General features: G+C 43.3%; 5 protein-coding genes across 8 annotated transcripts; 3 read left to right on the forward strand and 2 right to left on the reverse strand.

Annotated features, from left to right (window-relative positions):
• Window positions 1-9,853: 9,853 nt before the first annotated feature.
• On the reverse strand, window positions 9,854-23,093 carry NECAP1 (NECAP endocytosis associated 1). The gene is made up of 8 exons (XM_059682130.1): window positions 22,940-23,093; window positions 17,897-17,997; window positions 17,324-17,428; window positions 15,901-15,982; window positions 14,955-15,063; window positions 14,679-14,862; window positions 12,227-12,329; window positions 9,854-11,897 (listed from the first exon to the last, which is right to left on the reverse strand). Exons 1-8 carry the CDS (start codon window positions 23,032-23,034, stop codon window positions 11,849-11,851), a joined length of 828 nt encoding a protein of 275 aa, XP_059538113.1. The 5' UTR covers window positions 23,035-23,093; the 3' UTR covers window positions 9,854-11,848.
• Window positions 23,094-41,767: 18,674 nt separating this feature from the next.
• Window positions 41,768-59,437, forward strand: C3AR1 (complement C3a receptor 1). 2 transcript variants are annotated; one of them, XM_059682136.1, is made up of 2 exons: window positions 41,768-41,890; window positions 55,861-59,437. In XM_059682136.1, exon 2 carries the CDS (start codon window positions 55,871-55,873, stop codon window positions 57,317-57,319), a length of 1,449 nt encoding a protein of 482 aa, XP_059538119.1. In that variant the 5' UTR covers window positions 41,768-41,890; window positions 55,861-55,870; the 3' UTR covers window positions 57,320-59,437. The 2 variants fall into 2 exon arrangements, with proteins under 2 accessions (XP_059538119.1, XP_059538118.1); XM_059682135.1 differs by lacking the exon at window positions 41,768-41,890 and adding an exon at window positions 49,708-49,805.
• A 683-nt stretch (window positions 59,438-60,120) lies between these two features.
• Window positions 60,121-79,140, reverse strand: FOXJ2 (forkhead box J2). 3 transcript variants are annotated; one of them, XM_059682133.1, is made up of 11 exons: window positions 78,935-79,140; window positions 72,816-73,162; window positions 71,248-71,322; window positions 69,984-70,052; window positions 69,661-69,801; window positions 69,005-69,200; window positions 65,968-66,387; window positions 65,440-65,541; window positions 64,674-64,883; window positions 63,973-64,071; window positions 60,121-63,091 (listed from the first exon to the last, which is right to left on the reverse strand). In XM_059682133.1, exons 2-11 carry the CDS (start codon window positions 73,146-73,148, stop codon window positions 63,003-63,005), a joined length of 1,734 nt encoding a protein of 577 aa, XP_059538116.1. In that variant the 5' UTR covers window positions 73,149-73,162; window positions 78,935-79,140; the 3' UTR covers window positions 60,121-63,002. The 3 variants fall into 3 exon arrangements, with proteins under 3 accessions (XP_059538116.1, XP_059538114.1, XP_059538117.1); XM_059682131.1 differs by lacking the exon at window positions 71,248-71,322; XM_059682134.1 differs by lacking the exon at window positions 64,674-64,883.
• A 10,692-nt stretch (window positions 79,141-89,832) lies between these two features.
• LOC132226017 (dual specificity protein kinase CLK3-like) lies at window positions 89,833-91,336 on the forward strand. Its single transcript, XM_059680919.1, has one exon. It carries the CDS (start codon window positions 89,851-89,853, stop codon window positions 91,330-91,332), a length of 1,482 nt encoding a protein of 493 aa, XP_059536902.1. The 5' UTR covers window positions 89,833-89,850; the 3' UTR covers window positions 91,333-91,336.
• A 2,469-nt stretch (window positions 91,337-93,805) lies between these two features.
• Window positions 93,806-95,377, forward strand: LOC132226018 (dual specificity protein kinase CLK3-like). Its single transcript, XM_059680920.1, has one exon. It carries the CDS (start codon window positions 93,892-93,894, stop codon window positions 95,371-95,373), a length of 1,482 nt encoding a protein of 493 aa, XP_059536903.1. The 5' UTR covers window positions 93,806-93,891; the 3' UTR covers window positions 95,374-95,377.
• The last annotated feature ends 48,802 nt before the right edge of the window (window positions 95,378-144,179 follow it).

Here is a 144,179-nt window from a genome sequence, read left to right on the forward strand (position 1 = left end):
TCAGAAAAAATAGCATACCTTTACCATTTTGTTTTAGACCTACATAACTCTACCATTTGTGCTCCAGAGAACTTAAACACCTCACCATTTCACAGGATATCATGCTGGTTCTTCCCATAGATGATGTCATACAGACACCATGAGGAGAGCAGGACAATCTGGTACCTGAGATGCCTTACTAAGAGTGGTCAAGGTGCTGGTTCTTTAAGTGGTCCCCAAACTAGCAGCATGAGCATCACCTGGGAAGTTGTTAGAAATGCAAATTCTTGGGCCCCACCCTAGACCAACAGAATCAGAAATTGGGGGGATGGGGAGGGGAGCTCAGAAATCTGTGCTTCAACAAGCCCTCCAGGTGATTCTGATGGATAGCTAGGGTATTTAAATATCCCCTCCAGAAGGAAAGTGATAGTACTTGTGCAACACATTTAGAAAATTGCCTTAAAGCGCTTTTCTAAGTTTTTGCCTGAACAAAAACTAAAGATGTTTATTAAAGTGATACATACTTTCAAGATACCTTGAAAAGAGGGTTCTTTCTGGGATTTGATGGATAAGCTCCTCTGTACTACTACACTTAGAGCAGTGTTATGTCCATAAAAGTGATACTTGCAGGATACATTGAGTAGAGTGTTTGTTCACACCTTTAGAGAAGTGTTGTTGTTTTTTTAATAATAAAAAAATATCCCCTCCAAAATAGCAAGTTATCATATGTCTCTCTGGGTTTTAAAGGCAACCTATTTCACATTTGGGTGTTCAAACACATTAGTTACTAGGAAACTGAAAACATTCCAGGACTTAGTGACATAAAGAAAGGGCTGCCCAGGTGATCCTGAATAAACCTGCGGAGCTTGAACCCTCTTTGGCAAATCTATGCTGCCTGGAGTCAAAGGCAAAGCCTCGTAGTACAATCCAAAGGAGGCCTCCACAGTTTTTCAGAGCAAGCCATGCCCTTTCAGCAAGTAACCATTCTGTTCTTGAGAAATGCTCTTAGCTTGCTATTGGATCCTCACAGATTCAGAAAACATGAACATGGGACCAGAGGTGAAAATGCAACCTGAGTTAGCAATCATGAACTGAGTCATCTCATGGCTCAGTGGGAGATTCGATCATGGCTAACGAATTGGATTCAAATGCACATAAGGGGGATAAAACAAGGCCTCGGACAAGCACTAAGCAAGGAGTTGAAACAGACCTCTGCCTAATTCAGAATTCTTGTAAAACTGTAAATTAAGTGAGAGTGAAACTAGAAAGAGACCACCCATCCATATTACCTCTCCCTGGGTTTGAGATTAGAAAAGAAAAGCCAGTAGGAAAGTACAAGGAATATATGTTCCATCAAATATAACAGAATTGAATAAATTATCTCTCAGTGTCACCAAAATAGTGACCTAGGAGACCACGGTCTCTGTCCCCACAGAAAGATCAACAATTAGACAGCTATCCATGAATAAAAAACAGCTCTAGAACAGCTCTGGGGCCCATTTAAAAAACTACAGCAACACAATAAAACAAAAAGCCAAGAACAACCATACAAGAAAAGAAGGAAGACAGCTTCATTAGCCCGCATCATGCCACCCCCAAGCCAGCATTGCTCAGCACCGAGAGGGAACTATCCAGCTAGAAAGGGTTCCTTTATCAGGCAGTCATCAATCTGAAAGAGGTGACTGCTTCCTCAAATACTCAGACAGCTATGCTCTAACTACAGGAATAGTACAGAACCAGGGGAACATTTAAAAGAATACACCACTGGCTGCTCAGAAAAGCCATCTTTGCATTGTTCCTGTGGCTGCCTCTCTGCTTGCTGTAGCCACTCTGGGAGCTTCTTCACCAGAGTCCTCCAACTCTCGCTTTTTTAAAGAAAATCTGCTGCATCAATCACTGATGAGCCCCACATGTCAGACATGGCTGAGGACACCAGCTCCGAGGTCACCCCAAGGTCTTAAAGGAGAAGGAAGTTGGAGGAGGCTGAAAATGGAAGATACACCTGCGAATGCGAACGCTAATGAGGAAAATGGGGAGGAGACTGACAATAAGGTAGATGAAGAGGAGGAAGAAGGAGGGGAGGAGGAGGAGCAGAAGGAAGGTGATGGTGAGGAAGAGGATGGAGATGAAGATGAGGAAGAGGAGGATGTTAACACCAAGAAGCAGAAGACCAAAGAGGATGACCAGACAGCAAAAAAGGAAAAGTTAAACTTTTTTTTTTTAAATAAAAGGTCTCCATGACCTACTCACCTTCCACTTTCCATTTCAGAATGTAAATGTGGTCACCTTCGAGTAGAGACTCCCACGTGCCTGTCCACCCACCTTGGGCAACACCACCCACAGATGACACCTACTCTCCACCACCCAACCAAAACCACGTGAATTTGCAGCATGGAGGAAAAAAGAACCAAAACTTCCAAGGCCCTGCTCTTTTTCTTTCCTCTTTTCTTTTCTTTTTTCTTTTCTTTTCTTTTCCTTCTCTTTTCTTTCCTTTCCTTTTCTCTAATACATTTTTTTAACAATCTTTTTTTAAAAAAATACATTTTATTGATTTTTTTAAAGAGAGGAAGGGAGAGGAATAGAGAGCTAGAAACATCGATGAGAAACATTGATCAGCTGCCCTCCTGCACATGTCCTACCGGGGATGTGCCCACAACCAAGGTACATGCCCTTGACCGGAATCGAACCTGGGACCCCTCAGTCCGCAGGCCGACGCTCTATCCACTGAGCCAAACCAGTGCTGGCAATACATTTTTTAATTGATTTCAGAGAGGATGGGAGAGGGATAGAGAGATAGAAACATAAATGATGAGAGAGAATCATTGATTGGCTGCCTCCTACATGCCGCACACTGGGGATTGAGCCTGCAACCCAGGCATGTGCCCTCACCGGCAATTGAACTGTGACCTTTAGGTTCATAGGTCTACATTCAACCACTGAGCCACACCAGCTGGGCTCTGCTCTTTTTCTTAAAAGTATTTTAAAAAGGAAAATTTGTTTGTATTTTTTATTTACATTTTATATTTTTGTACATATAAAAAATGGGGTCAGCCATTTTCTATGATCGTGGGATGACCAAACCAGCCTTTGGAGTGTTCTCTGTCCTTCTTCTGACGTTACTTGTGGTGTGCCTATGTTCATAATAAACTCAAAGGAGAAAAAAAACCTTGTAAATAAAGCAAAACAACAACAAACAATGTTATTCCAAGCAGTAACTTTTTGTGTATGTACTTAGCTGTACTATAAGTAGTTGGTTTGTATGAAATGGTTAAAAAGGCCAAAGAGAAAATGGTTTCTTTTTTTCCTTTTTTTTTTTTGTCTATGAAGTTGCTGTTCCCTTTGGCCCGTTTGATGTATGTGTGAAATAATGTTGCCCAACAATACATGAAAATTTTATTTTGTTGAGTTGTTCTAACAAAAATAAATAAAGTAATAAAGGAATGCAGCAAACCTCCAATAACTGGCCCCAAAGAAATGGAGACCAGGAATTACCTGACAAGGACTTCAAAATAATTGTTCTAAATATGCTCAGAGATATACAAGAAAACACCGGTAAACAATTTAATGATATCAGAAAAACAATACAAGAAAAAAAAATGAAGTTCAACAAAAAGATAGAACATAAAAAGAGAACCATACAGAAATTTCGGAGCTGAATAATACAATGACCGAATAATTCAGTAGAGAGCTTCAATAACAGATTTAGCCAAGCAGAAAACAGAATCAATGATCTATAATACAGATCAATTGAGATTACCCAATCAGGGGAGCAAAAACAAAAAAGAATGAAAAGAGAGGGGGAAAGTCTACAGGATTTATGGAAAACCACTAAAATAATCTACACATCATTAGAGTCCCAGAAGAAGAGAGGAAGAAAGGAACTCCATTCTGAGAACTGAGTTGGGGCCCAAAATGGCAGGAAGGAGTGCTGTTTCCGGCCCATCCACATGAAAAGATGCTCAAAATCAGTAGTCAAAAATTCAAATCAAAGCCACGAGACATCGCCTCATGCCTGTTAGAATGGCTATCATGAAGAAGACAAGAGATAATAAGTGTTGGCAAGGATGTGGAAAAAAGGAACACTTGTGCACTGTTGGTGAGAATACAGGCTGGTACAGCAACTATGAAAAACAATATAGAGGTTCCTCAGAAATTTAAAAATAAAACTATAACATAATCTGAAATTCCACTTCTGGATATATATCCAAAGGAAATGAAAACAGGATATGAAAGAGGTATGTGCACTCCCATGTTTAATTCAGTATTATTCACAATAGTCAAGATAGGGAAACAACCAGTGTCCCTGTACAATGAATGAATAAAGATATGGAATATGTATACAAGAGTATCATTCAGCCATGAGAAAAATGGAAATACTGCCATTTGCAACATGGATGGACTTCTTGGGATTATGTTAAGAAAGACAAATACTATATAATCTCACTTATATGTGAAATCTTAAAAAGCCAAATTCATAGGAACAGTGACAAAATTTGGGAGATGTGAACTGTAACCAGTAGATACATAAGTCTTGGAGATCTGATGAATGAACACCATAGACTTTATAGACAACAATACTGTCTTATAAACTTCAAAGTTGTTAACAGACTAGATCTTAATTAGCTGTTCCCACCACAGAAAAGAATTATGTGATGCCATATTAGCTAACACTATGGTGATAATGATTGCAATATATAACTGTATCAAATCAGCATGTTGTACACCAAAATGTATATGTTGGTATATGTCAGGTATATCTCAGTAAAAATTAAATATTTTTTTAAAAGGAAATGAAACTCTCATCATTTTGCCCTTATATTTGCCATCTTATTACATATCCTGATGGCCAGAATTAGGATACTGAGCCAAGTAGCAGTAGTGATAGCACTGACATAGAGGTTACCATATGTTAAATCCTGGTCTATGCACTTTAAAATTTTAACTTATTTGTCACAATAACCTTTTAAAGTAGAAACTATTATCCTCATTTTGCACGTGAGGAAACTGAGGCAAACAACTTTTAAATAACTTATCCAAGGTCAAAAAGACAATAAGTGCCCTGGCTGGTGTGGCTTAATTGGTTGGAGCGTTGTCATGTGCAATGAAGGGTCACAGGTTCTATTCCTAGTCAGGGCACATACCCAGGTTGCAGTTCAGTTCCTGAAGGAGGCAATCAGGGAGGCAACCAATTACTGTTTCTCTCTCTCTCTTCCTCTAAAATCAATTTTTTAAAAAAGACAATTAAGTAGCAGAGAAAAATTTTGTACCAAGGCAGTCTGCCTCCTCCAAAATCCATGCTCATAACCATTATTCTTTACAGACCATTTATCATCTAGTTTGGTGGGGCTTGGTGGTCATTAATAAGTATAATCCCCAAGTATTTATTTAAATATTAAATCTAAAGAAAGTATTCTGTGCTTCATTTTCTACCCACCCAAACAACTTTTTTCACATTCCCAACAAACTCTGGCTCAGATGCATATTTAGATTCCATAAACAAAATGTCCCTTGGCAGTGTCCCTTGGCAGTCTTCCTTTATGTCTTTTTTATAAATGCTTCCCGTCTGCCGGAAGAATGAGCGGTAGCTTCTAGTTGTGCTAGTTGCTACAAGGAGCACGCCCTCTAGTGGCCTCCTGGTGACATGCAGTCAGATAAAACATTCACAGAAAGAGCTTCAATGACATTTCTATTATAGGTTTAGGGGCAGAGCACCCATCATATTAAAAAGCAAGTTTTTAAAAATCTATAATAGATATTAATGCATATGGCATTTAATTTAGGGGGTGACACTATCCTTAGATTGATAGAACAAAACATGAGGTCACACGGACAATTATTTTACTCCTGATTCAGATGTAGGCAATTCAACTATGCCAAAGCTTTTTTAAAAAGATACCATCCCTATATCTTGATAGCTCTCAAAAGGGCTTAAAATAGCAATTCTTGCAAACTTTTTAAATAATTCCAGACCATTGAAAACCTTATATATGGAATCTAAAAAAAAATAAATAAACAGACAAGCAAAACAGACTCATAGATACAGAGAACATTTTGACAATTGTTATACGGGGGGGGTTCAGCAGGTTGGGGAAATGGGTGAAAACGGAGAAGGGATTAAGTACAAATTGGTAGTTACAGAATAGTCATGGGGATGTGAAGTACAGCATAGGGAATATATTCAATAATGTTGTAATAACTACATATGGTGTCAGATGGGTGCAAGATTTATCAGGGTAATCTCTGTAAGTTACATAAATGACTAACCACAGTGTTGTACACCTGAAAATAATATTGTATGTCAACTGTAATTTAAAATTTAATAAAAACAACACTTCCTGCCCAGCTGGCATGGCTCAGGGGTTGAATAACAACCTATGAACCAGGAGATCATTGTTCGATTCCCGATCAGGGCACATGCCTGGGTTGCGGGCTCAATCCGCAGTGTGGGGCATGCAAGAGGCAGCCATTCAATGATTCTCTCTCCTCATTGATGTTTCTCTCTCTCTCTCCCTCTCAATTCCTCTCTGAAATCAATAAAAATATATATTTTTTTAAAAACCACTTCCTGCCCAGCTAGTGTGGCTCAGCGGTTGAACGCTGACCCAGGAACCAAGAGGTCACTGGTTCAATTCCCAGTCAGGTCACATACCCGGGTTGTGGGCTTGATGTTCCCCTCTCATCGATGTTTTGTTTTTAAAGCAGTCTTATTTATTTATTTTTTAATTTATTTCAGAGATGAAAGGAGAGGGAGAGATTAAACTACATCAACGATGAGAGAGAATAATTGATCAGTTGTCTCCTGCATGCCCCCTACTGGGGATTGAGCCCACAACCTGGGCATGTGTCATTGACTGGAATTGAACCTGGGACCCTTGAGTCCTCAGACCAACACCCTATCCACTGAGCCAACTTGGCAAGGGCATCTCTCATTCATGTTTTTATCTTTCTATTTCTTTCCCTTCCAGGAAGGAAAGAAGGAAGGAAGGAAGGAAGGAAGGAAGGAAGGAAGGAAGGAAGGAAGGAAGGAAGGAAGGAAGGAAGGAAGGAAGGGAGGGAGGGAGGGAGGGAGGGAGGGAGGGAGGGAGGGAGGGAGGGAGAGAGAGAGAGAGAGAGAGAGAGGAGGAAGGAAGGAAGGAAGGAAGGAAGGAAGGAAGGAAGGAAGGAAGGAAGGAAGAAAGAAAGAAAGAAAGAAAGAAAGAAAGAAAGAAAGAAAGAAAGAAAGAAAGAAAGAAAGAAAGAAAGAAAGAAAGAAAGAAAGAAAGAAAAAAGAAAGGAGAAAGAAAGAGTGGAAAAGAATAAAAACATTTTTTAAAAAACACTTCCTACTATTTAAGGCTAAATTCATTTTAAAAATTTCTGTGAAAATCATAACAAGCCATACATCCCCCAGGGTTAAGGTAACCCTGTGCAAATAAAGGTAACCCTTTTTCCTTTCTTTCTCATTACAAAATATGTGATTGATGGAGAATACTTGAGTTTGAGTTCTATAGTCACAAGCCATGTTATTTTCATGTACCAGTACACTTAAGAGGCAATGACAGAAATTACTTTTTTAGAAATTAGAAAATAACCAGAACATAAAGTACAATGCAATCTTTAGCCAGTTCTGATCATTAAAAGGAGACAGTAAGCTACCAAATTTATCAGCAGCCATGCTACATGGCATCCAATTTTCCTTTTCCCAGGCCGTAGGGTCTATGCGCCAAAGTAAAATCTGTCTTCTCCACGGCTTCCTTGATCTCAAATATTAATGGACTGTGGGGCAAATAAATGAGATTTTCTGCAACTTTTGACAAAGCATATGAGGAATGCTTGTCATGTAGCTAGGAACAACCCACATGAGAATGAGCAAAAGGAAAATACCCAACTTACTGATTTCTAGTCCCTCTTCACTGAAATCACTGTTAATCCAATAAGTAGTTAATGAGCAGTTACTATCTAGAAAGGCCTATGGGAAGTACAGTAAAAGTGAATACATAGTCCTTATACTCACAGACCTTACAAACTAATAAGGAAATGAACTTTAACAGCAAGTCAAAGAAAAGGGAGATCATCTTTCAGAGCAGGAGGATAGAAAGTATTTCAACAGGCAGGTGTAGAGGGAAAGGTATTTTAGGCAGAGGGAATGTTTAGCAAGCTCACGGTGCTGATGGCATTTGAAGAATGACTAGTACCCTGGTTCATTGGAGTGTATTGTGCGTGAAAGGGAAAACTGAAAGTGGAGGATGAAATGGTATTTGAACTTTATTCTGTGAGCAAAGGAAAATCATTAAAGGCAATGAGCCGGGAGGAAAGGACATGAGCAGGGCTTGGTTTTAGGAAGATTATTCTGGTGACAATATGTATACTGAACCAGAGCTAAGAAAGCTACAGGCAAGTGACTACCTAGAAGGTTATCAGGATGGAGGAAGTGAGGAGCAATCAAGGTTCACATTTCAACCATGAAGGCAGATGTCAATGTGTAACTGAGGGGGTGGGGCTAAAAAACTGTCTACATTTTCCCCCAAACAGAATCTGAAGATTAGGATACAGTTCTATCACTGGCCTCACAACCTCAGTAAGAAAGGCCATGGTAGGGAAGCCATCAAACCCCTACCCCTTAGAGATCAAATCTTTACAGAATCTCTGTTACTTTAGAGAAAAAAAAAGAGGCAAGCACCCAAATCATTGTGATGCATCTCTTGTAATAATCACTGAATGAGAACTTCAAGATTCTCTAGCTGCCAAAGTCTATGACTCACTTTAGTTCTACCTTTTACACCGATTCCTTTCATTTATGTTGATTATAGTTCTGAGGTGGCCTAGAAGCAAATGAAGTGAACAGTACTAGCAAATAGATAATGAATCTCTATCAGGAGTGTTCTGTGGGTTTAGAACCATGAGCGGAGGTATAGCCTCAATTCCTTAAGAGTCCCTATTTCTTGAAAAAGAATAATAGCTATAAAATGTCCTTTTATTACCTACTACCCCATTCATATTGCATTAAACAAAAAGGGCAATGAAATAGGCAAATCCTATATAATAAAGAAGGAATATGCAAATTGACCATCACTGCACCACAAAGATGGTGGTGCCCACAGCAGAGGTGGGGTTCTGTAACACAAGATGGCGGCGCCCACAGCGAAGGCCAAGTTCCTGTAACGAGCCTTAATGAGCAATCAGCAGGGATCTGAAGCTACGCCCCCTCCCACACCCGTGGGGCTTGACAGGGGACCTGAGGCCGCGCCCCCGTCCCTGGCGCCAGGCCAGGGGACCTGAGGCCATGTCCCCCGCCTGGCAGTGCTTGATGGGGGACCTCAGGCTGCACCTCCTGCCCTGGTGCCAGGCTGGGGAACCTCAGGCTGCACCCCCCACCCGGCGGGGCTTGACAGGGCACCTGAAGTTGCGCCCCCCTCCTGGTGGAGCTTGACGGGGGACCTGAGGCTGCCCCCCTCTCAGCGCCAGGCCAGGGGACCTGAGGCTTTGCCCCCTGCCTGGCAGGGCTTGATGCAGGACCTCAAGGCACACCCTCTGCCCCGGCCTGGGCGGGGGGAGAGGCCACGCCCTCCACCCTGGCGCCAGGCCAGGGGACCTGAGGCTGCGCCCCCTACCCAGGGGGCTTGACAAGGGTGGGACCGGCTGGGTCTGGGTCTCGCGTGATTTTGAGGCACACGTGGGTGGGCGTGGACTTGACTCTGGGTCCCATGGTGTGCCCCAGACTCTGACAGGAGGAAGATTTTCATATACATTTTACTAATTTTCTTTCATCTCTGACAGTTCTATTATAGAGAAAGGGTAAATAGCAATATTAAAATATTTCCTCTAATTAATCCCTTTTAATGTGTACAAATTTCGTGCACCAGGCCACTAGATAAAAGATAAAAGAGACACCACCTTTTTCATATTTTTAATTACCATTATTGCACCAATACAGCATATGCTTTATATACATATATCTTTAAACTTCATTATCAACTTTTCAGCAATTCAAATACATAATATATTATCATCTTAAGAATACAAAGAACACAACATGGAGAAAGATTGAGAAAATAGGTTCCCAATAATCACTAGTGATTCTATAGACTTTCCTTTTAGTGTTTTCTATGGAATTTAAAAAATGCCCTGCCACAGCTCTGTAAGAATAGAGCTACCTGGAAGGGGAGGCAATGAAAAGAAATGGACCCAAAGTTAAAAGGAGTCAAGAAGGAAATCCAAGAGAGAAAATGTATTTTGAAAATAAACATAAGGACTCCCTCCCTTCAGTTAGAGTATACACATCCAAATAGGGACTAAGGGAAGAAATATCTTTTCATTTCATCCTCAAAACTGTCTATGAACAAACAAAATAGATAGCGCCCAATCATCTAGGAAAGGGAACACTCTTCACAGCATTGTAAAAGGAACGGTGGGGCAGAGGGAAAGGAAAGTGGTGAGAGAGCAACGTGCCTTTGAGATACCCTGAGTAATGGGCATCACAGCCATCATTTGGGCAAAACCTATCATAACTTAAGTGGTGACTCTCCAGCTTCCTTCTTAAGTGGTGATACATGTAATAGCTGCTCTTCTATTGAAGAGCTAGATGGGTTGAAACAAAGTTTATGGAAACAGGCCAGATACCCAGGCAGCAAGGCAATGTGGGTACTGAACAAGAGTTATGTTTTCAACCTCTCTGCTCTACAAATCAGATTAAAAACTCTAACCCCTCAAGTTTAGGTCATAATGCAGCAATTAGATGGAGCTGCAAGGATATACAGCAGGTCCTTTAATAACATTTTTTTTATGCTGTTGATGAGACGCTGTAGGAACTTAGTTCTTGTTTATATCAATTAGCCTATGGAAAAACTGGTTTTGTTATAAGTGGTTTGGCTTAAAGTCGCAGAAGCTATCAACATTGTTAATCGAGAACTTACTGTAAACACTTCTCTAGAATATAACTTGGAACACAATTGAACCTCTTTTATCCAAGAGACACCCACTGATCAAAGATGTTGTGCTATTCAACAAGCAAAAGAACAGTGGAGCCCGGCTGGTGCAGCTCAGCGGTTGAGCATTAAGCCAGGAACCAAGAGGCCACCAGTTCAATTCCCGGTCAGGGCACATGCCCGGGTTGTGAGCTCGATACTCTGCCCACAAAAGGCAGCTGATCAATGATGTTTCTCTCTCATCAATGTTTCTATTTCTCTATCCTTCTCCCTCTCTAAAGAAAAAGAAATCATAAAATATATATTTTTTAAAAAAGAATAGTGGAGATGCCACCAACACAACCCTCTTATCATAGGAAGAGACATGTAAACACATGAGAGGGTAATGAAACTTCATCCAGCACTGGATGTTCACTGAATAGGATAAACCTGGAGGACAGATAGCAGAGACTCAAGACACAGGTTTTTCTTCATTTCTATCTCTATCAACATTCTGTATTTGTAAACACTGAGGTCATTCTATTTTCAGAGTCTTGGGTGAGTGGAAAAGGAAGTCTCCCCTGAAATTGCTAAATAGGGCTTCACAAAGAGGCGCACAAGGGTCATGAGATGATTCTGAAATATGTTTAAGCGTTTAAAAGATGGAGAAAAATGTTGCAGATGCTAAAGGTCATTTCCCCTCAGAAACCCTGGCCTTGGAGCCCTTCATAGTCAGCCACAGTCTGATAAGATCTACTATTCCCCTGCCTTGATAGTGAAGAGGAGATAAGAGATACTTTCTTGGCTGTACAAATAACATAGGGGAGAGACATAAACCAGCCTGAACGCAATGGAGAAGCTATGAAAAAGACTGTCCAGTAATTTTGGTTCTGGGGAAAGAAGAGATTCCTAACTTCCCTCACAGATTGGTGCCCTCAAGGTCATTTTATTCTTCAAGTCTGTCCTTAATATCCTGCCAATGCTATTCAGAACTGGACCCAGTTGGATGGCTGTGGTGCCTGGTTTGAAACAGAGCTGCAAGACAAAACAGAGAGAAAGCCAAAGGCATAATATTAGGATAGCTGTTCCACTGTTTACGTAACAGTTTCAAAGAAATCGTTGCCCAGAAATTTTGAAAGTATATTTCAAGGCAATCCTACTTACCAAGGCCTATAATATCCCACTCAAACTTCATTCCACAGTTTCATTCCACCACTCCAGCACTCCAATACTTCCTTTCCTAGAATTCCTGCCAAAGACTCTCTATGACCTACAAATGCCATTTTCCCAGATCAAAGATTTCATCTGACTGTACATACCATCCATACCTGACTGAGAGTATGTTGGTTTCACTATGCTCATACCTGGATGCAGTGCTAAAGTCTCCCCACAAGTCACTGCTTGCAGAAACTGGAGCTGGTGCTGGTGTGGGGACAGGAGCAGGAGAGTCCAAATCTAAAAGGATATCTGAATACAAGGTAAGAAAAGAAAAGGAAAAGGAGAAACATAACATAAATCTTAGAAATGAAAGCTTATGTTCACACAATCTATACACAGCAGCTTTATAATAGCCAAAAACTGAAAACAACCCAGATTTCTTTACATGGGTGATGGTTAAACACACTGTGGTACATCCACACCGTGGAGTTCTACTCAGCAATAAATAGGAAGAAACTATTGATATTCACAACAATTTGGATGAATCCCAAGGGAATTTATGCTGAGTGAAGAAAGCCAACCCAAAATGTTATATATGATTCCATTTATAAAACATTCCTGAAGTGACAAAATTACAGAGATGGAGAACAGATTAGTAATGGCCACGGGTTAGAGACTGGGGAGAGTGTGAGGATGAGGGAGAGAAGAGGCTAATAGGAAGGTGCGCTTATAAAACAATGACACAAGGGATCCTTGGAGCGATAGAATTGACCATGGTGGTGGATCCAGAAACCTACACACAATAAAAGTGCACAGAATAAATACACACAAGAGAGAACACATAAAACTGGTGAAATCAGAAGTAAGATTGGTAGGTGGTATCAATGTCAATTTCTTAGTTGTGATATTACAGTTTTGAAAAATGTTACCATAAAGGAAACTGAGTAACAGGTATAAGGGATTTCTTTGCATTCTTTTCACAATTGTATGTGACTCTACAATCTCAAAATAAAGTTTCATTTAAGCCCTGGCCCTGGTGTGGTTCAGTGGGTTGGAGTGTCATCCTGTACACAGGAAGGTCATGGGTTTGATTTCCGGTCAGGGTACATACAGGAGACAACTGATCTCTCTCTCTCTCTCTCTCTCTCTCTCTCTCTCTCTCTCTCGTCAATGTTTCTCCCTTTCTCTCTCCCTCTCCCTTCTTCTCGTTCTAAAAATCAATAAAGGGAAAAAATAATTTTTTAAGATTAACTTAAAAAAAAATGTTGAGCCAGGACTGTTTTGGCTCAGTGGATAGAGCGTCGGCCTGCAGATGCAAGGGTCCCAGGTTTGATTCCGGTCAAGGGCATGTACCTTGGTTGCGGGCACATCCCCAGTGGGGGGCGTGCAGGAGGCAGCTGATTGATGTTTCTCTCTCATCGATGTTTCTGGCTCTCTATCCTTATCCCTTCCTCTCTGTAAAAAATCAATAAAATATATTTTTTTAAAAAATGTTTAATCTTAGATATTATCCCTAACCTTCTGGTGACACTTTTTTAACTCACAGATTGTAATATCTGGCTCGCTAGTCTTAGGAAAATTACTTTCTGAGCTCTAATGTTCTCATTCTTCAAAAGTAAATAACTGTATCTATTCTTTTTCCCACCAGATAGTAAAGAAGAACAAAAATGCATTCACAAACCTAGATGTCTCATCTCCTCCCAACTGCCCTCCTGAAGAAATGGAAAGGATTAAGAAATAACATTTACTGAATGGCTACTATGTTCCAAATACTGTGCTAGGTGCAGTCCATCATTTAATGTTCACAGTCCTGGGGTAGTTTACTTCTCCATTTTGTAGAGAAGGAGACTGAAACTCAAAGAACTTAAGTAATGTTACCAAGCACGTTCAGAAATAAAGTAGCAGAGCCATGACTGAAAACTGGGTCCATCTGACTCTCAGGCCTACTCACATCTAACTGAGGCACAATGAAGGAAATAGTCTTTTTAATACCCACCCTTTTTCTTTTTTAATATATTTTTATTGATTTCAGAGAGGAAGGGAGAAATAGAAACATCAATGATGAGAGAGAATCATTGATCGGCTGCCTCCTGCACTCCCGGCTACTGGGGTTCGAGACGACAACCCGGGCATGTGACCTGACCTGGAATCGAACCATGACCTCCTGGTTCATTGATCTGCTCAACCACTGAGCCACACCAGCTGGGCTATACACCCATTTTCTGTAAAGAACCTACCAGATACCATTATCTCAGTTCACTGGAAAAGCTTTGATACCTTGCTAAAGGCTGCCTGAATTACCTTTTCTGTACCAAGTGCCATTTAATAGGAAAAACATCAGCACTCTCCTTGGCAAACAGGTGTTATCCAGTTATAACCTAATGTATGATTTCTGAAAGTGAAAGGTATTAGAGGGCGCAGCCGGTGTGGCTCAGCAGTTGAGCCTTGACCTATGAACCAGGAGGTTACGGTTCAATTCCCAGTCAGGGCACACGCACGGGTTATGGGTTGGATCCCCAATAGAGGAAGTGCAGGAGGCAGCCAATCAATGATTCTCTCTCATCATTGATGTTTCTATCTCTCTCTCCCTCTCTAAAATCAATAAAATATATATATAAATGTGTGTATGTGTGTGTTTAAAGTATTAGAGAGATTTACCTGCATCACTACCTCCATGGTTAGATTTTGGAATGGGTGGTGGAGTGACATGATTGCTGATGGCAACTGAGGAGGATGGTGGGGGAATAGTGACTTTGCCTCCAGGTGGGGGTGGGAGTAAGCTTAGGCCTCCAGTGCCTGCAGTCTTGGGCTTAGAAGTAGCTCCTTTCTTGGTTGTAATATTCTATGAAAGAAAAAAGAGGGAAAGCGAGAGAAAAAAGGAGAAGTCATAGGCTTATGAAAATACAGAAAGGAAAGAAAAAAAGCCATACTCACCCCAATACTCAACTTGATGGTCTGTCCTTCCTTGAAGCCCAGATCCAGCTTGGGGCGTGTGTCCATTTCCTGAGATTCTTTGGAAATCTCAGATTCCTGCTTTACCCACCTTCAGCAAAAGAGTAAGTCATCTTAATTTGGATTCCCTGACAGCAGAGTTTGACACACAGATATGAGTGAAGCTAATTTATGTAAAACAGGATTCCAGAAAGCAAAGGGAGGAACATGAAGAGTTGAAAAAGAAAAAATAAGAAAAGCGAAGAAAGAGGATAACTGGGGCTCAAAACCACTGAGGAACCAAACAGAATATGTATTAAACTTGTCCCTCCAAAGGAGAGCAGTTGGCCACCAATTCCCATGCCCCATGCTTGAGAGCTGCCCCTGAGTGGGTGTTAACTCTTCAGCTCTGCCAGGTTGCACCCCTGTTAACTGAGTGACCTTCCACGATGTCAGAGAGCCCGGAGGCAGAAAAGCAGAGGAATACCAGCCCTTGAAGTAGGAAAGCTGGCAGTGTGCACGGTGCTTTCTACTACAGCTACGCCAAAGTCAGGTGAGCTGAAGAAGGGTGCAATAAGCACAAAACAAGTCAGTTACATGAAGCAGCAAAATTGGCACTTAACTCTCCACATATCTTTCATGCAGCCCTGTTGTCACTGCATGCCTCTCTCAGTCACCAAAAATAACGGCTAATTCCCCAGAGGCATAAACAAAAGCATCATCTCAAACCATATACAAGGAATCAAAAACATATTCCTGGCTATAAGGAAAGGATACAACAGATACGAAGATAATGTAAAGAAACAGAGTGAATGGGAAAATTTCTATTCACAATAAACTAGTTTACCAAATAAAGAAACCAGGAGGTAAAGGAGATAGTACCCATTCAACTGAAAAGCAGCTTTCCCCAAACGATTTAACCTGGTAAGTAAGGACGAGCTTCACTCACTTGAAGTGATCTTGCAAAGAGACATTAAAGTCGAAGGCATCACCCCGATCTGTGAAGCCAATGCCAATGAAAGCACTACGTCCTGGGAAAAAGATAGGAATACTCAGAATAGGAGTGTCCCTATGGCAAATTCTACCCAAAGAAAATGTAACAGTTACCCTACCTGAAGTCTGGGAATATGAATCATTTTCCCTGACCAGGGGTCCATAAATTACATAAAGCCCCTACCAGTGGTTCTCAACCTTTGGGTCGCAACCCCTGAAAATACATCCTGCATATCAGATATTTACATTATGATTCATAACAGTAGCAAAATTACAGTTATGAAGTAGCAACGAAAATAATGTTATGGTTGGGGGTCACCACAGCATGAGGAACTGTATTAAAGGGTCGTGACATTAGGAAGATTGAGAACCACTGCGCCTAGCCCAAATGCTGCCATAGCTTATTTTTGTAAATAAATTCTTAGTGAAACACAGCTATACCAATTTGTTTACATAAAATCTATGGCTGCTTTTACACTATAACAGCAGAATTGAGTAGCTGCAATGGTGACTAGCTGGGCCACAAAACCTAAAGTATTTACTATCTGTCTCTTTACAGAAAAAGTTTGCCAACCTCTGATATTGTCTATGGAGAAAAGGTAATGGTTGCCCCAGATATAGGTGATTTAAGATAGTACCACCAAAACCCATCACAAAGAACAAATGCACCGAAACCGGTTTGGCTCAGTGGATAGAGCGTCGGCCTGGGGACTGAAGGGTCCCGGGTTCGATTCCGGTCAAGGGCATGTACCTGGGTTGCGGGCATATCCCCAGTGGGAGATGTGCAGGAGGCAGCTGATCGATGTTTCTCTCTCATCGATGTTTCTAACTCTCTATCTCTCTCCCTTCCTCTCTGTAAAAAATCAATAAAATATATTAAAAAAAAAAAAAGAACAAATGGGTGCCCTAACCGGTTTGGCTCAGTGGATAGAGCGTCAGCCTGCAGACTCAAGGGTCCCAGGTTTGATTCCGGTCAAGGGCATGTACCTTGGTTGCAGGCACATCCCCAGTAGGGGACGTGCAGGAGGCAGCTGATCGATGTTTCTCTCTCATCGATGTTTCTAACTCTCTATCCCTCTCCCTTTCCCTCTATAAAAAATCAATAAAATATATTTTAAAAAAAAGAACAAATGAGCAATATGTGTAAATTCTTTTCTTAGATATACATTTTATTTACATCTACCTATTAATTACCATATCTTGAACTTGTGTTCATATCTATTACAAATATATGTTAATCCTTCTCCTTTAGCAATTATAGTTAACTTTAGAGAAAAAATTAGTAAACTGAAGTGAGATAAATGCAATCGGGATACATTTTCACTGAAGCGCATGAACTATTTTCCTAATCATCCCATTCCAAATCTCAGATCCCTTACCAGTACCATCCTGGATCCGGATTACAAAGTAGCGGCTGGAATCTGTCACTGTCTCCACAGCAATACCAGGATGCTGTTCTATTGGTGCCTGAGCAAAAAGTTCCCCTGGTGGGTAAGAAAAGACTTCTTTGAGCAAAGGAAGCAAGAACCTAAAACTCCATTTAACAAGTATTTCCATTTCAGTCCCCAACTTGAAGGTACTTACAAAAGCACATCAAAACAATATCCTTAATGTTAGAGCAGCGGTTCTCAACCTGTGGGTCGCAACCCCTTTGGGGGTCAAATGACCCTTTCACAGGGGTCGCCTAAGACCATCGGAAAACACATATATAATTACATGTTTTTGTGATTAATCACTATGCTTTAATTATGTTCAATTTGTAACAATGAAAATACATCCTGCATATCAGATATTTACATTACGATTCATAACAGTAGCAAAATTACAGTTATGAAGTAGCAACGAAAATAATTTTATGGTTGAGGGTCATCACAACATGAGGAACTGTACTAGAGGGTCGTGGCATTAGGAAGGTTGAGAACCAGTGTTAGAGGGTTACCAGCATAGATTACCTGAAACTTTGTCTTCGAGTTTGATATAAGCAATCTTCCCTTTTGAAGTGATTCGGAGGCGACCAGTCCAATCAGGCTGGTCTAATTTCCAGTCAGATGCCCTATAATAGGAAAGTGGGAAGCCTCAGGCCTCAGGTCCATGTTTTTAATATAGTAACAACCTACACAGAATCATTGGCCATGTTTCTATTTTCCTATCCTGAATTACTTATTCTACTTATTAAATGATCAACAATAGCTCATGATCCCCTCTATAAGGTGTCTCCTGTTGCACACAGTCCAAAACAAACAGGAGACAATGTGACTATTAGAGGACTCTGGAGTCCAATAATATTACCTTTCATTGAATCCAACCAATATTTACAGGCACTACTCTAGGTGTTTGAGATACTACAGCAAACAGACTCCTGCCCTTGTGAAGCTTACATTTGAATAGAAAATCCTATGGAATAAAGAGCTAATATGTTAATTAGACCAGAGGGCAAAACGACCTTCCGGAACCAGTGGGCGGGAGGCAGGGCCGCAAGGCCACAAGGCAGCCAGGGCTGCTAAGGCCTACTCTTGAACGAATTTCGTGCATTGGGCCTCTAGTAGACAATAAAAAGTTAACATAATAAGTAAAATAACTAGTATCTCAGATAAGTACAAAGGTAAAAAGAAAACACAGAGGAAAGAAAAGGGGGATTGGGAGGGTAGTGGGAGAGTAAACAGGCTGCAACAATCAAGGGGGTGGTCAGAGTAGGCCTTTTTAAAAATATATATTTTTTTATTGATTTCAGAGAGGAAGAAGGAGGGGTAGAGAGAGAGAGAGAAATAAAGAAACATCAATGATGAGAGAGAATCACTGATCAGAGGCCTCCTGCATACCCTCCACTGGGGATAGGGCCCACAACCCAGGCATGTGCTCTGACCGGAATCGAACCCGAGAACCTTCAGTCCGAAGGCCGACGCTCTATCCATTAAGCCAAACCAGCTAGGGCCAGAGTAGGCATTATTAGCAAAGTGTAATGTGAGCAAAAATGTGAAGGAAATGAGAACTACCCATGCAGGTAACTGGTGGCAAAGCATTCCAAGCACAGGGAACAGTTAAAGCAAAGATGCTAAGTAGGAGCCTGCCTGGAATGTTTGCCCTCAACCAAGGCAGCCACTGTAGTGAGAATAAAGTAAGAGAGAGGTAGGAGAGCTAAGGGAAGGCTTAGTCATGCAGGACCTTATAGGCCATTGTAGAACTTTAGCTTTTACTCTGAGTGAAAGAGGAGCCTTTACATGTTTTAAGCAGAGGTCTGACATGATCTCCCTTTTATTTTAAAAGAATTCCTTTTCTGCTGGGTGTAGAAATGGTGTAAGGCTATGAGTGCTGAAGCAGGAGGAATCAGTTAGCAGACTATTGTAGCAATCTAGAACAGTCATAATGGTGACCAAAAAGAAACAGTAGCAGAAGTAGCTAGGTTCTGGATATACTAGTATTTAAATCATGGCAGCATGATTTTCGAACAGATTGAAGAGAAAAAGAGAAGTCAAGGATGACTCCAAGGCTTTTAGCCTTAACAAAGAAGTTGCCAAAAAACTGAGATAAGGAAGACTATATATAGGTAGAGCATGTCTGGGAAGATGGTCAGGAGTTTAGGATATGCTGAATTGGAGATGTCTAGTAGATTTTCAAGAGACAATATAGAGTAGAAAGCTGAATATATGAGTCTAGAGTTCAGAAAAGACATGGGGGCTAGAATCACAAATGTTCATGAAACAATAGAAAACACTGAATATTTATCATCTGTATTATAAATGAATTTGAATGCAATCTAAGACATTTAAACATGACCAATTTTGGAAAACATTGCATTTGTGATTCTGTTTTGCCACGAGTGTGGAAAAGGGAGGGCAAAGCAAAAGTTATTAATAACTCCTCCCTTTGGGACCTCAGGACTAATACTTCCAGGTTAGAAAGGTAACAAAAGGGTATATCTGAACAAGAATGAGTTTAACAACAGAATAAGCAAAAGGTGGAAAGGAGGAATGTGAAAATTAAAATTTGCAGATTTTACAGAATTTTTAAGATAAATCCTTATCATACCCTTCTCTCTTGATGCCCTGCTCTCAAAGACCCTCAGTACCTGAATCTGATCCAGATTAAAGCGACCCCAGCTATTAACTTTTAATTTAGTTGTTACTTATTCTACCAGGCTACAAAGAGCTAGATATAGTGAAATGACTATTGAAAATATTAGGAACCAGCCTATTAGATGTGTTTCTTTGGACAGTTTCCTTGTCTTTTTTATCGTGTCTGTCTAGTGAGCAACACTTAACAAATTCTGAATAAGTGAATGGATATTCATGGCAGCAGTTTCCCTCAGCCTTCAGCCTTCAGCCTTAGTTCCTCTCCCACTCCCAAGACCTAGCCTGAAGAGTTCTTGGTTTTGCTGGTTTTCTGACAATATTCTAAACTGACCTCACAAATTTTCATTTAACTTTTAATAAATCCTTACAGTAGTCATATGAAATAGGCATGAAAACCCTACCATCTCTCTCTCTCTGTGTCTCTTGCTCTCTAAGTGAAGGGAAGGACAATAACGCAGTAACTAATAATGTCTAAGTTCAAAGTCCAGCATTCTTTCCATTACACTAAAACAGACTATAGTATTTAATATTAATTTAGCTGGGGAGAAGGGTAGTAATGAATTTATAGCTTGAGAAACCATTTTCTAATTATTTATAAAGTTTCTCATCAACCTAAATTTTCCTTCCATTAGTCTGGTCAGTGAGAGTCTGGGAAGCAACAGCTTACACTAGGTAAATCAAAGTCATTTCTTCCCTCTGATATTATTAATCACTAAAAGAAAGGATTTCTCCTGCTTCCTAAAAATGAAACAAACAAAAACAGTTTTTCCTTTAATGGTAGCCTAGCGAATAAATCATGCTCATTGTGTAAAGTGGATTCTGGTACACAACTGAAAAACATTATGCAACAAGACAGAAAAATAATACTTATCAAGCATTTATTATGTGTCAGTCATCATGCCCGCTCTTGTGAAAATTAAGTGAGAAGATCTCGCAGGGTCATTCTTATTACATTTTTTTTTTTTTCATTGAGGAGGAAACTAAAGCTCAAAAGAGTTCAGTGACTTGACAAAGGTAACCCAGCAAATAAATAAGAATCACAATTCAAACTTAGTTCTGCTCCACTCACTCACTATACTAACAGGAAAATTAAGAAATTGCTTTAAAAAAATTTGCTTTGATGGCTCAGTGCAGTTAACTGACATAAGGATAAAGGCTGTGGATAAACTAGGAAATGAAGACAGAGAATGCAGAGAAGTGAGAGAAGGTAGGTCTTTTAAAAGGCTTGAAGAAAAGGAATGGAACCCCACTTCCAACGTGTAGCGCATCCTTTAGGAAATCTTAACACCTAAAGTTGGGAGGCTTAAGCTATTTTCCTTATTTAACCCTTAAAATCAATGCTAATGTGTGTGATTAAGTGTAATCTACTACTCTCTTCTTACAGTCAACATTTACAGAGCGCCCACTATGTGCCAAACACTGTGCTAGGCCCTGGGAATGTGAAGTGTAAAAAGGCCAAGTCTAGTCTGGAGACACAGGAGACCAAGCCATCCATTACAATACAGGAGCGGGAGCACTGTGGCAGAGACATGCACAGGTGCCAGGGAGGCGCAGACACAGCCTGAGCCAGGATGGAAGGGTCCAGGAGGGCTTCCCAAGGAGGGCGACGTCTCAGGCGAGTGCACATACAGTGTGCAGGCTGCTAGTCATGCTCAATTGGGGTCTGATAGAGAGACTGAAATTACGACTGTCTCTTTGCCAAAAGGGCACAACTCTCAGTGTTTATTTAGTGCACAGGTCAGCAAGCACAGATATTGATTCAAGAGGAATGAACCTCTGCTGCAAAGGCAAAATAATGGACACAGGGAGAGATAGCTTTTCAGCCAAGATAACTATAAATGCCAAAAGGAGAATCATGATGATGACAGAGGGAGGAACAAAAACAGTGTCACATATTTATATACTGCGTAAAGCAGTATATAAAGTAAATGTTGCCTAAATTCTTTCACATTATACAATTTTAGACAACCCTCCAAAAGCTTCTGTGGGGTACAGAACCACAGCAGGTTTTATTATCACTAACTTTTTTTCCTTTCTATTTTAAAGATGAGAAAACTGAGGCTTGGAGAGGTTAAGCGCTTGGTCCAGAAATGATACAGCTGTTAAAGAGCCAGGGCTCACGTAACCCATTGAGTTACACGTTCCTCTTTCCACTACCGACTTCCTAACTTCCCACAGCATCCTCAGACCCACGGTCACGGAATAGCAAGGCAGCCGGTGAGCCCCGCGGAGAAAACGCTGCGCTAACCCTGAAGGGAAAAGCCAGAGGAGAGGTTAAGTGGAAAAGGGGGGGGGGGGGAAGAGGGGGGGCGATGATAGAAAATACCGTATACACATCAACAAAAGATACTGAGAAGCAACAAAATGGACAACCACTGGAAAACCTATGTCATAACCTGTGCCCACCGGCAAGAGATCTGGAAGGAAAACCAATCGATGGATGATGATATTTGGTGGCAAGACGGACAACTGCCCAAAAGATGAACTGGATCTTACAGGGAGTGATCCAGAACGCAATGGTTATCCACACGTGTGCACGGGGTACTGGAAACAGGGGGGGCGGGGGGGCGGAGGGGGACAAACTGAAGGGCGCAGGGAAGAGCGAACGGAGGGTGGCTGGCGAAGGAGCAGGCGGCACTGGAGGGGGATGATGGGGAGCAGACGGGGAACCCTGACGGGCCCGGGGGAGGAGGGATGGGCGCGTGCGGGATGGGAAGATGTTTCTAAGCGGCGTAAACAAAGACGATGGCAGTCTAGAGCGGGGGGAGGGAGGGAGCACAGGCTGATAACGGCCCCGACGCGGGGGCGAGCAAGGTGACAGACAGCCCAGAGGTGGGCAGGGGCCTGGGCGAGCGGCGTGCTCCCGGAGGAGGACGCCGTGGCTCCCGACCAGGTGCGCGCGGGCCGTCGTGCCCGCATTCCTACCTGTAACCGCGATTGGAGGCCCGCGGCGGAATCCGGTAGACGCTGACGTCGGGCTTCACACACAGCACGGACTCGTACTCCACCTCCGCCGCCATCTTGGCTCTGCTCTCCGCCGCCGCTGGGGGCGGGGCGTAGAGACGGGGGCGGGGTGGGGGCGGGGACTGGCGCTACGCGACCACTTCCGCTTATGCCACTTCCGCTCCAGTGTACCTTGCTTCCGGAGGTTAACCTCTGGAGGCGCGGGTTGGGAAGCCCTATGGAGACTTGGAAACGGTGAAGCTGCGCGGCTCACCTCTTAGGTAACAGCAAAGATGCCCTCCTGCTGCCTCCCCTACGTGCGTGACTCACGTTTAGGGGCTCAGTCGGTGAGGGAAGGCGCCATCTTGCTTCCGGCCGGTACCCGCGATGCTTGGGAAGGACGAGGACCTGCTTGTGTTTTTCTTCCAAGAGTCACTTCTTGACCGTAGTTTCCTGGCAGAAATCCTCCCGTCGATAATCCCCAACCGACAGAATATTGCATGATCCAGTCCTGGATGTGGTGGATTTTAACCCGTCGGAATCTAAGCGTTAAACATGCCCAGCCTGATTAATTACAAATAGCACTCCCCCCCCCCCTTTTTTTTCTGTCGTATTCTCCACAACAGAATCTGTTGAAATAGTATGCCATACTTTCAGCTGTGTGTTCTCGTTATCTTCTTGGGAAATGTGACCCTGTTAAACTTTTAACGTGGGATCAACCCAACCCCTGACACATTCCAGAAGCATAATGAACTATTTAGTGGCTGCTATTGGTCCCCAGTTCTGTTATAATGATAAAAAGCCTACTGAATCTCTCTGTGAATATGTTCCTATAGACTCCAAGTGTAAACTCGCCACAACAGTGTCACTTAAAGTGGTTGAATTAGTACACAGCAAATGGCGACACCAAGATAGAAGTCAAGATCGTCTGACAAAAGCAGTGAACTTCACTTAATCTGTCTCTAACTTATCTAGTGTCAACTAAGGAACATTCAAACCTGTGAAGAGTTTTTGTGAGTTTATTTGAGCCAAACTGTCCACAATGCCATGGAGCAGGATCTCAATGAATGGCAGTTTTGCACCTTGTTTTATACATTATAATCAAAAGAGATGTGAGTTATGAAAAATCCATTGGTGATAAATTAGGGAGGCAGGAGAACAAGGAGGGGGGCCCTTTGGAGTGGATAAAGAATAAAATGATAAACATATACTTCTTCTATTTAGGTGGGTGCAGGATAATTAACACTCAACAATTAATAACAATGAAGGGATGTGTGGTCTCCCCAGAGCAGTGCCTGTGCTTTGAGGGGGTCCGAAAAAAGGAAAATTGCTTTGACATTCCAGTGATATGTTATTGTAGACACAAGATAATAGGCTCAGTGAAGGTAAAGATTGACCTTTATCAGGGAAGTTACTGGCCTAGGACATGACTACCCACCATAAACTGATTTTTAGTTTAAAAAGTTTTAATTTCAGCCCTACCTGGTTTGGCTCAGTGGATAGAGCATCAGCCTTCGGACTGAAGGGTCCCAGGTTCCATTCCAGTCAAGGGCACATGCCTGGGTTGCGGGCTTGATCCCAAGTGGGGGAGCGTGCAGGAGGCAGCCAGTCAATGATTCTCTCATCATTGATGTTTCTCTTTCCCTCTCCCTTCCTCTCTAAAATCAATAAAGATATTTTTTTTAAAAAAGTTTTAATTTCAGACCATTCTTTGTGGTTAACTTTATTTTTTTATTGTCTAAAGTTTTACATATGTCTCCTTTCTCCCCTATTGACTCCCCCCTTCCCTCCCCGCCCCCTTCCTTGGTTAACTTTAAGTATCTGAGTTTACAAGTCTGCCATGCAGGCCTTCCCTGAGTTAGTCAGGTTAGCATGTGGCCCCTTTTTATTCAACTAGGTAGACAAGTGATATCTTAAAATTAAAAAAGAATTATATATCGCAAGCAAGGTTGTGGAGAATTGGCTACTCTCAAGATACTGTTGTCAGGAATATTAATTAGTACAACATTTTTTAGGAAAAATTTAGCAGAATTGATCAAAATATTGCATGTAACCTTGAATTTAGCAAATCCACTAAGAGGTATTCTAGAGAAATTCTTATGTGCACAAAAATGTATATACAGTATTTAATACAACATTGGAATAGTGAAAAAATAGAAACAAAATGAATGTCTATCAATTGGACATGGTTAATGGTATATCCATTACCATTGTATTGCTTTGCACTAAATATACATATATATAAAACCTCAATATTAAAGCCATAGGAAGAAATCCAAGATTTAAAACAAAACAAATAAAACTCAGCAAAATTTTACTTAAAGTTTCAGTAATCCTCAACTACTTCTGGTCCCTAAGTCATCCATGTTCTTCATACCTTTCCATGCATTAAGCCTTCTACCTTAAACACTCTACCCTAGCCTGTCAATTTGGCAAACTGATACGTTCACATATCATCTCAAATAATAACTCTTCTATGACTTTATTGGGACTTTTAGATGAATTTTCTCTAATGCTTCCACCTTTTTGTTGTACCTCATACCTCAAATATCTCCTGCTGCATAAGAGCAAGAACTTTGCTTTTGCAGCACCCAGCACAATGGCCTTCACATAGTAGGCAATAATTGTTGAATAATACAAAATGTTAATTTAAATCTAATCATTTAACATTAATTTGGCCCTAAGTCATACATGTTTTCACATGGTTAATGGCATATTGGGAATTTTCCCGAATTCCCCAATTTCAGGATCCCATATACACTTTACAAAAAAGAGTACAGAAGGGTATCAAATGAAAACTGAAAGTCCATGTCTCTATATTATTAGTAACTTAACGCCAACAAATCAGTAACTTAAATGAACATTGATGTACACAATTTACCTAAAATACTTCAAGAAGACATAGATAATCATCTCAGAGATGAAAGTCAAAATGACAATAAGATACCATCTCACACCTGTCAGAATGGCTACCATCAACAAATCAACAAACAACAAATGCTGGCAAGGATGTGGAGAAAAAGGAACCCTCGTGCACTGCTGGTGGGAATGCAGACTGGTGCAGCCACTGTGGAAAACAGTATGGAGTTGCCTCAAAAAATTAAAAATGGAACTCCCATTTGACCCAGTAATCCCACTTTTAGGAATATATCCCAAGGACTCAGAAACACCAATCAGAAAGGACATATGCACCCCTATATTCATAACAGCACAATTTACAATAACTAAGATTTGGAAACAGCCTAAGTGCCCATCAGCAGATGAGTGGATTAAAAAACAGTGGTACATCTACACAATGGAATACTAAGCTGCTGTAAAAAAGAAAGAACTCACCAAAACCTGTTTGGCTCAGTGGATAGAGCATCGGCTTGTGGACTGAAAGGTCCCAGGTTCGATCCCGGTCAAGGGCATGTTCCTGGGTTGTGGGCACATCCCCAGTGGGAGATGTGCAGGAGGCAGCTGATCGATGTTTCTCTCTCATTGATGTTTCTAACTATCTCTCTCCCTTCCTCTCTGTAAAAAATCAATAAAATATATTTTAAAAAAAGAAAAAGAAAAGAAAGAACTCTTACTATTCACAACAGCATGGCTGGACATGGAAAGCATTATGCTAAGTGAAATAAGCCAATTGGAGAAAGTTAAATATCACATGATCTCACTCATGTGTGGAATATAATGAACAACATAAACTAATGAACAAAAATATATCCAGAGATAGAGAAGCATTGATAGAGAAGCATTGAACAGACCATCAAACCTCAAAGGGAAGGCAGGGGAGGGTGGGAAGGCAGGTAAGAGATCAACCAAAGGACGTATATGCAGGCATATAAGCATAACCAATGGACAGACACTGGGTGGAGGGGAGGAGAGCATGAGCTGGAGGGTGGGAATGGCCAAGAGGGATCATTGGGGTGGAGGGAGACATGTAATACTTGAAACAATAAAGAATTTTAAAAAATAAAAACAAAACTATGGTACATCTACACAATGGAATACTATGCCACTGTAAAAAAGAAGGGACTCTTACCATTTGCAACAGCATGGACGGACCTGGAGAGCATTATGCTAAGCAAAATAAGCAAGGCAGAGAAAGATAAATATCACATGATCTCACTCATTTGTGGAATATAATGAACAACATAAACTGATGAACAAAAATAGATCCAGAGACAGGAGCATTGAACAGACCATCCAACCTAAGAGGGAAGGCAGGGGAGGTGGGGGGCGAGGAGTAAAAGATCAACCAAAAGACTTGTATGCATGCATATGAACATAACCAATGGATACAGACAGTAGGGGGTGAGGGCATGTCCTGGGGGAGGGGGGCGGGAAGAGGTCAGTGGTGGGGGGGAGACTTATCTAATGCTTTAAACAATAAAGCATTTAAATAAGACATAGAAAATCTGAATATCTCTATATCTATTAAAGAAATTGAATTCATAACTGAAAACCTTCCAAACGGGTTCAGCCAACTTTCTCATTGTTGATCAAATATTTTAAAAAAAAATAATATAAATCCTATACAAACTCTCTAATAGAAGAGGAAAAAACACTTTTCAACCAAATTTTATGAGGCAATCATTACCTTGATACCAAAACCAGACAAAGATGTTAGAAAACTGTAGACCAATATATCCTCATGAGCAAAAATTCTTAACAAAATACCAACAAATCATAGCCAACAATGTGTAAAAAGAACAATACACTAAGACAAATTGGGATTTACTTCCTAAGAAGTTAAGGTTAGTTTAACATTAAAAACCCAATAATTATAACATACGGTATTAACAGTATAAAGAAAATGTATGTAATCATCCCAATGGAAGCATAAAAAATAACATGAAAAAATTCAGTATTTATGAAAGTAAAAACTCTCAGCAAACTAGGAAAAGAAGGGGATTCCTCAGTCTGGTGTAGGACATTTATGGAAAATCTACAGCTAACATCTTGCTTAATGGCTAAAGATTGAATGCTTTTCTGCTAATATCAAGAACAAATTGCCCTAATGCTTGGCAAAGAGTAAAGTTCAATAAAGGTTTGTTGAATGAATAAAAAATTTAAAAAATTTAAAAACACACACACAAATTGTCTTAGAGATCCTAGGCAATACAATAGGGAAAGAAAAAAATAAAAAGTGTACAGTTTGGAAATGAAGAAATTAAACTGCCTTGAAAAAAAAAAGAGAGAGAGAAAAAGAAAAACAAAAACTCTGCCTTGACTCGTGGATGACATCATTACATACATAGAAAATCATAAAGACAATTTGTTCTTTTCCAATCAAGAATTCACTGTACCTTGGCAGGAATTTACTTCTACCCACCACTGGGGGGTAGTAGCTACACAATTCAAAACTTCTGGGATGGAGAATAGATTAATTGCCCTAGAAATAAAGGTAATCATTTGTGACTTAACCAAGTTAAGCACCTTTTTTTGGAAATGATGGAGGCCTCATCCACCTCAAATCTCAATTGCCTCTACATATAATTTAAACCTAATAAATAAAAGTCATGGTTTTCTTTTTTTTCTTTTTCTTTAATAATTATTGTTGAAAGTATTACATATGCCCCTCCTTTTTCCCCCATTGAACCCCTCCAGCCCCCAACCCCAGGCCTTCACCACCCTATTGTCTGTGTCCATGGGTTATGCATATATGCATACAAGGTCTTTGGTTTATTATATCTCTCCCACCTACCCTCCCCCATCTTCCCTCCAAGAGTCCTCATTCTATTCCATGCTTCAGTGTCTCAGGATCCACTCAGTTCATCAGTTTATTTTGTTACTTAGATTCCACTTATGACTGAGCATGTGATACTTGTCTTTCTCTGACCAGCTTATTTCACTTAGCATGATACTCTCCAGGTCCCTCCAGTCATAGTTTTCTTTACTTATCTCCACATATAAGTCATATGTAGTATGTATATGAAACAGTAATAATACGAAATAGTAACATATTTCCCAGCTCTTCCTTCTTTTGTGTGCCCACACACAAAAAGTTATTTATCAAAGATTTTTAAATTCTGATTTACCTTTGCTCAGGGTACTGTTATTTATTATAAAATGGTACTTATCTACACAAATAAAAGAAAAACATGCAAATTGGTGTCACTCCGCTATGCCCGCCAGCCAATCAGAGCAACTATGCAAATTAACCCAACAAAGATGGCGATTAATTTGCATACACAGGCACAGAGCGAAGACTGAAGGCTCTGGCCAGAGTGAAGACTGAAGACTGAAGAGGCTTGGCTTCTCTGCTGCAGCTGGACCAAAGGCCTGGGTCCCAAGTGCCGGAGGAAAACCGGTGCCAGCAGCCAGGGGAAGGAAGGCCTGTTGCATGAAGATTCATGCAATAGGCCTCTAGTTAAAGTATAATTTCACTGAATACTGGGTTTGCTACAAATGCAGTGATAAAAATTGTAATGAGATTGAAGCATAGTTTACAGATTTTTCTTACTAAGAATGGGCCTTACTACCCTTGTAGTTGACATCTCATATTTTGCATGGCAGGTTTGAACCCTGGACTTATTAAATCATTTGTCTAAGGATAGTTGATGATGCAGTCAGAATTGGACTTATGACTTACAAACTATCATTCTTCACCTCACCACACTGTCTAACATACAAAGCACCCAAGATACTAGTTTAAAAATAGCACATTTATATAGTGTTGTATGCCCATCTATGTTTTTCATTTAATATAAGCCTTAAATATAGCTTCGTATCTATACAAAGATGGTGATTTTATAATTAAAAAATGGAAGCAATCTAAATATCCAGCTATCTGGAATTGATCAATTCCATAACATAAATAAATGGTACATCTATCAAGACAGTCTTGTGTGCCTGTTAAAAATTGAGGTTGATTTATATGTTCTGGTATGAAAAGGTACATTGATAAGTGAAAACCGCAAGGTACTGAGGAAAAAATATTAAGTCATTGGTATAAAGATGAATATAAAATATTTAGATGTGATAGGCACAAAATAGTTTTGAAACCATAGTCAAGACTTTTTTTTATTGATTGATTTGAGAGAGCGAGGAAGGGAGAAATACAGAGCATCAGAGAGAGAAAGAGAGAGAGTGATATCTACGTGTTGTTCCACTTATTTGTGCATTAATTGGTTGCTTCTTGCATGTGCCCTGACCGGAGATCAAACCCACAATCTTGGTGTATCAAAACAATGCTTTAACCAACTGAGCTACCAGGCCAGAGATATAGCCAAGAGTCTTAACAGAGGCTGTTACTTTGGGGAAAAGGGAAAGGAAAGAAGACGTTTTTATCTTATACACTTCTTTCTGTTACTCTTATAATTGTAGTAATAATTGCCCTGGCCAGTGTGGCTCCGTTGGTTGGAGTGTCATCTCATACACCAAAGTGTGGTGGGTTGAGATAATCTCGAGAACCAAGATGGCGGCATAGGTTAACGCCGGAGTTTGCTGCTTTGAACAACTACTTCAAAAGTGAAACTAAAGGACGGAACGGACATCACCCAGAACCACAGGAACGCTGGCTGAGTGGAAGTCCTACAACTAGGAGGAAAGAGAAACGCATACGGACACTCAGAGGAGGCGCAGTGCTGAAGTCAAATTCTGAGGTGCTGAGTGCGCGGCTGGCGGCGGAGAGCGCGGTTGCCGTTTTCAATCAGGAGGGAGTCGCAGACTCTGAGCTCCAGATACAGGCGAGTCTTTGGGGACCCAGACTCAAACGGGAGAAGCGGGACTGTCTGGCTTCGGTCAGAGCGAGTGCAGCTTTCTCCCCCAGCTTTGCAGCGGGTGCTGGGACTCAGAGAGGCAGAGCCCCTGGGGACAGGACTGAGAGCCGCCATAACTGCTCTCTCCGGCCCACCCTGTTGATCCTGTGCAACCCGCCCTGCCCAAGCCCTGCACAGAGGCATTTGCCGGATAGCCTCAGGCAAAGGCTAGATTAGCACCTCCCTAGAGGACAGAAGTTCTCTCACTGCTGACACAGCTGATTCTCATAGCCACTTGGCCTGGAGGTCAAACCCTCCCTGGTATTAGCTACAACAATCAAGGTTTAACTATAAGACTGCGAACAAAGACCACTAGGGGGTGCACCAAGGAAGCATAACAAAATGTGGAGACAAAGAAACAGGACAAAATTGTCAATGGAAGATATAGAGTTCAGAACCACACTTTTAAGGTCTCTCAAGAACTGTTTAGAAGCCGCCGATAAACTTAATGAGATCTACACGAAAACTAATGAGACCCTAGATGTTATATTGGGGAACCAACTAGAAATTAAGCATACACGGACTGAAATAACGAATATTATACAGACTCCCGACAGCAGACCAGAGGAGCGCAAGAATCAAGTCAATGATTTGAAATGCGAGGAAGCAAAAAACACCCAACCGGAAAAGCAAAATGAAAAAAGAATCCAAAAATGCGAGGATAGTGTAAGGAGCCTCTGGAACAGCTTCAAGCATACCAACATCAGAATTATAGGGGTGCCAGAAGATGAGAGAGAGCAAGATATTGAAAACCTATTTGAAGAAATAATCACAGAAAACTTCCCCCACCTGGTGAAAGAAATGGACTTACAGGTCCAAGAAGCGCGGAAAACCCCAAACAAAAGGAATCCAAAGAGGACCACACCAAGACACATCATAATTAAAATGCCAAGAGCAAAAGATAAAGAGAGAATCTTAAAAACAGCAAGAGAAAGAAACTCAGTTACCTACAAGGGAATACCCATACGACTGTCAGCTGATTTCTCAACAGAAACTTTGCAAGCCAGAAGGGAGTGGCAAGAAATATTCAAAGTGATGAATACCAAGAACCTACAACCAAGATTACTTTATCCAGCAAAGCTATCATTCAGAATTGAAGGTCAGATAAAGAGCTTCACAGATAAGGAAAAGCTAAAGGAGTTCATCACCACCAAACCAGGATTATATGAAATGCTGAAAGGTATCCTTTAAGAAGAGGAAGAGGAAGAAAAAGGTAAAGATACAAATTATGAACAACAAATACACATCTATCAACAAGTGAATCTAAGAATCAAGTGAACAAATAATCTGGTGATCATAATAGAATCAGGGACATAGAAAGGGAATGGACTGACTATTCTTGGGGGGGAAAGGGGTGTGGGAGATGCGGGAAGAGACTGGACAAAAATCGTGCACCTATGGATGAGGACAGTGGGTGGGGAGTGAGGGCGGAGGGTGGGGCGGGAACTGGGAGGAGGGGAGTTATGGGGGGGGAAAAAGAGGAACAAATGTAATAATCTGAACAATAAAGATTTAATTTAAAAAAAACAAACAAAAAAAAAAGTGTGGTGGGTTGAATTCCTGTTCAGGACATATGCCTGGTTTGCGGCTTCAATCCCCTGTGTGCAGGAAGCAACCAATGAGGTTTCTCTCTCACATGGATATTTCTCTCTCTCCCTGTCTTCCTCTCTCTAAAGTCAATAATAATAATAATATTAATAACTTGTAAGAGTAAATCAATAACTATTGCCCTAGCCAGTTTGGATCAGAGGATAGATGGTCAGCCTGCAGACAAAAGGGTCCGGGTTCAATTCCAATCAAGGGCACATGCCCAGGTTGTGGGCTCGATCCCCAGTAGGGGGCATGCAGAGGTGGCCACAGCCCTTGCACGATTTTCATGCATCCGCCTCTAGTATGTAATAAAAGTATAGAAAAATGATTATCTCTGAGAAAAGAGGGAGATAAAAAATTGGGGGGGGGGAGGAGTATATCTTTTAAAAATACCTGAACTAAATATAGCAAAATATTAAGACCTAAAGTGTGGGTGCTGCCCGGCTGTGTGGCTAGGTGGTTGAGCATCGACCTATGAACCAAGAAGTCATGATTCAATTCCTAGTCATGGCTCATGCTGGGTTGCAGTTTCGATCCCTGGTGTGGGACTTGCAGGAGGCAGCCAATCAATGATTCTCTCTCTTCCTCCCTGAAATCAATAAAAATATTTTTTTAAAACACAAGAAAAAGGGCTGAAAATAAAGTTAATAATTTATCGTAACTACCTGATAAAGCCTCCACACTGGCTCTCAAAAGTACAGGGTTTGGAAAGCTTCCAGGTGGGCGAGCACACTCACACTGGGAGAGCGGTGCAACCCCAACTCCACACGGACAAAAGCTCTTGTGCTCAGGCCCCTGCCAGGTCTCACCCTCTGTATCTCTTCATCTGTATCCTTTATCATATCCCTTAATCTGGTAAAGGTAAGTGTTTCTCTGAGTTCTATGAGCCACTCTAGCAAATAATCAAATCCAAGGGAGATGAGGTCACGGGAAACTCTGCTTTGCAGCCAAGTCGGGCAGAACTTGTGAGTAACCTGGGGACCCACTAGCTGAGACTGGCATCTTAAGTTGGAGGCAGTCTTACGGGACTGAGCTCATGTAATGTGGTATCTGACACTATCTCCAGGTAGATAGTGTTAGAAATAAGTTAAATTGTGTGTAATGTAGCTGGTGTCACAGGATTTTTTGGTGTGTGTGTGTGGGAAACCCACACATTGGATTACCAGTATAAGAAGTGCTGTTAATTTGTGAAAGTAAAGGGGACACACTGGAGACGAAGAACTGGGTTTTTCCCTACAAAAGGGAAAAATGAGTGTGTTCTAACCCAATATGTTTTGCATATTCTTTTACATGCATACTACTAGACACGAAAAGGGGAAGAAAAGGCAAAAGTGACAAAATTTAAGAAGACATTTTCTAAATAATTCACAAATAGGATAGCTCACCTAAAATAACAATCAAAATGTACTCGAGCCCTAACCGGTTTGGCTCAGTGGATAGAGCATCGGCCTGCGGACTGAAGGGTCCCAGGTTCGATTCTGGTCAAGGGCATGTACCTTGGTTGCGGGCACATCCTCAGTGGGGAGTGTGCAGGAAGCAGCTGGTCGATGTTTCTCTCTCATCAATGTTTCTAGCTCTCTGTCCCTCTCCCTTCCTCTCTGTGAAAAATCAATAAAATATATTTTTTTAAAAATGTACTCGAAATTTTATCTAGACCTACAAAATTTATGAAAGCCATCTACCCCTCAATAGTTCTGAATCCTGTCCCCCGCCCCCCAAAAAAGTTCCTATGGTTTCCGATTAGATTAAATAAACAGAAAATGAAGCTTCATGCTCTAGTTTTCTTTCATTATTATGTAACTAACCTCACAAAAAGTGTTAATGAAGTTCAGTTTACTTCCCCTCTAGTCTCCCTTCCTTGGCTGTCCTGGATACAACTATAATAGACAACTAATATTATTAGAAGAAGCAAAGTTGGTTAAATGTTCTTTAAACAACTCAGATTTGAAATATGGCTGATTTATTCAAGATCTAAGCATAAGTGCATTGGATATCTGTTGTTATAAGTTCATCGGCTATTATGTTATACAGTTTCAGTTTTGTTATATTAGTTTCTGGGTGACTTTGTTCTTCAATGTGTGTTCCTACTTGGTTTTACTACATGTGCAAAATTAGGCAGTTATGCTGTAGGGAGCAGAGTACATTTAATCTGCATCCTTGAGGGACATGGGTTGGGATTTGATTAGACATAAAGGTTGTGACAACACTAGGAAGGGAACATACTGTAGATTATTTGCTACATGTCCAAGATGGGAGACTAGATTATTTTTTAAAATATGTTTTCGATTTTGAGAGAGAGAGAGAGAAAGAGAAAGAGAGAAACCTCGATGTGAGAGAGAAGCATCATTCGGTGGCTTCCTGTACACACCCCTACCAGGGATCGAACCCGCAACCTGGGTGTGTGCCCTGACTACGAATAAAACCAGTCACCTTTCAGTGCATGGGACTGAGAGGGTTAACTTGAAACGCAGGCAGACAGGGCAGAGGTCCAGTGGAAAACAAAGGCAGGTAGAACGTAAGCAGGGCAGATACAGCAGTTTGAGCAGCCTAATCACAGAAACCAACCAAGCAGAAATAATAAAATGTTTCTGGACTCAAAACTGAAGGCATGGGAAACCACGGGAGGGCCTGCAACAATAAGGTCTACTGACACAGAAACAGAGAGAGTTCAGCACAGGAACAGAGGGAGAACACATAGAAACAGGGGGAGTTCAGGTTCGTTGCTGGGCAAGAATAATTGAGGACTACAAAGCTTCAAAGGGGGGCGGGCAGCCCATTATTGGGGAGTTTGAATCTACTAGACGAGAGAGAGAGAGAGAGAGAGAGAGAGAGAGAGAGAGAGAGAGAGGAATCATTTAGTTTTTGGTTTCTGCAGAGGCAGAAAACTCTGGTGGGCTCCTATAGTAGAGATGCCAGATGTGGCCGGGGCAGCTGCTGGCAACTGTGGGCTCTAGCAGAACTAGTACTTTCAGTAGCAGCCACAGGCCTGTGAGTTCCTAGATTTCTGCTCAGCAGAACAAGAACCCCAGTCTCAAAGACAAGGACACACTTGCCCATTCTAGGTAACTTCTTTTTCTACTTTTTTCTTCCAATTTTATGGAAGCAGCCTCTTGTGTTTCAGCATAAGTCGGGCAGAACTTGTGGGTAACCTGGGGACCCACTAGCTGAGATTGGCATCTTAAGCTGGAGGCAGTCTTGTGGGCCTGAGCTCATGTAATGTGGTATCTGACACTATCTCCAGGTAGATAGTGTTAGAAATAAGTTAAATTGTGTGAAATGTAGCTGATGTCACAGAATTCCTGTGTTTGAATCTGCTTGTAATAAACTTTCCACTGGGGAAAAAAACACCTTGGCTCACCATTCTGGCTATCAGGATGACACTCAACTGAGCCACACCCGCCAGGGCAATGGAAGATTAGTTTTGATCTAATAGGTAAATGGAAGCCACATTAGTATTTGATATAATAATTGCTAACATTTATTGAAGGCAGGCACTGTTTTAAGTGCTTTGCATGTATTAATTTATTTATATTAACAATCCTATAGAGTAGGCACCACGAATATTTGATTTAGTCACTCCCCAGCCAGGAAGATAGAAATCATTGTAGATATTTCAAACAGGGTATTGAACACAAGGATTTGGGTAAAAAGTATTGAAAGGACTAGAGAAATAAATAAGGAGAAAATAATATAACCACAAGAGGCTGCTTCCATAAAACTGGAAGAAAAAAGTAGAAAAAGAAGTTACCTAGAATGGGCAAGTGTGTCCTTGTCTTTGAGACTGGGGTTCTTGTTCTGCTGAGCAGAAATCTAGGAACTCACAGGCCTGTGGCTGCTGCTGAAAGTACTAGTTCTGCTAGAGCCCACAGTTGCCAGCAGCTGCCCCGGCCACATCTGGCATCTCTACTATAGGAGCCCACCAGAGTTTTCTGCCTCTGCAGAAACCAAAAACTAAATGATTCCTCTCTTTCTCTCTCTCTCTCTCTCTCTCTCTCTCTCTCTCTCTCTCTCTCTCTCATAGTTTAACTCTTTCTTCTGTTTTATAGTTTTTTTTCTTTTACTTTTAAAATGGATTTGCAATCTCTCTGCACAAACTAGGTTCCAGAATCTAATTCAATGATTCTCTGTTCTCTTCACTTTTCAATAACACATGGCACATCCCTCTAGCAGAAACCCACTAGAGAGAAGGTCTAGGAAATGTTAGTGTGGGAAGGTGGGCATGAGCTTGAGTGCCAACAGATAATATTTGACACAATCCCCATTTTGCAGGTGAGAAAATAATAACACAGAGTTTGAATAACTTCTGCACAGTCACACAATTAGCAAGTGGCAGAGCTGGGATTATAACTCAGGCCTCTACTTGCCTTTCATTAATCCTTGGTATGTCCTGTTTACTCCAATTAAACCACTTTACTGTGTCATTCACTCATGTTGGGCTCACCTCCACCTTAGTATGTGCTCATGTTTTCCCCCTGCTTGAAATGCTTCTCTCAAGCCCTGATCCAATGAGAGAATTATAGATTGTTAGATGTGAAAGCAACCTTAAAATAGTTACTCCCAGGCAGTAAAATTGGAAATGAAATTTTTCACTCGTTTACCCTTTATACTTCTGTATTCCAATTAATCTATACTAATAAAAGTGTAATATGCTAATTAGGCCAGGTCGACCGGCCATCTTCTGGATGTCCGACTTCCTTCTGGACAAAGCCATGGGGGCCAAGGCAGAGGCAGTTAGGGGCAATCAGGATGGCAGGGGAGGGCAGTTAGGGGCAATCAGGCCCAGATTGCAAGAGGGATGTCCGACTGCCAGTTTAGGCCCAATCCCAAGGGGTCCCTGATTGGAGAGGGTGCAGGCTGGGCTGAAGGAAACACCCCCCCCTCCATGCACGAATTTCGTGCACCTGGCCACTAGTCTTTTTATAAGCATGTATTATTCTAGTAATTAGATGATAATAACAATAGAGATGATAGGAGATAGATAGATAGATAGATAGATATAGATAGATAGATAGATGATAGATAGATAGATAGATAGATAGATAGATAGATAGATAGATAGATAGATAGATAGATGATAGAACAATAAACTCAACTCTTGGCATGTTTTCTTGGGTCTTTCTGCCACAAAAATATTCTTCAGTGATTTGACTGCAAACAAAGGAGGAACAGATACTATTGTTTGGACAATAAGCTGATTAATATAGAAAGTCCTTAACACAGGCAAGAGTGTTCAAATACTTTTGATCCAAATAAACTTTATTTCATGTGCATATATGCAAAAGAATAATGTGGGTGAGAATTCCTTACAATGTATACTTAAAGCAGGAATCATTGCTCAAGGTCCTGCTTCAATCTTCTGGACTCTCCTGATGAGACACAGTCTAATTCCCCAAACTCCTGTCTATTCTCCAGTCCCTAAAGCACTCTCCCCCTACCTGCCTCTGACTATGCTCCCTGTAAACTCTCTAAATAGCTTGTCATCCTTTTTGCCTTTAGAGGTCCTATAGTTTTTTAAAACCTTATTTCTATGTATGTCCTCTTTAGAAGATACTTTTCGAAAGAGGACATACAGAAGGCCAAGAGACATATGAAAACATGCTCAAAGTCACTACTCATCCAAGAGATGCAACTCAAAATAACATTGAGATACCATCTCCCACCTGTCAGGATGGCTATCATCAACAAATCAACAAATGACAAGTGCTGGAGAGGATGCGGAGAAAAAGGAACCCTCGTGCACTGCTGGTAGGAATGTAGACTGGTATAGCCAATGTGAAGAAGAGTATGGGATTTCCTCAGAAAACTAAAAATGGAACTCCCATTTGACCCAGTGATCCCAGTTCTAGGAATATATCCCAAGAAACTAGAAACACCAATCAGAAAGGATGTATGCACTCCTATGTTCATAGCAGCACAATTTACAATAGCTAAGATTTGGAAACAGCCTAAGTTCGCATCAGCAGATGAGTGGATTAGAAAACTGTGGTACATCTAAACAATGAAATATTATGCTGCTGTAAAAAGGAAGGAACTCCTACCATTTGCAACAGCATGGATGGACCTAGAGAGCATTATGCTAAACAAAATAAGTCAGTCAGAGAAAGATAAATATCACATGATCTCACTCATCTGTGGATTATAATGAACAACATAAACTGATGAACAAAAACAGATCCAGAGATAGAGAAGCATCGATCAGACCGTCAAACCTCAGAGGGAAGGTAAGGGAGGGTGCGGGGAAGGGGGAGAGATCAACCAAAGGACTTGTATGCATGCATATAAGCATAACCAATGGACACAGACACTAGGGGGGTGAAGGCACAAGCGGGGGGTGGAGGGGCAATAGGGGGATAAGGACATATATGTAATGCATTAATCAATAAAGAAAAAAATGAAAATCACAAGACACAGTAAGAGGAGATAAAAAAAATCAATGGAAAAAATCCTCAGGTAAGGATTAACAATAAATTAATAAATAAATACATACATACATACATACATACCTTATTTCTACCTTATCTTATTTCTACCTTAAGACTTTCCTAGCTTGTCCCAGGCTAAATATACTGTTGCCTATTTAAATATACTTATGCTCTACTATTTTATTTCTACATTTATATTATTATAGCCTGAGTTGTATTACAATTTTTTTGTGTGTATGGGGCGCATATTTCTACTAGGTTGTGAATCTCAAGAAATAAGGACATAGTTTAATTTATCTGATTTTGGCATGGCACATTTCTTTACACATGTTAAGCATTTAAAAGATGTTATTCGAGAGAAAACCAAGATGGCGGCATAGGTAAACACCGGAGAATGCTGCCTTGCACAACCACTTCAAAAATACAACTAAAAGACGGAACGGACATCACCCAGAACCACAGGAAAGCTGGCTGAGGGGAAATTCTACAACTAGAAGGAAAGAGAAAAGCATACTGAGACTCAGAGGAGGCGCAGTACGGAAGTAAAATACTAAGGTGTGGAGGTGCGTGCGGAGCGGGCTGGCGGCTGAGGGCGCAGTTGTCATTTTCAATCAGGAGGGAGTCTCAGGTTCTGAGCTCCAGTTCCGGGCGAGTCTCTGGGGACCCAGACTCAAACGGGAGAAGCAGGACTGTCTGGCATCGGTCGGAACTCCAGGGCAGCTTTCTCTCCGAGGTATTTGCAGCAGTCGCTGGGACACTGAGAGGCAGAACCTCTGGGGACAGGACTGAGAGCAGCCATAACTGCTCCCTCAGCCTGCCCTGTTGATCCCCTGGGACCTGCACTGCCCAAGCCCTGCACAGAGGCATTTGCTGATTAGCCTCAGGCAAAGGCTAGATTAGCACCACCCTAGAGGACAGAAATTCTCCCACTGCAGACACAGCTGATTCTCACAGCCAGTTGGCCTGGAGGTCAAATCCCCCCCAGTGTTACCTACAACAATCAAGGCTTAACTACAACAAGACGGCGCACAAAGACCACTAGGGGGTGCACCAAGAAAGCATAAAAAATGCGGAGACAAAGAAACAGGACAGAAATGGAGGAAGGCAAAATGCTGGATATAGAGCTCAAAACCACACTTTTAAGGTCTCTCAAGAACTGTCCATGGATGGAACTGGAGAGCATTATGCTAAGTGAAATAAGCCAGTCAATAAAGGAAAAATACCACATGATCTCACTCATTCATGGACAATAGAGACCATTATAAACTTTTGAACAATAATAGATACAGAGGCAGAGCTGCCTCAAACAGATTGTCAAACTGCAGCGGGAAGGCCGGGGAGGGTTGGGGGGCAGGAGGTAGGGGGGTAAGAGATCAACTAAAGGACTTGTATGCATGCATATAAGCATAACCAATGGACATAAGACACTGGGTGATAGGGGAGGCTAGGGGACTGTCTAGGGCGGGGGGATAAAATGGATACATATGTAATACCCTTTGTAATACTTTAAGCAATAAAAAAAAAAAAAAGAACTGTCTAGAAGCCGCCGATAAATTTAGTAAGGCCCTCGAAAAGACTGGTGAGACTGCCGATAAATATAGTGAGATCCTCAAGAAATCTAATGAGACCCTCAATGTTGTGATAAAGGACCAACTAGAAATTAAACATACACTGACTGAAATAAAGAATATTATACAGACTCCCAACAGCAGACCAGAGGAGCGCAAGAATCAAGTCACAGATTTGAAATGCGAAGAAGCAAAAAACACCCAACCGGAAAAGCAAAACGAAAAAAGAATCCGAAAATACGAAGATAGTGTAAGGAGCCTCTGGGACAGCTTCAAGCATACCAACATCCGAATTATAAGGGTGCCAGAAGATGAGAGAGACCAAGATATTGAAAACCTATTTGAAGAAATAATCACAGAAAACTTCCCCTTCCTGGTAAAAGAAATAGACTTATAAGTCCAGGAAGCGCAGAGAACCCCAAACAAAAGGAATCCAAAGAGGACCACACCAAGACACATCATAATGAAAATGCCAAGAGCAAAAGACAAAGAGAGACTCTTAAAAGCAGCAAGAGAAAGAAACTCAGTTACCTACAAGGGAATACCCATACGACTGTCAGCTGATTTCTCAACAGAAACTTTGCAGGCCAGAAGGGAGTGGCAAGAAATATTTAAAGTGATGAATACCAAGAACCTACAACCAAGATTGCTTTATCCAGCAGAGCTATCATTCAGAATTGAAGGTCAGATAAAGAGCTTCACAGATAAGGAAAAGCTAAAGGAGTTCATCACCACCAAACCAGTATTATATGAAATGCTGAAAGGTGTCCTTTAAGAAGAGGAAGAAGAAGAAAAAGGTAAAGATACAAATTATGAACAACAAATACACATCTATCAACAAGTGAATCTAAGAATTAAGTGAATAAATAATCTGATGAACAGAATGAACTGGTGATTATAATAGAATCAGGGACATAGAAAGGGAATGGACTGACTATTCTTGGGGAGGGGGGAAAGGGGTGTGGGGGATGTGGGGAGAGACTGGACAAAAATCGTGCACCTATGGATGAGGACAGTGGGTGGGGAGTGAGGGCGGAGGGTGGGGTGGGAACTGGGTGGAGGGGAGTTATGGGGGGGGGGGAGAGGAACAAATGTAATAATCTGAACAATAAAGATTTAATAAAAATATATAAAAAAAATAAAAGATGTTATTTGAGATTCATTACATGGTGTTGTGCAGGTCATTCCTCCCAACCATTCCCAACCTTCACCCTCACATACCATAGAGTCATTCTGGTGCATTTCTAAAACAAAACAAAAGCAAACATTTAGAAAGTGAGTAGCTTATGAACAGGGAATTTTCTACCTAACAATGCTGTGTTCTGCAGAAAATTTCTGAGAAATGTGCTCTCCCACTTCTGTTTATTACTTTTCTTATCTGATAACATTTAGAAATGACTCATTTTGAAACACTTCCTGTAAAGTCAAATAGTCGTCAAAAATGTGGAGTTTATCAACATAAAGGAAAAGAGAAAAGAAAGAGGAAGAGCTCAGCAAATTTCCTAAACATATTTCATGACTCCATTACGTGTGAGGACATAACAGACAGGAGGTGGAGGGCTCCAGATCCGTGCTAAAGCCTTCAGCTACTGTCTCAGCTTTCTGGTAAGAAACCCTCAACCTTCCTAATGCTGCGATCCTTTAATACAGTTCTTCATGTTGTGGTGACCCCCAACCATAAAATTATTTTCGTTGCTACTTCATAACTGTGATTTTGCTACTGTTATGAATCGTAATATAAATATCTGATATGAAGGATGTATTTTCATTGTTACAAATTGAACATAATTAAAGGATAGTGATTAATCACAAAAACAATATGAGAACTGCTGCCCTAGACCCATTTGATGACTTGAGCCTAGTTTGATTTGCTTATTATACATGATGATTGCAGGGTCATTATCTTCTATTTCCCTTTATTCCTTCCCAACTTATACATCATTTCTTTTTTCTACATGTGCACCTTTCTTCTTCTAAATATTCCACATTCTATATATCTTTGCTTTTAATATATTCATTCTGAACTAATAGTGAATTTTTATGTCATTTTCTCCCCTCTCTTAAATCAGCTAAGATTCACCTTCTGACTTTTGATTTCCATTTTCTCCAAAAGTTTTGTTTTGCAAATCATTGATTGCCTAGTATATAGAGACACATTGTTATATATACATATATATGCATATATATTCTTATTCTATTTCTCTTATTTTTATTTATCCTTTTTCTTATTCCTTCTTGCTACTGACTCTTTTCCTATATTTACTATTTGATTCTGGAATCTACTTTTCCTATCATAGTTGAATTTTAGTTTCAAGTTTTACTTATCTTTTTAGTTACTGCAGTCAACTCAGTATTTAGAATAAAATAAAGAAATTCTCTATTTTTTTATTTAAAATTCTTTATTGTTGAAAGTATTACATATGTCTCCTTTTTCCCCCATTGACTTCTCCCCAGCCACTCCCATCCCCCAGCACACGCCCTCCCCCGCTACTGTCTGTGTTCATCGGTTATGCATGCATACAAGTCCTTTGGTTGATCTCTTATCCCTCCCCCACCCTTTTCTTACTTCCCTCTGAGGTTTGACAGTCTGCTCATTGTTTCTATGTCTCTGGGTCTATTTTTGTTCATCAGTTTACTCTCTATTTATCTTAAATGTAGAGGTATTTTATAGTCAAAACACTTGAAGAATCATAAAAAGTGATCTTATTCTGAAAGACTTTAAAACTCTGATTTATATATACTTCATTTCAAGACAGATAATACGTGATATTTAAAAAAGCTCACACTGGATGACTCAATTTATATTGAATTTTGCTTTTGTCAGTCTTTAATACTTCAGTTTGTGCAGCTCTCAGAACCTTTCCCTTTGTTAACAATACCAAAGGCATTTCAGTTATATGATTCTTTGTCATAAGAACTTATATGCAGCTCTAACTGGTTTGGCTCAGTGGATAGAGCATCGGCCTGTGGACTGAAAGGTCCTGGGTTTGATTTCAGATAAGGGCACATGCCCAGGTTTCAGGCTCAATCCCAGGTCGGGGGGAGGGGGGGGCAGGGGGGGTGCAGGAGGCAGTTGATCATTGATTTTTCTGTCACCACTGATGTTTCTATCTCTCTCCTTCTCTCTCTCTCTCCCTTCCTCTCTAAAATCAATACAAATATATATTTCAAAAATTAAATAATAGCCCTAACCAGTTTGGCTCAGTGGATAGAGCGTTGGCCTGCGGACTCAAGGGTCCGGGGTTCGATTCCAGTCAAGGGCATGTACCTTGGTTGTGGGCACATCCCCAGTAGGAGGTGTGCAGGAGGCAGCTGATCGATGTTTCTCTCTCATCGATGTTTCTAACTCTCTATCCCTCTCCCTTCCTCTCTGTAAAAAAATCAGAAGGGGGTCAATGGGAGAAAAAGGGGGGCATCTGTAATATTTTCAACAATAAAGATACAATAAAAGTATGGTACTAAATGAAAGATGAACCTGGCGGATGGTGCATGTGGGTAGGCTAAATAGCCATCTCGGATGGTGATTAAAGAAAATTGAATTTACTTAAGGGAAGGGGATGGGGATAGGATACCCAAAGGGGGACAGGCTATCCAGCCACAGGGACATTGGGTGGATGATGGCAGCACCCAGGAGCTGAGGTTTCATCCTTACATGAAGTCACTGGTGGGAAACTTGTCGTCAGTGGGTCTGGCGGCTGAGCTGGTGGGCTTGGAATACAGATGGAATGCAGGTGTGTGATCAGGTGCCTTCAGGACAGTTTCCATTCCTTGTATAGTCTGACTCCTGGTGTCCAGCACGTTTTTCCTGGTCTTTTGTTCTCCTGTGGCGGGAAGCTTACACATGGCTGTTAAGGATTGTATCGTCCTACAGGCCTAACATTTACTTCCTTTTTCTATTTGTTAATAATGGTTCTTAACTGGGGCAAAGGTTTCTATCCTCAGTCAGTCATCCTAAGGAACAAGGCCCCCTGGTGCTTTTGGCGGGAGGGGGGTGGCGGAGAGATATATAAATAAAGTTACCCCACATATCAGAAACCAAACAGCTGGTAGCTTAGTATGTCCATTGCTGTAAGGAGGGGTGAAATTATCAGAACAATTCATATTGTAGTTACTATAGACTGAAAAACAATAACTAGAACACCTAGTGAAAGTCCAACATTCGCCACAGGGAGCTACTATAGCAACCCTAAGAGAAAACATTCCTACAGTGGGTCCCAAAGCATAAAGGTCCCTGTATGTGATTTTCTTCCCAAAATGAATAGAATGAGTATAATTCTGTATATTAGCAATAGGTGTTCCAAGTCCTACTTGGCAAGATGGAAAGGGCCATTCTACATAGGTCCCTCCTTGAGGTGTTCCCTGGGTTCAGTCACCCATTCTTCCCCTCTGGCGCCCTCTTCACTTTGGTGTGATGGATTCTGGGCTTTACCCCTGCCAGCTTCAGAGTAGTTGGAGTGGTGACAAACATGCCCCAGGGTCCTGTCCATGTTGATTGTCCATGTTTTGAGTAGAGCTCTGTCTCCTGCTAAGAAGGGATGTGGGGGGGGAATCCCTAGCACATGCCAAACCATTAATTACAGTCAGTGTTTGATTAAGATGCTGGGTTGAGTTTATGATACCCAAGACTGAGGAAACCTGAGGAGTGATTCGGGTCCTGAGGCAGTCACAGAGTCATCTATCTAGTTTTGCTGCTTTTCTGGGCCTGCAGCTGAAATACAACTGAGGCCTAGATGTTATCTTTAGGCAAGAAAATGTCAGGAGGTCTAAACTGCCTGACTAGTGATATGAAAGGGGAGGATTGGTTACCTTGGGAGCGAGGTTCTTGTTTTCCCAGTTTTGTCCCTTCCTAGGCATCTGGAGCTTTCTGCCCAGGTGAGTTTCTGCATCTGGCCCATCGTCCTTGCTCTGAGGGTCTAACATTCTGGGGGTCTAACATTTCCCCCCATAAAGATTTTTGGTCCTGAATTCTTTCAGAGAAAAGGGGGCATCAGGTCTCTTCTATAGACACTTTCTGCTGGAAGGTGGAGATATTTTCCTTTAGAGCCAAAAATCCTTGCTCTCTGTCAGAGGGAAGATGAGGCCTGGGCATAAAAGGAGGTTGTGATGGTATATATGGGTGGTATCTCCTGAGTACAAGTAGGGCTTGTAACCTGGTGGAGACAAACTGTTTTATAAATTTTAGTATCATTGGGGAAAGCTAGAACAATAAGAATTATGACAAAGGGTGTGGTGAAAGGAAAGAGACATTAGTTTGGAGGATTGTAGCCAAATATTTGTGAAAACTAGGAAAAAATTCAGAATCTAGTTTAGTTTAGCTCATGGGTGAAAAATAAAACTTTGAAGATAATGAGCTGAACTAGAGTCTAACATTGCGACTATGTCTATGGAATCTATTGAAACACATTCCCCCCCCCCCCCCCGCCACCTAAAATCACCCTCATTTTTATTAAATAGCCAATTAAGACCAATTTATTTACTGTATTTAGTTTAGTTTCAATATGGCCTGATTGTTTGCATGAGCACAAGAATAGCACTTGATTATATAGGCTTTCAAAAACTTGCTTTCCTGGAATCTCAAGATTGAGCCTTAATTAGCCTCTAGGGCAAAGATGATGAGCCACCTACTTGCCACCAAGTTTGCCTGCAATACCTGTAAAATGGGGTGAATCCCTCAAGTTTTTGAGGTTCCCAATAATGTCTTGAGGTTCCTTCCTTGCCATCTCTCAGGAAAGCAACCCTTGTTTCTTACCTGGAAAGACTGCCATGAACCACGGGATCAAACAAGGTACCAGGCCATTTCTTGTAAGTGACTTTTGATTGGCTTCAATACGTTTTGAGAATGCTTTCTGGTGATGCCCAGAGTCTAAGCATGTCTCTCTCAGACATAACATTCCAGTCAAAGTCTTGGTTAATAAAACCATAATTGGTTTTATTTAATTCATGCAAAGAAACTTATTGCCATGACTTACTCATTAAGAATTACCAAATTCTGGAGGGATAATATAGGGAGAAAAATATAAAAGCTTCCATATTGCTTATGAAGGTCTAATTTATCAAATTGTTCTAGGGAATGAAAACAAGCTTTCTTATATTTTAAAGAGATGACCTGACCTGCTTAGAAACCTATAATTTAGAGTAAGTCAGAACCCTTGTTATGAATCTTTCCAAAGAATTAACTAATGTATTTGTAAATTCATCAGAGCAAAATAATGATGGTCTGTAAATGACAAACTTGAGTGACAGTATTATAGACTTGACCATAAAACAATTGACAAAGAATCTTGCTTTTCTGTAGGATATCACATAAGATAATTTTTGGTAAATAATAATTATTATGAAATGACATAAAAAAACAATATAAAGAAAAAAATTTTCCCTTGCTGGTTTGCTGATAATAAACTTTGTAGATTACTCATATATTGTGTAACTAGCATAGGGATTAAGCAAGCAAAGTATCTGAATTTTTTTTGTCATTGAAGGCACACCTGCTGGGAGCTGTTTGGGTTTCAAAATAAATCTAATATTGCAGAAATCTAATCTTTAGTATTCCTAAACTTGTTATCCTTAGTGAATGCAAGGATACTTTTTTGGTGATACTTGATTTAAATAAAAATTGCATTTTCATCATTCAAAACAAAAAAAAAACAATATAAAGTTTAGAATATATATATATATATATATATATATATATATATATATATATATATATATATAACAAGATGCAACGTTTTAAAAGTATTGAGCACCGGAGACAATTTATAAATGCCCCAATGTGTGGATTACAAACATCTGAAGTCCTACTGCCAGATGCTTCCCATAGGGAAACATTACTCTAGGCTTGTCCAGTGTCACTGACAAGAAACCTGTTATTCCTTTTGAACTTGACTCTGAATCTTTGCAAGTTCCTTCCTAGAGGAGACTGAAATTTCTAGAATATTCATATTAACAAAAATATAGATGTATTATTATTTGGCAAAACTTCCCATGACATTTTTCAAGCATATTAAATGGGCCTAATTAGTTTAAAAATTTGGGAGAGAGAATGAATCCTTAAGGTATTCCAGGGCCGTGGAATAGCTCAAAGTTGTTTCTCTGTTGAAAAAGTCTTTTGAAATTTAAACTTTGGGAAGGTTGTCATATATACTTAACCAACATATTATATTTTAAATCTTTTGTAAATCTAGGCAGAACAAAATGTTAACAAAAGAAACATTCAAACCTTAAAAAATTTTTGTGCATTTATTTGAGTCAAACTATCATCAATTGCTGGGAAGCAGAATCTCAACACATTGAAATAATGCTCCAGAGAAAGGTGATTTTTCACCTATTTTTATAAATTACCATCAAAGGAGGAGATGTAAGTGGGTTACATGAAATTTGTTGGTATAGATTAGGGAGGTTAGAGAAAGTAAAGGGGGGATGGAACCTCCGGAATTGGATAAAAAGTTAAATGATAGACATGTGCTTCTTTGACATAGGTGGGCATAATTAACAGTCAACAATTAATAAGATAACAACAACAATAATACTGAGGGAATTTGTGATCTGTGCCCTGGCAACATTTGTTGTGCCCTTCATGGTCAGAAAAAGGGGAGTTACAAGTTACCCTGACATTTCACAGTTATGTTATCTTAGATGCAAAAAGACAACAAGCTCAGTAAAGATCGAAGTTGATCTTTGTCAGGGAAGATACTGGCCTAGGGCATGAATACCCATTATAAACTGCTTTTTAATGAAAAGGTTTTAACTTCAGACCATCCTTTGTGGTTTCTTTAGGTCTATGAATTTGCAAGGCCACCATGCAGGCCTTCCTTGAATTAGTCAGGTTAGCATGTGGCTCCTTTTCGTCCACAAAAGGTATATAGCTTAATGGTAACAATTTTAAAGGCTGTTAATTAAACTTAAACCAGTTTTGATAGTAAATATTTTGTCTAGACCATAGGATTCTATTGAATTTATGTAAGTATTCAATTTCTGTAGGCCAATAAAACATTATACCCTAGTAGTGCCATCCAAACATTACACATAACATACAGACAAATACATGAAGACCATAGAAACCAGCATTTCTTAGATTGACATTTATGAACACACTTGAAACACACTCACTTCAAGAAACACACCTTCAACAAAGCACTAGACATTACATCAACTGCTCTAAATGTACTTTATAGAGTTTCTGTAACAAAAGCTATAATCAGGTGAACTTAAAACTTGTCTAGCAGTAATGTTTTGGAATTTCATGCTATTTTAGAATATCTAGATATTTATCATTTAACTCAGCAATGCTCCAAAGCTTTTAAGTTACAAAGACTTTGGAAAATGATGTATAGGCATATGAGGCTGGAGAAAAGGCAGGCGGGGAGAGGAGGGAGCAGGCCCGGATGGGTGGTCCCAGGCCTCCAGCAGCTTGGATTTAAAACTGCCACATTTTGCCTGACTGGTTTGGCTCAGTGGATAGAGCGTCGGCCTGTGGACTGAAGGGTCCCGGGTTCGATTCCGGTCAAGAGCACATGTGTGGGTTCGATCCCCAGTGTGGGGCATACAGGAGGCAGCCAATCAATGATTCTCTCCCATCATTGATGCTTCAATCTCTCTCTCCCTCTCCCTTCCTCTCTGAAATCAACAAAAATATATTTAAAAAAATAAATTAGACAATGTGTGGCCATGCTGAATTGCAATAAAAAAAAAGAGGCACTTGTGTCTAATTCTGTCTCCTAAATGGAGGGCCTTAAGAGTCTGTAAAAGGCAGGCCAGAGGTGAGTCCCTAGGAAGGGTTGAGGTTGAATTGCCCGTGGTGTTACTGCCATACGGCCATTTGCAGGGAGAAAACAATGGCCAGTGTCCCAGCCTGGTTGCTGCCCCTTCCTTATGCTGAAGCTTATTCCAGGAGGCATCCCTCGATGACTAGAAAAGACTCCTCCGTTCGGGAGTGACCCCCAGTGGCTAGGGATAAAGAGGGGTGCCCCCGCTATGCCAAAACTCACATGCCGAATCTCACAGTCCCCCAAATAAAATCCTACGGGGCGTTTTGGACCAGGATTTGGGCGGTGTGTGGTTTTCATAGTGTGCCTCCATTGCTTGGATGTGTGCTTGACACCAGCGAGCTGCCTAGAGCAATCTTGCCCATCCCAAGCCCAGTTTATCCTGTCACGGGAATCTTCTAGTGGCAGCCACAGTAGAGGCTTTTAAAAGGCTGACTGACCCACGCCCGCAAGTGGTGGCCCCATGGGGAGCCGAGAGTCTTGGTCCCTAGTGCCCTCTTCCCAAAACTGAAGTAACTCACCCATTAGTAGAAATCAGAAGGTCTGATGATCTGGCACTCCTGCCGCTGCTGGGGAGTCCGGAAGGCCTTGGTTGCTGTTAGACCCGGAGACTAAAAGTCTCTGAGGGTAGGGGTGGGGTGAGGGGAAGGGAAGGAAGAAAGCTTCCTTTCTGGATATCCCCCTGTAAGCCACCAAAGTGAAAGGTGAACATGGTGAATGGTGGATGCAGGCAGGCTAAACAACCATCTCAGTCAGTGAGTAAAGGAAAATGAATGTATTTAAGAGAAGTGGGTGGGGGTTAGGATATCCCAAGGGAAGGGCTGCACAGCACCCAGCCACGGGGACATTGGGTCAATGAGAGCAGCACCCAGGAGCTGGACTTTCATCCTTATAGGCAGTCACTGGTGGGTCTAGGGCAGTGATGGCAAACCTATGACACACGTGTCAGAGGTGATATGCGAACTCATTTTTTTGGTTGATTTTTCTTTGTTAAATGGCATTTAAATATATAAAATAAATATCAAAAATATAAATCTTTGTTTTACTATGGTTGCAAAGATCAAAAAATTTCTATATGTGACACGGCACCAGAGTTAAGTTAGGGTTTTTCACAATGCTGACCCGCCGAGCTCAAAAGGTTCGCCATCACTGGTCTAGGGGCTGAGCTGGTGGGCTTGGAATGCAGATGGAATGCTCCAGTGTGATCAAGTGCCTTTAGGACAGTTTCCAATTCCTTGTGTGGTCTAATCTGACACCTGGTGCCTGCAAGTTTTTCCTGGTGTTTTGTTCTCCTGTGGCGGGACTCACAAATGGCTCTCAAGGATTGTGTTGCCCTACAGGCCCAACACTAAATGTCAAAAGAGGGAGAGAGAGGGAGAATCAGCCTGACAGCTATTGGACCTAGGACTTGGGAACCCTCCTATTTGTATGTGTAAAAGTCAACTCATTTGCTGAGTATCAGTGTCAAAAACTGCAAAATAAAAATAGAGACAACGAGAGATGGTTGCTAAGTTTATTTTTAGTCCTAGCATTCTCTGACTCTCTCCTTCTCTCAGTGTTTTATGGATCTATGCATGAATGCGTGTGTTGGGGTAGGACGTGGGATCAGGGTCCCTGTCACGCACAAAAAGAAAAGAAGAGACCCTAACAGGACTTGAATATTTGAATAGATAAGGCTGAGGGAAAGGGAATGAGGATAACTTTTTTTAAAGTATTATTTTGTTGACTCAGTTACTTTAACTTCTGCTAAATATTTATGATTCTATGACAGCAGAACTACTTCCAAGTGACAAAATATATTGGGCCTTTATAAAGGGAAACATAAAATGCTGTTACAGCTACTAAACTGGGAACTGGAAAAAGAAGAGGAAGTTAGAAGAGACAGCATCCTTAAAAATAAGAATTTTAAACTTAGCTTAAAAAGATTAAAAAGTACCCCCCCCCCCAAATGAACATCCATCCATTCAAGTTATAGTTAATCTTTCTGTCATATAAGGCATTGTGCTAAATTCTGTGGAACAAGCTTTTAGAAACAAGACTCATTTTTACCGTCATGAGATTTAAGGCCAGTATGATAAATAGGACAGCCACTATAATAATTACAATATGAGATAAAATGTGTCATTGCACAGAGACTATGCAAAGAGGTTCAAATCTCTCTCTTTCTTTCTTTCTCTCTCTCTCTCTCTTTCTCTCTCTCTCTCTCTCTCTCTCTCTCACACACACACACACACACACACACACACACACACACACACACACAAGTTAAGAGGCTGAAGAATTAATTTCTGATTGGGATTATTAGAGCAAGTTTCAAGGAAAATATAATATTTGAACTGATCTTGAAGAATAACTAGGATTTTAACAGGTAGAAATTAAAGATGGAGGAAAGAGGAGGTTAAGGTAAAGGACATAATTTCAGATAGAAGTAAACTTCATTAACTAAAGTACAGAAAATAGCATTAATTTGGAATAGTGAGCTGTTCAAGAAAACTATAAAGTATGGTACATTCAGAATTAGGGGAGGGCAATGTCACAGAGGGCAAAAGAAGAGAGTGTCAAGGAGTTAATGTATCAAGTGATACATATTATATTAGAGGATGGAGACAGGGAAAAAGATGCTTGGATTTGTTATTTAGAGGTAATTTTAATGGAGCAGAAGGCAAAGTACACAGGGTTGAGAAATGAGTGGTCAGGACAACAGACCACAAAACAAGCCAGTATCTTTGAAAAAGAGAAACTAGGCTAAATTAAGACACTTAAGAAACGTAACATTCTGAGGCAAGTGTGATCCTAAGTTTGATATAATTGTGGGCAAATCAGCTATAAAAGATATTTTGGGGACAGTTGGAAGAATTGAATCAAGACTGAGTATTCCTTAAGGTACAATCATACTGTATAATGTGGAGATTGATAACTGAAAAAAAGAAAGCAGTTTATAAAACAATATACATTTACACCCACATTCATAGCACTGTTATTCACAATAGCTAAAAGGTTGAAGCAACTCAAATATCCATTGACCAATGAAAGAATAAACAAAATGTGACCAATACACACAATGAAATAGTATTCAACTTTAATAATGAAGGAAATTCCAACACATGCTATAACTTGGATGAATCTCAAGGATATTGTGCTAAGTGAAATAAGCCAGTCACAACAAAGATGAATGCTGTATGATTCCACCTATACTGTAGTCAACTCCATAGAAACAAAATAGAATGGTGGTTACCATAGGCTGGGGGAGAGGGAAGTAGGGAGTTGTCAAATAGTAGAGTTTTAGTTTTGCAATGTGAGAAAGTCCTGGATTTTGCACAATAATGTGAATATACTTAACACTACTGAACTATATGCTTAAAAATGGTTAAGATGGTAAATTTTTGTTACATGTATTTTACTTCAATTAAAAATGCTCACGAACCAATATGTACATTTGATCTATTTTGTTAAATTGTGCATAACAAAAAATATACATACATATATACAAGTATGAATGTAAACACATACACACACATATATGTAAATAAAAGATCCAGAAGGTATTCAGGTGCTAAAGTAATAATCAATGACTGGTAGAATATGGAATTTTTATTTTCTTTTTTTTTTTTCCTTTTTTTTCTTTTTTTTTAATTAAATCTTTATTGTTCAGATTATTACATTTGTTCCTCTTTTTTTCCCCCATAACTCCCCTCCTCCCAGTTCCCGCCCCACCTTCCGCCTTCACTCTCCACCCACTGTCCTCATCCATAGGTGCAAAATTTTTGTCCAGTCTCTTCCCGCACCCCCCACACCCCTCCCCCTCCCCAAGAATAGTCAGTCCATTCCCTTTCTTTGCCCCTGATTCTATTATAATCACCAGTTCGTTCTGTTCATCAGATTATGTATTCCCTTGATTTTTAGATTCACTTGTTGATAGATGTGTATTTGTTGTTCATAATTTGTATCTTTACCTTTTTCTTCTTCCTCCTCTTCTTAAAGCATTTCATATAATACTGGTTTGGTGGTGATGAACTCCTTTAGCTTTTCCTTATCTGTGAAGCTCTTTATCTGACCTTCAATTCTGAATGATAGCTTTGCTGGATAAAGTAATCTTGGTTGTAGGTTCTTGGCATTCATCACTTTGAATATTTCTTGCCATTCCCTTCTGCCCTGCAAAGTTTCTGTTGAGACATCAGCTGACAGTCGTATGGGTACTCCCTTGTATGTAACTGAGTTTCTTTCTCTTGCTGCTTTTAAGAGTCTCTCTTTGTCTTTTGCTCTTGGCATTTTAATTATGATGTGTCTTGGTGTGGTCCTCTTTGGATTCCTTTTGTTTGGGGTTCTCCGCGCTTCTTGGACCTGTAAGTCCATTTCTTTCACCAGGTGGGGGAAGTTTTCTGTGATTATTTCTTCAAATAGGTTTTCAATATCTTGCTCTCTCTCATCTTCTGGCACCCCTATAATTCTGATGTTGGTACGCTTGAACCTGTCCCAGAGGCTCCTTACACTATCTTCGTATTTTCGGATTCTTTTTTCGTTTTGCTTTTCTGGTTGGGTGTTTTTTGCTTCTTTGTGTTTCAAATCTGTGACTTGATTCTTGCGCTCCTCTGGTCTGCTGTAGGGAGTCTGTATAGTATTCGTTATTTCAGTCCGTATATGCTTAATTTCTAGTTGGTCCTTTATCACAACATCGAGGGTCTCATTAGATTTCTTGAGGATCTCAGTACATTTATCAGCGGTCTCACCAGTCTTTTTAAGGGCCTTACTAAATTTATAGGCAGCTTCTAGACAGTTCTTGAAACACCTTAAAAGTGTGGTTTTGAACTCTATATCCAGCAGTTTGCTTTCCTCCATTTCTGTCCTTTGTGTCCTGTTTCTTTGTCTCCGCATTTTTTATGCTTTCTTGGTGCACCCCCTTGTGGTCTTTGTGCACAGTCTTGTTGTAGTTAAGCCTTGATTGTTGTAGGTAACACTGGGCGGGATTTGACCTCCAGGCCAACTGGCTGTGAGAATCAGCTGTGTCTGCAGTGGGAGAACTTCTGTCCTGATCTCTAGGGAGGCGCTAATCTAGCCTCTGCCTGAGGCTATCCAGCAAATGCCAGGTGCAGGGCTTGGGCAGGGCAGGTCCCAGGGGATCAACAGGGCTAGTGGAGCATGCCGTTATGGCTGCTCTCATTCCTGCCTTCAGAGGCTCTGCTTCTCAGTGTCCCGGCAATTGCTTCAAGTACCTCGGAGAGAAGTCCCGCTTCTCCTGTTTGAGTCTGAGTCCCCAGAGACTCGCCCGGACCTGGAGCTCAGAGCCTGAGACTCCCTCCTGATTGAAAAAGACAACCGTGCCCTCAGCCGCCAGCCAGCTCCACTTGCACCTCCGCACCTTAGTATTTTACTTCCACACCGCACCTCCTCTGAATCTTGGAATGCTTTTCTCTTTTCTTCTAGTTGTAGAATTTCTACTCAGCTAGCCTTCCTGTGGTTCTGGGTGATGTCCATTCCGTCTTTTAGTTGTATTTTTGAAGTGGTTGTGCGAGGCAGCAATCTCTAGTGTTTACCTATGCCGCCATCTTGGTTTCTCCTCTTAAATCTCTTATTCTTATTTGTCTATATTTTTATGCATATTTTCTGCTTCTGTTAATATAAAGTTATTGTTTCTGTTATATTCAATACAAATGACAAGAAAGAAATAATGGGTCGTGAGAAAAATCAATGCCAAGAGTGTAAACAACTCTTGAGAAACTGAACAGCAAAAGGAAAAGTTGATGTTGTATCTAAAAGATATAATTGAGTCTAGGATCTTTATCTCTGGTGGTGAGTCCTTTGAAAATCTGGTAGAGAATGGATGGACCTCTGATCCTCAAGGAAATGAAAATATTAAAGTTAAAATTTTCCCTATCATTTGAGGTAAAAATGGGGCTTCTAAAAGCCTTTTCATGGATTTAAATTTGGGAACCCCTAATATAAAAGTCATTGTTTGCCCTAGCTGGTTTGGCTTGGTGGATAGAGTGGTGGCCTGCGGACTGAAGGGTCCCAGGTTCAATTCTAGTCAAGGACACATGTCTGGGTTGTGGATTCGATCCCCAGTGTGGGGCATGCAGGATGCAGCCAATCAATGATTCTCTCTCAACACTGATGTTTCTATCTCTCTCTCCCTCTCCCTTCCTTTCTGAAATCAATAAAAATATATTTTTTTAAAAAATTAAAAGTTATTGTTTGTCCATTAGACTCATTTGTTTGTTTTTAATAGGGAATATTAAGTAAGGAAAGTAATCAGTGGAGAATGAGAGATTAAAAGTCCAAGAAAAAGGGAGAAATTTACATTGATATAAACTTTCAAATTAGGTTATTTTGATACACACTTAAATAGATACAGATTTTAAATGGTCTATCCGAGCCTGACTAGCATGGTTCAGTGGTTGAGTGTCCACCTATGAACCAGGAAGTCATGGTTTGATTCCTGGTTGGGGCACAGGCCCGGGTTGCAGGCTCGATCTCCAGTGTGGGGCATGCAGGAGGCAACCAATCAATGATTCTCTCTCATCATTGATGTTTCTATCTTTCTGGCCCTCTTCCTTCCTCTCTAAAATCAAATATATGTATATATATATATATATATATATATATATATATATATATATAATTTTTTTAATAATTAAGTAAATAGTCTATCAGAGAAAGTTTTGTGTTATTCAATGTGAAATCAAGGAATATAAACTAAAACAGTATAAGGGCCTGTGCAGTTCTACATCATTATGTGGGAAGGTTAGATTTCCAAGATACCCATTTTTTAAAAATATAATGTTACTTTAAATATGTTTGTTTCTCTTTTTGCAGAAATTTAGCAATGGCGTATTTCCCGGATGAGACCAATTCAACTGACATACACTCCCAGCCTTGGTATGAACCCCCAATAATTCTGTCCATGGTCATGCTCAGCCTCACTTTCTTATTGGGATTGCCAGGCAACGGGCTGGTGCTGTGGGTGGCTGGCCTAAAGATGAAGTGGACCGTGAACACTGTTTGGTTTCTCCATCTCACACTGGCAGACTTTCTCTGCTGCCTCTCCTTACCCTTCTCCTTGGTTCACTTGGCTCTCAAAGGACACTGGCCTTATGGTTGGCTCCTATGCAAGCTCATTCCTTCCACCATCATCCTCAACATGTTTGCCAGCGTCTTCCTACTGACTGCCATTAGCCTGGACCGCTGCCTTTTGGTACTCAAGCCCATCTGGTGCCAGAATCACCGCAATGTAAGGACAGCCTTCATTATCTGTGGATGTATCTGGGTGGTGGCTTTTGCAATGTGTATACCTGTGTTCATGTACCGGGAAATGTTCACCATAGACAACCATACTATGTGTGGCTACAATTTTGGTACCAGTGGCTCATTAGATTATTCATACTACACTTATGATCAACCGGAAAATGCATCTCTTGACAACCCCATTGTTCAGTTGCCTGGAGAATTCATTGACAGGTCAGATGCTTTCTCTTCACAAAGAAATGATCATCCTTGGACAAGTACCACGCTCCTCCATGCTGAAACATTTCGAAGACCTCCTAGAGATTCAGTTCCTGTGGATTCAACTAGATTATCTGATCAACATCCATATTATAATTTAACTAAACCTGCTGATGAGGCCTCCCCAACAATCCCCATTGGCCTTCCCATTGAAGATCACAGAATTAACTCACCGCATGACTCTGATGCTTTCCTCTCTACCGATTTAGAGCTTTTCTCTAGTACCTCTAGTAATGCCCTATACACAATTGAGCCATCACAAGATTTCCAGGACTATACTGAAAGTGACATTGAATATTACAATGAAGTTGCAACACCCCAGGTGATAATAACCATCACTAGGTTAGTGATTGGTTTCCTGCTGCCCTGTATTGTCATGGTGACCTGTTATAGTCTCATTATCTTCCAAATGTGGGGTCGCTCTATCAAGGCACAGAGCAAAACCTTCCAGGTGGCCATAGTGGTGGTGGTTGTCTTCATTGTCTGCTGGGCCCCATACCACATTTTTGGAGTCCTCTTCTTGTTTATTGGCTCAGGGACTCCCTTGAAGGAAGCTCTGCTATCCTGGGACCATGTGTCCATTGCCCTAGCATCTGCGAATAGTTGCTTCAATCCCTTCCTCTATGCCCTTATGGGGAAAAATTTTAGGAAGAAAGCAAGGCAGTCTGTGCAGGGCATTCTGGAGGCAGCTTTCAGTGAGGGGCACACACATTCTACCAGTTGTACCCAAAGCAAAGGCTTTTATGGAAGAAACAGCAGTACAGCTGTGTGAGAATCTGGAGCATTTGACCCAAGCACTTGACTCAAGCAGAGCTTCTTAGATATTCACCAAGTGCGACATGTTTCTAAAAGAGCAAGGGACATGGTGAACAGGGATTTCGGAAAACACCAAAGACTCAATCTTGAGGCCTTCAAAGTGTGGTCCCAGACTAGTGACATCAGCATCACCTGGAAACTCTCTGGTCCATCCTAACTTGAAAACAAGTTCTCTTGTTTCTGATGAAAGCTACGTCTGAGAGACAATGCACAAATTAATCTACTTCTATCCCAAACTAAGCCACCTGAGATAAATGAGAATCTAGTCTGTTGTAAAATGTTTCTTTCCATCCTTAAATTTTTTATTTAGTATATCGAAATTCCCTTCCAGGTTCATTATAAAACCAATTATCCTAGCTCTAAGTGAAAGGTGATCATTTATTCTATGGCTTTATTGTTATACTGTTGGTGGTGGTGGGGATGGTTTTAAATAAAGAGAAGGTGCAGGTTGGGGGTGGTAGTAAAGGGTAAAGGGGCCACATATGATGACAGAAGATGATTTGACTTTGGTTGGTGGGCATACAATGCAATATACACATCATGTATCATAGAAATGTACACTTGAAACCTATATGACTGTATTAACCAATGTCACCCCAATACATTTAGTGAAATAGAAAAAATTTTTTTAAAGAAATAGTCTATGACCCTAGCTGGTTTGGCTCAGTGGATAGAGCCTCGGCCTGCAGACTGAAGAGTCCCGGGCTCGATTCTTGTCAGGAGTACATGCCTGGGTTATAAGCTTGATCCCCAGTTGGGAGGAGGGGGGATGCAGGAGGCAACCTATCAATGATTCTCTCTCATCATTGATGTTTCTATCTCTCTCCTCCTTTCCCTTCCTCTCTGAAATCAATAAATATATATTTTTTAAAAAAGAAAAAGAAGTAGTCTATGAAAACAAGGATGTATGAGTCTGAAGCAAGTACAATGCCAGACACTTCCTATTTGGAATACTCATGGATACAGGATACAATTCCAAGTTTCCTTTATTGCAACTAAATAAGATCTCGTGTAAACACAGACTACTAAGGCATCTAACAACTTACTCATTATCTGTAATGTAAGCTGCCCTTTGAGGAGTTCTCTTATCTGTTTTCTCTATTTGCCTATTGGTAGAGCCAGCTGCCTTCCACTCTTTGTCTTAAATGCCTTAACTCCCTTATTTCTCTTCTGCTCCTAAGTCTTCTTTCATATTAGAATTTGTACCTTTACTAACCTCTAATGTCAAAAGTTTAAAATCACCGAAAAACAACTGAGTGCCCTCTAAGAAAACCATCAAACTTATTAAAACATGACTACATGTATCATTCATGTTATAATTACCAGATGTATACATCTTTGGGTTTCTAAATTAAACTTTATCAAAGTAATACATACACATAGTTTAAAGCCATTCAAGGTTTATAATGAAATATGACAAGTTTCCTGCCACACTCTGCCCTCCCACTCCCATTTCTGAAATAACCGTTGCACAATTTTAGATGTTCCTTCTGATATTTGCCATGATGTTTCTAAGTCATGAACTTATGCTGATCATTTTTGTAGATAATGATAAAATGACTTCTGATTTTGCAAAATGAAGAATTTTATCCAAGCACATATTCATATTTCTTGTTTATCCAGAGTTCCAATATTCATTAACCATCACACTTTCATTTGTTCATGACCACATATTTTCTTCCACTTTCTCTCTCCATTCCAACCATACATACATACATATGGCTTTCCATCTATCCTTTCATTTTATAAAAGCACTGTTCAACTCCCTATTACCTTCTTATTTGTTCTATATATAAGCCTGCATGTGTTAAACCTTTAAAATTTCCGGTTTGTTAGTACTTAAATATAGCTTCATCTACGCTGAATACAATAATTTAATCTAAAAATAGAAAATTAGAAGTTGAGAGAGGGTCTGGACTACAAATTTGTTATAAAGTATTATACAGGAAATTTCAAACAACTAGGAATTCTTTCACTTGTAAGGTAATGTCTAATATGGTGTATATTTGCAATGCTAATTTTTATTTTAATCTGCTTATAGATTTGATGGGAATAAATGCTTTCTTTCTCGTGATTCCTTGTAAGACTCAGAGATTTGTGGATTCTTTTCATTGTGTGATACTCAATATATCATAATCTCTAGATATGTAGCAAATAAATCCTGTTGCAAATAGCTGTAGTCTTGCTGTATTAGCAGTTAGCTAGGCTTGTGGAAATCCCAACAAATCTCCCAAGACCCTAGGTGTAAGTCCCAAACTCCTGAGGTTAGAGTACAGGATATGAGGAGGAATGAATAGTTGCATTGCTGGACTCCTTCTAGATTACCATTTACCTTGGAAACATGATCTGAAATATTCCTAAAATGGAAATTCCCTCATTGCTTATAAAAAACTCTGGGGAGTACCTCTTATTATGACCCAATTCCTCCCCAAATTGTAGTACATTTAATCTTTAAAATATCCCAGCATTAAAGCAAGGCAACCTTGTCCATACACCAAGTTGCAAAGGGTGACTGTCCCTCTCAACAATATTTCACTATTTTTAATAGCATTTGAAAATGAGAACGTTAATGGCATACTGTACATTCTTGTCTCTCATCCATCTTCCCCCCCCCCCCAAAAAAAATAGTCTACTAATCAAACCCTGTGGTATGAGGTGGGGAGGGGCAAAAGACCAATTGAAAACAAATACTTCATATTCCCTTCCTATCCTGGCATAGAAGAAACTTGAGACCAGCATCAATAAGATAAAACCGTAAACATTCTTCTTGGCTTTTATTATGAAAGCATGCAAAAAAACAACAACAACAATTGTGAGACCATACCCCCCTTCCCAGCCTGCACCAATGCAAAGCATTATGAGTGGTCGGAAGGACTCACCAAACCAGAAACATAGAGGTTAAAGAGAGGAAGGCAGGGATGGGTGGATCTACACCAATTAATTGCTCCTTCTGTCCCTCTCCTCCACTTTCCCCCGTAGTTCATCTTGCAGGCAGTGAGCTCCTGCAGTTTTGCACACATCACCCAATACAACAACAATGACTATACTTCCAGCCCAGCAATGCTGAACCAACAAGAAAAAGTAGTATTCTTCCATGTCATGGTGGGGAATGGGGAACTCAGGCCCAAAGAGGGTCAGGTTTTTCCTCTGCCACTGAGCAAGGCTGAGTTTAGTGAAGGGGACCTTAAGTCCAAGGGGGCCTGACAGCCAATCTCCAGCCCTAGCCCCAAACTTCAGTTACTCTGGCAGCCCACCAGAGTTCTTAATGAGACTAGTTTTCTTTAAGACACAGACGATTTCTAAACAAGGGACATTTACATGGATGATTTAGTCTACCCTTGCAAACTCTGCCTGAATCTGAGTAGAAAAGGAGTTTACAAAAGAGGAGTGATAACATGTAAAGGGGGATCTTAGGGAGAACAGATAGGAAGTTGTGTGCAGGAGGCACCCTGATTGGAAGAAATAAGAAAGATGCCCAAAATAGAAACACTGGGCAAAGGCATTGTGCCACCCTCTATGAGAAATTCTCCTTCCCCCAATTTTAAAATATTATGTCATACTTCAACCCCACTAACTTCCCTCCAACACAATGGGGGATTCAAGCCACTCACACCCCCACTTCTTACAAAGAACTTCAAAGAAATAAAGTGCTCTTTAGTCAACTGCCCTTTCCTGCCCCTTTACTTCAGCCTCACTGGACATCTTCAACAAGCTCTCATACAGAACCCCCTTCTAAAGTAGGCGGGGTTGGGAGAGGGGGAAAAGCAGGAGTGGAAAGCTAAATCTTTTGGAAATCATCAGTAAATAAAGAAATATGAACAAAAAAGCAGAAATCACAGAGAGAGTGGCCCTGTCCAGTCCATACATTATGTCCTGTAGCTTTCAGAAACTAAACATTCAGAGAAATAAAAATGGAAGTAAAACTGTTCTTCCCACCCATAACTACAATTCAACAGTTAATATCAATATATACTAAGTACTCTGCAGCAATAAATCATGGCCACTCCTTGTTAAAGGAGAGAAGTTACCCATATACCTTTTTCTGAGGGGTCTCCCTTGGTTCTCATTGAACTCTTCCCTCTAGATTGTTTACTACACATTGCCAAGCTCCTTCACCCTTTCCAAAGACCACTGTAAACCTTTCAGCCCCAATGGTCTGGATTCCAACAGAGCATTTGCCTAGATAATTAAAGAACTGAAAGAGTTCCTTCCTGTGTCTATGCCAGCTCCGTTTTCCTTTCCCCACCCTCCTACCACCAATTCCGGTTGGTTCTGCTATGATCGGTGGAAAGAGATTCCCGTCCCGCCCTAGGACATGATGACAGGCAGAGTGTTCACGGGTTACTTTTCTATCTTGAGAATGCCGGAAAATGATGGAAGAAAATAAGGTGAGTAGGAGAGTTGAGCCAACAACCAGAGGAGGACAACGTAATATTTGCTGAGTGGGAAAGGGGGTTGAAGACTAATCTGTAAATGCAGATAAGAACCACAGTACATTTCCAGAGAAAATTCTGTTTAAAAAGCCAAAACGGTTACACTGAAAACATCTCCAAAACGCCCAGCCTATGCTGAATAGTTGTCCTCATTCCTACCACAGCCACAGATTCTGACTCAGACCCGCCCTATCTCCCTTTGAGAATGGCTTAGGACAGTGGTTCTCAACCTTCCTAATGCCGCGACCCTTTAATACAGTTCCTCATGTTGTGGTGATCCCCAATTTCATTGTTACAAATTGGACATAATTAAAGCATAGTGATTAATCACAAAAACAATATGTAATTATATATGTGTTTTCCGATGGTCTTAGGCGACCCCTGTGAAAGGTTGACCCAGGTTGAGAACCGCTGGCTTAGGAACAAGCCAATGGATATTGATTTGATATAGTATTATATACCAATTCCTGAATGTTTTACATTCCATTGCCCCGCTGCAGGCCTCTACTCCACCCAACCCAGGCCTCTTATTCCACTAGGGTTCTGTTGTCACCTTCTGGCACCACCACCATCACTCTTGCCCTTAATGGGGAATGAGGATCGACGGAAGTAAGGACTGAAAATATGAAGGGACAGGGAAGAGCTCAGAGGACAAAATTAGCACCATTGAGTAAAACCTGCAAAGTCCTGGCTGCCAAGCAGTGTCTGAGGTCCTTCTACTTGGTAATGTGGCCTCTCCAGTCCTGGACTGAATTGATAAGAACAGAAAACAACTTAAGGTCGAAAGGTATGTTTAGCATTGAATATCTCAGAGTGAAAGGTAAATCCGAGTTTGAAACCTTTCTCTGTAGCTCTCATGGCCTCGCCTTCCAGCCAGATGATTTTAAATTAGCAAGGGGTGCACATGGTTGATGGTATAGGGATAGGAGACCGGGGACCGCATATAACCAATAATCGTAATAGTAACATAATAAGAATAAAAGAATCAGGGGGAAAACAAGAAGAAAGAGGAAGAATGAGGCAGGACAAAGGGGTTATCTTCGGCAGCATCTTGCGGTGACTTCTCTGACAGAGAAAGAACAAAACAAGAGGATATATAGTATATCTATATACAGGCAAGGGGAGAAGGGATGGGCTGGGGCTGCTCTTTCCCCACTGCCAGGCTTCACCACCCAGCCTGGGCTGAGAGTCACACTCTGTGATGCACTAAGTGATCAAGTCCCAGTCGAAGTCATCAGGGATCTCCTCATTGGCACCAGGATGTGGAACCGGCGGCCGAGGGACCATATGGTGTGCTATCAGGAAGAGAGAAAGACATTACAAGGGGAATAGATGGGAAGCTATTCTATCAGTTAGATGGACAGTGCTCAGCCCCAAAATACCATGAGGGATGTCTGGTGAACCTATTGTTCTTATCACCCCTGAGTTATTTCTGTTGCCAGCCACAACTTCAATGAGGCCCCAGGAAATAAACTAGAGCAAACCAGCTTCCTTGCCAATATAACAGTTTGCAGCCATTACACTTATACTTACAAAGACTATGTGATAATGATCAAAAACATACAGATGTACTAATATTTGAAAAGCAGTACAGAAATTTGTGTATGTATTATACGTGTAAGGAATACAAGGACAAAGATTACAATGTCACTCCCAAAATTGAAAACGCTTGTGGTTTGGCAGGATTTTTCTAAAATGGATTTGAAGTGAAACAGTTCGTTTTGTACTATTTCTGATAACTTTGGGTCTCTCCTGGCACTCCTACCATCTGAGATAGTTTCATCCCAGACCCCTGATACTAGAGGTCAGGCAACAGGAAAGTAGCCATGGACACAAAGCAGCTATGTTTTATATATCATGTTCATTTATTTGCCTGAGTATATCTCTCTCAGCTTCTAAAGCTAGACATAAATGTTCTGTGTATCTATCTTTTATTTATAGTCATGCTTTTACTGCCTTTTATTATCACAGGTACCAGATAATTTCAAAGTAAATGTCTACTTAAGTCTCCCATGACACACACCTCAGTAGCAGGTGACCCAGACTCTAGCCTTTAGAATCATGAAGGCTCATTCCTGCCAGGAGGTAAAGGGAATGCAGACCCAGAGACAAGAAAGTGAGACACCTGGTCAGGGAACAGAGTGCCTGGTGGGAAAACAAGCTTCCTGGCTCTTACCTTGGCGATTGTATCCTGCTGAGTCCTGGGTGGGGATTGGATACATCGGTGATGGGCCAGGGTATAGGTGGGGGGTTTGTGGGTGCCCATAAGAGTTCACTGCCAAACAAGAACACAGTTACTTGAGTGGGATCATTCTACTCAATGAAGCAGAGTCCCATAGTAAGGGAAAGAACAGTCCTCTCCCTCCCCTTAACTTCCCCTCCCCTGCTCTGTTCTATAGCCCCCAAGGGCATGAAGACTTTCTGCAGAAGCTATCAATCCTCACCCCTGAGAGTAAAAAGGACCCCAATAGGAGAACTGTGGAAGAACATAGACATTAGAAGGATGACAAATGTAGAAATAGGGTCACTGAGTCTCTCTGTCACTGGTTTGATGATCATGTAAGTGTAGAGAATGAAGACTTGACCTGCTATGATTCAGCTATGGGTTACTGAGCACAAATTTGGAATGGAGACTTTCTCCTCCCTTTTCTTACATAACTCTCATCTTCCACATCCAGGAATCACACGATCTATTTCTTGGGCATTCTTCAGGACTTTACAGATAAATGTTCAGTCAATGTGGTGAACAGATTTGTCCTGTTGCTCAGTTTGGATCACTGCCCATTAGATGATTTCTCTCCATTTTCTTCTGTCCTTCTCCTCCCCCTCCCCTTTCATCAGAGTCTCTACCTCCTTGGCCACTAGCTTTGTTCCTACCTTGGTTTAGAGCTGGCTCTTGTTTGCCACTGGTGAGGGCACAGGAGTCAGCAATTCGGGCAGGGGCTGGTGGTCGGTGGGAACCCCCCTGAGGGGGCACATGACCAGTCTGAGTAAGGAAGTGGTTGAGGGAGTCGCACAGATTGGCAATGTGATGCTGGTCCAGGCTCCAGTTTTTCTGTTCTGCCTGTCGCAGGCTCTCCATCAGTTCTACAAGTGGAGAAGCAAGAAAGGCTAACCTTGCAGAGGCCCAGAGCCCCTGTTGGATCTATCCCATCTCACTGTTCCAACCACATCACAAATCAACACCACCGATTAAATGCATTATCCATTATAACTGGCATCCGTCAGAGCTCTACATGTTCAAACTCTCATTCTACTTGTTTGTTACTAAATTCGTATTTTAATTTTGATCTTACTGATGAGTAAAACAAAGTTTCAAAGTAGCTGAAGGAATTAGCCAGGGTCATACTGTCAGCAAATGGTGACAAAAATTCAAACCACTGGTCCAGGTTTTCTGAATTCCTGAGAGCCTTCCCTCTCTCCCAGAGACAGAATTGGCTAGGATAAACCACGGTCATGTTTTGAGATAAGGCTAAATTTATGAAACCTAATTTGCAAATTATATCAATATCATCTACCTTGTGAAATACAGAGGGAAATCAATAAAATCTTCAAACTTCACTTAACCATCTCCTTCTGGTACTGATTTCTATTGGGTCTGTCTACTTCCAATGGCTCCCTCCTCTCTTCAGTCATCACTAACCTGAGAACTGTGACTGCTCAATGCTGGACCAGTTGAGCCGATTCACCATCTTGAAGCTTTCCTTTAAGGAGTCAATATTGGAGCACCAGTCAGGAGGAAAGGCTGTAAAGAGGGCACAGTGGGGCATAAGAGAGAGTCAAGTGTAAGACGGCAGTCAGCTCATTAGCAGACTGACTACCTGTAAGATTCCTGCATCTATACGGGTTAGCGACTGCATTACCAAGACAGTTTTAGAATCTCCCTCCCTGGAGATTTAGGACAAGTAAAGCTACCTATGCATTAGGTATTGACAGCTCAGCTCATAGGCAGGAGAATATACAAAACAGTCCCAATTTATCTACGACTTCTATAATACAGAGCTTGAGTAGCCACTTGTTAGTTCAGATGAGCTCTCACGGAGGAGAGGCTAGACTCGGTGTTTACTTCCTCACCAATTGGACCTCCATGCCGAGTCCGAAAAAGGAGTCACTCATGCCCCTGTCCTGTCCCCGTCCCTCCCCCAGCATCTCCCTGTACCATCTTACTCACCAAAACCAGTACTATTGATAGGAGCCTGGCCTTGTGCCTGTGGTGGTGGTGGCGGCGGCGGCGGTGGCTGCTGGGCAGGGTGGGTGTGGGGATGGTGCTGATGAGGGAGGTAGCTTCCATGCTGAAGTGGGGGTGGATGCATGGCCATCACAGAGGGAGGCCCATAGCCTTCAGCACCAGCCTGCTTTCCCCCTGGTGGGGTACAACCATCTGGGCTTGGGGTGTGCAGTGGAGGAGCACCCGCTACAGTCGAGGGGCCCTGGGCTGGTGCCGGCTGCTGCTGTGGCTGTGATTGTTGGGGCTGTGACTGTGGCGGCGGCTGCTGCTGCTGCTGCTGCTGTTGCTGAGGAGGCGGCGGCTGCTGCTGGTACATGTAGTAGCTGTTAGAGGGGGGCAGGTCCCCCAGGAGAGAGGAAAAGCCTGCGGGTGGGAGGAAGCAGGCGAGTCACTTGGGCAATGCATTTTCACTCAACAGGATTTCCACTGGGTTGAGGTGGGTAGCCTCAGATGGAAACCACAGACTTCAAAGGTAAGGCTGTTCTGGGACAGCAGGGATGGCACTGGCCCCCTGGCAGGTAAAGCAGACAGAGGGAGGGCCTTGACACTGTGGTGACCACTGAAATTTTAGCAAAAGGTCAGCATGTACCTTTTTATGCTTTTTTTAAAATATATATTTTATTGACTTTTTACAGAGAGGGATAGAGAGTTAGAAACACCGATGAGAGAGAAACATCCATTAGCTGCCTCCTGCACACTCCCCACTGGGGATGTGCCTACGACCGGAATCAAACCTGGGACCCTTCAGTCTGCAGGTCGATGCTCTATCCACTGAGCCAAACCAGTTAGGGCCCTTTTTATGCTTTTGTACAAGGATTTGAGTGTAGGCCTTAATCATAGTTTCAAAAGACACCAGACATCAGGTCAAGTTTTAAAAGTAAATCATAAATAAAACAAAGCCATGAGAGTCTATTCTCTCCTCTTCCTTATTGTCTCTACACCAGCAGTTCTCAACCTGCGGGTCGTGACCCCTTTGCGGGTCGAACGACCCTTTCACAGGGGTCGCCTAAGACCATCGGAAAACACATATATAATTACACATTGTTTTTGTGATTAATCACTATGCTTTAATTATGTTCAATTTGTAACAATGAAAATACATCCTGCATATCAGATGTTTACATTGCGATTCATAACAGTAGCAAAATTACAGTTATGAAGTAGCAACGAAAATAATTTTATGGTTGGGGGTCACCACAACATGAGGAACTGTATTAAAGGGCCGCGGCATTAGAAAGGTTGAGAACCACTGCTCTACACCCTTCTACTTTATTCACTACCAACAAATGGAGCTTCAATGAGGAGTACATAAGGAATGGATGAATTTCTCAAACAAATTGGGCAGAAAAGAATTAGAAATTGAGGCTAGGGGCTTTCAGCCAACATTAAAATTCAGTGAACACGTTACTGTCCTCACCAATATAGCTTTTTACTTTGTTTCTGAAAGCTTCTCATGTTCTTCCTTTCCAATCAACCAATCACCTGAGCTGGACCAATTTCTCATGCAAATGCTACAATCTTAGAACACAACTCTAGATTCAAATCCCCTGGCTGTGTGGCTCAGTAGATGAGCATCGACCTATGAAGCAGGAGATTGTGGGTTCAATTCCAGATCAGGGCATATGCCCAGGGAGAATCAATGATTCTCTCTCATCATTGATGTTTCTATCTCTCCCTCTCACTTCCTCTCTGAAATCAATAAAAATATATTTTTGGGGGATGAGGACACATTTGTAATACCTTAACTAATAAAGAATTTAAATATATATATATATATTTTTTAAGAAATTCATGACAATTAATATAAATTTCCAAACAGTAAGTCCTAACTACTTTTAATCATTCCATTCACCTCCTGCTGTCTATACAAGGCCACAGTACAGAACAAGAAGATCTGATGATTCACCTAATGTCTTTTATTTTTTACATTTTTCCATCACCATTTATCCCCCATATACCCTCTTCCACTTCTACTTACCCCCTCACCGAAAAGTCTTGACTTTCCCCCTACCTCTAATTTCTTTAAAAGCAAAACAGAACAACCAACAACAAAAAAGAAATTACAGAGGGCTGAACCAGATTGAGCCTCCCAATAAAGACTTTAAATCATTCTCAATTGATGATTCAGGAAATTGAGTATGAACAAGTTATAAACTAATATTAAATTGTGGTAGGTTAATAAATATAAATAACCAAAAAAATGTCTTTTTTGTTAAGGATATATGTTTCAATGATATTTACAGGTAGATGACATGTCTGAGACTTGCATCAAAATACTCCAATTAAAAAGAAGGGGAGGGGAGGAGGATCGGGGTTTAATGGAGGGGATGAGGTCACATTTGTAATACCTTAACTAATAAAGATCTGGAAAAAAAAAAAAGAAGGGGAGGGGTGGAGGTAGAAGATGGCATCAGGGGGGATAAATGGTGATGGGAAGGAAAAAAAAAGCTGAGCAGTAAATGAAACAAGCTTAACAAAATATTGGTAACTGTTTAAGTTGGGAGATGGAAACATGAGGGTTTATAACTATATTCTCTATTTTTACATCTGTTTGAAATTTTTACTAATAAAAATTAACAAATATAAATATGCTAAAAAAAATAAGATTAAATTGTTCTCACAAAGAAACGTGGGGGGGGTGGGTACTGACGATTAAGGAAAGAGAACTGCTGTCCCCTAGTGGTCATTCTCTAAATGACTTGCTTACAGCAATAACATCACTGCCCTTCCCTCTAGAAGGGGGATGCTTCCAACTCACTTTCTGAAGCTAATAACCCAGACTGTGTGTTGAAACAGGCTTCCCTTCAGAACTAGGCCAGAAGAGCTCAACTCCAAACAGTACTGACTCATGACATGCTTCCCCTGACCAGTGATCAACCTCTCCTTGTGTTAAAAATAAAAAAGAAGGGAGAAAAGAGAATGTCACCACCTATTCAAAAATACAAGGCTGACCAGGCTCCCACCCCAACTTCAGACTCACCATGCTGAGAGGAGGAAGAGGACTTCTCCAGCATGGATTTGTAGAGGTTGCGGAAGGACCAGCTCAGATCCTGAAAACTGATCTCTGAGCAGAATTTGAAGTCATGGTTGGTGTTATACAAGGGAGGGGGTCCCTCAGCACTTTCTCGGCCTGGAGCCCCTGCAGCCACTGTTCCACCATCCACAGATCCTGGGCCCTACAAATAGAAGAAAGACTTGATCCACGTCCCAAATGAGGGACCAATACTACCCTTTCGTGGTCCCCAAGCTCTCCTGCCTGTCTTCATCCTCTACCAGCTTTGCAAAGAATCAGCATATGTTCATATTTCGATGTAGTCTCTTGTGCTTTCCCTATGCTATATCCATGTACTTATTTCTCTTATAAACTTTTTTTGCCCTCCTTCTTCTCATCCCTTTTTTCCCTAACCTTTCTCAAATTTCTGTTCTCATTCTCTCTCTCTCAGCTTCCCTCTTTGGCTCTCCCCTTCATTACCAACTTATCTGCCTACTGTATCACAGATACTCGATACATAATTTTGAACTGAAAGATAGATGACTCTATCTAACCACCCACTCACCTATCCATCCATTCACCCAGCCACCAACTCACCCATCCATCCATCTGCCCCTGTGGCCCCTGCCACCTCCCCTTCCTACCTGGCTATAGCTGGTGATAGATGCGGGGCTCTGCAGTGACATCTGAGGATTCCCTTCTGGAGGCAGTGAGGCTTCTCCACTCCCTGGAACGCCTCCTCGGGGGCTCTTGCTGGCCTCCTGTTCCGGTGAGTCCTGGGATAGCTGAGGGTGTGAAAGAATAGAAATCCAGAAGCAGACGCTAAACTTCCTCCCGAGACCCATGGTTTCACCTCTGCTGGTATTTGCCCTTTGCCCAGATATACGAAAGGAAAGAAAACTCAGGAAAGAGTGTGGAAGGAGCAGCTGGCTCAGAAAAGACATCGCTCCATGAGGTGGGAACTTACATCATCATCTGGTGGGTGTCTCCTCTTCCGGGAGATGTCGGGACAAGTGTCAATGGTCCAATAAGAGCCCTAGAAGGAGAACCAGCACCAAGAGAACAAAATCATTTTCAATGAAAAGTCTCACCTTTGGAAAAGCAGATATTTAGGAGAATTCTTTTCATAAAATGAAAGTTCTATGTATTAAGCAAAATGTCTGGACAAGCCCTAACCGGTTTGGCTCAATGGATAGAGCGTTGGCCTGCGGACTGAAAGGTCCCAGGTTCGATTCCGGTCAAGGGCATGTACCTGGGTTGCGGGCACATGCAGGTTGTGGGGGTGTGCAGGAGACAGCTGATCGATGTTTCTCTCTCATCGATGTTTCTTACTCTCTATCCCTCTCCCTTCCTCTCTGCAAAAAACCAATAAAATCTATTTTTTTAAAAATGTCTGGACAAAAGAAAAATGACTGAAAATTCACACAGAAGCTTGAGGATACTGGTTAATTTTGAGGAGTAAGTTTTTCCTAATAGGGGGTATCAGAGATATCCCATATGGTGCAAACTCAGACCTCTCTTGTTCTGGAGGGACAGAACAATGGTATCTAGTTCAAACAGCTACTCTTCTATGTGATCTGAGGCAAGACTCTCTTGGATGTTAGCATCCAAATCTGTCAAACCAAGAGAATGACCTATCCCTTCTTCTTTTTAAAGATAAAAAGTTCCTACAAAGGTTATTAAGACCACCTTTTACATCTAGAATGAGTGCTACACAAACACACACACACACACACACACACACACACACAACCCACAGGGCAGCAAAGTCAACTTTAACATAAATATTTCTATTTTTTATAAAATATTTTCATGCCTGGCTGGTGTGACTCAGGGGTTGCACGTCGACCTATGAACTAGGAGGTCATAGTTTGATTTCTGATCAGGGCACATGCCCAGGTTGTAGGCTTAATCCCCAGTACGGTGGGTGCAGGAGGCAGCTGATCAATGATTCCCTCTCATCACTGATGTTTCCATCTCTCTCTCCTTCTCCCTTCCTCTCTAAAATCAATAAGAATATTTAAAAAAAAAAAAAATTTACAATCTTCCTTAGTCACTCATTCTAGTGGGGCCCTACAAGCTTGATTACCAAGCTCTTCCATTGAGAGAAAAAATAAAGCTGCTTCTCTAACATGATTTCCTCTTCTGGGTAATTAAAACAACCACAAGAGTTTGGGCTGTCTCTCTCCTTCCTGTTCCTCCTTCAGTGCTTACAGCAAGTAGTATCTCACCTTCCCAGGGTCATCCCGGGGTCTGGGCACCTTCCGGAAACACTTGTTGAGAGAAAGGTTGTGCCGAATTGAATTCTGGGGAAGCACAGAAACAAGTTAGATTTGAGCATTGGGCAAAGCAGAACATTTTCCAATAGGATACAAAGGGACACAAAAGGACATAACACAAAACAAAGTTCAAGTATCAGAGTAAACTCAGCACCACTCAACTTTACTGATGAGGGAGCATACCTATCAGATAGCTAGAAGAATGAACTAAGAAAAAAATGCAGAAATTATACTGATGAGCAGTAATGGCTATAAATGTGGCTACCACGTGCTTCTGGAAAGCTGTTTATATAGTTTTTCAATCTTTCCACCCAATTGATAATAAGTATATATAAATGCCTCAAAATCACATCTTCTCAATTTTCATACCATTCTATCTGTAGTTTAAAAAAAAAAAGAAGTTTTAGCCCTAGCCAGTTTGGCTCAGTAGATAAATCAGTGTTGGCCTGCAGACTAAAGGGTCCCAGGTTCAATTCTGGTCAATAGCACATACCTCGGTTGTAAGCTAGAACCCTGGCCCTGATTGGAGGCATGTGGAAGGCGATCAATCAATCGATGTGTCTCTCTCATATCAATGTCTCTCTCTCCCCGACCCTTCCACTGTCTCTAAAAATCAATGGGAAAGCATCCTCGGGTGAAGATTAACAACAAAAACTGTTTATAAAACTGTTTCTAAAACAGTTTTAAAACTGTTTTTATTAATGGTAACAAATATAAGTTATGAGTAAAACAAAGGCACAGTTTACCTTTCTTTTCTCAACAGCCCACAGATTGGACACATTTGAAGGAAAGAAATATTGTTGTGTAAATGTGTTGGAGGTTTTGGTAGCTAGCAGGGGCATATGCATAAAGGAAAAAAAACTGAATGCTTTCAACAGTCTTCAGCTCATCATCTGGTTTGTATATCAACTGGTGATTCATACAGTGAGAGAACTCTATTAAAACCCCATTCTACCCTGCAGTTGGCAAATGAATTGGTACTCCAAAAGACTGAGAACATCAATCTTCCTTCTTAGCTTGGAAGAGGAGTCCCCTTCTTTTTTCTATCTCCAGCCAAATGACTTATCCTCTCATTACTTGCTTGGTAGATGAGCTGTTGGTGAAGGACCTAATTATATTTTTCTTTCTTGGTGTACAGTTTTTAAAAAGATGATGACTATGTGCAATGAAGCTTTGGAAATGTGATGAGATTCCTACTACCAAGGAGGAAGGAGCAATGCTATGCCTTGCACAGTGACTTGAACATAGTAGAGTGGCAATAAATATTTGTGAAATGAATGGATATTCTTTTTGAGGAATCAGAAGACAAGAGGGTATAATGAGTAACAACATCCTGTTAGCCCCATAACTATACTTAGAGGCTCAGTATCACTGGAGTTTCCCTGATGTACCTGATGGAAGTATATACCACATGTCTGAGACAGGTCAGTCCATTGGACCAGATTAAACAAAGAAACAAAAGTAGAGAAAGAAAGTTGTCAAAGGCTGAAAATAATCCCTGGTAATAGAAGCCATCCCACCTTCCAACCAATGCCAGCATTCTTGTAATAGGGGAAGTTATCACAGATCCAGCGGTAAATCTCGCTGAGGGTCATCTTCTTGGCTGGAGAGGAGTTGATGGCATAGGTGATGAGGGTGGCATAGCTGTATCGAGGTTTGCCATCCTGGTGGACTGCTGCCTCATCTTTGCTCAGGGTGGCATTGGGATCTGTGGGTGAGCCTGGTGGACACTTGCGGCTGCCCCCTGGAGTCCCAGCCTGGGAAGCACTCCCTAGCTTCTCAATGGTAGCTCGGAGGGTCAGCTGGGGGAGCCAGTCTATGGAGGTGAGGCTACTCTCTAGATCAGAAGCCATGGCTCTTCTGGGTTCTGCAAAGAAATGCACAAAGGAAACAGAAAAATGAGTGTTAACTCTGGTTACAGGTGGCAAGTAATACTCAAATCCTAGTGCTTTAAACAAAGTAGTTTCTTCTATAATTCCCTTAGTAGACTTCTCTATGAGACAGCCCTCCACATGGTCCTAGAACCCAAATGGATCTACCACCAATCATCTACCAGATGACAGACTGGTACTTATTCTACATCTTAATGTGGAACAGAGTCTAGAGGTCTCCCCCTTTATGTAGGACTAAAAGTGAGATCAAACCACCCAACTGAGCCATTCCCTCTATTCTCCTTACTGAAAGCCCTACAACATAATATCTTTAAGGTATGTAGAAAATAATTTTAAAAATACAATTAGATAGCAGGAAACATCTGCCAAAGTCTATTCTTCAATTATGTGACACTTACTGTAAATTACATACAACATACACCAATAGTACAAGGGAGCATGTGAAGAAAAACATTCTAAACAGAAATACACACTGATGAAGTATACACCAACACTCTAAAGATATTTCGTATCAGATATATTTGAGCATTTGCCCCTGTTAGCCCACATACATGTGCACGAGGCATATTACACATATACCAAGCATAAATTACATATGACTACCAGCAAAGAACAGATGTAAGACAGACACATAAACAGAGATCACAATTAGCTACACAGCATACCTTACCAACAGGGCACAAAGTCACACACGCAGAGGTAACAGCTCCTGAGTACTGCTGCCCTCACACCTTGAAAGCTACCCCTTTGCAAGCTCGGCCCACAGACACCTACACCAGGAAGAAGTCATCAGCAAGGACCTCCCACCTCCCTCGGCCTGCTGGGCTTCACTAAGCCAGGGAGACACCCAGCTGAGTGCACACCGGTAACAATCAGATAGCCTGGCTAAAAATAGCCACGCTGGGGCTAAAAGCTGGCTCCCCTTCTCCCGCCCTCCTCCTCTCTCCTTCCTTCCCAGCCAGGCACGCACGCTCGCTGCACCTCCATGCAAACTTCTGGCGCTGCCAAACCGCCCACGCCTGATGTTTGCACGCCCAGCTGCCACCCACACAGCCTGGGCCCTCTTACTGGCAGAGGGGTGTAGCTAAGTGACATCTTGGTGGGGGAAGGAGAAGAACGGTGGGTGACATCTGTATTGCAGGGTCTAGAAAGGCTGGCAGGAACCGCTTGGTAGCCATTTGGCACTCCCCTAGAGCTGATGCCAGCAACCCCCTAAGCACTGGCTGCCTAACAGGTTTGTGCCTGCACAGCCTCCAGATTCCAACTAGTATTTCTTCCTCCTGTCCCTGCAGACAGCCCCGCCAGGGCATTTCTCTAGCACGCCTCAGATTTCAGAATCCTGGACAGAAACATATTATGTATGTCATCTCTAAATCCACGCACAGATACTATGCACAAGCGTATACATACAACTACACACAAATCCACACACTTTGCCATCCAAAGCTCAGTCCTCGCTATGGCTGCCTCCCCGTCTCCGGACTCCGACACATCTTTCAGGCTATCAGTCACTCTCCTGGTCAGTGGCTCTTCCCCCCTTGACACTTACCCCTTTCTCCTAAAGGTCAGCCTTCATGGTCATCTCTCTCCCCCCACAAGGTCCCCACCTACACAATCTTTGCACACAGACACCAGCACCCAGCCCCGAGCTCGTCACCGGCAGCACGCCTACTCCACAAGGACGAAGGAGACACCTTAGTGCCTCAGGGGCCGAGGCAGCCAGATTCCACTGCAACCCAAGAATTGCTTGACAGGAGAAGCGGGGTGGGGGGATCGTGTTTATAAATAGTTTTATAAAGGGGTTTTCCTTTTATCCGTATCTTCTCTCCCACCACCCACAGAAACTTGGAAACTAATAGGGATACTGAATCATTCCAGGAAGTCTCAGACCTCCTAGCACTATATATACTAAGTCAAAGCACCACAGCCTCTGGTAACGCAGGTCCCATCGCTGGGTGGTCCCAGCTGGACAATACTGTGACAGTGAGCAGGTCCTCAAAGCCCACAGGGGAGGTCTGTAACGAAATGTTACCCTGCTCCCGATGACCTCCTGCTAAAGATCCCCAGGAAATCTCAGCTGAAGAACACAGAAGCCTTTAGTGGATATTTCATTTGAAGCTCCCCCAACACTGGACAGGAGCATGAGAGTAGATTTAAAGTGCTCAGAGGGCGGCTCACAGAACCCATCTGGCACATGCCAATCACGGTGACTTCCGGAAAGGGAAGCACTCTCAGCCTGCTGCGAGTTGTTCTGTGCCTTTCCCTATCCTTACCCCAGCACCGGGTTAGGACACCGGGGTTAAATTTAACCTTTCTCCTGCACCCTCCCAGTCAGCCCTCCAGATGCGCCCCAGCACTCACAATATATCCCAGTCTCATCGGCTACAAGAAGCTCGCAGCAAAAGGTCCTTCTGATCTTTCAGCACCATTCTCCTTCAACCCATCCCACTTCCTCACTCCCGTCACTTCCCCATTCTTGAAGGGCAACCCAGTGTGAAAAAGCTCAGACATTGAGATTCCTGTGTTCCATTCCCAACCTTGACACTGACTCACTAAATATCCCTAACCGCCCCTGGCTCCCTGAAGTCTTGATGCCTCAGTTTCCCCTGTTAATCAAAGGGATGGAGTCCTAAACACTGCCGAGGCTTCATCCCTGGAGGGAAGTGAATGAAGCTTAATGAGCTCGTGGCTGCCACACATTCCACGCTCCCCAAAATAATGGCATGAGGCTAGTGTTCAGGGCTATTCTTAGCAAGGCAAACAAGAGGTACTTCCATTTCTCAGTCCAACCAACCTAGTTACCCAGACCTCTCTCTCCAGGTGGGCCTCGTGCCACTGGGCTTGGGCAGAACCTGAGTCAGGCCACATTCTTCTCTGCATGCTGGAAGACTGAAAGGAAATACCCATAGAAACTGGGAAAGGCAGCCAAAGGGCAGGCTCCATCACATCCACAGGGCGTCTAAGGAAGACTACAGTACTGGGAGAAAGGCAGAGAAAAACAGAAAGACATTCTGTTGGAGTGGAAGACGGATTCTGGATGAGACATGTAAGATCCAAAATTACAGCCACAGTTTTCTTCCCATTTTATCTGCAAGGCCAGTAATTATTCTCTGTGTGGTGCCAAGGTCAGGCATTAAGGAGTGATAATTTCCTGCTTTGCACATAATGCCAAAACTAATAGAGCAATGGCTGCGTTAACCACATTACCAATTACCAGTGGGCTGCCTGGATTTCAGTCCTGACTCCACTACCTACTGGCCTTGCAACCTCAGGCAAATTACTTAACCTCTGCGTGTTGTAGTTTCTGCATCTATAAATTAAAGATGATAACTATACCTACATAGGGTTGTTGTGAGGATTACCTTAATATTCTTTTTTTTTAATTATCTTTACTGTTGATAGTATTACAGATGTCCCCTTTTCCCCCCATTGACTCCCTCCACCCCGCTCCTGTCCCCTCCCCAGGTACCTTAATATCTTAAAGCACTTAGTAAGTGTAACTATTATTTTTTTTGAATGGGGGGGAAAAAGAATACTAGAAATTAAAAATTAGAAAACTGACAGATCATAGAGGTAAGACTGGAAGCAGAAAGCCTGCACTGAGTTTGCAATCATTTGCAGGATGTTAGAATCTCAAGCTTTTCCTTTGGGGATAGTATCACTGATCAATGTCAGGGTCAGGACCGAGTAAACTCCAGGGATGAAGGAATGGGGGAATATCATCTCTTAGTCTTCAGGGGGTGCGGGGGGGCTAGGTCTGGCCATAAGACATGATCTGGAAAAGAGCACTCTCTAAATCACAGTTAATTCAGCCCAGAGCCATGTGCTTCTGCCTGATCCACAGAGGCAGGCACTGGAAAACTCAGAGCAAGCAGGGCCAGTGACGCTGTGTGGTGGGGGTACACCTGGAGGTGTTACCATTCAACAAGTTGCATTCTGGCATCTGGTAAAGTACTTTGTAAGAAATAAACTGCTGTTACAGCAGAGCCGTTTTCAAAAGTTAGGGAAGGAGTTCTAGGATTCAGAGCCAAAGATCCTCATGCTTTTGAGACTCGAGATACCAGAAATGAAGCTCTCTTATTAGTCCTATAAGCAGTGATCCCAGCCTGAGGCTGGGCTGCCCTGCTGCTTGGGATGCAGCCATTCATGAGGGCTCCTGCTGGCCAGGGGAGGCCCAGCCCTTCCTTCCAGCTGGGCATCCTTACCAGAACCCTCCCCAGGTCACTGCACAGGGGGACCTGCTTTTAGAGGCCTCCTGGAAACATACAATTCTAGGTCACTGGAGGCTTGGTCTGAAAAGCACACATGCACCTGTCTCCAGAAACATACCCACTTGAAACACAGACAGAGATAGGACAGAGCCACATTCACCTGCATTAAGAAGCATACGCACATTGTCCTAAAGCACAGCCATACAAACCTGGATTGTAGCCCTGTCTCCTCTACTCCTATATCTACTGACAGGTAGATTCCAGGTCCAAGTGGATGTACTTAGGGACTCAGACAGCCCATCCATGGACCAGACAAAGAGAGAAAGAAGAAACATAAAACCCCAAAGAGATAAAGCCTCCCTCCTGGCCTTGCTATGGGCTGTAATCCCCCGAACAGAAGAGATTTCCTAATGACAAGGCAAGAAGGCAGGCCCCCAGTTAGAGATCCCAGGTTGAAGGGCAGAGCTCTCCTAAACACCAGCCTGGGCTCGGCCAGAAGAATTTCCTGGCCCCCTTTTTCCTGCATTTTCTAAAGATTCTGGACTTGGATGATTCCTACTCCAATCTTGCAAAGAAAAACTTAAATACAAGGTTCCAGAGACCCAGAACCAAACAAGAAACAGGAAGGGAGAAGATGAAACTATCAGGTGCTTTTAGGAAAGGGAACTCCTGAGAAGTCCCATCTCCCTGGTGGCCAACTTCTTTAGAGGAAAAGCTGGAAGGAGGCTGAACCGGTCCCTTCTTCCTATGCAGGACCTGCTTTTTCCTGAGGAGCTGTCAGCCCAGGACAGGAGTTGGACAGATGACTGGGACAGGGGGACAGAGTCAGCATTAGGGGGCAACTTCAACCCAGGAGCAGGCATTCCCCTGCGCCCTTGCCTCTTGTCTCGGGACGTGCGGAGTTCCCACTTTCCCTTTGGGTTTTATTGGTAGAGGCATGCTCCCAGCCAGGGATGGGAATATCACGACAGGAGGCCTCTTGGTGTCTGAGGTACAGTGAGTAAGGACGGGGTGCTTTTCTTTCAAGGGAGCAGTAATCACAGTGATGGGACATAAAGGCAACTTAGGGTTACAGACGAGAAAATGTGATACCAGTGGCAGCTCTACACAAGGGCAGGCCATGAAATGCCACCACGACTTGCGTGAGGGCCCTCTCCAGGTGACTGTCCAGGGGAGATGGCCCCAAGGATGCAGGGTGATATGGGAGTCCAGTTGGGATGTGTCAATCGCTGCCACACAGTATGGACGGATTCGGAAAATGCAGGTGTTTTCTCATCTCCCTTTGCTGTCAGCATGGAAACATACACTTCCCCAGGGACTTCAGGTGAACCCCATCCGGAAACACCAAGAAACCCACTTCCCAGAGCCTCTGCCGAAAGGGGTGGTTTCGAACCCAGGGGTTCCTTCAGAACACATTTCTCTGAGTTACCGTTCTACCTTCCCCAGCAATGAAACCCACCAGCCACCACCTCAGACCCCTACACCCACTAGTGCCTACAGCGCACGGACGGAGAGAAGGTGAAAGAATGCACTAACCTGTCTCCGAGGTTCCCCCAGCAAAGGGAGGGAACCACCTGGTCCTGGCGTTTGGGGTTGGAGGGATCCCCCTCTTCAAAGGCAGCTGAAGAGTCTCATCCTCGGTGGCTCTTCCCGTTCTTGGCGGAGCCTCCCAAGCTGGGGAGGGGATCTGGGTCCCCTGAGGATGAGGAGCGGAGGGGGGAGGGGGAAGGGGAGGAGGGGGCGAAGGGGGAGGAGGAGGGGGAGAAGGAGGCCCTACCTGGGGTAGGTGGCACACCCCCCACACCCTGCCCGTGACGCTGGGGAGGAGGGGAGGAGCCTCTCCCAACCAGGAGTTGTCTCCTCCCCCTTGGGGGAGTCCCCCTCCCCCCCAAGCTGGCTGTTTCAGGAGCGGAGGGCTCCTTCTGTCCGCGGGGGAGCTGCGCGGACGGGCTCTGCCTGGTTCCACTGTCTGGGCACCAGGAAGTGGAGGGGCCGGCAGTTCTCGCCGCTCCCGACAGGCCGGGGGCCGCCGCTCCCCTCTCCCCCGAGCGTCCTCTGCTGCTGTGAGTACCGGAGAGGATGCAGGGCGCCTACTCCATGAGCTCACCCCCTCCGCTCTGCCTCCAAAGTCCCGAAGTGCTGCTGAGAGTGCGCCTGGAGGCGGGGGCAGCGGGCGGCCGCCCCCCGCTGGCTCTGCACGGATCGCCCCCTTCTACTTCGGAGGTCCGCTCCCGGCCGGCACGGGGGTCGTCCTCGCCGCCAAGGAGGGGACTCGCCCCCGACCAGGGTCTCCTCTTTCCCTCGCGCGGACGGCAAGGGTCTCCTCTTCCACCGGGAGCGGTGGCCGCGTCCCCGCTCCCGCCTCCGCAGCTGGGGTGCCCCAGAGGGTGGGGTTTTCGCACTCCCCGCTCTGCCCGGGCGGCCTGGGCAGCAGGGTCCGGGAGGCCGCGGCTCCGCACCCCCGTCACTGGCTGCCGTGGCGCCGGCGCCTCCTCCAGCCCCGTCCCGGCCGGTCCGCACGCTTGGCGCGTGGGGCTCCCCGCGCTGCCACCGCTCGGGCTCCGGCCGGTCCGGGCTCCCCGGGAGCCAGAAGGCGGACGGACGGTGCCAGGGCTCGGCTCGGGCTCGGGCTCGGCTCGGCTCCGCTGCAGGCCCCGGCTCCTCCCCGGCCTCCGCGCCGCGCTCCCGGCCCCTCCCCCGCCCCCGCCCGCCGGGCCGCGCCGCCGCCTCCCGCGCGGGTTAAGGAGGAGCGGGCGGCTCCAGGCCGCGGGCCGGGCTGCTCCCGGGGACGCGGCCGCGGCTCACAGCCCGGCTCCCGGGGACGCGGCCGCGGCTCACAGCCCGGCCCGAGCGCAGACCCTCACTCCCCGCCAGTCGCCGCCAGGACACCTCGCTCCGTGCAGCTCGCCATCCACCCTAGTGACGACCCGCTGCTCTCCATCGGGCACACGGTGCACGGAACTGTCAATGCCGCCCCAATCCTGTGTCGCTGACCTTTTCTCATTCGGTTGTATTCCATTTGCAGATTCCATATGCATGTCCGTTTTGCTCAGGAATATCTTTGATGGGCTTCTCTTTCCCCTGAGAGCGTTTGTAAAGGGTTCTGGGGATGAGGGTGGAGTGGATGTGTTACCCTGATAGCATCCTGGAGTTCAGTAGATGCTTGCTGGGCAAGTGAGTGTATATAAAGAAGAAAATGAGCATGTAACGGAGAAAACTCTGAACTAAACATAGGAAAGTCTAGCATTATACATGTTTTCTGTGGAATCAGTCACCAAAGAGAGGACCTTGATACTCACCTTGCCTACCCAATAAGGGTTGCTTTTTAAATTGTACAGTATACAAAATATGAATGTTCAGTTCGCTTGAAAAACCTGTAAAACATATCTTGGTCACACAGTGTACAACGTTCTTATTTTCTGCCCCTTAAAGAGTAATCCCCAGCCGTAACCGGTTTGGCTCAGTGGATAGAGCGTAGGCCTGGGGACTGAAAGGTCCCAGGTTCCATTCCGGTCAAGGGCAGGTACCTTGGTTGCAGGCACATCCCCAGTAGGGGGTGTGCAGGAGGCAGCTGATCGATGTAAAAAATATATTTAAAAAACAACAACAAAAAAGAGTAATCCCCACCCAAAGATAGAATATGCCACACCAGGGAATCTACCCTTCACTTTTCCTCTTAGAGTCATATTTCTCTGCAGATTCTTTTTTTTTTCAGATTCTTATATATTTCATCCTTCAGGCCTATCAAGCTTTCCTAAGTCTACTCTACTTTCTATCACATAAAATAATATGAAAGCAAAAACATCCATGAATTATTTGAATTGCTCAAAAAAAGACTGCATACCCAAGATTACAGCTTGATGACTACATTTCACATTTAGACATTAGTCTTTTGTCCTCTGGCTAAATATATGATACTGTATTGTATTATATATATATATATATATATATATATATATATATATATATATATATATATATATATATATATATATGCTAAGTGTCCCTCCACTTGTCTGACCAGTCACTATGATGCGCACTGACCATCAGGGGACAGACGTTCAACACAGGAGCTGCCGCCATGATGTGCACTGGCCATTTACAGAGAAACAGCACGGACCTGACACTGACAAAGCAACACTTGGATTCCCTCAAGTGGGACACAGGCCCCGCCACCACCCCAGAGCAACAGCCCACCAAATCGCAGCCAACGCTGCCACGGCACAAAATGCGGTCCACAGCCCAGCCCAGCCCAGAAATGGTGGCTGTGGGCGCCCGGTAATGACATCACATAGCAACACCTGGCTTCCTCTTCCTAGCCTAGTGACTAGCCTCCTTGGAGTTTCTTCAGAACACGACTTGCTTTATAGCCAGGTGCAAACATTTTACACTTTAACCAAATGTCTGTGAAGCATTTTCCCATGCCTCATCTCATTTGTTCCTCACAGAAATCCCCAGTGGGAGATGTGCGGGAAGCGGCTGATCGATGTTTCTCTCTCATCGATGTTTCTAGCTCTCTATCTCCCTCCCTTCCTCTCTGTAAAAATCAATAAAATATTAAAAAAAAAAAAAAGTAAAGGCCTGTTGGAGCCTTTTCTTTCTCTGTACCCTTCTAATATCCGGGTACTTTCCCCTCCCCGCCCCCCATCCACACACACACTTTGAAACATTAGCTCATTCCCTCACCCAAAGATAATTTGCCATCAAATATTTCTTGCTATGAGTTAGATATTTTATTATGCTTATTTTTTCAAACTTTTTTTTGACATTTTCTATGTATGTATATGAAATTTGGGGAGCAGGGGTAAAAATATTAAAAATTGAAAAGCTAGGGAAGGATTAGACACTTTTTCTGTAAATTCAGAAAAATTAAAAAGATCAAGAATTATTTCTGCCGAAACCGGTTTGGCTCAGTGGATAGAGCGTCGGCCTGCGGACTGAAGGGTCCCAGGTTCGATTCTGGTCAAGGGCATGTACCTGGGTTTCGGGCATATCCCCAGTAGGAGATGTGCAGGAGGCAGCTGATCGATGTTTCTCTCTCATCGATGTTTCTAACTCTCTATCTCTCTCCCTTCCTCTCTGTAAAAAATCAATAAAATATTAAAAAAAGAGAATTATTTCTAATATACAATATATTTGCTGCAGCATTATTTGTAACTTAAAAAAAAAACACAGAAACAGGCCCTGGCTCAATTAGTTAGAATGTCATCTCGATGTGCCAAGGTTGCAGGTTCCATCCCCGGTCAGGGCACATACAAGAATCAACCAATGAATTCATAAATATGTGGAACAACAAATGGATGTCTTGCCCTAGCTGATGTGGCTCAGTGGATAGAGTGTCAGCCTGCAGACTGAAGGGTCCCAGGTTCGATTCTGGTCAAGGGCACAAACCTCCGTTGCAGACTAGATCCCCAGCCACGTGTGGGAGGCAACCAATCGATGTGTCTCTCTCTCACATCGATGTTTCTCAGGGAAGGGATCCACCCTTCTATATAATAGAACATATCTATAATTCTTCATGAGTGTTAGTTGACGTTGAGCAAAATGCTTCTTCATAATATTGGTGACTACTACAGCACAATACACATTTCGGAAGCATTGAAGAGCTGTGTGTTATATGAAACTATGAAACATAGTATAGTGATATGATTCATGTATTCAAATCCCAACTTTAGCACTCAATAACTAAGAACTTAAGTCATTAAACTGCTCTGTTACTAAGTATCTGATCAGTAAATGGGGACAATAATAATTCCTACTTTGTGCGTGTAATGTGTCAATAGTGCATGAGGAAAGAGGAACCTAGAGATTGAAAGAGGCTTAAAACATATATTGACCAAATGCAACATATATGGATCAAGAGACATATCCGTGAAATACAATATGTGGACATTTGGGGGAAATCCTGATTTGAAAAAAGCAGCTGGAACAGATATTATGAAGCAGTTGGTGAAATTTCAATCCTGACTGTGGTGATATCAAGGAATTATTGTTATATTTTAGATGTGCTAATGAAATTGTTATTACTTAAGAATCTTTATCTTTTAAAAATGTATACAGAAGTATTGTCATGAAATGCTTCATGACAAATTTATTGTCATAAATTTGCTTCAAAATAATAAAGTGATGGCATAGATGATGAAAGATTTCCCATTGTTTATTACAACATGGTTTATTTTTTTGTTTGTTTTTTTACTACTATACTCTCTACTTTTGTATGTGTCTGAAGTTGTACAAAATAATTTGTTTTTAAAAGTGCTAGAACATAGTAAGGATGTTGTAAATCTTTACTATTATTATATGCTTTGTATTCATAATATTATCTACTGTTCCTTTATACCTTTCAGGTTATGTGTTTTTATTTACATTATGTCTCCTGGTATTCCCACTCAACTAGAAGGTAGGTATTATTATGCCCATTTTATAAATGAGAAGACTGAGCCAGAGACAAGACTGCAAGCCCAGGACATATACCACCTCCACTCTGCCAGCTACAGGGGACTCGCTGTAAAAGGATAGGAGGTCCCCTCAGCCACTGGCAGAAGGTCCTTGCTTCCTTAATGACTGTAGTCAGATCTAGGAGGGAGAGAATAAACGGAAGGCACAAAATGATTCATTGAGAGAGACTTATCCGACAAAAGTTGAGTTCATATTTGCACATCAGGAAAAATCCTAGCTGCTACTGTAAAAGGCCATCTCAGAAGAATGGAACACAGCAGAAGGGATTAAATCATAAGGGAAAAGTTCTCTCCAGTTTGTATTTCCTTTACATAACTATTATTTTAAGTTTTACTAATTTAACTTTATATCCTTTACCTAACCTGTTTATTCTTGCAAAAAAAAAATAAATAAATCTAAAACTAAGGCTAGGTGACAGCGATGAGACACCACTGTGTGGAAAGCAAGGTTGAGAAGCAGAAGGTCACACCCCTTACTCTGAGGCCCGGCCACCTAACAGTTCTGTTCCACCTTAAGAAGCCTTTGCCGCTCCCGCAGCAAGAGGCACTCGGCTCCGCCCACTCCCGTGTCAGCTCCGACCCGGGAACGTGGGGACGGAGGGGAGAGGCGCACTGAATGGAAAGATTGGCGCCAGGGATGCAGGGTCTCTCCCTTCCCCGGACTCTCCCCGCCCGAGGAGGAGCGTGTAGAGCGCCCGGCATTGGGGTTCTTTCCCGGAGTACTCGGGGTGGGGATGTGTCCTACTAAATCGGGGTGGAGGAGAAGTGAGGGGTGGGGCTCATCTTGGGGTGGAGTCGAAGTGAGACAGAACTGGGGCTTATGAGATAGACACTATGCAGTGACTCCTAGTTAAAACAAACAAACAAACAAAGTAACTTCACGCGGTCCGGACGCACCTTTCCAAGCCATTTCCAAAAGAGGGGCAAGTTTTCCATTCTCCGCCCCAATTCCCCTTCTTGGTTTTAATTGATTGGGTTTAAGGTAGGCTGGGACCGAGGTTGCCTGTTGATTGGCTACCTAAGTCATCCATCAGGATGACGCGACGCGGGGGGTTGGCTATTTGGGGAGGAAGTGGGGGTTATTTGGGTACCGCCTACCCCTACTACTGATTGGTCGGGATTTGCGGCGATGTGAAGCGAGGCGTGAAGAAGTCGGCTGAAGGGAAGGGCCTCTGGGCGGTGCTCGCGGGGGATGCTGTCAGCGGAGGGACTGGGCAGAGCCTGCGGGACTCTGTTATAGTCGCTGAGGCCCGAAGGGAGTGAGACCCGGAAATGAGCTTCAAAGGGGACTGAGGGAAGGAGGAGGGAAACCCGCGGCACCTCGCTTGCCCTCCGAGAAGGTCATTTCCTGCTTGGGATCGATAGTTTCCTGTTTACTCAACCGAGTCTGCGTGTCCCCCGGCTTTCTGGAATATACGTGAAAATTCAAGTCTTATGAGTCATTGGTCCCAGACTTCCCATTTCCTTACCCAACAAAATGAATGACAGAGGAAAGCGAGGGTGTTAGCCTTCGTTTAGGGAGAGATAGGACATCTGAGGCTCTCGTGTGGGAAGCCCTGGGTAACAGTGTCCAAGCAGGTGGGTTCCTAAAGAAACCATTCACAGGATAGTTGGAGAGGGTGGGTGCAGGTGAGAGAACTGCAAAGATTTATCTGAAGGAAGGGCATTAATGATATGCACATGCCTTGAGGAGAAAGTATGTTTTATTCATCCTGGTATCTCTGGTGCCTGGCATTGTCCGATACATTGTGGGTGATGGGGACCAAGCCAGAAAGATAAACTTCTATGAAGTATGCTGAACAAATTCTAGACGTGTCACACCATTTCTATGCCAAGTTTATGATCTGGAAACATGTTTGACACCACCTGAGTTCATCCAGCCTTAAGTTGAGATGTAGATCTACTTCCCAGACCCACCTGGGAAGCTACACCTACCTACCTACCTACCTGCAAAAATACTACCATTTTCTCCTTACCCTGAGGCCTTTAAAATTGAAAGCAGATTTCCCATCAACCTGCCTTCCTAGAAAGATTGAAAAGATAGATGAAAAGATATCCCCTACATGCAATGAATGGAAAATGAAGTCTTTAACCTACAATCTGAGATTCAAGGGTGGGAAGGATTTACTATTTGAGTGTTGAAAGATACCAGCTGTACTATAAATTATTAAGTCACTTGCTTTCCAGCACAAATATTCACAGAGTCCAGACTTTTTTATATTTTTATGTTTTATTTATTGATCTTACAGAGAGAGCAAGAGAGAGACATCGATTTGTTGTTCCACATGTTTATGCATTTGTTGGTTGATTCTTTTTTTATCTATATATATTTTATTGATTTTTTACAGAGAGGAAGGGAGAGGGATAGAGAGTTAGAAACATCGATGAGAGAGAAACATCAATCAGCTGCCTCCTGCACACCCCCCACTGGGGATGTGCCCGCAGCCAAGGTACCTGCCCTTGACCAGAATCGAACCTGGGACCCTTCAGTCTGCAGGCCGACGTTCTAGCCACTAAGCCAAACCAGTTAGGGCGGTTGATTCTTATATGTGCCCTGACCAGGGATTGAACCTGCAACCTTGGCATATTGGGATGGTGCTCTAGCCAACTGTGGCCAGGCCACATATTTTCGTATAGCTAGATTTCAGCAATGCTTTACCATGGCATAAAAACTGCTCTGGCCCTTGCCGGTTTGGCTCAGTGTATAGTGTCAGCCTGCAGACTGAAGGGTCCTTCATTTGATTCCAGTCAAGGGCACATGCCAAGGTTGCAGTCTCCATCCCCAGAAGGGGGCATGCAGGAGGCAGCCAATCAATGGTTCTCTCTCATCATTGATGTTTCTATCTCTCACCTCTCCCTTCCTCTCTAAAATCAATAAAAAATATATATATTAAAAAAAACCCCAAAACTGTGCTCTGAAACTGAGGGAATGGTGCAAGAACTTCCCACTAGTATTGTAACTATCCCTATGGCAGAACCCTGCAAGGGCTTTTGGTCAAGATAGTAAATAAGTAAATACCTTTTGTTTAAAAGAAACTATCTTGCCTTTTTGTGGTTTCCTGGGATCTTCTAGGCCAAATAAGTTACTAGTACAAGAGAGTGTATCATACTGGCTCTTCAATATCATTATGGCAATAGTTTACAAATAAGGAGAGGAACAGGAGGCAACTATATTTGCAGTAATGAAAGTATCATAGGAAAATTATTACTAGGCTATAAGTAATTCTAGCATAAGGTGTAAGTTGCTTATGCCAAAGGGCAAGGGGAGATTTTAAGAGTATTTTCAGTCCTGGCCAGTGTGGCTCAGTTGGTTAGAGCATTATCCTGTGCACCAAAAGCTTGCCAGTTTGCAAAGGACCTAAATAGAAACTTCTTCAAAGTGCACATACTGATGGCCAAGCGACATATGGGGAAATGCTCAAAGTCACTAACCACCAGAGAGATGAAAATTAAAACAACAATGAGATATCACCTCACACCTGTCAGAATGGCTACCATCAACAAATGACAAGTGCTGGTGAGGGTGTGGAGAAAAGGGAACCCTAGTGCACTGCTGGCGGGAATGCAGACTGGTATGGCCATTATGGAAAACAGCATGGAGTGTCCTCAAAAAATTAAATATGGAACTGCCATTTGACTCAGTGATCCCACTTCTTGGAATATACCAAAAACACCAATCAGAAAGAATGTATGCACCCCTATGTTCATAGCAGCACAATTTACAATAGCTAAGATCTGAAAACATCCCAAGTGCCTATCAGTAGATGAGCAGATAAAAAAGTTGTGGTACATTTATACCATGGAATACTATGCAGCAGTGAAAAAGAAGGGTCTCATATCCTTTGAGACAGCATGGAGGGACCTGGAGAGTATTATGATAAGCGAAATAAGCCAGTCAGAGAAACACAAGTATCACATCATCTCAGGCATATGTGGAATCTAATGAACAAAATAAACTGACAAACTAAATCCAGAAACATACAAGCATAGAACAGACTGTTGAACCTACGAGGGAGGGTGGGGAAAGGTAGGGAAGTGGGAAGTGGTCAAAGAACTTGTATACATATATGAATAACCCATGGAAACAGGCAATAGGGTTGTGAAGCCCTGGGGTGAGGGGGGGGGGTTGGAGGGGTCAACGGGGGGGAAAGGGGACATATGTAATACTTTCAACGAGGAACGTTTGTATGGGGTAAAGCCAAGGCGAAGGCCCTCAAAACTCGCTGCACAGAGATGCCCAGAGCCGTGGGCGGTAACAACCTCGCTTTCCCTGCAGCGGCCCTGGAAGGGCCCAGTGGGCACTTCACCAGGGAATTCTCATTCGGGTTCAGGTTCTTTTAGAGCACATGCTTTCATTATGGTTCCGGGCCTTCCTGAGCCATCAAGTGCTTTTGCTAAAATTTTGGGAACCAGGATGTCAACCTGAACGCAGGGGGTGACAATGGCCTCCCGGTGCTGGTCAGAAAGTGCCTGTGGACTCCCTTCCCTTATGTCTCAGTGAGGCTGGGTTTGTGTACAGGCGGAGAGAGGTGAGAGTGTGTGCGTGTAGGAGGACAGGGGCGAGGTTAGAGCCGACGGCCTGAATCCCAGATACATTGAACCAGATTGATTGGATCTTCCTTAATTGGCCTCGAGAGAGCCACCCACACACAGTATAAGCAGGTGGTCCAAAGTCACTCAGTCCCTAAAAGAGACGCCAAGACCAGGCCAGTACTTCGTTATTTAACAGCTTTAGCCACGGACTGGGGATACATGGCAATATTCACAGGGAGATTGCCGGAAGCCGGTCCATCCTTGCTACTTGACACAGTCGCTGCAGGGAAGAAACATCCGCACTGCATATGTTTCAAGGGACCTGGCGTCTGTGGCAGACTGTTCTTAATATGTTTGCTCCCCTTCTTGGCACTATGTGTTTTAACCAAGGTCACCTCTCTGAGAAAGGTTGTTTCTCCAGGTAGGGATTGCTCCCGGAAGTCAGGGAGGGAATAAAACCCCTTAACTAAATGTCAGGCGGGTAGTGAATCACTTGAAGTACCAAGCTAGGTGCCCTTGAATGCAATGGAACCCCAACCCTTGGTTCTGCGGGCTGAGGTTCTATCCACTGAGCCAAACCGGATAGGGCTCAGCCCTAGAGATTTAAGAGAAAACAAATGCCCCGCCAGCATGGCTCCGTGGTTAAGTGCAGACCTATGAACCAAGAGGTCACTGGTGGGATTCCCGTCAGGGCCAGCATCAGGGCTGAGGGCTCCATCCCCCATGGGGGGTGGGGGGGTGCTATGCAGGAGGCAGCGAATCAATGATTCTCTCTTATCATTGATGTTTCTATGTCTCTCTCTCCCTCTGCCGACCTCTCTGAAATCAATAGAAATGTATTTTTAAAAAAATGAGTGGGGGTGGGGGGAAGGATGGGCGTTTAATGGGGGCGGGGGGGGGGGGGATGAGGACACATTTGTGATACCTTAACTAAGAAAGAATTCAAACAAAATAAGTAAATAGATAAATGGTGGCAGGGTCAAGAGAGAATACCAGGGGCGAATTAGATCATGCTTATTAACACTTAATCCTCTCTGGCTTCAGGAAAGCACTGACAATCCCCTTCCTCTGGTTCATCCCTCCCCCCTGGGGGCGGAGCCACTGGACTTTGGTGGGCGTGGTTAATAACTGGGTCCCTGTAATGGTGTATATATAGCAGGGTCAGGTCATGGCTCCTGCAGTCGCTGCCAGACTGTCTAGGGAGAGACTTGTGGGAGGTGCTCCTTTCTTTCGCTTTGGGCGCTACGAACCCGGACAAGAGCCATCTGTCGCTCCTGGCGAGTCCAGAGATGGGTCCCAGTGGGTTCGCGAGGCCAGAGTGAGGGAAGACCTGTGTGTTCCTGAGGGCCTGCTCTGTGCCCGCCAGAGAGACACATACCCTCGAAAGGGAATCCAGACTCGGGTAGGGCATATTTAAAACGCGGGCGGTTGCTAGTCGCTGCCGCCCGAGCCTGGGAGACGATGCATCACTGTCAGCGATACCGCTCCCCTGAGCCAGACCCGTACCTGAGCTACCGATGGCAGAGAAGGAGGCCTTACAGTCGGGAGCACGAAGGGACACTGCGCTACCCATCTCCATGGGAGCCTGCACCCTGGAGATCTCGGTCCACAAGCCATGACCGCTTACCCTACCAGAGGCGGTACCTGGAGCGCCGTGACAGCGCCACGTTCCGATGTCAGGAGCGGAGCCCATCATTTGGAGAGGGCTACTATGGATCTTCACGTTCCCATCACCGACCACGGTCCCGGGATAGAGAGCCGTGCCGGACTCGCATATATGCCCACCATTGCCATTGCCACAGACCCCGCCCCAGGTCTGGTAGCAGCAGTGCCTCCTCGAGAAGCCAACAGACCAGTACGTGCAGCAGCCTGAGCGTGCAAGATGACAAGGAGGGCCACCTGTTGTGCCGGGTGGGCGATTGGCTCCATGAGCGATATGAGATTGTGGGGGACCTGGGCAAAGGCACCTTTGGCAAGGTGGTGGAGTGCTTGGACCATGCCAGAGGGAGGTCTCAGGTTGCCCTGAAGGTCATTCGCAACGTGGACAGGTACCGGAAGGCTGCCCGACTGGAAATCAACGTTCTCCAAAAAATCAAGGAAAAGGACAAAGAGAACCAGTCCTTGTGCGTCTTCATGTACGACTGGTTTAACTTCCACGGTCACATGTGCATCGCCTTTGAGCTCCTGGGCAAGGACACCTTTGAGTTCCTGAAGGAGAACCATTTCCAGCCTTACCCCCTACCACATGTCCGGCACATGGCCTACCAGCTCTGCCACGCCCTGAGATTTCTACATCAGAACCGGCTGACCCACACAGACTTGAAGCCAGAGAACATCCTGTTTGTCAATTCTGAGTTTGAAACGCTCTACAATGAGCACACGGGCTCTGAGGAAAAGTCAGTGAAGGACACCAGCATCCGAGTTGCTGACTTCGGCAGTGCGACCTTTGACCAGGGGCATCACACAGCCATTGTGACCACTCGTTATTACCGCCCACCTGAGGTGATCCTAGAGCTGGGCTGGGCACAGCCCTGTGACGTCTGGAGCATTGGCTGCATTCTCTTCGAGTACTACCGGGGCTTGCCACTTTTCCAGACCCACCAAGACCCAGAGCATTTGGTGATGATGGAGAAGATCCTAGGGCCCATCCCATCACACATGATCCACCGGACCGGCAAGCAGAAATATTTTTGCCAAGGGGCCCTGGTTTGGGATGAGAACAGCTCTGATGGCCAGTATGTGATGGAGAACTACAAACCTCTGAAGACTTACATGCTCCAAGACTCCCTGGAGCACGTGCAGCTGTTTGACCTCATGAGGAGGATGTTAGAGTTTGACCCTGCCCGGCGCATCACACTGGCAGAGGCCCTGCTGCACCCCTTCTTTGCTGGCCTCACCCCTGGGGAGCGGACCTTCCGCACCAGCCACAACCCCAGCAGATGACAGGCACAGGCCACTACACGAGGACATGGAACTGGGCTGCCTGGCCCTCTCTCTCCAACTCCTAACCACTGGGCCCCAGGGCCAGAGCCACCCAAGGAACAGTGCAATGTGAAGGAGGGCAGGTGCCTGCAAGGGCGAAGACATGCCCAGCTGCCAGAAAGCACACATTTCACCCGAGCTACTTATATGTTGTAAAGTTAAAATAAAGTGTTTCTTACTTCTTGCAAAATTTTAAATTGTGTTCACGAGAGAAAAGTGCACTTTGTCAGGGCACAAATCTAGCTTTCAGGTTCCATCCCCAGTGCAGGCACATAAAGAGTCAATGTTCTCTCTCTCTCTCTCTCTCTCTCTCTCTCTCTCTCTCTCTCTCTCTCTCTCTCTCATCAGTAAGAAACACATCCTGGAGCCCTGTGCCATGCTGTGTAGAGAGATCCTTGTGGGAGTTTCGGCTGTCCCTTTTGGCGTTTCAGAACGGAGAAGAGCCATCTGCCGCTGGTGAGTCCGGAGACAGGAACGAGTGGGTGCGGGAGGCCGGCGTGAGCAAGACCTGTGGGTTCCAGAGCACCTGAGCAGTGCCCCGCTGACAGACATGTACCTCTAAAGGGAACCCAAACTCGGGATTGGCTTCTCTTAGAACACAAGCGGTTAATTCTGTTTTCCCGTCCCCCGTCGGAACCTTCAGTCACCTAAATGCCCCATCAAGTTTTAGATATCCAGATCTAACCCCCGAGGAGTCAGGAAGGGGAACGTTTGTATGGGGTAAAGCCAAGGCGAAGGCCCTCAAAACTCGCTGCACAGAGATGCCCAGAGCCGTGGGCGGTAACAACCTCGCTTTCCCTGCAGCGGCCCTGGAAGGGCCCAGTGGGCACTTCACCAGGGAATTCTCATTCGGGTTCAGGTTCTTTTAGAGCACATGCTTTCATTATGGTTCCGGGCCTTCCTGAGCCATCAAGTGCTTTTGCTAAAATTTTGGGAACCAGGATGTCAACCTGAACGCAGGGGGTGACAATGGCCTCCCGGTGCTGGTCAGAAAGTGCCTGTGGACTCCCTTCCCTTATGTCTCAGTGAGGCTGGGTTTGTGTACAGGCGGAGAGAGGTGAGAGTGTGTGCGTGTAGGAGGACAGGGGCGAGGTTAGAGCCGACGGCCTGAATCCCAGATACATTGAACCAGATTGATTGGATCTTCCTTAATTGGCCTCGAGAGAGCCACCCACACACAGTATAAGCAGGTGGTCCAAAGTCACTCAGTCCCTAAAAGAGACGCCAAGACCAGGCCAGTACTTCGTTATTTAACAGCTTTAGCCACGGACTGGGGATACATGGCAATATTCACAGGGAGATTGCCGGAAGCCGGTCCATCCTTGCTACTTGACACAGTCGCTGCAGGGAAGAAACATCCGCACTGCATATGTTTCAAGGGACCTGGCGTCTGTGGCAGACTGTTCTTAATATGTTTGCTCCCCTTCTTGGCACTATGTGTTTTAACCAAGGTCACCTCTCTGAGAAAGGTTGTTTCTCCAGGTAGGGATTGCTCCCGGAAGTCAGGGAGGGAATAAAACCCCTTAACTAAATGTCAGGCGGGTAGTGAATCACTTGAAGTACCAAGCTAGGTGCCCTTGAATGCAATGGAACCCCAACCCTTGGTTCTGCGGGCTGAGGTTCTATCCACTGAGCCAAACCGGATAGGGCTCAGCCCTAGAGATTTAAGAGAAAACAAATGCCCCGCCAGCATGGCTCCGTGGTTAAGTGCAGACCTATGAACCAAGAGGTCACTGGTGGGATTCCCGTCAGGGCCAGCATCAGGGCTGAGGGCTCCATCCCCCATGGGGGGTGGGGGGGTGCTATGCAGGAGGCAGCGAATCAATGATTCTCTCTCATCATTGATGTTTCTATGTCTCTCTCTCCCTCTGCCGACCTCTCTGAAATCAATAGAAATGTATTTTTAAAAAAATGAGTGGGGGTGGGGGGAAGGATGGGCGTTTAATGGGGGCGGGGGGGGGGGGATGAGGACACATTTGTGATACCTTAACTAAGAAAGAATTCAAACAAAATAAGTAAATAGATAAATGGTGGCAGGGTCAAGAGAGAATACCAGGGGCGAATTAGATCATGCTTATTAACACTTAATCCTCTCTGGCTTCAGGAAAGCACTGACAATCCCCTTCCTCTGGTTCATCCCTCCCCCCTGGGGGCGGAGCCACTGGACTTTGGTGGGCGTGGTTAATAACTGGGTCCCTGTAATGGTGTATATATAGCAGGGTCAGGTCATGGCTCCTGCAGTCGCTGCCAGACTGTCTAGGGAGAGACTTGTGGGAGGTGCTCCTTTCTTTCGCTTTGGGCGCTACGAACCCGGACAAGAGCCGCCTGACGCTCCTGGCGAGTCCAGAGATGGGTCCCAGTGGGTTCGCGAGGCCAGAGTGAGGGAAGACCTGTGTGTTCCTGAGGGCCTGCTCTGTGCCCGCCAGAGAGACACATACCTCGAAAGGGACTCCAGACTCGGGTAGGGCATATTTGAAACGCGGGCGGTTGCTAGTCGCTGCCGCCCGAGCCTGGGAGACGATGCATCACTGTCAGCGATACCGCTCCCCTGAGCCAGACCCGTACCTGAGCTACCGATGGCAGAGAAGGAGGCCTTACAGTCGGGAGCACGAAGGGACACTGCGCTACCCATCTCCATGGGAGCCTGCACCCTGGAGATCTCGGTCCAGAAGCCATGACCGCTTACCCTACCAGAGGCGGTACCTGGAGCGCCGTGACAGCGCCACGTTCCGATGTCAGGAGCGGAGCCCATCATTTGGAGAGGGCTACTATGGATCTTCACGTTCCCATCACCGACCACGGTCCCGGGATAGAGAGCCGTGCCGGACTCGCATATATGCCCACCATTGCCATTGCCACAGACCCCGCCCCAGGTCTGGTAGCAGCAGTGCCTCCTCGAGAAGCCAACAGAGCAGTACGTGCAGCAGCCTGAGCGTGCAAGATGACAAGGAGGGCCACCTGTTGTGCCGGGTGGGCGATTGGCTCCATGAGCGATATGAGATTGTGGGGGACCTGGGCAAAGGCACCTTTGGCAAGGTGGTGGAGTGCTTGGACCATGCCAGAGGGAGGTCTCAGGTTGCCCTGAAGGTCATTCGCAACGTGGACAGGTACCGGAAGGCTGCCCGACTGGAAATCAACGTTCTCCAAAAAATCAAGGAAAAGGACAAAGAGAACCAGTCCTTGTGCGTCTTCATGTACGACTGGTTTAACTTCCACGGTCACATGTGCATCGCCTTTGAGCTCCTGGGCAAGGACACCTTTGAGTTCCTGAAGGAGAACCATTTCCAGCCTTACCCCCTACCACATGTCCGGCACATGGCCTACCAGCTCTGCCACGCCCTGAGATTTCTACATCAGAACCGGCTGACCCACACAGACTTGAAGCCAGAGAACATCCTGTTTGTCAATTCTGAGTTTGAAACGCTCTACAATGAGCACACGGGCTCTGAGGAAAAGTCAGTGAAGGACACCAGCATCCGAGTTGCTGACTTCGGCAGTGCGACCTTTGACCAGGGGCATCACACAGCCATTGTGACCACTCATTATTACCGCCCACCTGAGGTGATCCTAGAGCTGGGCTGGGCACAGCCCTGTGACGTCTGGAGCATTGGCTGCATTCTCTTCGAGTACTACCGGGGCTTGCCACTTTTCCAGACCCACCAAGACCCAGAGCATTTGGTGATGATGGAGAAGATCCTAGGGCCCATCCCATCACACATGATCCACCGGACCGGCAAGCAGAAATATTTTTGCCAAGGGGCCCTGGTTTGGGATGAGAACAGCTCTGATGGCCAGTATGTGATGGAGAACTACAAACCTCTGAAGACTTACATGCTCCAAGACTCCCTGGAGCACGTGCAGCTGTTTGACCTCATGAGGAGGATGTTAGAGTTTGACCCTGCCCGGCGCATCACACTGGCAGAGGCCCTGCTGCACCCCTTCTTTGCTGGCCTCACCCCTGGGGAGCGGACCTTCCGCACCAGCCACAACCCCAGCAGATGACAGGCACAGGCCACTACACGAGGACATGGAACTGGGCTGCCTGGCCCTCTCTCTCCAACTCCTAACCACTGGGCCCCAGGGCCAGAGCCACCCAAGGAACAGTGCAATGTGAAGGAGGGCAGGTGCCTGCAAGGGCGAAGACATGCCCAGCTGCCAGAAAGCACACATTTCACCCGAGCTACTTATATGTTGTAAAGTTAAAATAAAGTGTTTCTTACTTCTTGCAAAATTTTAAATTGTGTTCACGAGAGAAAAGTGCACTTTGTCAGGGCACAAATCTAGCTTTCAGGTTCCATCCCCAGTGCAGGCACATAAAGAGTCAATGTTCTCTCTCTCTCTCTCTCTCTCTCTCTCTCTCTCTCTCTCTCTCTCTCTCTCTCATCAGTAAGAAACACATCCTGGAGCCCTGTGCCATGCTGTGTAGAGAGATCCTTGTGGGAGTTTCGGCTGTCCCTTTTGGCGTTTCAGAACGGAGAAGAGCCATCTGCCGCTGGTGAGTCCGGAGACAGGAACGAGTGGGTGCGGGAGGCCGGCGTGAGCAAGACCTGTGGGTTCCAGAGCACCTGAGCAGTGCCCCGCTGACAGACATGTACCTCTAAAGGGAACCCAAACTCGGGATTGGCTTCTCTTAGAACACAAGCGGTTAATTCTGTTTTCCCGTCCCCCGTCGGAACCTTCAGTCACCTAAATGCCCCATCAAGTTTTAGATATCCAGATCTAACCCCAGAGGAGTCAGGAAGGGGAACATTTGTATGGGGTAAAGCCAAGGCGAAGGTCCTCAAACACCCACTGCACAGAGATGCCCAGAGCCTTGGGCGGTAACAACCTCGCTTTCCCTGCAGCGGCCCTGGAAGGGCCCAGTGGGCACTTCACCAGGGAATTCTCATTCGGATTCAGGTTCTTTTAGGGCACATGCTTTCATTATGGTTCCGGGCCTTCCTGAGCCATCAAGTGCTTTTGCTAAAATTTTGGGAACCAGGATGTCAACCTGAACGCAGGGGGTGACAATGGCCTCCCGGTGCTGGTCAGAAAGTGCCTGTGGACTCCCTTCCCTTATGTCCCAGTGAGGCCAGGTTTGTGTACAGGCGGAGAGAGGTGAGAGTGTGTGCGTGTAGGAGGACAGGGATGAGGTTAAGGCCGTGGGCCTGAATCCCAGATACTCAGAACCAGATTGATTGGTTCTTCCTTAATAATAAAGTGTTTCTTACTGTTTGTAAAAAAAAACAAAAAAAAGAAAAAAGAAAGAAAGAAAGAAAGAAAGAAAGAAAGAAAGAAAGAAAGAAAGAAAGAAAGAAAAAAAGCAAAGAAGCACATCCTTGAGGGAGGGTTTAAAAAAAAAGAGAAAATTTTCAATTTGTTCATGAGAGAAAAGTGCACTTTGTTCCTATCAATTTTACAAGAATTTATTTGAACCAAACTGACAGCATATACTAGGGAGCAAGATCTTTCAAATGCTGGGGAAAATTAATTTCTTTTATACATTTGACATTAAGGAGGGAACTATAGGGAAGATTGTAGGAAGGTGGCAGAAAGCAAGGCAGGAATCTGATTACACATGAAGATTATGTGCTTTCTGTCTGGCGTGACTCAGTGGTTGAGCATCAAACTATGAACCAGGAAGTCAAGGTTTGATTCCTGGTGAGGGCACATACCTGGTTTTATGTTGCAGTTGCTTGCGAGCTTGATCCCAGTGAGGGGACATGCAGGAGGCAGCAGATCAATGCCTCTCTCTCATCAGTGATCTTTCTCTCTCTCCCTCTCCCTCTCTCTCTATATATATATATTATGTTGAACACATCATGTGTGGGGGGTCTCATTACAGGATAGTTAAGATTATGTGCTCTCTTGAGGGTGGTCATGCTTTAAAACAGTGGTTCTCAACCTTCTGACCCTTTAAATACAGTTCCTCATGATGTGACCCAACCATAAAATTATTTTCGTTGCTACTTCATAACTGTAATGTTGCTACTGTTATGAATCATAATGTAAATATCTGATATGCAGGATGGTCTTAGGTGACCTCTGTGAAAGGGTCGTTCGACTGCCAAAGGGGTCGCGACCCACAGGTTGAGAACCACTGCTTTAGAAGGAAGGATATGCAAAGAGGCATTTCAAAAGTGTGTGAACCTAGATACACAGGAACAATGGCCAGGGCTTGCTTAAGACAAAGATAAGCTTTTTACTAGAGAAGTTATATCCCTGAGCATGACTAGCCACCGTGACCTGCCCAGTTAGGAATTTATGATTAGATCACCCTGTGATGTTACTTTCTAGAGAACCCCATTTTTTACCCACATTCCTAATGTTATATGAGTTATGTGGAAATGTACAAAATGATCTTTAGGTTCAAAATTCATACACTGACAGCACTGTCACTTTCCTGTTGATGATGCTCAATAAGCCAAAGCAGAAATTGTCTCTGAGGCAACTTAGAGCCCAGCACTAAGTCTAAGGAAGAAAACAAAAACAAAAACCTGCCATTGTTCCTAATCACAGATCCAATCCCTCCAGCATGTAAAAATTGTGGATGTAAAAATGAGCCCTATGGAATGTAACCTCAGAGGGTGATCTGATCATAAATTCCTAACTGGGAAGGTCATGGTGGGTAGTCACACCCAGGCATGTAACTTTTTAGTAAAGGTTTATCTTTGCCTTAAGAAAGCCCTGTCCATTGCCTCTGTGCATCTAGGTTAACACACCTTTGAAATAAAACCATAACCACCCTCAAGAGAATATGTAATCTTGTCAACTTCCTGTCATCCAATCCCTGCCTTGCTTTTTCCTACTTCAATATAATCTTTGTTACAATTCCCTAGTTAATGTTAAATATACAAAAGAAGTTGAAAAGCTGTCATTTTGGGATGCATTTTTTTTTATCTTGCTCCCAGCATATGTTGTCAGTTTGGCTCAGATAAATGCTTATAAAAATTCTCTACAGGTTTGGACCTTTCTTGACAAAATAAACCAGTGGCATCTTGATTGGTAGGAAAATGAGACACTGAGTCAAATGGTAGACAGAATCTTTGACCTTAGAGAAAATCCTCACCCACCTGGAGCCTAGCTGCTCCTTCCTCTTTCTACCCTCCACTCTCTTGTGAAATAATAATCAAAAGTTTCTGACCCACCCTAACCAGTTTGGCTCAGTGGGTAGAGCATCGGCCTACAGTCTGAAAGGTCCCAGGTTAGATTCTGGTCAAGGGCATGTACCTTGGTTGCAGGCACATCCCCAGTAGGGGTTGTGAAGGAAGCAGCTGATCGATGTTTCTCTCTTATCGATGTTTCTAACTCTCTATCTCTCTCCCTTCCTCTCTGTAAAATATCAATAATACACACACACACACACACACACACACACACACACACACACACATAATTTTACTAGAGGCCCGGTGCACAAAAATTTGTGCACTCGGTGGGGAGGGAGGATCCCTCAGCCTGGCCTGTGCCCACTCGGAGTCTGGGACCCCTTAGGGGATGACCACCTGCTAGCTTAGGCCCGCTCCCCAGGGGATTGGGCCTAAGATGGCAGCCCGGCAGCCCTCAGGGGATGTCCACTTGCCAGCGGGGAGCAGGCCTAAACTGCAGTCGGACATCCTTAGCGCTGCTGAGGAGGCGGGAGAGGCTCCCACCACCACCGCTGTACTGGCAGCCATCAGCCTGGCTTGTGGCTGAGCAGAGCTCCTCCCATGTGAGAGCGCCCTGACCACCAGAGGGCAGCTCCTGCATTGAGCATCTGCCCCCTGGTGGTCAGTATGTGTCATAGTGACCAGTCATTCCCAGTCCTTCTGCTGTTAGGGTCAGTTTGCATATTACCTTTTTACTATATAGGATAGAGGCCTGGTGCATGGGTGGGGCCGGCTGGTTTGCCTTGAAGGGTGTCCCGGATCAAGGTGGGGGTCCCACTTGGGTGCCTGGCCACCCTGGATGAGGAGATGATGGCTGTTTGCAGCTGGTCACACCCCCTTCAGGGTGGGGGTCCCCACTGGGATGCCTGGCCAGTCTGGGTGAGGGGCTGAGGGCCACTTTCAGGCTGGCGGGCGACTGAAGCTCCCAACCTCTCCTTTTTTTCTTTTTTCTTTTTTATTCTGGGATTTATCTACCTTCTATGGCTGCCACTGGAGCTGAGAGCCGGCTTTAGCTCTGAGGCTCGGCTCCAACTCTGAGACCTCAGCTGCTTAAAGCAGGCATCTGGGTTTGTTTGGCTTCTATAATTGAAACACTGTTGCAACTCCAGCTCTGAGGCCCGGCTGGTTGAAAGCAGGTATCTGGGGTTTGTTTAGCTTCTATAATTGCAACATTGTTTCTTAGAGTGCAGCTCAGAGGCTGGCAGTGGCAGGCGGGGAACCTTGGCTTCCTCCATCACTGGAGCAAGCAAGCCTCCTGTTCACTTCAGCTGCCTGGCTACCGGCTGCCATCTTGATTGGCAGTTTATTTGCGTATCGCCCTGATTAGCCAATGGAAAACATGTTGGAAGTACGGTTAATTACCATGTTTGTCTATTATAAGATAGGATTTATTTTTAAGTTTCTGACCCTGGCCCAGACAGTGTGGCTCAGTTTGTTGAGGATGGTCCCTTACACACAGAGGTCACTAATTGATTCCTGGTCATAGTACATGGCTAGGTTTCAAGCTTGATCCCCAATAGGGGTGTGCAGGAGGGAGATGACTGATCTTTCTCTTTCATGGATGTTTCTCTCTCCCTCTCCCTTACTCTCTCTAAAAATCATTAAAAACATATTTTAAAAATAAATAAATAATAATTATGTGTTGTTGTTGTTTTTTTATTTCTGACCTGGTCAGGTAGCTCAATTGCTAGAGCATCATTCCAATATGCCAAGAATGTAGGTTCAGTCCCAGAGAGGACACATACAAGAATCAACCAATGAATGAATAAATAAGTGGAACAACAAATTGATATTGCCCTCCGCTCCCTCGCTTGCTCTCGCTCTACCTTCCTTTCAATCAATAAAAACTTTTTTAAAAGTTTCTTTCTAGAGACCCAAGGAACAGCTACAAGGCCTTGAAAGACCAAGGATGAAAGCACCAGACTATACTACACTTGGCATTTATGAAAAGAAGAGGAAAAGGGAAGGCAGAGGTATAGGAGGGGCTAGTAGCGGTGTAGAAGGGACAATGTACTTACTATTGCCAGTCAGGTATTCTATCGGGCTTGGTTGAAGTAAACAGAAGCCACTTTATTTTCAGCAGAAAATGCCTTAATATGGAGATATAGGTCCTTTAAAAAATCCTTTGAGGGATTGGAGGAACAGCGTCTCTGCTGTATCCCAGAAATGACTCCAAAAATGAGACTACTACACCCTCCCACCAGGGAGGCTTCAGAAAGAGGAGGGATAAAGACTCATTGCTGAAACTGTTGAGTTTAAGAACACAGTGCCCTATCCCTGGCCAGTGTGGCTCAATTGGTTGGAGTATAGTCCCCTATCCCGAAAGACTGTAAGTTTGATTCCCGATCAGGGCACTGTGCATATGGGAGGCAACTGATCTGCTTCTCTCCCTCCCTCCCTCCTTTCTCTCTCTCTCTCTCTCTCTCTCTCTCTCTCTCTCTCTCTCTCTCTCTCTCTCTCTCTCTTTCTCCCCTCTTTCTAAAATCAACACACATATCCCCAGGTGAGGATTCAAAAACAAAAAAAAACTCATATTGCCCTAGTTATGATCCAGGAATTGGCTGTTGCCTGGTGAAGGGATGCTGGGCACTGATGCAGAAAACCCAGCATCCCATGACCGTGCTGGCCAGCAACAGCCAAAGCAGCCAGGAGATGGCCCCTGCCTCACTTCTACTTTCCAAGTCTCTTGGTTGTGAAAATTATTGATACATCAAAATTTATTAGGCCGAAACCGGTTTGGCTCAGTGGATAGAGCGTCGGCCTGCAGACTGAAAGGTCCCAGGTTCGATTCCGGTCAAGGGCATGTATCTGGGTTGCGGGCACATCCCCACTGGGAGATGTGCAGGAGGCGGCTGATCAAAGTTTCTCTCTCATCGATGTTTCTGACTATCTCTCTCCCTTCCTCTCTGTGAAAAATCAATAAAATATATTTTAAAAAAATATATTAGACTCACTCCTAGCTGCAATAAAATCTGGAAAACAGTTTCTAGATTTCCAGCCTTTGCAGTTTAACAAGTTATATAAAAAGGAGATAGTATGTAAGTCAGCCATATCCACCACAAGTGTTTATGAATCTACATTTTTTTAAATTTCCTTGGTAATAAGTAGAGAGAAAGGATTCTGAGCCAGGAGCAGCACAAGAATGAAACAAAAGTCTGTTTCAGACTTTGTCATTTTATAAACCAATTGTGACATAAGGGGAGCAGAGAACTTTTTATATTGTCACATTAAGGACATTACCAGTTGCTATTTACTATAACCATCATTTCATAAAAAAAGTAACATTTGTAACACCGAAAAGGTGGGAAGGTTAGAATCTCAGAATTTAAAAACTGGATAAACTTGCCCTGGCTGGTGTTGCTCTATAGTTAGAGCACTGGCCCTTGCATAAAGGGTCACTGGTTTGATTCCTGGTCCAGAACATGTACCTAGGTTGCAGGTTTGAACTCTGGCAACCAATCAATGTGTCTCTCTCACACACATCGATGTTGTGTTTTTTTTTTATCTCTCTCCCCCTTTCTCTCTACCTTCCACCCTCTCTAAAAATCAATGGAAAAAATAGCCTCATGTGAGAATAAGTAAATAAGTAAGTAAATAAATCCCTTCTAACTCAGAAACTCTGCCTAGATGCACATTCTTTTCCCAACTTTCTTCCAAAGTAATTATTTTGGACTTCCTTAACAATTAGCATAGTATCAAAGACTATGCCCAAGCAATGGCTTTTATGTTTGTGCCACCTCTTCAGTTATGAACTCCTGAAAGCACAAACATCTTTCCAGGACTCCATGGTGCCTGTCAGTGCCTTATATATCACTAGAGGCCCAGTGCACGAAATTCGTGCGGGGGGGGGGGGGTCCCCTCAGCCCAGCCTGCACCCTCTCACAATCCTGGGCTGCTGGCTTCTAATTGCTCACCTGCCTGCCTGCCTGGTCACCTCTAACTGCCCACCCTGCTGGCCTGGTCGTCCCCAACCGCCCCCCCACCAGCATGGTCGCTCCACACAGCCTGCTTGTTTAGTCATTTGGTCGTCCCTCACTAACCCCCCTGCCGGCCTGGCTGTAGCAGCCATCTTGTGAGGGCATGAGGGTTAATTTGCATATTACCTCTTTATTATATAGGACTAGAGGCCCGGTGCACAAAAATTTGTGCACTCGGGGGGGGGGGGGTCCCTCAGCCCGACCTGTGCCCTCTTGCAGTCTGGGACCCCTTGGGAGATAACGCCCTGCTTGCTTAGGCCTGCTCCCGGGTGGCAGAGGGCAGGCCCAATCCCTAGGTGCAGCCCCTGGTCGGGCTCAGAGCAGGGCCGATTGGGGAGTTGGGGCGCCGCCCCGTCATGCACAGAGCAGGGCAGATTGGGAGGTTGTGATGCCACCCTCAGTCACGCTCAGGGTAGGGCCAATTGGGGGATTGGGGCACCGTCCCCTGTCACACTCAAGGCAGGGTCGATGGGGAGGTTGCGGCGCCACCCCCTGTCACGCACAGAGCAGGGCCAATCAGGGGGTTGCGGCGCTGCCACCGTCACACAGAGAGCAGGGCCCATCAGGGGGTTGGGGCACCGCCCTCTATCACCCACAGAGCAGGGCCGATCAGGGGGTTGGGGCGCTGCCACTCTCACACTCAAGGCAGGGCCGATGGGGGAGGTTATGGCTCTACCCCGTCACACACAGAGCAGGGCCCATGGGGGGGGGGTGTTGGGGAGCTCCCCCCTATCAGGCACAGAGCAGGGCTGCTCAGGGGGTTGGGGACCTGCCCCCTGTCACACACAGAGCCGCAGGGCGATCAGGGGGTTTGGGCGCTGCCCCCTGTCATGCTGATCCCGGTGCCGGGAGGCATATTACCCTTTTACTATATAGGGTAGAGGCCTGGTGCATGGGTGGTGCCGGCTGGTTTGCCCTGAAGGGTGTCCTGGATCAGGGTGGGGGTCCCCACTGGGGTGCCTGGCCAGCCTGGGTGAGGGGATGATGGCTGTTTGCAGCTGGTCACACACCCTTCAGGGTGGGGGTCCCCACTGGGGTGCCTGGCCAGTCTGGGTGAGGGGCTGAGAGCTGTTTTCAGGCTGGGAGTGACTGAAGTTCCCAACCGCTCCTTTTTTCTTTCTTTTTTCTTTTTTATTCTGGGCCATCTTTACCTTGAGGCTTGGCTCCAGCTCTTAGGCCTCTGTGGCTGAAAGTAGGTTTCTGGCCTTTGCTTACAATGTTGCGAATCTGCTGGCTGAAGTCCTCGGTATTTGTTACAATGTTTCTTAAACTGCCCGCTCAGAGGCCTGCAGCCGCAGGCGGGGAACGTTGGTTTCCTCCAATGATCCTCCGTCACTGAGGCAAGCAAGCCTCATGTTAGTTTCAAGCTGCCTGGCTGCCCGCTGCCATCTTGGCTGACAGTTAATTTGCATATCTCGCTGATTAGCCAATGAAAAGGGTAGCGGTCGTACGCCAATTACCATGTTTCTCTTTTATTAGTGTAGATGATTATAAAATGAGTTTATGTTGCCCTCACCGGTTTGACTCAGTGGATAGAGCATCGGCCTGCGGACTGAAGGATCCCGGGTTTTATTCTACTCAAGGCCTCAGTTGCAGGCTCCTCCCCCGCTTTGGGCCCTGGTCAGAGCGCATGCAGAAGGCAACCAACCTATGTGTTTCTCCCACATCAGTATTTCTGTCTTCCCCTCTCTCTTCCACTCTCTCTAAAAATCAATGGGAAAATATCCTCAGGTGAGAATTTTTAAAAAAGGTAACAAAAAAATAAAACGAATATATCTTGAATAGTCGGTAACTAGGACAAATTAATACTTCAGGTGTTTTTTTTTCCTTTTCTTAAAAACTTCTTAAACTAAAAGATATATGGGAAAATGTCTCATTGGATGATTGTTTTTACAAAGCTAGCAGCACCCAGACCTAATCCCAGAACACACCTCAGAAGCCCTGATATCCCTTCCCAGTCACAGCAGCCCAAAGGGTAACTACAATCTAGACTTAGGACGACATACATTAGTTTGCCTGTTTTTGACCTTTATAGAAACGGAATCATTCAATATGTTCTTTTCTTTTTATTTTCAAATAATAAAATTTATTTAGAAAGTTACAAAGGTCGTAGACGTGAGCGGGCTGGGCTGCATAGGCTCAGGAAACAAGTTACAAATGCTAAAGACGGGCCCTTGGAGCTCAGGCAAAAGCAATGCAGCCCAGCTGGCATGGCTCAGTGGTTGAGCTCCGACCTATGAACCAGGAGGTCCCGCTTCAATTCCCGGTCAGGGCACCTGCTGGGGCTGTGGGCTTGATCCCCAGTGTGGGGCGTGCAGGAGGCAGCTGATCAGTGATTCCCACTCATTGATGTTTCTCTCTCTCCCTTCAAAAACCTTGTCACTATTGACTCAACCCTTTACCCGAAGGCCAGGCTCCCTGGGTGGGGCTCCAAATAATTGGGTCTAGAGGAGAAGATCCCTTGAAAACACCCCCGTGCTCTGTTGGGGCGCTCCAGGCGGCGGAGCCTTTATACTCCCAACCCCCAGACCCCAGAGCCCTTTCCCGGAGGTGGAGGGACAGGCACTGGGTTTTCATCACCAAGGAGCGACTGGGGCCAAAGGACCACCCGCCATTGCCCTTGGCCTTCTCAGCCCGACCGGGGCGGGTATCTGCTAAAGCAGACATGCACCCCCTCTTTAACGGGGGGGGGGGGGCAGAACCGCTTCCCCATAAAGGGTTCCTAGGACGAGAGGCCCGCGGGGCAGTTGGGTGTGAAGGTGCGAGGTGCGAGGTGGGAGGGGGGGGGGAGGCGCGAGCCGCACCTCGCTCCGCCGCGCGGGGCGCATGCGTGCGGCTAACGGAGGGCGCGGATAAACCGAGTCACGTTTTCCCCCCAGGTCAACGGATCGTTCGAACTGAACCTTGGCCTTTCGGAGCAGCGCGGGGGCCTAACGGCTGCTCAACGGGCAGCCGGAGCGCAGGGCGCCGTCGCTGTGTCTCCCGGCGGCGGCCTGGACCCGGCGCAGGTGCGGGCGGCCCCGAGGGGGCGGTTGAGCGGCGCCGCGGGGCCCTGCGGTCGGGTGGTGGGTGCGCAGCGCTTCCCGGGGGCCCGCAGGCGGGAGGCCGAGCCTCCGAGCCTCCAGCAGCCGAGCAGGCTCGGGCGGAGGTGGGTGGTGCCTGCGTGGGGGGCTGGGCTCAGGGAGAGGGGGTCCTGCGGCTCTGGAGACACTGGCCCGGAGCCTCGGGGTGTCAGAATATTTCGTTCCGGAGCCCCTGCTGGGCCCCCAGCTCTGCTCTGGGCGCGGGGGGTCCCCACGGGGAGGGAGGTGGGCCCTGGCTCCACCTTCCTGGAGCCGACCAGCAAGGGGCAGACAGGAAGATGCATGGGTAGCTCATAACGTGCGGGGCAGAGCCACCGCTTCGGAAGGGAGGATGCAGCAGGGAAGGTGGGGGGGGGGGGTATTGCCGTGGGGGGAGGAGGAGGAGGGGTCTGAGACGTCCTCTCGACCGGAGACCCGAGGGGGTGAGGCAGCCGTAGGAGGGAAGCGGACCAGGGGAGAGAGCTCTGCGGTGGCCTTCAGAGGTGTCCGTCCACGGGAGTGTAAGTGCGATGCAGTGAGGTCAGCTTTGTAGGATTTTGGCAGACGGAAATCGGAGCTTTCCTAAAACGTTAGGGATCATCCCTTCATTCAGTGCTGAACTCTTTAGTCCTCAAGTGTGAGAGAAGGGGGGTAAGCCCCAGTGCTTCTGGCAAAATAGTGTTATTCATGTTGTCCCCGTTTAAATATGTTGACTACAGTTGTCATTTCCATTGGTTTTCATGAAGACTTCATCTGAGTTCATGTTACAAATCACTAAGTAACCTCTCCCTTTAAAAAAAAAAAAAAGTGTATTTGAGTTAAAAGAGTTGTGGGAACTTGGGGCGTTTGTTTGTTTTTCCCAAACGAGGAAAAGGAAATGGTAATAGGGAGGCTAAGGAATAGTCTATCCTGAATCTTCTCCCACAAATAAACTCAGGAAATAATACCAGTGCTTCAACATGCATCTCAGCAGATCCTCAGAGCTCCCCACTCAAGCCAGGGGAGCTGGCAGAGGACGGAAACAGACTCAGACTTGATACCTAGTTAAGCAGAATCATCATGTCCCACACCCTGCCGCTCACTGAGGTGGTAGAGGCTAAGGTGAAGCAATGAGGAGATGGCTTATATAAAATGTTTTAAATTGTATATGGCAAAATAAGCCACATTAAATGGCAGAATTTTATATCAGCAGGATCACGTAATTTGATCCCTGCTCATTTTGCTCATGGGGAGACGGGGCTAGTTGATGACAGAGCAATGACTCAATGTAGAGGTTCTCTTTTCAACATATTCAGCTCTTTCTCTTTTGTCCCCCCAGAACCCTTAACTATATAACATTGTTTGCACTGGCTACTGAACAAGTGGAAAGAGCTTTGTTGAGGACCCCAGAATTGAGTTCATCTCAGACAACATTAGAGTTAGTTGTATGAGGTTTTACCTTCTTCCACAAGTATTTATTGGTGTGCCCATTGGTTAGGGGGCTAAGTCACAGCCTCTTAAGGGGAGTAAGTAGAGCAAATAAGTAACTGGCTAATTGCAATTTACAGGCAGCAGTACCTGGAAGAGGAATTGGAGGGAGAGTCAATTCTTAGTATAGCAGAGAAATGGAGAGGTCCAAACAGGATGTGAGTATTAAGAACGTATGTCAGATTGGAATCAAATTGTTTCGACATGGTTATGTTAATAATCACAATATCGATCCTCTCCCTAAACGTTTGTTGTCTTCAACAATGTATGACATACATGTAAGTGGTGGGGAGACTATTGCAGCCAAGAGACGATGTACCTTCCCACACTGCTATTCACATTTAATTAGTACTAGCCATTTGTGGCATTTTGTTCTGTAATGTTATCAAGCATGATAAGAATGACTAACCACGTTCAGTATTGTGAACTGCAGACTGGCCTCAGTTAAATTATGCACAAGTGGTCTTGAGGCAATCTCCCTGAAAAGAGCCATGGCATATGAGTGATAGATGAATGTGCGCAATAATAACGATTTCTATAGAGCAGAGTCTAGACTGTGAGTGATGTAGCTTGCACAACATTGTGATGAAGAGCCACAGAAAGGTCTTTTTAAGAAATATATGAGCTTTTGAAATGATAGAGGAGGAGGGTAGGCATCATCTGGTAGCTAAATCATGTATTGCCTGAAATCAAAGGTTTATCAACATGATATGATCATATCGAGAAAGACTTTAAATGAACTTTTCTTTGAGAATTCACTGGTATCTCGAATGACTGTCATTTCAGACTGCCAGTCTTTTTCCTGAACTTTTTAACAGTCCATTCTAGGGGAAGCAGAGCAAGGGGGGAAAGCAGGGGGTATAATGGCTCTTCCTTAACACATTTTCCAAAACGCAAAAGATGCATCTTTTTAAAAATCTAAAGAGTCAACACTTTTAAAGGTGATACTTTTGAGTGACAATTATTAAGACTGTTTTAGAAAGACATTTAGGGGAAGCACAGAAAGAGCAAGATAGGAAACAGAAATTAGTCAGTGGTCCCTTTTAAAACGTGTTCTCTCCTCTACCAATCAAGAGCAAAGCCACCATACTCCCTAGCTACTCCAAGCTCCCCCGGCTGCATTTTTATTTACTAATTAGATGTAACTACGTAAGAATAGGAATTATTTTGTTTTTCATTTCAAAAATCATATAGCTCTGTTATTTGTGAGCTTCCTAATTATGCCAACCTTATCGTTATTAAGATATATCATTGTTTTATTTTAAAAGCCTGTGAAACATCCCAATAATACAGAAATTAAAGGACAGAGTGCCCTGACTTTTGGTGGGAATTAAGGATAAATAAAATTTAAGATGGGTGTTGCTGTTGTTACTGGCATTAAAAAACAGTGAATTTGCCCTAACCAGTTTGGCTCAGTGGATAGAGCATCGGCCTGCGGACTGAAGGGTCCCGGGTTTGATTCTGGTCAAGGGCATGTACCTTGGCTGTGGGCACATCCCCAGTAGGGAGTGGTGCAGGAGGCAGCTGATTGATGTTTCTCTCTCATCGATGTTTCTAACTCTCTATCCCTCTCCCTCTCCCTTCCTCTCTGTAAAAAATCAATAAAATGTATTTTTAAAAAATAAAAATAAATAAATAAAAACAGTGAATTTACTTTTTGACGAGGCTATTTTGACAAACCCAGATACAAATGGCTGTGAAAATTTGTCCTATTTCATACCTATTAATCAGACACTGTAATTAGCTTTTTGGGTGACATTTATCTTTGTAACAATTGTAACAATTAAATTAGACTAGAAGCCCGTTGCACGAAGATTCACGGAATAGGCCTTCCTTCCCCTGGCTGCTGGCACCAGTTTTCCTCCAGCACCCGGGACCCAGGCCTTTGGTCCGACCACAGCGGAGAAGCCAAGCCTCAAGGCCAGGCTTCTCCCCTGTGGCCGCAGTGAGGCTTCGCTTCTCCATTGCAGCTGCAGTGAGACTTGGCTTCAGTCTTCAGTCTTCACTCCAGCCGGAGCCTTCAGTCTTTGCTTTGTGCCTGCGTATGCAAATTAACCGCCATCTTTGTTGGGTTAATTTGCATGGTCACTCTGATTGGCTGGTGGGCATAGCAGAGTGACACCAATTTGCATGTTTCTCTTTTATTAGTGTAGACTAGAAGCCCAGTGCATGAAATTCATGCACTTGCACTTGGGGGGGGGCGGTCCCTCAGCCTGGCCTGTGCCCTCTTGCAGTTCGGGAGCCCTTGGGGGATGTCCCTATAGGGAGCGGGCCTAAGATGTTAGTTGGACATCCTTAGTGCTGTAGTGGAGGCAGGAGAGGCTCCCGCCACCGCCACTGTGCTCACCAGCCATGAGTCTGGCTTCTGGCTGAGTGGTGCTCCCCTTGTGGGATCACACTGACCATCAGGGGCAACTCCTGCATTGAGTGTCTGCCCCCTGGTGGTCAGTGAGCATCATAGTGATTGGTCGTTCTGCCTTTAGGCTGAAACTGGCTCTCTGACATCCCCCAAGGGGTCCCAGATTTTGAGAGGGCACAGGACAGGCCAAGTGCACAATTGGGGCTGAGGAGGGACTGCGGGAAGGCTCCAGGGCGTGTCTGGCCTGTCTCGCTCAGTCCCGATCGCCCGGACCCCAGAAGCAAGCTAACCTACTGATCGGAGCGTCTGCCCCCTAGTTGTCAGTGCACATCATAGCTACTGGTCGACCAGTTGACTGTCTGCCCCCTGCTGGTCAGTGCATGTCATAGCGAGCAGTTGAGAAGCCTTAGCATATCATTAGCATATTACACTTTGATTGGTTGAACAGCCAACCAGATGACTGGACACATAGAATATTAGGCTTTTATTATATAGGATAATATATGGGGGTGGGCAAAAGTAGATTTACAATTGTGAATATGCAAAATAGATTATTTTTGTGTTAATTATTGTATTATTTTCCATACAAACAACTATAAACTTACTTTTGTCCACCTCTGTATTCTAAGCACTTAGCAAAATATTTGGTGTAAAGAAAGAAACTCAAATTTTTTTCCTTATGAAGGGAAAAACCAAGTGCTCCCTATTGTGTTTCTCTCCTGGGAGTGTCCTTTACTAACACAAAATACTTTACTTCTTACCCAATGTGTGGAGGTCTTTCCCCACATCAAGCAATTCTCTGTGACACCAGCTGGGTGTCTTGCAATGTAATTCAATTCTGACACTATCCACTCAGAGATAGTGTCAGATCCTGTTGTTCAAGGGCTCAATCCCACAGAACTTCTTCCGCTCCACCCTCCAATCCCTGCCTCTGTCCCATGTGCATGCTGCAGATGCCAGTCACAAGTTCATGTTATCACATATGCTTCTTTTTGATCAACCAGCTAAAGATTGGAGGTTTCAACGACACCCCTCCTTGGGTTTTCTTAATTTGCTAGAGAGGCTCACAGAACTCAGGGGAACACTTATATTTTCCAGTTTATTAAGGGATATGATAAAGGATACAGATGACCAGCCAGTTGAAGAGATACCTACGGCGAGGTCTGGAAGGATTGCTATCCCCATGGAGTTGAGATATGTCAACACTCCTGGTGTGGATATGTTCACTGGAAGCTCTCTGAACCCCATACTATTGGCATTTAATGGATGCTTTCTCATGTAGGCATGATCAATTATTGACTGCATATCCAACCCCTCTTTTTTGGAGGACAGGCAGCAGGGCTAAAAATTCCAAGCTTCTAATAATCATAGCTTGGTTGTTCTGGTGATCAGCCCCCATCCAGGAGCCATCCAGGAGCCCACCCAGAGTCACCTCCTTACAACAAAAGATGGTCCTCGTGCTCTCCTCACTTGGACATTTATAAGGATTTTAGGGGCCCTGTGTCAGGGATGGGATCAAAGACAAATATGAAAATTATAGATGCTCCTAGTGTTCTAATCACTCAGGAAATTACAAGGATTTTAGGAGCTTGAGCCAGGTGATGCAGGGGCCAATATATCTATTATCTATTATCTCATATTTACACATAAAAGATGTTTAATAATTTGGAATTTATTATTATTTACATACACTGGTTTGTGAGCCAGATATTTGAAATCAAGGTTTAAGATCTTGCCAAAACCGGTTTGGCTCAGTGGATAGAGCATCGGCCTGCGGACTGAAAGGTCCCAGGTTCGATTCCGGTCAAGGGCATGTACCTGGGTTGCGGGCACATCCCCAGTAGGAGATGTGCAGGAGGCGGCTGATCGATGTTTCTCTCTCATCGATGTTTCTAACTCTCTATCTCTCTCCCTTCCTGTCTGTAAAAAATCAATAAAATATATATTTTTTTAAAAAGGTTTAAGATCTTGACATAAGTTATTAAGGTCACATAACTAGTGAGTGCTAGAGCTGACCTATGACAATGTTTTTATTTCAAAGTTCTCTTTCCTTTCCTCTGTTCTAGCTTGTTTCCCTAGTAGACAGATCAAGAGGTTCAGAACTCAAAGAATCAGGAGCAGTCAATTATAATGTGAAAAAGATAACCCACATTATCATTTACTCATTGTTTCAGTTCAAGTTCAAGAGGGGATCAGAAAGGAATACAGAGTCAGAAAAAAAATCTAAATATTTTCTCTTTTTTAATGTATTTTTATTGATTTCAGAGAGGAAGGAAGAGGAGAGAGAGAAGAAACATCAAGGATGAGAGAGAATCATCTATCAGCTGCCTCCTGCACACCCCACACTGGGGATTGAACCTGCAACCTAGGCATGTGCCCTGACCGGGAATCTAACCATGACCTCCTGGTTCATAGGTCAACACTCAACCACTGAGCCATGCCAGCCAGGCCAAATCTAAATGCTTTCAATCATTCTTGCTCTCTAGCCCTGTGTAATTTCTCATTTTGATATGTTAGGGAATATCATGGAGGTAAATGACAAATATCACTTCTACAAATCATGATGGGAATCAGACATTATTTTTTTAGTACTGTTCCTCTAATAAAAATAACATGGGGAAATAAATAGGATTATTTTATCCGGAAAAGTGTGATAGTTCTCTATGACACATTCATTCATTCAAATATTTCTTGAGTGCTATTATAAGACAGGCTCTATTTGTACCAGGGAATACCTTCATGGATCTTATAGTCTAGTGAAAGAAGTGATAAATTCTATGAAGAAAAATAAAGCAAGGTAAGCACATAAATGGTAGGATTTGGGGGAGGGTTGAATATTATAAATGATGTGGTCAGGGAAGGCCTCTCTAAGGTGAGTATGAGCAGAAACCAGAATAATAATAATAACCCAGCCATGAGAAGATCTAAGGAAAGTATTTCAGACAGAGGGGACAACACATGTAAAGGCCTCGAGGCTTATCAGATTAGAGGAAGTGGTCCACAAACTCTTCTGTCAAGATGCAGATAGTATATATTTTAGGCTTTGTGGGCCATATGGTCTCTCTCTCTGTCCCTCCTTCTCCCTCTTCCTCTTTCCCTCCTCCCTCCCTCCCTTTTTCCCTTCCTTTCTCTGAAACCAATAAGAACATATGCTCAGATGAAGTTTTGTTGTTGCTTTTAAAGTAAATTAGTGGTTGCCTAGGGCTGGGAATTTGGGGGAAATTGGAGAGTGCCTGCTAATGGGTATGGTACAAAATTGTTCCAGAATTGATTATGGTGGTGGTTACACAACTCTGTAAATATACTAAAAGAAAAACCACTGAATTGTACACTTTAAATGGTGAATTGTATAGTATGTGAGTTATGTCTTAATAAAACTGTTATTAAAAAATCTCAGTAGTTAAAAAAAATGGGCAAAAGACATGAACAGAAATTTCACTGAAGATACACAGATGACAAATAAGCACATGAAAAGATGTTCAATATTAGCTACTAGGGAAATGCAAAATCAAACCGCAATAAGCATAACTACATACCTATCAGAATTCCTAAAGTGAAAAATGATAACCCCATTTGCTGGCAAAGATGCAGATACACTAGCTACTTCATACATTAATGGTGAAATGTATAATGGTATGGTCACTCTAGTAAAGAATATAACAATTTCTTAAAAATCATCCACTTATCATTCCCTGAAAAATAAAATCATAACCATACAAAAACTTGTAATTGAGACTCCATAGCAGCTTTTTTTTTTAAAAAAAATTACTGATCTTGGGGAGAGAACAAAACATCAATTTCTTATTCCACTTATTGATTAATTCATTGGTTGATTCTTGTATGTGCTGGGACCAGGGATTGAACCTGCAACCTTAGCATATCAGGATGATGCTCTAACCAACTGAACTACCTAGCCAGGGCCACAACAGCTTTATTTGTTATAGCAAAGAACTAACTGTTGTCCTTTAATAGATGAATGATAAAACAAACTATAGTACATTTATACCATAGAGAATTACTCAGCATTAAAAAAGAACAAATTATTGATACATACAACAACTTGGATGGATCTCAAGGGAATTAAGCTGAGTAGAAAAAGGTAATCTCAAAAGCTTATATATATGCTTTTGTTATGGACTGAATGTTTGTGTTCCCCCCCCCCCAAATTCATATATTTAAATCTAATCCCTAAAGTGATAGCATTTGGAGGTGGGGCCTTTGGGACGTAATTAGGTCATGAGTGTGGAGCCCTTTTGAGTAAGATTAGTGCCAGAGAGCTAGTTTGCTTTCTCTCCACCTTGTGAAGATACAATGATAAAATGGCTGTCTGTAAACCAGGAAGAGGACCTTCACCAAGCCTAACCATGCTGGCACCCTGATCTTGGACTTCCAACCTTGAGAACTGTGAGAATTAACTGTTGTTAAATCACCAGTCTGTGGTATTGTGTTATAGCAGCCCAAACTGAGAGAGATCCTACTTATATAATATTTTTATAATATTTTAATTGATTTTAGAGAGGGGGGAAGATAGAGGGAGAGAGAGAAACATTGATGTGTGAGAGAAACATTGATCGGCTGCCTCCTTCACAACCCCCATTGGGGATCAAGTCCACAGTCTAGGCATGTGCCCCAACCAGGAATCAAACCGGCAACCTTTTGGTGCATGGGACTACACTTATCCAACTGAGCCACACTGGCCAGGGCTATATAACATTTTTTTATGACAAAATCACAGAGATGGAGAAAGGATTAATGATTGCCACTAGTTGGGATAGGGGGAGAGATGACTGGCTATAAAAGGGAAATGCAAAAGATCTTTGGTTTTTTTTGTTTTTTTGAAGTATCCTTCCGATAGAATTGTTTTGTATCTTGACCATGATATGAATGAATGTACACATGTGATGGAATTGCATAGAACTGCCCTTGCTGGTTTCGCTCAGTGGATAGAGCATCAGCCTGTGGACCGAAGGGTCCTGGGTTCAATTCTGGTCAAGGGCACATGCCTGGGTTTCAGGTTTGATCCCCGGGAAGGGGGGTGGGGCATGCAGGAGGCAGCCAATCAATGATTCTCTCTCATCATTGATGTTTCTATCTCTCTCTCTCTTTCCCTTCCTCTATGAAATCAATAAAAAATATATTTTAAAAATTTGCATAGAACTAAACACACATATAAATGAGTGCATATAAAACTGGTAAAATTAAAATGAGTAGACTTATCAATATCAATATCAGTTTCCTGGTTGTGATACTGGGTTATGTTGTGCAACATATTGCCATTGGAAAGCTAGGTGAAGAGTATGTGGGATCTCTGTATTATTTATATGCCTATCTAATATTTCCACATTGTTTCTTATAACTACATGTGAATCTGTAATCGTTTCAAAATAAAAAAGTTAAAACAACAAACACATAGCAATATAAAATGGTAGGCTGCATTTTTGCTGACATACCACTCAAACAACAGCAAGGAAGGAGTATGGTACATGAAGAAGAATGATAGGAATGAGGCTGGGGAGGCAGCCCCGAGCCAGGTTGATGAAATATTTACACTTAGAAAGAGCCAGCTGGACTCAGCTTACATGATCTCAATTTTGTTAATAACATCAAAAGCATTATAGTCAGGCCGTAACCGGTTTGGCTCAGTGGATAGAGCGTGGCCTGCGGACTGGAAGTTCCCAGATTTGATTCCGGTCAAGGGCATGTACGTTGGTTGCGGGTACATCCCCAGTGGGAGGTGTGCAGGAGGCGGCTGATCATGTTTCTCTCTCATCGATGTTTCTAACTATCTCTCTCCCTTCCTCTCTGTAAAAAATCAATAAAAAATATATATTTAAAAAAAAGCATTATAGGCAGGAGCCAGTTGAACATATAACTTCTTTCCATCAAACCTGATCAAGGATGTTGACATTAGCCACATCAATGTCATAGGGGGTTTTTTGTGTGTGTTTTGGGTTTATTTTTAATCCTCACCCAAGAATATGCTTCGACTGAGTCTAGGAGAGAGGAAGGAAGAGAGAGAGGGGAGAGAGAGAGAGAAACATTGTTGCTTCCTATATGCTGGACCAAGGATCAAGGATGGAGCCTGAAACCTGGGTATGTGCCCTGACTGGGAATCAAACCGATGACCTCTTGGTGCATGGGATGATGCTCAACTAGCTGAGCCACACAAGCCAGGGCTGTAATAGAGCTTCTTCACAACCTTTCTGATGTGGTATTTGTTGGTCTAGACCACTGGTTCTCAACCTTCCTAATATTGCGACCCTTTAATACAGTTCCTCATGTAGTGGTGACCCCCAATTTCATTGTTACAAATTGAACATAATTAAAGCATAGTGATTAATCACAAAAACAGTATGTGATTATATATGTGTTTTCTGATGGTCTTAGGCGACCCCTGTGAAAGGGTCGTTTGACCCCCAAAGGGGTTGCAACCCACAGCTTGAGAACCACTGGTCTAGACATTCATAATGAATGCAAGTGTTGCCTTCTGTCTTCTTCACGGCTGACTTGGTGGTCAGGGGGAGTCTGATGCTAGCATAGTAGTCAAGCTTGTTCTCAGGGGGCATGTGAGGGTTTGGGGCCTGCCTTCACCACAGGGTATAGACCCCTTTCAGCACTGCTTACTTGACCTTCAAAGCCTTTGTTTTGGCTTTAACTTTAGGAAAGGCCAGGGGCTTCCTTCTTTGCTTTCAGCACCATTTTTTTGTGAAAAAGGCAAGAATTCCTAAAATGAACACCTTGATACCTTCCACTCTGCTTAAGATAGAATCTTATATAGTCTCCTCTAGAATCTCACCATGCCAGAACTATCAATTTTCCTGAATTTTGTCTTTACTTAAGGGGACACCTTGTGCACACATTATAGCATGGATTTGGTATAAAGGAAATTTTAATGATATAAGGGGGATACTTTTAGGACAAAATTCTTTTTTCTTTGCATTTTAAATGTACAGTAGGCACATTTATTTTAACACTTCTAAAAAATATTTCTCCATAGCTGATGATTTGATAAAAACATCAAACCCATCATTCTTTCCCTATCAGTCTCTACATCAAGAGCAATCAGAAATTTATACAACATAAATATTTGCTTCTGAAACAAAAATTGCAAATTAAGTGATAACAAAAATACACAAATCACCTGGACCCTAAACAAACTTCTAACAAATTTTTTCCCTTTTCCCCCAATCACCTAGAACAGTGGTCGGCAAACTCATTAGTCAACAGAGCCAAATATCAACAGTACAACGATTGAAATTTATTTTGAGAGCCAAATTTTTTATTTATTTATTTTAATATATTTTATTGATTTTTTACAGAGAAGAAGGGTGTGGGATAGAGAGTTAGAAACATCAATGAGAGAGAAACACCAATCAGCTGCCTCCTGCACACCCTCCACTGGGGATGTGCCCGCAAACAAGGTACATGCCCTTGACCGGAATCGAACCTGGGACCCTTCAGTCCACAGGCCGGTGCTCTGTCCACTGAGCCAAACTAGTTAGGGCAAGAAAGCCAAATTTTTTTAACTTAAACTATATAGGTAGGTACATTGTTATTAACTTAATTAGGGTACTCCTAAGGCTTAGGAAGAGCCACACTCAAGGGGTCAAAGAGCTGCATGTGGCTCGCGAGCCGCAGTTTGCCAACCATGGACCTAGAAGTTCTTTCTTCAGCCTCATTCTGCTCCTTTTCCTTTCTTTGCTTGGCTTTCTTTGCTCTTCTATGTATTTTGCTTATGATGTGTACACTTGCAGTGATTGGTAGGTAAAAATTCTTGAGTAAGGTGAGAGGGAAAGGGATCCAGCTCTCTAGTGGAGCGGCTGGTGTTGAGTTGGGAACAGGAGACAAGTTATCCATTTCAATAGGAGGGAACATGAGTTGGTGAATACTCATAGTCAAATTAGAAGTAGGAACATGCAAAATTTCTCTCTCTATGTGTTCAAAGGAAATAAGAAATAAGATTGTCAGCAAAGAGTGAAAAAGAAGAGGAAATATTGGAAATCTGATGAGAGGAAGGGGTGTGAAATGTTTTCTTGGAGAATAGGTGGTGAATTGATTTGAGAAAATAGAGCTTTTCAGAACATTGCTGAGAATCCCCTGGAAATTATCATCTAAATTTAATGTGAGAACAGTTAGCGCATTTGTGGATTTTTCTCCAGATACAGTTTATTTAGTTATATACTTAGTGAGTGCAAGCAGAGTAAGTTGAGTTGGATCTAACGAGGGTTGGGTTTTACTAATGAATATAACAAGAGGCAAAGAAATGCCAGGGACTTGCAAGTTTATGCAAATGAGTGTTTAGAGTGATGAATCAAAGAATTTAAGTTGGGTGATATGGAAAGTAAAAACTGAAGAAGGGCCCTAACCGGTTGGGGTCAGTGGGTAGAGCGTCAGCCTGCGGACTGAAGGGTCCCGGGTTCGATTCTGGTCAAGGGCATGTACCTTGGTTGCGGGTATATCCCCAGTAGGGGGTGTGCAGGAGGCAGCTGATCGATGTTTCGCTCTCATCAATATTTCTAACTCTCTATCCCTCTCCCTTCCTCTCTGTAAAAAATCAATAAAATATAAAAAATATTTTTTAAAAAAACTGAAGAAGGGTGATAGGCAGTGAAAATTTTATATGATTAATAGCTTAGAGATCCTACTTCTATTAAATTGTTGGAAATGATGTGATAATCAGTGTGAGATGCAAGAAGTAGAGGTTTTAGAGGAGTGCATTTATTATTAATGACCAGGGAGAGGGTGTCACCATGGGAATAATTACTGAGATTGACTGCAAAACAAGATATTGAAAATGCGTGGACAAAAAACTGAGAGACCAGCATATGGGACGAATTGTTTTCATGGATGACGAAGTCACCAAGAATGATAACAGTAGGAGTGGTATAACTAAGAGAATGAATCAGGTTTTTTAAATTTCCAGGGAATGAGGGGAAGTGACTCAGGAGACCAGCAGATGTTTGCAATATTCTGATGCCATCTACTTCAAAAGAGCTGAGTTTTGAAGGACTAGAGCAGTAGTTCTCAACCTTGGCTGCACATTAGAATCACCTGGGAATCTTTTTTTAAATCCTGATTTCTGGGCCTCATCCTCCGAAAATTCTGTTTCTTTGTTACTAATGTTGTGGCCCCACCCCATAACAAAGAAACAGAATTTCCGGAGGATGAGGCCCAGAAATCAGGATTTAAAAAAAGATTCCCAGGTGATTCTAATGTGCAGCCAAGGTTGAGAACCACTGTTCTAAGAGGATAAGAAATAGTTTGGAATAGGCAATAAGGAACTCCACAAGAGGTATAAATGGAATGCTGAGCTTCAGTACAGTATCACGTTTCTCTAAAAGTAAGTACTCTAACTTGGGGGATCAGGGGGAAATTGGCATTTTCACTGAAGTCCAAAAGCTAAAAATAATTTTGAAATAAATAGACTCGGGAAGATATTTTCAGCCAGAGAAAACGCTATTACCAAAGAAGAGGAAGCTAGCCCTGTGGGTTCCACCCACTTCTGGTGCTTTTGGAATCCACCTTCAGGCCAGTTGCTGTTACGAATAACATCCTGGTGTTGCCAGGTCTCTTCCACAGAGGGCCACCAGGTGGCAGTGCATAGCTTTGAGGCATCCTTCCTAGCACTGCGGGTTTGTGGTGGCAGGAAATGAGACTGCTGTAGCTCTGAGGTTAAGCAAGTGAGGTGTGGATTTGATGTACTTAGTTAGGCCGGTAAGTGTTGTCATCATCCCAGCAATGAAGACACAAAACCCTCAAGAGAAGAGAATACGCTTGAGAGCGTTTAGGCAAAAGATGAGGAAGACGGTAAAAGGAAAGCTGTCTCAGGAGAGGGGTAGGATGGGGTTTGTAAGTAAAGGCCCCAAGAAGGAGCCACAGAGAGAGAGACCACCTACATTCTTTTAGGCAGTGAAGGGGAGACAGTTTTTTGTGGTGTTTTTTTTTTCTGAGTCTTTTGTTTTTTAAAAATAACCAGCTTAAAATAATAATCCAAAAAGGCATATTTTGGGATGGCAAACCCTCAGTACCCTTGTGCAAAAAAAAAAAAAAAAAAAAAGGTGCCCCTCTTGGTTGAAAAACAGGCCCCATGAGTGTATTTCAGCTCCCACTGATCCCAAGAAACTGTAGAACTAGGTTTCAGCCTTCATTTAGCTCTTAAACTGTACAGCCACACAAAGCTTTTGTAGACGTGTGTGTGTGTGTGTGTGTGTGTGTGTGTGTGTGTGTGTGAAACCTTTGAATACAGCTATAACTCATTCAATTTGTGGAAATACACATGAAATGACAAAGCCACAGTTCATGGACAAACCAGTAAGCTTGAATCAGATTTCCTTTCTGTCAGAAAAAGTCTAAGTTTTTTTGTTTGTTTTTTCATTAATTCTCACCCAAGGGTATTTTTTCCATTGATTTTTTTTTTTTTTAAGAGATAGTGGAAGGGAGGGGAGAGACATAGAGAAACATCAATGTGAAACACTGATTGGTTGCCTCCCGCAAGCACCCCCAACCAGGGCTGGGGATCGAGCCTATAAGTATATGCCTTTGACTGGAATTGAACCCAAGACCTGTCAGTCTGCAGACTGACAATCTAACCATTGAGCAAAACTAGCTAGGGCCTAAGTTTCTTTTTTATTTCAACTAAAACTGTAAATATATGTCCCTCTGCCAACCATCTTCTTAATCCTAAGATTTAGAGATGCTCTACCTTTGCTTAGGGTTTCTTTACCAGATGATCTTTTTAAAACTTGAAGAGTTGAGAACAATTAAGAATCACTTGGCCCTGGCCACATAGCTCAGTTGGTTAGAGCATCGTGCTGATATGCCATGGTTGTGGATTTGATCCACAGTCAGAGCACATACAAGAATCAACTAATGAATGCATGAATTAGTGGAACAACAAATCAATGTTTCTCTGTCTCCCTTCCTCTCTCAAATCAATTTAAAAATTTTTATTTAAAGAATCACTTGGGCCCTAGCTGGCTTGGCTCAGTAGATAGAGTGTCTGTCTGCAAACTGAAGTGTCACGGGTTCGATTCCAGTTAAGGGCACATGCCTGGGTTGCGGGCTCGGTTCCCAGTGGGGGGCATGCAGGAGGCAGCCGATCAATGATTCTCTCTCATCGTTGATGTTTCTATCTCTCCCTCTCCCTTCCTCTCTGAAATCAATAAAAATATTTTTTTTTAAAAAATCACTTGGAAGTTTATTAATACAGATTTCTTGGTCCCACCCTGCAGAGACTGACTCAGCAGATCTGGAATGGAGCTGAAAATTTGCTTGCCTAATAAGCTCCCAGGAGATACTGACGTTATCCAGCCCTGGATGATTACACTTTGAATAGCACTGGATAAAATATGGTGTTGCCCTTTTAATATTGCTCATCAGTGCTATACTGACTGTCATAGCACTCTCACTCAGGGGCTATGCACTCTCAAATTGTGCCTATTGCACCATAGTAAAAATTTAAGATGGGTTAGAGACCAGCTTTTTTGTGTGAAGTAGGAGAAAGCAGTAAAAGGAAAGATGGGAGAGAAAAAGGAGCAAGCCAGATGTATTTATAAGAATACTTTAGGAAGAAAACACAAAGTTTAAGATCTGAAAAATTACTTTATTAAAAATGGGTGAGGGGGAGCAGCAGGGCTGACTAGGTAGAGCATAAAGGATTTTTAGAACAGTGAAATGACACTGTATGCTACTATAATTGTAGATATAAGTCATTATACTATTGTCCAGACTCATAGAATGTACAACACCAAGAGTAAACCCTAATAATGTAAACTATGGACTTCGATGATAGTGATGTGTCAGTGTCGGTTCATCAACTGTAACAACTGTATCACTCTTGTGGGGATGTTGATAATGATCTTAAAAAAAAGTTTGAAGGCTATTGAATTAAAAACATGTGACCAAAGTACTCAAATTTTAAATGTTATTTTTTTACTAAAAATGTAAGACTGTGTGCAAAGTGGTATGGCATATATATATATATATTTCAGAATGGTGTGGCATATATGTATTTTTTTCATGTTATTAGGCTAGTACAGTGGTCAGCAAACTGCGGCTCGCAAGCCACATGCGGCTCTTTGGCCCCTTGAGTGTGGCTCTTTCACAAAATACCGACTTCTGCGCATGGGCCATGAAGTTTCAATCGCACTTATGTGCTTGCCCACACGTGGTATTTTGTGGAAGAGCCACACTCAAGGGGCCAAAGAGCCGCATGTGGCTCGCGAGCCGCAGTTTGCCAACCACGGGGCTAGTACATTAAGGAGGAGCATTTGTGGATTGGAAGGAGCAATGGTAAAAGTTTAGAGTGAGGAGGGCATCACAGTCAGAAGGAGAATATAAAGCTGTTTGTGTATTACATGACATACTTAGATTTCTTCTTATGGTCCCAATATTCCTAATATAGCCCTTTGGGGAGCAAGGCAGGAACAGTCTTCAGAAAACAAATAGGGCCTGAAATTGACATAACTATCTTAAGAGGATGTAAAAATAGGTTGCCTGATGTCTGGATTGGGGGTGAAGAGATTACCCTGGTAAGTGATGAAGTCATTTTACTGGGCAAATGACACTCATTGATTTCCCCATCTACACATAAACTGAAATGCTTTTGAGGAAAGTCTGCCTGTAGAATGAACTATTGCATGACTCGGTTTAAGAATCCTCACTTTCTAAATTGTGTGGACTCAGTGCAATAGCAACTTTGTACTTCACAATTTCCAAAGAACTTCAACATCTGTTAGTTAGTCCTCCGAACAACTCAATGCCTATCACCATTCTGCAGATCTGAGCCATAAAGCACAACTTGGTCAAGCTATACAGCTTGTAGTAGGCCTTTCAACTTTATGTAATGAATTCTTTCTAATAGCTGAAGCTGCCCAATATAAAGCCAGTATTTTGTGCTAATAGAAGCTATTGTAGGACTGAACTGTAATTTATGAATTTTTCCATATCCTCTAGCAGATCTCCCTTTCTAGTCATGTTTCATCCAGTACTATTTTCTTTTTTCATCTCTATAGCTAAGCCAGATGGACAGTAGGGAAAAATGAACCAGAAGTATGCTGGGTGACTGAGATTTAACTTTTTTACGGACGACCAACATATGTTTTGAAAATCATCAATATCATATTCCTTAACCTCGGGAGAAGGTCCTTCCTCCACTTTATCTGATTTAATCCTCCTAAGAACCTAGGAGATGGGACAGAACTTCAACTATCTCTGTTTAGGGTTGTCAGATAAAATAAGTTTTGCTATAGGCATGTCCAAAACATTGCAAGCAGCCCTCCCTCCCCACCTTATCCTCAGGGGATATGTTCCAAGATGCCCAGTGGATGCCTGAAACTGCAGAGCACCAAATCCTATCTATACTATATTTTTTCCTAAACAATATATGCCTATGATAAAATTTAATTTATAAAGTAGTCATAGTAAGAAATTAACAACTTATAATAAAATAGAACAATTATAGCAATATACTGAAATAAAAGTTATGTGAATATTCTCTCTCATAACCAACTTGATAACCTAGACTGCTATTAACTGTCTAACAGGCAGGTAACATATATAGTATGAATATACTGCACGAAAGGATGATTCATGCCCTGGGTGGGACTAAGTGAGATAGTATGAGATTTCATCATGCTACTCAGAATGGCAGGCAATTTTAAACTTATGAGTTATTTTGGAATTTTTTATTTCTTTGGATCTCTGTTACCCACAAGTAAGTGAAACTGAGGAAAATGAAACCATGGATAATGGGAAACTACTGTATTTATACTAAAAAAGTATTCGTTTTTTTCTTTGTTTTTTTAATATTTTTTTTATTGATTTCAGAGATGAAGGGAGAGGGAGAGATAGAAACATCAACAATGAGAGAGAGAATCATGGATCAGCTGCCTCTGCAAGCCTCCTACTGGGGATTGAGCCCACAACCTGGGCATGTGCCCTGACCGGAATCAAACCCGGGATCCTTCAGTCAGCAGGCCCATGCTCTATCCACTGAGCCACACCAGCTAGGGCAAAAAAAAAGTATTAATTGTTAATCTGAAATGCAAATTTAATGGCATTCTGTTTGTTTATTTTTGCTAAATCTGGCAACTGTACTTGTTTCTTTTATCCCTCATTTAAAGAATAAATTACTTTTCTTTAAAATACATTGCACAACTTAAATTCCTTAGCTAATATTCTTTTTTTTTTTTTTAAATATATTTTATTGATTTTTTTACAGAGAGGAAGGGAGAGAGATAGAGAGTCAGAAACATCGATGAGAGAGAAACATCGATCAGCTGCCTCCTGCACATCTCCCACTGGGGATGTGCCCGCAACCCAGGTACATGCCCTTGACCGGAATCGAACCTGGGACCTTTCAGTCCGCAAGCCGACGCTCTATCCACTGAGCCAAACCGGTTTCGGCTAATATTCTTGTCTTATGGATGATGCTTGGATTATAAAGGTTGCTAATGTTTTGGATAATTTTTATGGGACTCTACTGAAGGAATTGTAGGAAATCTCAGAAATTTAACTTCTAATATTCCCAGATTGATCTGAGTCTCAAGTCCTCAGTCCTAATTTTAATAAATAATTACTTAGTTCTCTTTCAAATCAACCTTGTGAATAGATATGTTCGTGAAATCTTATAAGAATTATTGCCAAAACCGGTTTGGCTCAGTGGATGGAGCTTCGGCCTGCGGACTGAAAAGTCCCAGGTTCGATTCCGGTCAAAGGCATGTACCTGGGTTGCGGGCACATCCCCAGTGGGAGATGTGCAGGAGGCAGCTGATCGATGTTTCTCTCTCATCGATGTTTCTGACTTTCTATCTCTCTCCCTTCCTCTCTGTGAAAAATCAATAAAATATATTAAAAAAAAAGAATTATAAAATTTTAAAACTTGAAGCTACTTTAGAGATTACCTAATTCTTAAAGTTTCCAGAATCTAACTCTGAATTTTAACCAAGAACTGGGGCCTCCAGGCAATGAGAGGACTTTGTAGATGGGGATTCCTTTAGCCGCTGCAGGAGGGGTGAGGTGAGCCTGCCTCACCTTTCCCCTTTTCTTGCTTGTGCTTCCTCCCAGATACCTCTTCTTGTCTGACTACCCATCATTCCAAATATCTTTTGTTCTTAGGTTATAAAGTGTTATATGTGTGATTCCAAAGTAGTGGTAATAGAAGTCAAGCGGGAGAGAAGAAGTGATATGAAACAAAATTAGAGATGGAAATGAGCAAGCCCTAAACATGGGGAAAGCCTCTTAGTGAAAATTGTGACAGGCCCGAGGAAGAATAGTTCATTCCGACACGGGAGAAAGGAAGGGAAAGGTTAACCCACACAGGCTTCTTGCAGTGGAAAAACAAGATTATTCTTGCAAAACCAATAGAATCCAAGGTCAAGAATGCTAAAGAGGAACAAATATCAAGTTAGTGAGTACCCAATCTTCTAATGAATATGTAACCTTGCTTTTGTTCTGGAGAAACAGAGATTAGCTGAAACAGTTTCTAAATGACTCTCCTACAGGAAGGGCCACCAGCCTAGAAAGGCACTTATCCAAGATCTGATAGCACATATCTAGAAGCTTAGCAGTGGCTTTAAGCCATAACAACATGATATCTTTGTGGGTAAACAGAGAATTGTACCAGAGGGCCCAATATAGAGTAATTGCTCAAGAAATGTTTACTGAGTGAATACCCCAAGGTTAGGTTCTGTATTATTTTTCCTGCTTTGTCACAATGATTTCTGTGTCTCATTTTTTCCCATCTGTAGTGTAAAAAAAAACCAAAATCAAATAAGAAACCATGACATCTGCCTCTCAAGGAAATTTACTCAAAAACAGAGGTTTACATTAGATGTATTATTTTGTTGTTGTTGTTAATCCTCACATGAGGATATTTTTCCATTTATTTTTAGAGAGAGCAGAAGGGAGGATGAGAGAAACATCCATGTGAGAGAGGCACACCAACTGGTTGCCTCCTGCACGTGCCCTGACTGGCACCAGGGATCGAGCCTGCAACCAAGGTATGTGCCCTTGACCAGAATCAAACCTGAGACCCTTCAGTCCCAGGACCGATGCTCTATCCACTGAGCCAAACTGGCCAGGACTAGGTGTATTTTTTTTTTTAAGTCCTTTTGATACCTGCTATTCTGAGCTCACTGCCAGTACAATTCCAGGTCATTGCCAACTATTAGTATAAACGTCTCTGACTAGTTTTAGTACAGTTAGTAATCTTTTGAAAATTCCAATCTGCCTATGTTATTAATATGCTTAACCTACTAGTTCTCTGTTGTACAAAGAATAAAATCCAAACTCAACCTAGCATATTAGGCCACTTGTGATATGATCCCTGCTTACTTCCTGGCTTCTTCTCACCTCTATACTTCAGTTATACTGAAATTTTAATAGGATCAAGCCTTTCTCAAACAACCTAGAAAACTGTTTCTCTTAATCTACCTCCTATGTTTTAAAAAAAATCTATTTTTATTGCTTTCATTGAGGAAGGGAGAGGGAGAGATAGAAACATCAATGATAAGAGAGAATCATTGATTGGCTGCCTCCTGCATACTCCCCACTGGTGATTGAGCCGCAACCCTGGCGTGTGCCCTGACCAGAAATCAAACTGTGACCTCCTGGTTCATAGGTCAGTGCTGAGCACTGAGCTACACCAGTCAAGCTCTCTACCTCCTATTTGGTTAGGGCAACTACCACAAAGCCTTCAGGTCTTTCTCAACTTGTCTTCTCAAAGAGGAAACCTTCCCGGACACTACCCCACCCCTTCCTCCTGCCTGAACTTTGTTTCTCTCCCCCAAGTCCCCACCCTCACCCTGTGCAAGACAGGAAGTTGTGCACCACCAGGTTACCAGAGAGCACCATTACCATAAACACTGTGCAGGCGCAATCTGCAAAATGTCCCCACTGTACTTCATGAGTCCCATAAGTCTCCTGTGCTTCTGTCTTTGATACTCTGTAATGACATTGCCAATTATCATTCTCCCCCACCCCCATAACTTTAACCTTTATAATTCTAGGCTCTCTACTGAGTGTTAGAAGAAGACAAAAGAAAAATAAAGGATTTAATGTTTGCACTCAACTACAATACATAATGAGATTATGGTTAGTTCTTGCCCTGGCCAGTGTGGCTCAGTTGGTTGAGTGTGATCCCACGCACCAAAAGGTCCCAGGTCCGATTCCTGGTTGGAGCACGTGCCCCAGTGGCAAGCTTGATCCCCAGTAGGGGAGGGGAGGGAGGTAGCCCATGGGTGTTTCTCTCGCACATCCATGTTCTCTCTTCCTCTCCCTTCCTCTTTCTGAAATCAATTAAAATATTTTTTAACGTTACCATGTAAGCATTCAGGGGAATATAATTGTTTCTAAGGATTGGAAAGAGCTCAAGTGGAGGGATATTTAAACTGGGCCTTACAGGTATAGCAATAGGCAGAAAAGGTAAATAACTATATTTCAAGCAGAGGAAATAAAAATAAAAAGAGTCTAAAGGTAGTCTGTGTGACCAGATTAGATACGTGTAAATGAGGAGGATGGAAAGTAAGATAAATTGTGTAGTGTCTTGAGGTTTTATTAATCAACTAGAGGCCCAGTGCACAAAATTTGTGCACGGGTAGGGTCCCTAGGCCTGGCTGGTGATCAGGGCTGATCTGTGGGGTGACTGGTGAGGCAATCGGGGGGCCCCCACTGGCACCTGCCTTGGCTGGCCTGGGGCCTGCGGGCTGGGGGCAGCTCCTGCATTGAGTGTCTGCCCCTGGTGGTCAGTGCACGTCATAGTGACCAGTTGTTCCACTGGTCATTCTGCCATTTGGTCAATTTGCATATTTGGCTTTTATTATATAGGATATGAATTTTACTCTGTAGGCAGCAAATTATTGAGTTATGAGCATAACAATGGTATAGTCAGATCTGTGTTTAAAAATATTTTTCACTATAAAACAAAACATGCTTCTTTTTAAAAAAAAATATATTTCAGCCTGGGTGGGTAGCTCAGTTGGTTAGAATGTTGTCCTGATATGCCAAGGCCGAGGGTTTAATCTCTGATTAGGATACTTACAAGAAGCAACCGGTGAAAACATAAATGAGTGGAAAAAAAAATTATGTTTCTCTCTCTCTCTTTCTCCCTTCCCCTCTTTCTCAAAAACTAAATTAAAAAATCAATAAATTAAATTATAAAAATGTTTCTCATAGCAAAGTACATATATGGGCTCTATAGTCTCACTCCCTAGAGTTAATTATTGGGTGTAATGCTCCATATTTTTCTCTGTGTACATGGGCATGTGTTTATATATAAATCATTTATTTATAAAAAAGATCATTCTGTCCTGGCCCATATGGTTCAGTTGGTGGGAGCATCGTCCTGTGCACCAAAGGATCTTGGGTTTGATTCCTGGAGGGGGCATGTGCCTGGGTAGTGGGGTTCAATCCCTAGCCCCAGTTGGTGGGGGGGGGGGTGCTGGAGTCAGCCAATGTATGTTTCTCTCTCTCTCTCTCCTTTCCCCTCTTCTAAAAGTCAATGAAAATGTCCTCTGGTAAGGATTTTTTTTAAAAAAAGGAAGGCCCTAGCCGGTTTGGCTCAGTGAATAGAGCGTCAGCCTGCGGACGGTTTGATTCCGGTCAAGGGCATGTACCTTGGTTGCGGGCACATTCCCAGTAGGAGAAACAGCCCGATGTTTCTCTCTCATCGATGTTTCTAACTCTCTATCCCTCTCCCTTCCTCTCTGTAAAAAATCAATAAAATATATTTGAAAAAAGAAAGAAAGAATAAGATCATTCTAACAGTACTTTTGGCCACTGCCTTTTTAAAAGTAATAGCAAGGGGGACCTCTGGTCAAGATGGCAGCATAGGTAACCACAGCACTGACGTCCACAACATTAAAATTACAACTAAACCACAGAACAACTGTCATTCAGAACCCCCTGGAATCTGGCTGAATGGAAGTCCTACAACTAGAGAATTAAACCACATTGAGACTGGTAGGAGGGGCAGAGACCCCACCTGGCTGGTCTGATACCCATGTGTGACATTTTTTTAAATCAGGAGGGATATCTTGGCTGTGGAGGTCTACTTGAGGAGCAACGGGTCCCAGCCCCAAGAGAAGTTCCCATAACTTTGGGATATAAAAACCAGTGGGGCCCAGCCAGCATAGCTCAGTGGTTGAGTGTTGAGCATTTACCTATGAACCAGGAGGTCACGGTTAGATTCCTGGTCAGGGCACATGCCCAGGTTGCAGGCTTAATTGCCTGTGTGGGGCATGCAGGAGGCAGCCAGTCAATGATTCTGATCATTGATGTTTCCATCTCTCCCTCCCTCTCCCTTCCTCTCTGAAATCAATAAAAAATATATTTTTTTAAAAAAGCAACAACAAATGGTGATGGGAAAACTGGACCACTTCCTTAAACCATACAAAAATAAACTCAAAATGGATTTAAGACTTACATTTAAGACCAGAAACCATAAAAGTCCTGGAAGAAAAAAATTATTTGATGTAATTCTTAACAATATATATATTTCTTGGATATGTCTCCTAGGGTAAAGGCAACAAAAGCAAAAAAAAAATTTTTTTGAATGGGAATACATCAAACTAAAACTTTTGCACTGCAAAGGAAATAATCAACAAAATGAAAAAGCCTACTGAATGGGAGAAGATATTATCCAATGATAACATCCAAAATATTTTAAAAACTCATACAACTTGTAGTGACATTAAATATATGGGACAAATATGTCAGTAGACAAGGTCCCTGTTATAATGTGAAGAGACAATAACTAAAGAAACAATTCCAGAAAGTGATAAGACCTATGAAAAAAAATTAAAATGGGGAAATGTGATAAATGGTGAAAGGCAACATAGATAGCCTGACAAAGAGGCTTCTCTGAGGAAGTGGCTCTGAGCTCAGACCTGAATGACAAAATGGAATCAGACATTTCACGATCTTGTGTACACATCTCTAGGCAGGCCCTGTAACAGAAATGAACTTGGTTTAATAGAGACAGAGAAATTCCTGTATGGCTGGAGCTTAGTGAGTCAAGGGAATAGTGGTAAATAATAAGGCAAGAAGGAGAGAGACAGTTTTGTTGGTACCTCTGTGAAAAATGAGTTGTAGGAAAATAAGAATGAAGTTATTAAGACTGATTAAAAGACTATGGCAATAAAAAATTTTTTTAAACACTGTGGCAATAGTCCTAGCCAGTTTTTCTCAGTGAATAGAGAGTTAGCCCGAGTTCAGTTCCAGTTAAGGGCACGTACCTTGGTTGCAGGCTCTGGTCGAGTGGGGGCGTGTGCAGGAAGCAACCAATTGATGTCTCTCTTACATCGATGTTTCTCTCTGGGTGTCTCTCCCTTTACCTTCCACTCTCTCTAAAAATCAATATCCTCGGGTGAGGATTAACAACTATGGCAGTAGGTCATGTGACAAATGATGATGGTTTTAACAAAGGTGGTTGTGATATTGTGACCTGTGGTCAGATTCACCTGACCAAAACATATTTTTCATATATATATTTGATCTTCATCCACAATTTCTGACTCTCAACTCTCTGAATGCTTGGAATTATGTAAGTGTTGAGAGTGAAAAAGGTATCTTAACTTAATGAGGTGCTTTTTGGAAAGCACTTAAAAATGGAGTTTGGCCCTAGCCGGTTTGGCTCAGTGGATAGAGCTGGGCCTGTGGACTGAGAGGTCCCGGGTTCGATTCTGGCCAGGGGCACAAGCCCGGGTTGCAGCTCGATCCCCAGTGGGGGGTGTGAAGAAGGCAGCCGGTCAGTGGTTCTCTCTCATCATTGATGTTTCTCTCTCTCTCCCTCTCCCTTCCTCTCTCAAATCAGTAAAATATATTTTTTTAAAAAATGGAGTTCGGCCGAAACCGGTTTGGCTCAGTGGATAGAGCGTTGGCCTGCGGACTGAAAGGTCCCAGGTTCGATTCTGGTCAAGGGCATGTACCTGGGTTGCAGGCACATCCCCAGTAGGAGATGTGCGGGAGGCAGCTAATCGATGTTTCCCTCTCATTGATGTTTCTAACTCTCTATCTCTCTCTCTTCCTCTCTGTAAAAAATCAATAAAATATATTTTTAAAAAAAAATGGAGTTCGGAGAGCTTTCTAATTGGTGACCATATGAAAATTGGGGGAGAGGGGCACACCTGGAGAGGGAATGGACGCTCCACGCCCCTTTCTAAAAGCCTATCCTTCTGTATCTCTTTCATCTGCCTGTCCCTGAGTTACAGCCTTTTACAATCTGAGTTCTATGAGCCATTCTAGCAAATGAATCAACCCTAAGGAGCGGGTCGTGGGAACCTCTGATTTATAGCCAGTTGTTCAGAAGTATGGGTGACAACCTGGACTTGTGATTGGCATTCTGAATTGCAGGGGGTCGTTGTTATCTCCAATCGGTGGCCAGTTGTTCAGACAAGGCTTGCATCTGGCATCTGAAGTATGTGAGTGGGGGAGCAATGTTATAGGACTGAACCTTAACCTGTCGAATCTGATGCTATCTCTGGATAATGTTGGAATTGAGTTAAATTCTTTGACAAACTGCATGTGTCTGAGAATTGTTTGTTGTTGTTGGGAAACTCCTCCCCACAAACACATAGTAGAATTGGGCCTAGGAGCCTAATTTAGTGGAAATGGGAGAGTGGAAGGAATCTGGGTATATTTTGGAGGTAAAGCTAATAGTAGTTGCTGTTATTTAGATGTGGGAAAACAGAGAAATCCTGAATAGCTCCTAGTATTTTGGCTTTTGGATAGTGATAACATTTACTGAGAGGGAGAAGACCAAAGAAAGAAAAAATGGGGGTTGGGGGGTGGGGAAGAGAACCTGGGACTTCTATTTTGGCTATGCTTAATTTGAGATGTTTACAAATGTAATATAAATGTGATTCCCATTTCCATCTGGGTTACTGAAAAATACATTTTTAGGAATACATTAAATATTTGAAGAAAGTTATGTTCTCCCCCAATATCTTTTCTTCACTAAGCCCAGTAATCCTACTTCTCCAGCTGCCCTTCATGACCTTGCTGCCATTATCATCCTGGTTATATCCTTTTTTTTTTTTTTTTTTTGCATGGGGGGGCCGGGGGGGGGTGTCATATCCTTTCGGAAGTAGGATGCCAAGAACTAAAGCAGTGATGGTGAACCTATGACACGCGTGTCAGAGGTGACACACGAACTCATTTTTTTGGTTGATTTTTCTTTGTTAAATAGCATTTAAATATATAAAATAAATATCAAAACTATAAATCTTTGTTTTACTATGGTGGCAAATATAAAAAAAAATCTATATGTGACACGGCACCAGAGTTAAGTTAGGGTTTTTCAAAATGCTGACACTCCAAGCTCAAAAGGCTCGCCATCACTGGGAAAGAGTGATCTGAATAACACACCCAAAAATATAGGGCTGTTACCCCTCTGATGTATTATTTTTTCAGAAATATGTTCACTTTTTATAATTTGTGTTTTCTTTGTTGCTTTTATTAGTATGTTAGGGTGCCTGCCTGTGGTATACAATATCTCTTCTCATTTTTATTTAATCTGTTGTTGGTTTGAAAATAAAATAACCAAGTTATGATCTGTATCAAATAGTAACATTTTTCTTTGTATGTTTGAAATATTTTATAATAATTTTTAAAAAGGGAGGGGGCAGTGGAGTCCTCCTATGAAAAGCTTTGAACTCTAGTGGGAAAATCTTTTTTTCTTACTTTGTTGTTCTAACGTGTATTCAGAATAAGTGAGTTTTCAAATAGCTGAGTTCCAGATGGGCGAGGTATTCCAGTCTTTTACAGGAGGATCTCGACGAGATCTTCTCAGGCTAAGGCAGTGGTTCTCAACCAGCAGTGATTCTGCATTCCAGGGACATTTGGCAGTTTCTGCAGACATATTTGGTTGTGATGATTTGTGGCTAAGAGAATCCTAATGGCATCTGTGGGTAGAAGCCAGGGATGCTGCTACACATCCTACCATGTACAGGGCAAGCCCCAAAGAACCATCTGGCCCAAATGTTAGTAGTACCTAAGTTTAGAAACCCTGAACTATTGTATTTCCCTGATTTTGTTTACTACCCTTATTGAAAAAAAGTGAGTACAATCTTATATTAAAAAGTCAACACAATTAAAACTTAATGACTTAATTCTGCTTCCAGCTAATCACTACTCTCTCCTTTTATTACATGCCAACCATCTGTTAATAATCTTTCTATAACTTAATGGGAAAATAAAGAAGCACTAATTTTTTCAATAAGAAAATGTTATCATGGGTCTACTTTTGTCATGTATCCCAGTCGCCATAATTTTTAGAATATTAGCAATGTTCAGTGATCAAATTTGGATATTATTTTCAAATGCTTTTATTTAAAGCAAAATTATACCCTCTCCTATCTCATTCTCCTTTCTAGCCTTTGGTTTTTCCTCCCCATATTTTGTTCATTCTCTCAATTGAAAGGTCATGTGCCTTGAGAAGAGGAATAATCCTGCTTTTCTTCTGTCATCTCTTAATATTAGATAAATGCCATACAACTTGACCACACACTCTGCTCCTCTTATCTTGCAGGTGCCTGGGTGAAGCATGCAGCTATTTTGGGATGTGGCTATCCTAACAATGCTCTGTAGTTTATTACAAGTTAGAGAGGTGGAGGTAGAAGCCACCATCCAATCACTGGTTGTACTTAGAGGTAGAGGTGTGGGGGACAACGAAGAATGCTGTTGACTGCACGTCCTCCCTGGTGGGAACATGTGAATCTTTTCCTGGGGCTGTTTCATTTCTTTGCATTGACTGCAGCTGTCAAGATCAAAGAGAAAGTAATGAGGCAGGAGTAAATAGCTTCATTCTCAGGGTACCTGCCAGGAGCAATTTCTGATGGGGATTGAAGTGAAAGGGGAAAAACAAATTCTTTTCTCAGCCCTACCCAGAAACAACAACTAGGTGGGTCTTTTTCAGATGCTTCTAATTTTTTAAATTCCAACTGTTTCACCACTAAGAATCTAGGGGCAAAAATAACCATTCCCCTATACCTTTATGTTGAAAGCTAAAGATTCATTCACTCATTCAAATATTTATTTATGTATCAGACATATGAATAAACTAGGAAAAGCATCTAAATTAAATTTTTGAAAATTTCAAGTGTTTATTTGTAAGAGGAATGATAAGTGAATACCTAATTCATAGTGAAATTTTTCATATAATTATCTTTTTTTAATGGAGTAATGATTGCTTTACATGTGCGAATTTGCTAAGCATTTGTATAGGCAGAGTATTTGTGGGGACCCTTGAGATTGCAGAGAATAAAACAGCTAAGATCCTTCTCCTTCAGCCCTGAAATCACTTTTCCCAATTAGAGAACTGAGACACAGATTTAATAACTTAATTATTAGCATAGTGTGTAACACAGCAAGTCAGTACCATAGTCTGAGCTGACACTTGAGTTTTCTAACTTTCAGCCTTTTCTTTATTAAAAAAATAGAAGTGAGAGAAGATCATTTGCAGAAAATACTTTCCACCATTGTACCAAGTTGATTTCTACCCAGAAAGCCTTCTGACTGAAGCAATATGTAGGATAATGAAAGGAAGCAACAGAGGTTGGGGGGTTAGGATTGAGGTTGAGGGAAGCTATGGAAAGGGGAGATTAATAAAAGCACAGAATAGGGAGAAGATTTTAGTTAAGGCAAAGCATGTAAGGTAAAAGTGTTGTATTTGATCTCTCTGGAGTACAGGTGGTACATTGATGCTATAGAAAAGAAAAATACGCAATAAGATTTTACTCCATTCTCCACCTAAGGGTTCCCACTTCAAATAGTAAATCTGGTGTTCAAAGGCTTCTCAGCATACCCCGAACTTGCTTTTCCAGCACTGCCTCTTACTAGACTCCTATGAGTACCCTACTCTTCAACTAAATTGTCAAAGCATTATTCCCCAACCTTCCATACAAACTTCTTACCACCATACCTTTGCCTAGGCCACTTAATCTCCCTGAAATGCCCTTCTCTAATCTTTGCCTATCTCTTATCCTGCTTATCTTTCAAGATCCATTCCAAATTCTAACTTCATGAAGCCTTTCTGGATTTTTCCCACATGAATAAAATCTTCATTCTCTGGCTTTCCTCAGCACTTTGTTTATAAACAACTTGAGGGCAGGGACTTTGGGTCCTCTCCATTGTTCAGCAAAGTGTTATGCATTTTATAGGCTCTCTTGATGTATTCTAAATTTTCTCAACATTACCTTTTAAAAAAACTCATTAAAATCTTTCTGGGTTTAGAAAACTGTTGTTTCTTATTGCTTTCATTAGATTTAATCCAAAGATTGAGAGATTCAAGTTAGAATGCAGCTAATGGGCAAAAATGAAATTGTAAGAAACAGAGTTTCAGACTAGGATGTGGGGTCAAGTGTGACTTTAGATTAAGGCAGATATTGGAAAAGAGGATGGGTAGGCAGATGGTGAATGATAGCCTGGCCAAAGGGCTCACTTGGTTGGAACATTATCCTGTGCCCCGAAAGGTTGATGGTTCAATTAATGGTCAGGGCATATACCTAGGTTGTGGGAACAGAAGGCAACCGATCAATGATTTTCTCTCTCATAGATGTTTCTCTCTCTCTCTCTTCCTCTCTCTCTCTCCCCACCACCTTCCTCTCTCTGAGCATGTCCTTAGGTGAGGATTAAAATTTTTTAAAAAGACGGTGTCTTATAACCCGGGGGAAATGGAAAGAAAAGAAAAAGGACCAAGAAAGAAAAAATTGCCAAAACCAGTTTGGCTCAGTGGATAGAGCGTCGGCCTGCGGACTGAAGGGTCCCAGGTTCGATTCCGGTCAAGGGCATGTACCTTGGTTGCGGGCACATCCCTAGTAGGGGATGTGCAGGAGGCAGCTGATCGATGTATCTCTCTCATCGATGTTTCTAACTCTCTATCTCTCTCCCTTCCTGTCTGTAAAAAATCAATAAAATATATTAAAAAAAAAAAGAAAGAAAAAATTGTAGAAACATTGAGATACAAATATTAAAGAAATGGAAGGAGGAATAGTCAAGAGATTAAAAGGGTTGTGTCTAAGGAAGGTTCCTTTGGTCGTCTTTGGGATGTTCCTTTCCTTGCACTTCAAAAGGCCACAGGCAAGAAAAGGAAGTGAAACACAATACAGAAGTAAAGGCCCTCTTTATAAGTGCCCACTTGTCTTTTCCTTGGAAATAGGATAAATAAAGATTTCCTTGAAATTCTGTTCTGAGCAAGATTCTGACTGCAAGAGCATTTGAGGTCATGCTCCCTGGCATATGTCGTAAATTTGGCTCAAACAAACTCTTACAAAAAAATCAAAAAATAAAAAATATTTTTAAAAAGTATTCTGGCCAAAACCGGTTTGGCTCGGTGGATAGAGCGTCGGCCTGCGGACTGAAGGGTCCCAGGTTCAATTCCGGTCAAGGGCATATGCCTTGGTTGTGGGTGCATCCCCGGTGGGGGGGTGTGCAGGAGGCAGCTAATGGATGTTTCTCTCTCATGGTTGTTTCTAGCTCTCTATCCCTCTCCCTTCCTCTCTGTAAAAAATCAATAAAATATATTTTTTTAAAAATATTCTGTCTGCCCTGGCCAGTGTGGCTATTGGTTGTTGGTGTATGGGATATACACCAAAAGGTGATGGGTTCGATTCCCAGTCAGGGCACATGCCCAGGTTGCGGGTTCAATCCCCAGTCAGGGGGCATGCAGAAGGTGACCAATTGATGTTTCTCTCACACATCAATGTTTCTCTCTCTCTCCCTTCCTCTCTCTAAAATCAATTTTTAAAAAAGATTCTGTCTGCAACTGCTTTCTCCAGAATCCTGTATGATATAGTTTAACACCTGACAGTGTCTACCTCCTCCAGGATCTTTACGTATATTTCAAGTCTCTGGGTTTGATATGTCTGCTGCCTCCTGCATGCCCCCCACTGGGGATCGAGCCTGTAACTCAGGCACGTGCCCTTGACTGGAATCAAAGCTGGGACCCTTCAGTCTTCAGGCCAATGATCTAGCCACTGAGCCAAACCAGCTTGGGCAAGATCTGCTTTTCAATGTACTATAGTATTCTGTAGGATTTATTCTGGACACCATAATTTAAGTGATAATAGAGAACACTTGGAATGGCCTTAGAAAAGGGAAAAAAAATCAACTATGAAATGATACTGTACACTCTTTTAAGACTAGAATGCTAGATAAGACAGTCAATAAGCAAGATAGAAGATTTTATCTACAATGGTATTTGTTTTACCTAGAGCAGCAGTTCTCAACCTGTGGGTCACGACCCCTTTGGGGGTCGAACGACCCTTTCACAGGGGTCACCTAAGACCATCCTGCATATCAGATATTTACATTATGATTCATAACAGTAGCAACATTACAGTTATGAAGTAGCAACGAAAATAATTTTATGGTTGGATCACAACATGAGGTACTGTATTTAAAGGGCCAGAAGGTTGAGAACCACTGACCTAGAGAAAGTTTACTCAGTGAGGTAATGGAATCATTCTGACCCAAGGTCTTTAAAACCAACAGATAACGATATAGCTGTAAAGGAATTTGGCTTTAAAGATCAGTGCTTCTCAAACTTTGGCTCCCTTTCCCACTGCTTCCCTTGACTTCAACCTGCAGAGCTTTTTAAACAGATTCCTGAGCTCCTCCCTCAGAGATTCTGAGTCTTGGTTGGAGAGGGGGAGGTGGTGGAGGCAGTATGAATTTGCACCCTTGTTGTTTCTGGTGTAAATACCTTGAGCTCTGCGCTTTGAAACCAATTAATAAATTCTTTACCAAGGAGTTCCTGAAGGACTGCTCTGGTCAGGGAACTGGGAATCTTCAGTCTCTCAGAGACAACAGCTGTGGTTACGAACATAGTTGGGAACTTTCTTAAAGAATTTGTCATAATGTCGCTTTGCCAAACAAGACTAGGTTGTTGAGCTTGTCCCCATCTTTGCCTTCGTTCCACTTTTCTGTGGCCTTGTGCCCAGATTTGTTCACTGGGTCTTTGTCTTTCTTGGCTGGCTTCCCAGCATCTTTCTTCTGTCTTCCTTGGGTGACATAGAGGAATTTGGAGAGCAGCTGCTACTGCACCCTCTCTAAGTTGTTGGACAAAAAGTGAATTTGCATTTCTAACAGGGTCCCTGGAGATGTGGCTGCTGCTGGTTCATGGACCACAATTTGAAAAAACACTGGTCTAGAGGATTTCCAAAATCAAGGAATACAGTTGACATACATAGAACATAAATGTGTGGCTATTCCATTGTTCTTTGATTAAAAATATCTTTTTCGCCCTAGCTGGTTTGGCTCAGTGGATACAGCGTCAGCCTGCAGACTGAAGGGTCCCAGGTTCAACTCCAGCCAAGTGCACATACCCAGGTTGCGGGCTTGATCCCCAGTGTGGGGCATGCAGGAGGCAGCCAATCAATGATTCTCTCTCATCATTGATGTTTCTCTTTCTCCCTCTCCCTTCCTCTCTGAAATCAATAAAAAATATATCTTTTCCCTTGGGGATGGAAGAGCATGTATGAGGTAAATCAAACAGGTGGTTTTTATTGATTTTTAGAGAGTGGGAAGGAGGGAAGGAAGGAGGGAAGGGGAGAAGAGAGAGAGAAAAAAAATGATACATCTATTGGTTGCTTATGCACATGCCCCAACTGGGGCCTGGGATCGAACCTGCAGCCTGCAACCCAGATACGTACGTACCCTTGACAACCTGATGCTTGAACCACTGAGCAACACCAGCCAGGGGTAAATCAGACAGGTTTTGTTTTTCTCAAGCCATGATATCCACTTGACTCTTTTCTTTGTTCTACGGAAGGAATAACCATCCCAGTTTTTCCAGGGCCTTTCAGTGCTAACACTGGGACAGTCCCAGGCAAACTGGACATTAAGGTGACCTCTCCAATCTCATGAGGCCAGTGAACTAAGAGGAATGTAAAAGAAAAAAATGAACTTGGCTAGGAATCAGAAAATGTGCTTTCTATCCTAATTCACAACTTACTAAGTTATGACTTTAAATTGGGCATTTAAATTCTCTGTTTCAGTTCCTATGTCCATAAAATGGAGATGGTATTACCTACTCTACTTACTTCACAAAAAATGTTTGAAGATCAATGGAAACAATGTATATAATATAAAAGGTTTTCATTAAAATGCCATACATATGTTACAACAGAGATACTTGTTTTTATTTATAATCTATACTAATAAAAGGGTAATATGCTATTTAGACCGGGTCTACCGGCCATCTTCCGGACAAAGCCATGGTGGTGGAGGCTGAGGCAGAGAGGACAGTTGCAGGCGAGATCAGGCCGGCAGGGGAGGGCCATTGGGAGCAAGATCAGGCCAGCAGGGGAGGGCAGTTAGGGACGATCAGGCAGGCAGGCAGAGGCATTTAGGGGTGATCAGGCAGGCAGGCAGCAAGGTTAAGGGTGATCAGGTAGGCAGGCAGAGGGTTTTGGGGCAATCAGGCAGGCAGGCAGAGTCAGTTAGGGGCGATCAGGCAGGCAGGCAGGCAGGTGAGCAGTTAGGAGCCAGTGGTCCCAGATTGTGAAAGGGATGTCCAACTGCCGGTTTAGGCCTGAACCTTGCAGGATCGGGCCTAAATCGGCAGTCAGACATCCCCTAAGGGGTTCCCAATCGGAGAAGGTGCAGCTGGGCTGAGGGGAACCCCCACCAATGCATGAATTTCATGCACCAGGCCACTAGTTTATTATATACTAGGGGCCCGGTGCACGAAATTCGTGCACTGGGTGTGGGGCGGGGGGGAGTGTCCCTCAGCCCAGCCTGCCCCCTCTCACATACTGGGAGCCCTCAGGCGTTGACCCCCATCACCCTCCAATCGCAGGATCGGCCCCTTGCCCAGGCCTGACGCCTCTGGCCTAGGCGTCCGGCCCGGGCAGCGGGGACCTGCAGTGGCAGCGGGGGGTGCTGCGATCGCATGGGCTCTGCCCCTGCCCCTGCAGGATGCCTCTGGCCTAGGCGTCCGGCCCGGGCAGCGGGGACCCGCAGCTGCAGCAGCCCCGCGATTGTGGGCTTCGCTTTAGGCCCAGGCAAGGGGCCCCTAGCTCCAGGGACTGCCAGCTTCGACCGTGCCCAGCTCCCATCGCTGGCTCCACCCCTACTTCCTGCTATCACTGGCCAGGGCGGAAAAGGCACCTGATTCTCCGATCATGGCTGGGGGGCAGGGCAAAGGCGGCCCCAGGGCCAGCTCTTAGCTCCCCCCTGGGTTTCCGATCACTGTCAGTGGCAGGGGGCTTCTTCCTGCTTTCCCTTTCGCCTCCCTGCATTGTGCTTACATATGCAAATTAACCGCCATCTTGTTGGCAGTTAACTGCCAATCTTAGTTGGCAGTTAATTTGCATATAGCCCTGATTAGCCAATGAAAAGGGTATCGTCATACGCCAATTACCATTTTTCTCTTTTATTAGTGTTGATTGCCAAATAATAGAACTTAGCAATCTCATTCCTAAGTATACACCCAAGAGAAAAAAATTCACATATTGTGGCAAATGACAAGAATGTTTAAAATAATTCAAAACTGAAAACAATAATGTGTGCATGAACAGGACAATGGATAAGTAAATTTTGGCATATCAATAAATGGAATACTACTCAGCAATCACAAAGAAGGAACCACTGATACACATACAGTAATACTCATAGACACTATGTTGAGGGGGGGAAAAATCCTGCTACAAAAGTGCATACTATAATTCCATTTTTATATAAGTCAAGAACAATAAAATTAATTGATGGTGATAGAAGTACAGTGGTTACCACTGGAAAGGGAGGCTATGGATTGAATTAGGCCCACAAAAACCTTCTGGGGAGCTAAGAGTATTCTAGAATCTAAATCTCGCTCTGGGTAGTGTTTATACAGGTAAATACAAATGTAAATATTCACCCAGCTGTACGCTTTAACATTGGTGCATTTTACCTGCTTTACTGTATGTATATTATACTTCAGTAAAAAAGAAAAACACAGCCCGACCGGTTTGGCTCAGTGGATAGAGCGTCGGCCTGCGGACTGAGGGGTCCCAGGTTCATTTCCGGTCAAGGACATGTACCTTGGTTACGGGCACGTCCCCAGAAGGAGGTTTGCAGGAGGCTGCCGATCGATGTTTCTCTCTCATCAATGTTTCTACCTCTTTATCCCTCTCCCTTCCTCTCTGTAAAAAATCAATAAGATATATTTTTTTAAAAAGAAAAACACAAAAGAAAGAACTCACCCTCAGTTCTAACACCACTAAAAGACAAGTTCTTTTTCTTGAAATGTTTGAATTCTAATTGCCCCTGCACTATTGAAGAGGCTCAGTTTTGTAATGTGAGCATCTGATATGTGGACCTAGATCAGCCGTGGGCAAACTACAGCCCGCGGGCCGGATCCGGCCCGTTTGAAATGAATAAAAATATTGAAAAAAAAGACCATACCCTTTTATGTAATGATGTTTACTTTGAATTTATATTAGTTCACACAAACACTCCATCCATGCTTTTGTTCCGGCCCTCGGGTCCAGTTTAAGAACCCATTGTGGCCCTCGAGTCAAAAAGTTTGCCCACCCTGACCTAGAATAGAAGTTATCCACTCACTCAGAATTGGTGCTCAGATAACACGGGTTTCTAGACTTGAGCAATGTGATGATAAGGGAAGTGGAAACCCTGTGTCACTGGTTCAGGAAGAGGGCCAGGCTTACACCAACATTGCAACGAATGTTTTTTCTTCTTCTTTTTCATCTTGGTGTCCTACTTTTCTTAGATTTTTCACCCTCCCCTCATACAACATCCCTTTTTTTAAAAAAAAAAAAAATGTTTTTATTGATTTTTAGAGAGAGGGGAAAGATGAGGGAGAGAGAAAATCAGTTGGTTGCCTCTTGTATAAACTCCAAATGGGGCTCGAACCTGCAACCTGGACACGTGCCCTGACTGGGAATCGAACTGGCGACCTTTCAGTGTTCCAGATGACAGTCAACTGACTGAGCCACACCGGCAGGGAAACCTACCTTTTAGGGAGGGGAGCCTTGACATTTTCTCCATGTCCCCTCCGTAGCCTACTTTCCCATATTTTCTAATGTATCTCATTAAACCCAAATAGTCCATGCTGACATGTTCTCTTATGAGTCTTTTCCAGGGACTCTCATCCTGACCGAGGAGTCATCCAGTAGCCTTTACAGCTGCATCCTCAGACTTTTATCTACTTGTTTTCAAAACTGTGCCTGTGACATTCCCACTAGTTGGACATGTCCACTTCCAGGCCTTCAGGAAATCCCTTTTTCAGTAATTTCCCGCCCGGCATTCTTCTCAGCCGCTGCTCTGGGTCTACAGTGTTTTACTCACCCTTGGGCTTCCTTAGGAAAACAAAACATGTCTTTCTCTGGAAGGATTAAAAGTGGAGGGAGAGCAGAAAGCATGAGTCACATTATATGTGCCTTTTCTTTAAACCGAGTGGCTCTAATTTCTTATGTATTTCTGTAAAGGCATCCGTGTTTGTTTCACAGAGGGTCCGTAGTAAATAGTTGCCAATATATAAAAAAGATGAGGGCATGAGAATAAAACTATGAGGTGTTATTGAAAAATGACAGTGACCATCAGCAAGAATCAGGGTGCCCAGGAACTTTCTGAGAAGGTGCAAATCTGTGGGGCGGTGGCTGCACGGGCGTGTGTATCTAGCTGTTAAGTCTAAAATGCATGAACTTTGTTGTATACATTTTATACCAAAAATAAATGGACTTAAGTAGAATCGGGGTGCTGCAGGAGCAGAAAGAATGGGAAGATTTTGTAAAGATCCGAGGCCCTGTGGAAATGTGAAATGTGAAATGAAATGTAGAAGAGAGAAGGGGGGGAGGGGGGGTGACAAAAGAAGAGAAGACAAGATCTGTGGTTAAACAGGCATGGGGTCAGGGTAGCATTAGGGGTGCTGACTGACACTGCTGAGTCGTGCTTTTAGTGGGGACGTTTGGGGATTAGTTGCCTGGGCCAAAAATATTTGCCCTCGAGGCAAAGCCCTGTATGACCTGGCGCATCTCCGCAGAGATGCCTCGCATTCCTGGAAACGGCCGCTTTCTCTTTGCAGTTGTGCGGGTTCCCCTGTGGGCTCCTCTCGGCATCTGTCCCCAGCGGAGGCAGGCGAGGGGTGGCGGCGATGGCAGGCTGACAGGATGAGTAATGGTTGCCTTTCCGCCCCAGTCGGAGGACGTGCAAAGTGGCACGGCGCTCGCATCCTGTCCCCTCCCCTCCGCCCCCCTCCCGTCCCCTCCCGTCCCCTCCCTCCGAACCCGCGGCCGAGACTGGAGCCTGCGGCTGAAATCCTCTCAGCCTCGTCCAGACCCTACATTCTCACGCGAGCACACTTTTTTCTTCCGTGTCTGCTCTCGGTCTCTATCTTAGGCCAGTTTTAGCCAAGGAGGGAGAGACGCAAAGGAAAAGAATGAAAGTGAAAGGGGATGGAGGGATTATAAGGAAAAGACCGGATGGCGGGATGTGCTCGAAAAAGAGGGAGAAAGAGCAGTTAGCGGACAGAGCGGATGCGGAGAAAAGCAATTACTTTGAACCAATCAAGAGAATGAGAAAGTCACAGCACGACTGGGAGTGGAAGAGCAGTGAGACTAGTGGAGGCGTTAAAGAAGAGAATAAACTTGTATATATCAAGTGTCAGACAACTATTTGTCAAATTAAAAAAAAAAGAAGCAACCATACCTATTTAATTTTATATTTGAATATATACACTCAGAGATAATGAAGTTACTACTGGTCATATATTAAAGTCTAGATCCCCATTCTTTTTACTAGTAAGAACCTAAAGACTTTCTAAAAAGTCTACAATTACATGTGAAAAGTTCAAACAATTCATCACAGAAATATTCTCTATAGCAGCAGTAATAATAGGGTACTTGATAAATCTGGACACTATTCTAAGTATTTTGCACATATTAACTGATTTAATTTAATCATCATAACAAGTCTAATGAAAAAGATAGACTCTATCATTACCTTCATTTTACAGCTGAGGAAATAGAAGCACAGTGAGGCTAAATGATCACACAACGTAAGTAGTAGAGCTAAGACTCGAACCCAGGATGTCTGGCTCCAGATATGTGCTTTTAATTACACTTGCTTTAAAAGATTTTTAAAATAGAAATAAGAAATAAAAATGTGTATGTAACCCTAGCCCACTTGAATATAAGTCCTATGCAAGCAGGGAATGGATGATTTCTACCACCTCCACCCACAGGCTCCTCAGTATCTAAAACTGAGCCTGACCCTGGCCTGTAGCTCAGCTGGTTGATGTCAAAAATTGACCAATGAATGCATAAATATGTGGAACAATAAATCAATGTTTCTCTCTCCCTCTCCCTCTCCCTTCCTCTCTTTCTAAAAACCAATAAATAAACATTTAAACAAATAAATAAAACATGTTCTCCCATGCACTGAAAGGTCACCAGTTTGATTCCTGGTCAGGGCACATATCCAGGTTGTGGGCTTGATCCCAGGTGCAGGAGGCAACCTATTGATGTTTCTCTCTCTCATCGATGTTTCTCTCATCGATCTTTCTCTCTCTCCGTCTTCCTTTCTCTCTTTTTAAAATCAATTTAAAAAACACACACACACACACACACAAAACTGGACCTGGCAACATAGTAGAACTGTATGAATGAAGAAATGAGTTAACCCAGACCTATATCCCATTGTGGATTTCTCAGGCTGTTGGTCTTTCTTCTTCACTCTTGCTGTCAGTATGTTGATCTCTTGCTGGCTGTTAATAGTATTGAGAAGGAGAGGGAGCAGGCCAAAGAATATCAAGCTTTGGGGGAGGAAAAAGAATCTTCCTTCTATTGTAATTGGAAAACAAGGAGAGCCTCTGGCTTGA

The sequence above is a fragment of the Myotis daubentonii genome, chromosome 2 (assembly GCF_963259705.1).
Source record: "Myotis daubentonii chromosome 2, mMyoDau2.1, whole genome shotgun sequence".
Classification (NCBI taxonomy): Eukaryota; Metazoa; Chordata; class Mammalia; order Chiroptera; family Vespertilionidae; genus Myotis; species Myotis daubentonii.

Bases quoted from the DNA above. Each gene is read 5' to 3' on its own strand.
- FOXJ2 (XM_059682133.1), bottom strand. From the start codon at position 73,148: ATGGCTTCTGATCTAGAGAGTAGCCTCACCTCCATAGACTGGCTCCCC. The intron at 69,201-69,660 runs GTAGGAAGGGGA...TTCTATTTGTAG, and splicing joins CTATCACCAGCTATAGCCAG to GGCCCAGGATCTGTGGATGG. The intron at 63,092-63,972 runs GTAAGAGCCAGG...TCTTCCTGATAG, and splicing joins AGCAGGATACAATCGCCAAG to CACACCATATGGTCCCTCGG.
- LOC132226017 (XM_059680919.1), top strand. From the start codon at position 89,851: ATGCATCACTGTCAGCGATACCGCTCCCCTGAGCCAGACCCGTACCTG.
- LOC132226018 (XM_059680920.1), top strand. From the start codon at position 93,892: ATGCATCACTGTCAGCGATACCGCTCCCCTGAGCCAGACCCGTACCTG.
- C3AR1 (XM_059682135.1), top strand. From the start codon at position 49,768: ATGGTGGATGCAGGCAGGCTAAACAACCATCTCAGTCA. The intron at 49,806-55,860 runs GTGAGTAAAGGA...CTCTTTTTGCAG, and splicing joins CTAAACAACCATCTCAGTCA to AAATTTAGCAATGGCGTATT.
- NECAP1 (XM_059682130.1), bottom strand. From the start codon at position 23,034: ATGGCGGCGGAGGTGGAGTACGAGTCCGTGCTGTGTGTGAAGCCCGAC. The intron at 17,998-22,939 runs GTAGGAATGCGG...TTCCTATTATAG, and splicing joins GCCTCCAATCGCGGTTACAG to GGCATCTGACTGGAAATTAG. The intron at 11,898-12,226 runs GTATGAGCATAG...TTTGTCTTGCAG, and splicing joins GACTTTAGCACTGCATCCAG to CTCTGTTTCAAACCAGGCAC.